The sequence below is a fragment of the Coffea arabica genome, chromosome 9e, assembly GCF_036785885.1.
Source record: "Coffea arabica cultivar ET-39 chromosome 9e, Coffea Arabica ET-39 HiFi, whole genome shotgun sequence".
NCBI lineage: Eukaryota > Viridiplantae > Streptophyta > Magnoliopsida > Gentianales > Rubiaceae > Coffea > Coffea arabica.
The window spans coordinates 30812442-30947535 of record NC_092327.1 but is presented as its reverse complement, the minus strand read 5'-3'; the positions used below and the strand labels follow the sequence as shown (position 1 = coordinate 30947535).

Below are 135094 nucleotides of genomic sequence, written 5' to 3'. Positions count from 1 at the left end.
TCAACTCCAAGCGGTCCGGTCCTACTAGAGATCATTTCCCACCTACGCATAGCAAAAGTACTTAATTCTAAATCTAAAGGCACTCAATCGTGCTAATTTATCATAATAAGGAACCCAAACACTAGTCTTAAATAATAATCTATATCAAGGACCTCAAACATTACACCAAGTTATGACTAAATTACTAAAATGGATCCGATCTCAGTTCACTTACGAATCCAGGGCCAGGGCCGGACCTTGGAGCAGAACAAGTTTCTAGTTACGTGGCCAACTTCCATTTTCACCTCAAATTATCTCCAAGCTTTGCATAGTAATCAAAATCCCACAATTTCAAATTTCACAACCATATTATAACATAAATAGGCTTGGAAATACAGCATCATACTTAAATCGTACAATAATGTCTATTAGAATAAATCATTTTCTTAAACAACCAAATACCTCAAATTTCACTTCCAATATTTTATAATATAATTAAACTTAAAAAAACAAGATATTAGGCAAGAAATCATAAATTTTCTACAAAAATAATTATCTACCAAGAATATTCAAACCCATATTCATTCTCCTCTAAATGTAACTAAACATTGATCAGTCGCCTTGTAAACATTAAAGCCTCAAGTTTTCTATTAGCTTTGGTTCTTTGATTTGTTTGGATATCGCCTTGAAGGGAAAATGAATGACTGAGGTTTAGAGAGATGAAAAGTTTTCATTAACTATATATATCTAAATTTTCTTATTTTGCTCACACAATCTCTAATTCTTAACTTTCACAACTTGAACCCCCAAAGTTTATATATTCTCCTCTAAAACCCCAAATGAAGGAAATCGATGTCACGGGGAACAAAAAAAGAAATTGTTGAAATCCCTAAATCCCATACCGTTTTGTTAAATCACCACTTCCCTGCTTCCTTGTCTTGATTTTCTTTTTTCATTTTTTCAATTATTATGTAATACATCTAAATGGATGATGAGTAATAGATATACATACAAACATATATACATATATACACACATATATGTATATATGTGTGTGCCTAAATGTGCAAGGGATAAGGTGACTAATTCCATAGCTTAGATTGTGTATCATCACATAATTGAATCGAAAATGAAATTACAAAGACTCTGCTTGGATGGATGCTTTTTTTTTTTGGCTATTGTTAGAGAAGCTTTACTATAGCACCTATTTTGATGAATTTACCTATGAAATAAAAAGATAGTCAAAAAATGTATTATAAAATTTTCAAAAACATCTATACGAAAAATATATTCATTCATACAAAACCTGGCTCTTTCAAATAGATTTTCTTAAAAAAAGTTTCATTGTAATAACTTTATTCGTACATTTATTTATGGAAAAAATCATGCCCAAAAACATGTTTAAAACCATATTTGAAAATTTCAAAAACATGCCCAAACAAGTGGAGCCTAAGTTTTCCACTTCATTTGCTTGTAAGATGTAGATTTACTAGTGCGAACGAATTGCATAGTAAAGGTACACCAAGTGGGCACATCCACATAATGCTACAATACCAATTACTTCCGATCAAGTTAGGAAATCCTTCACGTCTAGCACCTAGCATACAAGAAGGACTCGCCTTATCTTTTTGGAACGTGAATGATGCCGGTGCCCTATGAGGCACATCTTGACCATCTAATATTTTTCTACTTTATAGCAAACAAAAATTCTGTTTTCATGAAGAAAATAGTTTGTGATACTGGCAAAAGTAGGGGTTGAAATTCGGAGGTGGCAAAACTAGTTGAAATTCTTATACTTTTGTAAAAAAAAACTTTAGGGGTAAAGTCTAATATTACAAAAATATAAGTAACACTTTTAACATTCAAGAGGATGTAGAATGATTTCAAAAATCTTTGGGGGCAAAATTTAATTTGTGCAAGGATATAAGCAAAACCTTTTAATTTTGAAAGCGGATATAAAAGAATTTCTCAAATCTTGGGGAGGCAACAGCTGCTCCTTGCCCTCCATTACTTCCGCCAGTGGTTTGCAATATAGCACCATATTCTGCACATAATTAAGAACAATTTTCAAACAACAAGTGGTAAATTTTATACGAAAGAAGGTACTTGTTTTGAAATGAAATATTTTAACCAAGACTGGATTCACTGATGTCCATTTGGCGAAGAAAATCCTTGAGAATGAACTTAAGTACACTTTTAGGTCCAGTTATATGTATGATGAGAACTTAAAGGTAACTAGTTATGGTGACTAAGATTGGTACAAGGTGATGGTGTGTAGTTTTGTGTTTAGGATAAAGTCTAAGGTAAGGTGAGAAGGAAGGTTCAGGTGAAGGATAGGGTGGGATGAGCTATGGTCTTGCAGGATTTGTGATAAGTGGCCAATATGCACTACATTTAGTGGCTATTGTTTAGGATTTTTAAGTTTTTTTTTTTTGGCTTGAAATCAAGAAGGGAATTGCTTGTAGTGATTAAAAGTTGATGCGTAAATATTGTTGATTAAAGTCAATTATTTTTTACTTGTTTAATATGATTATTCTACCTATATAGTAAAAGCGCGAATGGCTTTGTTGGAGGTTGTGGTTGTTGTGCTGACGCGGCAGTATTTTACTGGCTGAAATTTGGTCGTCATTCACGTGCACCTCGCGTGGTTTCGCCGGGAGGAGGAGTGGGAATTCTTGCTGTTGTCTGAGAAGAAGCAAGTTCGGACCTTCGGTTTTTAAGAAGAAGCTGTTTCTCTGTAGCCTGAGTACCATTTGTCTTCTGGTCAACAGCTTGCTAGCTGAGTGAGCTTATGTATGACGTTGGTGATGGTTTGATTGATGACAAGTGTTGGGTGCTGGGCTCAATGTGTGGTGTGAATTGACGATATTGCCCTTCTTTTCAAATCAGATTATCCGTTGTATCTTGCTGTGGTTCTTCTTTGTCTTTGCGATTTGGTGAGAAGAGTTTCAGCTCTGCTCTAGTTTTACAGAAAAGAGAGAAAAGATTTGAACAAATAGCGGTTATCAAATTAAGCAAAAAAAAAAAATCCAGAAAATTGTTGAAGATGCAGGGCAAGGTAATCGGCCCAACAACCTCATGGGCTAGGACCGGTTAATGGACTGATCACATCCGATTGAAGCGCTGGGGTCGGCTATCGCCTTCGCCCTGACAAAATGTTGGCCAAAATTGTTGCGAAACAGGGCAGAAAAATCAGCCATGTGACCTTAGCAACACGAGCCGGCTCCAGGGCTGATTATCTAGCCGCATTTCTGAGCAAGTTGCACTGGGTTTCTTGTCAGATACTCCTCCTATGTGTTTCAAGTATTGACGAGACATTGTGGTTGCTAGAAGGAGAGTACAAGTATCAACAAGAAACAACTTTTGTCATTTTAAATCTTCTTCATCCCATTGGAGCCAGATTGTTATTTTTGAAGCCAATTTTTATCAAATGTGCACACTAGAAATAAAACACAAGAAAAAGGGCTCAAAGACTTATCTATAAAATAGAAACTTGTGTCTTCTCATTAAGGAGCTTTTGAGAAGTGAAAGAACTTCATCATTAAAAATGTAACATTCATATTTTCTTAGTTTTAGAATAGAGTACGATAGTTTAGGTAATTGTATATCATCCTCTCTTGTGTATAGGTAGGCAAAGATGAAGAAGGAGATGACCTCATGTGACTGGGGTTTTATTTCTTTTGCAAACTCTTTATCTTTTATATTGGATTATACTGTTTACTTAATACACAAGTTTGGATTTTATGTTCATTATGTGTTTCTAAAGTTTATATCTAAAATTATGGATGAATTTGTTGCATCTTGTTTGTAATGTTTACTTGGTTATTTCATACTATTATTTTGAACAAATTATTTAGCACTTTAACTTCTATAATCATGATTAACTAGCCATTAATTGTTTGGTAATCTCAAGGCGTTAAATTAATAATAAAAATTGAAATTTAATACTAGTTCAAGAAAGTACTAAATTTAGAGAGTTTACTCATGAAAGTAGAAGTACACCTTTGTGACCTTGATGATTTGTTCCATGTAATTTCACAGAAGTGAATGAACTTATAACTAGTTTCATAACTATGAAAGTAGGTATGAAATAGTTATAAGTATAGTTGATTTACAGAAGAAATGGGTTTCACATGCTTTAAGAAATTATGCTATAACTAACCAATATAATAACATTCAATTAACCAATAATTTCACTTGCAATAGTAGTTAGAATTCCACAACCCTAGAAACTTTTATCATTGTTTTTGTTTAATTTTATTTCATGCTCTTGGTGCAATTTTAATTGCTTCATTTATGGTAGTGTAAATAATAAAGAAATTTGAAAAACCATCGGTAGTTATATCATTCTTCTTTGTGGGATCGATGCGTAATATCCCTTATATTCAGTAAAATAATTTGTATACTTGCAGAAAATGAGTTATTTAAGATTTTAAAATTTGGTGTAAAGGAAAAAATCTAGTCAATTTGGTAGGAGGGTAAGGGTGCATGGCTAGGGTTGGTGGTCATCATAGGAAAGTAGGATACGACATTGATGTGATAGTTAGTTGGGGAAGGGGATAAACAATAATATACAAAAAATTATTTATTTATTTTCTATCTTATCTGTTTTTTGAACAATTTATAACAATAATTCTAGTGTTTAGCCTTATTTTTATCAATTTTCTTTACACATACATAGATTTGTAATAAATGTTCTTTTTTTCTTTGTATTGATTGAGATTTTACAAATGAAAATAGAAAACAACAAAAATTTAATGTTTTAAAATAAGAAATTCAAGCATAATAGTATTCTAGAAGTTCTTCTAATTATTCAAGTATACTATTTATCGAATTTGTGCTTTGTAAAAAAATTTAAAATGCAAATAATTCACAATATTAACCCTACTTGTTATGGAGCAATAGACCAATGTACTTGAATTAATTATCCATGAAAATCGTTGTTGACATTGATATACAAAATTACAATCTTTTCTATACAATTCTAAATAATACATGATATAGTAACATGTCATTCATATCCAATGAGTGGTAAGAAATCAAAACTTTATTAATTATGCCATACATATATACTTGGTAACATATACTGGTACGCAATAGCGGAAATAGAATGCAAAGTATTAAAGACATTCAAATAATATTAATTTCAAATAGAAAATGGTTGAAAAAAAGGCATTTAAAATTTAAAAATCTTATTAGGTATTTTGTGTACTCATTTCTCTAATTCCATTCTACCTATTTACTTTCAAAATGTCTCCAATTGGTCTCCTTCGCTCTTTTATATAGTCTCCTATATACTTTCATTTTTCTCTTGCTTTAGTGAAAATTTTCTAGTCTTAATATGCTACTTTTACTTTTTGTCTTGACAAATCTCTTTCCTTAATATGCTACTTTTAACTTTATTTTTTCTAGACTTGACTACTAGTCGGAGGGTTAGCAATGCTGCACTTGAGTAGAATATTTTATCACTATGGATAGTGTCGATAATAGTGGATCTCTCCGTTAGTTTTTTATCAACTTTGGGCATTATGATACAAACTTTGACAATTTTTCTTTTTCCTTTGGATTGACAATGTACTATTCATACTATTATTTGAGTGTTAATTGAAGAATTGCAAGGTTTTGTTACATATTCTTCTTGTGTTCGAACCCTAATTCTATGTGTTCCATTATTATTGATACATTATAGACAAACTATGAAAAATTTTATGTCGATCCAGAGCAACTATTAGACATACCTAGTAGTTGCTTCTAAACCAATGAAAGAGTTCCAGGTGAATATATAAGAGTCCATTGGAGTTGTTTAGAATAAAATTGCTAGTAGTTGCTTCGAACCAATGAAAGAGTTCCAAGTGAATATATAAGAGTCCACAGGACTTTTTTACAATAAAATTCGGGAAAGAGAACCAAAATATTTCAAAAAGTTAGGCAAGGTATCATGTGTAGACACCAAAATTTTAATTTTTATTTAATTCAATTCTAGCTTTATTTTTTATTATTTATTCTTGTTTTTATTTTAGTTGATTAAGTTTGCAAAATGATAGTTAGTGTTTATTTTTTGCTTATTTTAGTAAATTAGGTTCATCATTTTTCTTTTTAAGACATTTTTTGCATTAAATTTCTGAAAAAAAAAAGAAAATTCTTACAAAAATTTGTTTTAATCTTTTTAAATTCAAGTACTTCAAAATAAAATGAAAATTAGTGATGCATTTAACATTTTTTTTTGGTTACCCTAAACTTGTTTTGAAAAACAAAAAATAACAAAATAAAAAATAGGTGGAGGCCATGCAAACTAGCTAAGTGAGATAGGTTAGGGTTAGACAAGTGTCCTCATTTTTTTTTTACACCACAATACTTGCTAGATTAGGCGCAGAACACTTGTTGATTTGGAAAAATTTGGAGAAAAATCTGGAAATTAGAAGGAGGAAGGGAAGAAGCTACGGGAAAAAAGGGGGAGAAAGAAAGCAAGGAAAAGAAAAAAGAAAGGCGGCGGACGGAGGGAAAAACAAGAAAAAGGGAGGCTACGGGGCTGGGAAGAAAAGAAAGCAAAAAAGAGGAACAGAGCAAGAAAAAGAAGGAAACCGAGAGAGAAAAATTTGGGAAAGAGCTTCAGGGCTAAACAAGAGAGAGCAAGAGAGGTAGGGAGAAACTACAAGAGATAGAGAGAATGAGAGGAAAACTCTAGAAAAACAAGAAACAAGAAACAAGAAAAAAAAAAAAAGAAGCTGCGGAGGAGAAAGAGCTTGGGCAGAAAAAAAAAACTAAGAGAAAAGAGGAACTAGTAGCAAAAGAAAACCATGGAACAGAGGAGAAGACGGAGCTGCCATCGTTCGCCGAAATCACCCACCACCGTTGCCGTCAATCTTCACCGGAAAAACACTGTAAGGCTTTCTAACGAATGTATGGAAATGAGAGTTATTGACCTACTTGCTCCTCTCCTTTTTCTTTTAGTAAAAAATTCTTATCTCTTTCTGATGTTTATGCATTCGTGTGGAGCTGTAATTTCTGTTGTTTGTAAGAGAGTTGGTTGGGTTGCTGTAAATTTTAGGCTTGCTATTTTGCAAATCAATAAAATCGGTTCAATTTTGTTGATGCACCTAACCTGTTTGATAAAAGACCTCTGCATAAACTTAAGCCAAAGAAGTCAATATGGTGATTTTCTGTGTGAGTGTAAGAGGAACTCTGGCCCAAAGCTGGCCAGAGCCTGTGAGTTCGATAGTTGGGGGGGGGGGGGGGGGGGGGGGAGGAAAGGAAGTCAAGAAATTTTGAAGTTGATTTCTTCCGTTTTGGCTGTCTTTTGTATCTTACAATGGTTTAGTGTGTACTTGTGCGTGTGGAGTGAAAAGAGAAAACTCCAGCCAGTCCAATGCCGGCTGAAGCGACGATTTCCAGTTTTTTCGGTGAAGTCTCGGTGAAGTGACGATTTCCAGTCCAACCTTTCTTGTCTTTTAGTTTCTAGAATCTGTTTTCTCTCCGTTATGGTATGATAACCTTTTGGATGGCTTGATACGTTTAATGAAAACCCAAAAATCTGCGAAGAAGATGAAGGCTTCGACTAAGAAGCCTAAACATTTTTTGGAAATTCTGTTTAAACCCTCTAACTTTTACTTACTTCTGATATGGCCCAAAAAATGGAAATATCAGTCAATTCTTGTCCTTTGAAATCTTAATTTTTATTTGGCAAAATGTAATATGATTTTCGGACAGATTATGTGTGAGTTTTATGATGAAATTTAAGGTTTAATAATTTCTATACATTTATAATTTTAATTTGAGTTTTAGTGGAAAATTTAAAGATTTGGGTAATATTATTGTGGATTTAATTTATTTTGTGAATTTTAGCAATTAAGTTTGATAAGCTTTAATTGGAGCTCTTAATTTCATTTTTCTTTAATTTTGACCCTTAAGATTTTGTGATGATAATTTGATCCCCAAAATTTTTTTTTTTCAATTAGGTCCTTGTTTGTTTAAAATTTCTTAAATATGGGTTGTTTACTTTCATTAAATACTTTAATTGATTCAATTTCATATTTATTTCCATATTTTATGATTATTTGTTAATTAAAGTGGTGCCTTAACCATTTTCTTCGTGTTGGAGAGAAGAAATAAGGGCAATTTGACTCCATTTAGTCACCATTTCAAAAGGGAGGTACCCCTATTATTATTATTTCAATGTCAATTACGTGTTCTTATGTGCTTCTACGTGTTCCTATGTGTTTATATATATTTATATGCTTCATTTATTTGATTTAAATGTTCATTCAAACTTTTTTATATTTATTTAGTTAATTTTTATAATTATTTGAGAGGCATTTAAATACCTCAAAAATGTAATAGATAGGATAATTAGATTTGTTTTATTATATTTTCTCATTTTAAATTGTAATAGGTAGGGTGGATAGGATTTTTTCATCTCCCCATTTTAGATTGTAGTTAGATTCTCCGTTGTAATAGGTAGGTTTTGTCTGTTTATGTGGCTTATGTGTTATATATTTTACTCGCTTTCCTTAGGACTTTTGCATCTAGATATTATGTCTATGGGTTACGTGCTACGTGCTCTTATGTGTTTATTTGTTTTAATTTATACCTTATTTGTCTTACTATGTTTTAATAATGCATAACATTACCACACTAGTCCAATGCTAGTTGTGGCTTCTCCCTCCATTTACTTGCTAGTCCAACGCTAGTAAGAATTTCTAAAAATGGGTTAGTTCAACGCTAGACCTTTAGATCGTTCGTGCGTTAGATTCATTTTTGAGTGATATTCATTACATTTTCATGCATATTTTTATTTTTAGGATCTTTTCTCATTTGTGTGATATTGCCTATTATATTATCCTCTATCTTCTATGTGTTAATCATATCATTTAGAATTGCATCTCATTTAAGAAATTGTAAAATAAGTTAGTTCATTTGCTTGTCTAGATTAGGAGAATTATTCTTCGAACATGGGAAATGGGCGATTATAACTTTTTAATTTAAATACCCATTAATCCCTGCATAAGAAAATTATGTCACGAGTTTTTGCCTCCCATATCCATTATGTTGCATTCCCCATTCTTTGGCCACTTATACCTATATATATATAATTTAACTTTCTTTTCTTTTAATTTCATCATTCGCATACTCGTGACCCCTTCAAGGAATTATTTTGGCTTTCGCAATTAATGCGATTGGTATCAATTAAACCCTTGAATGGACATTTTTGTCCTTTTCGATATTTTATAAATTTAGATTTGCATCCATATAGAAAACATCCAAACGTGATAAATTTAAGAGTTAGATTAAGAAAATTTTTTGATTAAATCTCGCAACTAACTTAGACTAGGTTGAAAGGGTGCCTTAGATTTGAGTTAATCAAACTTTTGCCTTCGTTTTCTTCAACCGTGACTCCCGAACTCATTTTCTCTTGTTTTTCAAAGATCTAGAGTTGTCGAAAAGGGTTTTATTTTATTTTATTTTTGTCAAAAAATACTTTTAGGTGACTTGGTACACAAAAACTCAATACCAAGTGGCGACTCCTATTTTTCTTAAAAACTCTTTTAAACTAAATTTGGATCCAAACTGTCGCATTTTTTAAAGTCTCATTCTAGGTTATTGTCACTTATTTTTAAATAAAAATCACATCTTTTATAAATATTTATTTTCATCGCCAAAAATGGGGCGCGACAATTTGGCGACTCCACTGGGGACTTTAGAAAGTTCGACCATTTGATTTAGTCAATCATTTTCTTTTTCTAACCTTTTTATATATCACATTTGGAGGTTTTAGATTGCATTTTTTTCTTTTAGGGTTTCTTGCATTTAACACGCTCGATCATCTCGATATCCGTGTCTATGATGAATAAATGTGTTTATTTTCTTTCATTCACTTATGTTTATATATCGCGCTTGCATCTTGGGGGAAGAGGAATAGCCACCCTAGAACTTTCACCTGCATTTAGTGGTATTTAATTCCTCCCCTCAAAAGGAAGTACCTCATACGTGTATGCATTACTTTTACTCTATTTTTTTTCTTTCTCATGGGCGCCATCTCACATCTCCTTATAGGATTAGTATCGATTTTCTTAAGTAGGTGGATGGTGTGCTCTGCACCCATAACGATGCCTAAGGGATCACTCAAGCCACCGACCGAAGGCCTTGAGATTGATGACCCTTCGCCTTTTGGTCTGAAGGTTTGGGAACCTGAAACCTTATCGAGTTTAGATGCATTAGTAAGCCAAATCTCATGCATCCATATTAAAAAATCCTAAGATAGAGTCAACATTATCTAACTAGGAACAGTAGACACGAGGGGAGGGATTCCACCCTTCTTTCTTTACTTTCCATTTTTGTATCATGTTTTTGCTCCAACTTGTTATGTGTTATTTGTTATTCTAACCTCTCTTTGTTTTCTCTTCTTATGCATTCACCAACTTTAGATAATAAGAGTCCTGGCATAGTATTTAGATAGCTTATTGCACGTTTAAATTATAAGTTATTGCATTTTATTACACACCATTCTAGGCTTACCCCAACATTTAAATGGGGCACTTTTAGGTCATACTTCAATCGTTGCATTATATATTTAATACGCTTTAATAAATTGTCGTCATGCATTAACCATAGAGGGAATGCCGCATAGAGAATCCCACGTTAGAAATAAACTAGCTTGTGTCTCGGATACATAATTCAATGAGACTTACACGTTTATATTTTCTTTTACTATTCTGAGGGATAAAAATCCCGAAGGTACTAAAAGTGAATTTCTACTCAGATGGCTCCTTGCAGAGTATTGAATCAGATACCTCGAGAACTAATTGATTAAAAGAATAATATGTCGCATGAGGTTAAAAGATTATTCAAATATGTGGGGCATTTGCCAAGTCTCTTGAACGTGACGCCCATTGTCGCGATTATCCAAACTCTACTTGAATATTGGGATTCGGAAGATTCGATTTTTCGATTTAACGAATGTGAGTTGACGCTGACTTTAGAAGAAATAGAAGAACTTTTGCAAGTACCAAGGAAAGGTCATCCCATGGTATATCTAACTAGTGGAACAAGGGAACAGTTTTGTAGGTTTTTGGGATTGAAGCAAAATAGTATGGATCAACATCCCGATGCAAAATCGTGCCGGTTAGAGTTCCTGTACAAGCAATTTGGGGAAAGAGAATCATATGACCAATGCCACGACGACTTCTTCATTAGCAGAGAACAATGGAAGGAGAAGCGAGTGCAAGCCTTTGGACTAACTCTGATAAATCTGTTATTGTTCCAGCAAAAATATGGAAAAGTCACGTTCTCAACTATTAATATGATTCAGAGTCTGTTTCTAGGAATCAATGGAAAGACCCCTACCTTGGTACTTGTTATCATTGCCGATATCTTCACAGCTGTTACTGAGTGTCAAAAGAAAAGAGGGTTCTTCTATGCATCAAATGTGGTAATTCAAATGTGGGCGATGGAGCACCTATCAAAGAGAACGCTCAATCCCTTAAGATCGTGTCTTCCAACAGAGAATTGGATCGAATCACACCGAGAAAGAGTCAAAAGATACTACTGAATGGCATCTCCGAGCCAGTTTATTCAAGAGTTCGATAATTTGACTCCGGATAACATACAATGGGTTCTTGATTGGACAAAAGTTAGGGATCCACCTTTCACGACTACACAACATAGTTTTATCCCTCTAGCAGGCACCAATGGGTTGGTCGCGTATGTTCCGCAACGAGTCATGAGGCAGTTTGGATATTCACAAAAAGTTTCGATAATACAAGAAATTGAAAAAATCAGACTCAACACAGTTGCCGAGTGCCGAAGCATGGTACTGGAAGTTTGGGGAAATTTTCATAACCAAGACAACCTATACCTAGATCAAGTGAATAAATTAGAACCTAAGGTCATATCGGGATATTGTGAATGGATCAAACTGATAATAAAACAAGGAAGAGAAAGGTCGCCATCTGTCTCCACCAGTCCTGAAGAGCAAATAGAGAAACTAAAGAAGGAATTGGAGGATCACTAATTGCAGATTATAGTGGCCGACCATGCCTTGGAAGATGCCCGATCGCAATCAAAGAGAGAGACAAGGAAAACTGAAAAGTTGGAGAAAGCATTGGATGCATTTGACAAAATTCAAGAAGAAATTCGGAAGTTTAGCATAGGGAGTTATAGGGAATCTCAACATACTTGATTAGCAAGGCATGAGAATTTTGTAAAAATGGTCAGTTGAACCATCAATGAGATTGTAAAGAATGATTAAACTTATCAGTATTCACTGAGGATTTCTATTTTTGATTTCTACATTTACTTACAGGTTTGAAATTGGGATTTTATCCTGAAGATATTGCATCATGTTAGGTCAACTCTTGACGTAAAAAAGGCTCCCCCATAGGACAAGTATCCGAATTATTTAAATATCTACTAACTCATGTCTTTTTTCCTTTTTCCTTCTTTTTGAAAAATTACAGCAATTTGATACAAAATCCATTCCTGAGCCGATTTCTTTCCTCTACTATCAGGTAATTGCAAACATAGTTACACGAAAAAACCCCAAATCATCCGATCACGTAGCCGAACTTTGAGAAATAGTGTAAGTATTAGTACACATCCTGAATCATCTTATAGGACTACAACAACGCCACCAACCAACCTTGCAAATCTAGGAGTTCAACTGAGCGAAGTGTTAAACAAATTTAATGAGTTAAGCATGGAGATGACCGCACAACGGCGCGTGATTGGTCAATTGGTAACTGGTAGCGGTAGCGGTGTTCAACATGAGCCCTTACCTGCTAGTCAACCTGAACCTCAACCATTGTCCTTACCTTATATTCAAACCTCTTTTGCTTCACATGTCATAAATCCACCTGAGGAAGCTTTCACCTATCCCACTCATGGCCTACCACATACCTATGCACTCAACATCCAAATCAATCCTTCTCACTCTCAAATTCCTCTAAATTATCCACCTGTTAGTCTGAACATGCCACTTGAACCTCAAGAACCATATTATTATTCCACTGCAGAACTATTCACGCTAAACACCGCTGTCCAAGAAAAGGTTGAAGTAGGAGAATCCTCAGCGCCAATTGACAAGAATTTATTAAAGAGGTTGGATCGGTTTGATGAATTCATGAGGAAGAGTCAAGGCCTGAGCAACAAGGAGATATAGACCATAATGAATTGTGCATGTTTCCTGATATGCAACTGCCTGTGGGTTTTAAAACACCTAAATTTAGCAAGTATGATGGAACAGGAAACCCCAAGATGCATCTCCGAATGTTTGCCAACAAATTAGGAAAGACAATAGATGACGAGAATTTGCCAGTTCGATTGTTTCTCGAAAGTTTAGAAGGCGATGCACTGGATTGGTATTCCAATTTGAAACCTGATGAGATGAAGACATGGATGGATTTCTCAACGGCGTTTGTAAGACAATACGAGTATAATTGCGAGTTTGCTCCGACGAGAACCACACTTGAGGGGACTAAAAGGAAACCATCTGAGAATCACAAGACTTATGCAAAGCGATGGAGGAAATTGGCTGCCAAGGTGGAATCTCCTATGACTAAAGAGGAAATTGGCTGCCAAGGTGGAATCTCCTATGACTAAAGAAGAAATTGTTCGAACATTTATCAAAACTCATGACCCGCTCTATTTTGAGAAAATTTTTCGCATGACTGGATGTTCATTTGCAGAAATTGTTAACAAATTGAAGGAGTATGATGAGTTTATAAGAGCGAAAAAGATTGTTAATGTGTCAACTCTGAAGTCGCAATTAGAAGGGTTGCAAAATCAAGGCAGCAGTAGCAAGAAATCTCAATTCAAGAAGAGAGAGGAGGAAGCTTCATTTGTTTGGAACCAAGGCCCTTCTTTCCGATTTAGATACCAACAATACCCCACTTATCCATCCCGTTACCCATACCAACCACGCTCTCGACCTGTTTATCATACCACCATCAACCATCCTCGATCCCGACCAAATTACTCAAACACACCCGCAACACCATTTCACATTTCTCCACATAACTTTCAAACTAGATCTCGCCCTCCTTATAATCCAAGACCTACTCCGCCAACTAACCAAAATTACAACTACCAACAAACCAATGACACCTAAAATCTAACCCCATACAGAACTTTCACCAATCTAGGTCGGCCCGTTGATCAGTTATATGAACAACTCAAAATCGCAGGAAAAATTGGTGCGATACCTCCTAAAACCTACCCTAGGGGCATTTCTGCTGGTTATGACCCTCAAACAATTTGTGCATATCATTCTGGAGCTCCTGGATATTCTATCGCCAATTGTTGGGCGTTTAAGTATAAAATTCAGGATATGATTGAGGCCGAAAACATAGTTTTGAGAAGGAGAGATGAACAAGGACTAAGTGTTAGCAAGAATCCTCTTCCCACGCACAAGGATACTGTTCGAGCTATTACCATAGACGAGGAAACCGAGGAACCTACTCAATACATTATGGATGAATCTGAGACAATGGGGGTCATTGGAGAACCATTCATACTGGAAGAAGAAACTTACGAAGTCAAGAAAAATGCTGATCCTTTTCTCTTGGATGTGATACCTTTCGAATGTGAGCCATCAGAGCTTCTGATACTTAAATTGCCTGAACAAGCGTCTGTTCTTAATCTACAAGAAATCCCATGAAATTATAGTGAGCCTATTTTATTGATTGGAGGAGAAGGAGTGCCAAAAAAGGAGGTGGTCGCTGTCACTGGATCTGGAAGAATCATAAATGAACCTGCAGTTAACGAGCCATCAAAAGCAAAGGAAAATGCCGTGCCAACAAGACCAGCTGTGACTAAAGACGAAACATTCAATTTTCTCAGGATGTTGAAGAAAAGCGAGTATAAAGTGATCGAGCAATTGGATAAAATGTCCGCTCAAATTTCTATGTTGAATCTGCTCTTAATCCCGGAACCTCATAGAGAAGCTTTACTCAAGGTATTAATTGAGACTCAAGTGCCTAAGAATATTCCGATTGACAAATTCACCCATGTAGTCGAGTATGTTTTGGTTTCAAATTAGATTTCTTTTTCTGATGAAGATTTAACTTCTGAGAAGATTGGACATAACAAGACATTGTATATCTTAGTCCGTTGTAATGGGAAGTTGTTACCGAGAGTTTTGATAGACAATGGATCCGCTTTGAATATTTGTCTATGGAATACTTTGGTTAAATTGGGGTTTTAAGAGGCTAAATTTCGGTCGTCTGCCACCGTGGTGAGAGGATTTGATGGCGTAAAAGAGAATCAATGGGAGAAGTGGATTTAATGCTAGAAATCGAACCTGCCCAATTCCAAATCATGTGCCAAGTTATGGATTTCTCAAATGTTTATAATATTCTACTTGGACGACCTTGATTTCACGCTTCGGGCGCTATACCATCTTCGCTCCAACAAATGTTGAGATTTGTGGTGAATGGCCAGTTGATCACGGTATTTGCAGAGGATGATTGTACTATGATTGTTAATTCTGGGCCAAATGAGGAAGATGTTAGAAAATCTCTGGTTTCTCCTCACCATGTGGCTGACATCGTTTCAGTAGGCTGGGTATCTAAGGACAAAGCGGTGTTGGAAATAAATTTACCAGAAACCAGCATTATGATGGTTAAAGAGATCATTCGGGGAGGATACGAGATAGGCAATGGTCTCTGGCGTAACTTGTAGGGAGTTCTAGAACCCATAGAGGTTCAAGGAAAGAAGAATACCTTTGAACTAGGGTTTCAACCTATTGCCAAGGATAAGAAAGAAATGCTGGATCGCAAGAAAGCGGAAAAGAGAGGAAATCAAATTATCAGGAGTATCACACCATTGTACTGCATTTTTCCTTATCCATCAGAAGTGATTAAATCTGAAGTGGACCATGTGACAGCCCCACCTCCCCCTAAGGCGAACCAGAGGGTTCGACGGGCCGCCTGCCCAGCTCTCGCCGGGACTCAGTCGTTCACTACCATCCTCAAATGAATTACAAGAATAAACCTCAAATATTACAATATAAATCTCCAATATAACATCAAATTCTCCAATAATTACATGTCATAAGCGAAGCGGAAACAATTTCCAACTATACATAAAATGATTCCAAATCCAAACTGTACAAGATATAGGCCATCCAGACATGTGAATAAATACTACAAGTCCTTCCTTCGCCTTGAGCCCTGTGGAGGGGAATAAAATAGTTTTGGGGTGAGTTAGAAGCTCAGCGAGTAACCAGTAAAATCAGAAATCAAATATATTTCACAATGTTGCATTTCGATCATTTCGATGATGTCATGATTCAGAGATCAAATGTACATTTATTGCTCTCGTGAGCTAGTGAAATCATTGCACTTGAACACCCAACACTCAAATAAATCATTTAACATTAACATTGAGAGGGAGCCCCTTTTTGAGCTCCAGATAAACATAAACATGAACCATAAACAAGGTGGAGACGTTGGTGTCCAGCACAAGACTTTCCCAAAACTCATTGAAGCCAAATCATGTCATGAATCCACATGCAAGCACGCATGATATGCAATCGAATAAATAATGCAAGAAACATTTCACAAGTATTTTGGAAATAGTTTAGGGTCACTCACCTCCACGGCTCAGAAATCATCCAGCATATAACATTGCCTTGCTCAAATCCAAGTCTTAGATCACAAACTCAATGCAAACAAATCCCTTCAAAGTTCGGACAGCACTTCCCCTGAATTTGCTAACTTTTCCAGCCGTCATGGCTTCATTATTTCCTCATTCCAACCCAAAGGTACACACACAACAACAAGTTCATCCAATAGCCATTCAGCAAGCTCCAAGTAGTACTAGTACAAGTCAAGCAAGGGAAAAGTCCGGAAATGAAAGTTAAGCTCAAAACCAGAAAAACAGCTTTTGACGTCATTTTGCGGTAATGATACCAAAGGCGCTACGATTGTCGGATGAAGGTGAAAGATACACCGTTTCGAAGCTAAGAGACAGGGCTACAATATTACAAAAGGTCACTCAACCCAGTTTCGAGTGTAACCAGGTAAAAAATGCAAGATACTACACCAGAATCACAGAACGCATTCTAGCGGAAACATCATAAATCAGGTTATCCAAGTCCAAATCCAAAAATTCCAAAACCAGCTGAAAGCTAAGAAACAGGGCTAAATTTCATCAGAAGGCCTCAACAACCAATTCCAGCCAAAACAACCAATTACAGGCGCAATTCTTATATTCGGGTAAAACCAGAATAGCAATAGTAATTTCGACTTTTCTCATTCTACACTACTCCGATTGAACTGAAATTTTTTAGGTACCTCTAAAATGTCATTCACTACAACTTTCATGTTTTAAGCCAAGGCCAATTCGGCCTCTAACTAGGAGCTAAAAATTCGGGCAGAATGTTCCTTCACAAAACCTAATTTTCTGAAATTTCTTCCAAAACAGAAATTGATTGCAATTGTCCACTTTTTCCACCTTCTAGAATCATTATATACCATTTCCAATCATCATAGATAGCCATACAACCATGCTTATATTAAAACAGAAAAATCCCCAAAATAATAAAACTTCATCACTTCAACCACAAATCAAGAAATAATCCATAATATTGCATCTCATACCACCACTAATCATGATTTAAGCATCAATTAAGGGAAGGAGAGGGGTCCTTCACAACTCACCTTAGCAATACAAGAACTAGAGCAACTAGTCACCTTAGCTTTCCAAACAACTTCACAACCAAGCTCAACTCCACCAAACTAAGAGGTTTTATGGAGTAAATTCAAGTTTAATCGGTTGGAATTGAAGATTGAGTGAGATGAGAAGCTAGAAAGTTGAGAGATTTTTCTTCTTTTCCTTTGAGAGAGAGCCGGCCATGAAGCATAGAAATAGGATGATTTTTGGGTCAAAATTGAGTATTAGTAAAGGTAAGAAATAATGGTCAAAGTCCAAGATTAAATCACAAGGTGACACTTGTCACCTTTTTGGTTTAAAACTTATCTTTTTGTCTCTCCAATACAAATATCTTAACACCTTGTAAAATAATATCACTTAATACAAAATTCTAACAAGTTGTCAAAAATATAATGCATTTACCGCACTAGCGGGTCCCACGTCCAAAATACGCTCGTAATTTCTCAAAAACTAACCGATACTAGAAAAATCATTTTAAAACTATCTTTGCTCATAAACTTTATTTGGGGAATTTTTCTAATAAAGAAAATGTAGAAAAGGCGGGCGATTAAATAAAATAAACCCTAGAAAATTAAAAAAATTTCGGGTTCTCACACTCATACTTTTCGGGGCGTCACAGACCCGATCGATAAGGTGGCTATTAGTTTGTCTGAGTTATTCGTGGGGGTTACTTATGATGGTGAGCCATCAGAGAATCCAGAATTTTCAGAAGTCTCCAGGGAAGCAATGAAGAATTTGACTAGTGATTTCCTTCCCTCCCAAAGGGAATTTCGGTAAATCTAGGGAATTACCTTTGGTTGAGAATTATGAAAGAAATCATTCACATCGCCCATCTTTTGCATTTCAGTCTTGTAAATAGTTTTGAAACAAATGTCTTTTCAATACAAGTCTTATGTTAAATAGCATACCTTTTATTAAGTAGCATATTATGACGTTTTGTCCTTTATTTGAAATTCACTGAAATGCACAGTGTTTATTTTTCAAATTGTTTTACTTACTTATTGTTGTATCTATCTCATTCTTTTTTCAGATGGCTAAAAATAAAATTCATTGACCCTTTGGATATCACTATTCCGAATTTTGATGATTGCAATCTTGATATCTTTCACGAATTCGAAATTTTGGAATCAAAAATTCAAGACGAGAGTGATAACGAGGAAGAATCTGAGTTTTCGTTAAAGAATTTTGAACAATATGAAGAGAAATTCAAACCGAACTTAGAAAAAATAGAAATCATTAATATTGGCACTGAAACCGATGTCAAGGAGATAAAAATTAGCATTCATTTGAATAAGAAGTAGAGAAAAGAGATGATTGAATTCTTGACCATGTTTCAAGATGTGTTTGCTTGGTCTTATGATGACATGATGGGTATTTCAAGAGATATAGCGGTGCACAAATTGCCAACAGACCCAAAATTTTCACCATGAAGTAGAAGTCTCGTAAATTCAAACCGGACATAAGTCTTAAAATCAAGAAGCAAATCGAGAAGCAACTCACTGCAAGAATCATCATGGTGTCTCACTACCATATTTGGCTTTCAAATCCAGTCCCCATCCCGAAGAAAAGTGAAGAGGTAAGGGTATGTGTTGACTATCGAGATTTGAACAGGGCTAGTCCAAAAGATGATTTTTCCTTGCCAAACATATATATCCTTTTGGACAACACCGCTAGGCATGAGATTGAATCCTTTGGTGATTGTTTCGCCGGATATCATCAAATTCTAATGGCAGAAGAGGACAGAGAGAAAACTGCTTTTATCACTCCATGGGGAACGTTTTGCTATCGAGTAATGCCATTCGAATTGAAAAATGTTGGAGCTACTTATCAAAGGACCATGACCACCTTGTTCCACGATATGATTTATAAGGAGATGAAAGTTTATGTGGATGGTATCATAATCAAATCCAAGAAAGCGGAGGATCATTTGGTTGACTTGAAAAAGTTATTTGAAAGGTTGAGAAGATATAATTTGAAATTAAATCCCGCGAAGTGCACTTTCAGAGCTCCTACCGGCAAATTATTGGGGTTCATTGTCAGTAAAAAGGGCATAGAGATAGGTCCGATAAAGATTAAAGCCATTCGTGAAATGCCAGTGCCAAAAACACAAAAAGATATGCAGAGTTTCTTAGGAAAGATTAATTTCATCGGTCTATTCATTGCTCAATTGACTTTTACATGTGAGTCTTTGTTTAAATTGTTGAAGAAAAATGTGTCATTGTATTGGAGTGAAGAATGCCAACAGGCTTTTGATAAGATCAAGGATTACTTGTTGCATCCCCCCCCCGATTTTAGTGCCATCCAAACCAGGTCGACCTTTGATTATGTACCTGTCTATGCTCGACGAGACTGTGGGATATGTCTTGGGGCAGCATGATGATTCTGGAAAAAGAGAGCAAGTCATTTATTATCTTAGCAAAAAATTCACACCTTACAAGGCAAAATACACATTTCTTGAAAGGAGTTGCAGTGCATTGGTCTGGACAACTCAGAAATTGAGGCATTACTTGCTTAGTCACACCACCTACCTTATCTCTCGTTCAGATCCTTTGAAGTACTTATTGGAGAAACTAATGCCGACCGGACGCATGACTCAATGGCAAATGATCTTTTCTGAATTCAATATCATTTTCATCATGCAAAAGGCAATCAAGGGTCAGGCTATAGCAGATCACTTGGCTGAAAATCTAAGGGAAGATGATTATCAACCGCTTCACACTTATTTTCCTGATGAGAAGATCTTGTTTATTGGTATAGCAGAGGATATGAATGAGCGATACTCTGAGTGGAGACTGTTCTTTGATGGTGTTTCAAATTCTTTCGGAGCTGGTATCGGAGCTATTATAGTATCACCTGAAGGAAAGCGTTATCCCGATTCCGTTAAACTACGATTTTTATGCACTAACAATATGGCTGAATATGAGATTTGTATTTTTGGACTCAAAATGGCGTTGGAGATAGAGATTAAGGATTTAATAGTGTTCAGTGATTTCGATTTACTCATGCATCAAACGCTCAAAGAATGGATCACTCGAGATTCAAAAATCTTGTCATATCATTGTAATTTACTAGATTTAGCAAAAAAATTCAGGAGTTTGGAGTTCAGACATATTCCACGTGCCAGAAATGTTTTTGCTGATGCTTTGGCTACTTTATCTTCAATGATTCAACATCCAGATGAATTGGTGATTGAGCCTATCCAGATTCAATTGCAAGAAAAGCCTACACATTGTTTGGTTATGAAAAAATCTTCTGATGGCCGTCCCTGGTACAGCAATATTAAGGAATTTCTCAAAACAGGGTCCTATCCTCCAGGTGCTGATGCAACTGCTAAAAATTTCTTGTGCAGATTATCATCCAAGTTTTTCTTGAATGGAGATGTGGTCTACAAAAGGACGTCAGACTTGGGCCTTCTAAGATGCGTCGATGAAGAAGAAGCAGATTATTTGATGAAAGAAGTGCACAGTGGTGTATGTGAATCACATATGAACGGGCATTTATTAGCAAAGAAGATCATGGAATATGATATTTTTAACTTACTATGGAGCATGATTGTATAGATTTTGTCAGAAAATGCATTAAATGTCAATTGCATGGGGATGTTATGCGCACTTCCCCCACAGAATTACACAGTATGACTGCTCCCTAATCATGTTTAATGTGGGGTATGGATATAATTGGAACCATTGACCCTCCTGCTTAAAACGGGCATCGATTTATTTTGGTGGCAATTGAATATTTTACTAAATGGGTTGAAACTGAGTCTTGCAAGCATGTGACTAAGAATGTGGTGACCGATTTTCTAAGGAAACACATCATTTGTCGTTTTGGTATGCCAGAGACATTAATCACTGACAATGCTAAGAATTTCAACAATGACATGGTAGATAGATTGTGCGAGCAGTTCAAAATCAATTATCAAAATTCTACTATTTATAGATCACAGATGAATGGAACTATGAAGGCCGCAAATAAGAACTCGAAGAAGATAATCCGTAAAATGATCGAAAGACATCGGGATTGGCACAAGAAGCTCCCCTATATATTAATGGCATATAGAACTGCTATTCAGACTTCTATTAGGGCAATGCCTTACAACCTCATGTATGGAATAGAAGCAGATTTGCCGGCTGAGGTCGAAATTTCCTCATTGCGCATATTAATGGAGGCCAAACTAAATGAAGCAAATTGGATTAAATAACGTCATGAGCAATTGTCTTTAATTGATGAGAAAAGGTTAAAAGTCATTTGTCATGGTCAGTGCTATCAAAAGAGAATGGCCCGTACTTACAACAAGAAGGTCAAAGTGTGACTATTCGAAAAAGGAGATAAAGTGTTGAAACGGATTTTGTCAGTACAAGAGGAGGCCAAAGGCAAGTTTGCACCAAATTGGTAGGGCTTTTTTATTCGTCAATATGGTATTGTCTGGTGGAGCACTTGTTCTCGCAGAAATGAATGGACAAGTTTTCCCTCAACCGATCAATTCGGATATGTGTAAAAAATTCTTTATCTGATAAACGGAAGTTTTCTTTTAGAGTTAATGGGAAGAATGGAATAAAAGTCAGGTTTTCTTCCTTTCCAATTAAATATTCTATGCCTAGTTATCCCTTTTGAACTTTCATAATAAATTATTTCGTTTGACAACTCCTGAGAATCGCAAACCCCACACTGGGGCAAGTTTGAGTTAAAAAAGAAAAGAGAAATCTCAAGAGGTGAAAAATGATAGACAAGAAAAAAAATGAAAAGAAATTAAAGAAAAGAATCTCAATTAAAAATAAATTTGGGCAATTTTAGTTTAATCCTAAATCGGGTTAATATGAAGATGCAACCTCAAGTGATTTAAACATTTATAAAATTTGCCTTCAAGTCTTAACCATTTGTTAGCACCTTACCTGATCACATTACGAAAAATCGAAAGTCCTGACTTCCATTCTTTGTATCACCTCTTTAAAGAAATTTTCTAATCAAATGACAAATGATGTCAATGCACCTTCACCAATTTTACAAAGGAATGATTGTTGCACTGATGCCGTCATTTCTTAAAACACATTTCTGAGTTGATAAGAGCTATCGGCAGGATTTGTTTATCAGGTGAAAATCCAAAAGCGCACCTTTAAAAAAAGAAAAAAAGAAAAAAAAGAAGGAAACAGAAAAGAAGAAAGAAAAAGGAAAAATGAATAAAAGAAGATAAAAAGGGTGGGGGTAACTTTAGTGAAAACTCGAAAGGGCGCTAAGGGTTTTATGTTGAAAAGTGAGCTTGGATTGGAATGGCTGAAGACTCAACTCATTTGAGTTTCTCTTCACGGTTGTAGTTTTGTTGCCGACATTAAACTCCGGATGAACGATATCCAAAGGGTCAAATGTAACATTTTGTTCGAAATCCAAGTGTTTTGGTTCATCAAACATAAATTTTGGAGTGTACAGGTTTATTTCGCTAAAGTTAATTTTCTTTCAATAAAGGTAAATGGCTATGGCTGTTTTTCATGTTACTAGAATTTCTATAATTTTTGTGTACATAAAATATTTTTTCATATGTTTCATGGTCTCATTTATCTCTTTGAATTTATCAAACGACAAACCCTATGATTTATTGAAATTGTTTGGATACTAAATGTCATATTTCATCAGCATTGAAAGTTATGAAAATTTGATGTTGTTCGCAGAGCAAAGTTGAGTTTTCGCTACATCGGGGAAGAATGTTCAAATACTCATGTTTACACATTTCTTGAAAGCGAATTTCATCAGATGGTGGTAGCATTATTTATCATATGATTATTTCTTTTGCATGTCCAAATGTCCAATAACATCACACTAGGGCAAATTCTCTAAAAAAATAGTTAACTTTCTCCATCAGAATCTTCGAAATTTTACAGAAAAGCCTTCTGCAAAAATCTTTCCAATTTTCATGGCAGTTATGGCAGGCTCAGGTTTTATCCTACTGACCAATTTTACGGCAGGCTTGAATTTTATCCCACTGACTGATGTTACGGCAGACTCGAATTTTATCCCACTGACCAATTTCACGGTAGGCTCGGATTTTATCCTACTGACCGATATTACGGCAGGTTCGGGTCTTTATCCCATTAACCAATGTTATAGCAGGTTCGAATTTTATCCCACTGACCTTTATATATTTATTTCAGTTCACGGCAGAATAACTACAGGTAAGTATTTGGTGTCTACATTTTTGTCTCAAGTTTCTTCGAAATTCAGATAAAGAGGGGTAAGCTGTAGACACCAAAATTTCAATTTTTATGTAATTCAATTTTAGCTTTATTTTTTATTATTTATTCTTTTTATTTTATTTTATTTTAGTTGATTAAGTTTGCAAAATGATAGTTAGTGTTTATTTTTTGCTTATTTTAGTAAATTAGATTCATCATTTTTCTTTTTAAGACATTTTTTGTATTAAATTTCTGAAAAAAAAAAAGAAAATTCTTACAAAAATTTGTTTTAATCTTTTTAAATTCAGGTACTTCAAAATAAAATGAAAATTAGTGATGCATTTAACATTTTTTTTGTTACCCTAAACTTTTTTTGAAAAATAAAAAATAACAAAATAAAAAATAGGTGGAGACCATACAAACTAGCTAAGTGGGATAGGTAAGGGTTAGACAAGTGTTCTTATTTTTTGTTGATACCACAACACTTGCTAGATTAGATAGCAGGACACTTGTTGATTTGGAAAAATTTGGAGAAAAATCTGAAAATTAGGAGGAAAGGAAGAAGCTACGGGAAAAAAGAGGGAGAAAGGAAGCAAGGAAAAGAAAAAAGAAAGGCGGCAGACGGAGGGAAAAACAAGAAAAAAGGGAGGCTACGGGGCTGGGAAGAAAAGAAAGCAAAAAAGAAGAACAGAGTAAGAAAAAGAGGGAAACCGAGAGAGAAAAATTTGGGAGAGAGCTTTGGGGCTAAACAAGAGAGAGCAAGAGAGGTAGGGAGAAACTACAAGAGATAGAGAGAACGAGAGGAAAACTCTAGAGAAACAAGAAACAAGAAACAAGAAAAAAAAAAAAAAGAAGCTGCGGAGAAGAAAGAGTTTGGGCAGAAAAAAAAAACTAAGAGAAAAGAGGAACCAGTAGCAAAAGAAAACCAAGGAACAAAGGAGAAGACGGAGCTGCCGTCGCTCGCCGAAATCATCCACCACCGTTGTCGTCAATCTTCACCGGAAAAACACTAATTTTTGCTAACGAATGTATGGAAATGAGAGTTATTGACCTGCTTGCTTCTCTCCTTTTTCTTTTAGTAAAAATTTCTTATCTCTTTCTGATGTTTATGCATTCGTGTGGAGTTGTAATTTCTGTTGTTTGTAAGAGAGTTGGTTAGGTTGCTGTAAATTTTAGGCTTGCTATTTTGCAAATCAATAAAATCGATTCAATTTTGTTGATGCACCTAACCTGTTTGATCAATGGCCTCTGCGTAAACTTAAGCCAAAGAAGTCAATGTGGTGATTTTCTGTGTGAGTGTAAGAGGAACTCTGGCCAGTCCAAAGCTGGCCAGAGCCTGTGAGTTCGATAGTTGGGGGGGGGGAAATGAAGTCAAGAAATTTTGGAGTTGATTTCTTCCGTTTTTGTTGTCTTTTGTATCTTACAATGGTTTAGTGTGTACTTGTGCGTGTGGAGTGAAAAGAGAAAACTCCAGCCAGTCCAATGCCGGCTGAAGCGACGATTTCCAGTTTTTTCGGTGAAGTCTCGGTGAAGTGACGATTTCCAGTCCAACCTTTCTTGTCTTTTAGTTTCTAGAATCTGTTTTCTCTCCGTTATGGTATGATAACCTTTTTGGATGGCTTGATATGTTTAATGAAAACCCAGAAACCCGCGAAGAAGATGAAGGCTTCGACTAAGATGCCTGAACATTTTTTGAAACTTCTGGTTAAACCCTCCGACTTTTACTTAATTCTGATATGGCCCAAAAATTGGAAAAATCAGTCAATTCTTGTCCTTTGAAGTCTTAATTTTTATTTGGCATATTATAATATGATTTTTTGGATAGATTGCATGTGAGTTTTATGATGAAATTTAAGGTTTAATAATTTCTATATATTTATAATTTTAATTTGAGTTTTAGCGAAAAATTTAAAGATTTGGGTAATATTTTTGTGGATTTAATTTATTTTGTAAATTTTAGCAATTAAGTTTGATAAGCTTTATTTGGGGCTCTTAATTTCATTTTCCTTTAATTTTGACCCTTAAGATTTTATGATGATAATTTGACCCCCAAAACTTTTTTTTCAATTAGGTCCTTGTTTGTTTAAAATTTTCTGAATATAGGTTGTTTACTTTCATTAAATACTTTAATTGATTCAATTTCATGTTTATTTTCATATTTTATGATTATTTGTTACTTAAAGTGGTGCCTTAACCATTTTCTTCGTGTTGGAGGGTAGAAATAAGGGCAATTTGACTTCATTTAATCATCACTTCAAAAGGGAGGTACCCCTATTATTATTATTTCAATGTTAATTACGTGTTTAACACATATTTTTATATGTTTCATTTATTTGATTTAAATGTTCATTCAAATTTTCTTATATTTGTTTAGTTAATTTTTATAATTATTTAAGAGGCATTTAAATACCTCAAAAAATGTAATAGATAGGATAATTAGATTTGTTTTATTACATTTTTCCATTTTAGATTGTAATTAGATCCCCTATTGTAATAGGTAGGGTAGATAGGATTTTTTCATCTCCCCATTTTAGATTGTAGTTAGATTTCCCGTTGTAGTAGGTAAGTTTTGTGTGTTTATGTGGCTTATGTGTTATATGTTTTACCCGCTTTCCTAAGCATTTTTGCATCTAGATATTATGCCTATGTGTTACATGCTCTTATGTGTTTATTTGTTTTAATTTATACCTTATTTGTCTTACTATGTATTAAGAATGCATGACGTTACCACACTAGTCCAACGCTAGTTGTGGCTTCTCCCTCCGTTTACTTGCTAGTCCAACGCTAGTAAGAATTTCTAGAAATGGGTTAGTCCAACGCTAGACCCTTAGATCATTCGTGTGTTAGATTCATTTTTGTGTGATATTCATTATATTTTCATGCATATTTTTATTTTTAGGATCTTTTCTCATTTGTATGATATTGCCTATTATATTATCCCCTGTCCTCTATGTGTTAATCATATCATTTAGAATTGCATCTTATTTAAGAAATTGTAAAATAAATTAGTTCATTTGCTTGTCTAGATTAGGAGAATTATTCTTCAAACATGAGAAATGGATGATTATAACTTTTTAGTTTAAATACTCATTAATCCCTGCATAAGAAAATTATGTCACAAGTTTTTGCCTCCCATACCCATTATGTTGCATTCCTCATTTTTTGGCCACTTATACCTATATATATATATATATATATATATATATATATATATATATATATATATATATATATATAATTTAACTTTCTTTTCTTTTAATTTCATCATTCGCATACTCGTGACCCCTTCAAGGAATTATTTTGGCTTTCGCAATTAATGCGATTGGTATCAATTAAACCCTTGAATGGATATTTTTGTCCCTTTCAATGTTTTATAAATTTAGATTTGCATCCATATAGGAAACATCCAAACGTGATAAATTTAAGGGTTAGATTAAGAAAATTTTTTTATTAAACCTCGCAACTAGCTTATATTAAGTTGAAAGCGTGCCTTAGATTTGAGTTAATCAAACCTTTGCCTTCGCTTTCTTCAACCGTGACTCCCGAACTCATTTTCTCTTGTTTTTCAAAGACCTGGAGTTGTCGAAAAGGGTTTTATTTTATTTTATTTTTGTTAAAAAACACTTTTGGGTGATTTGGTATACCAAAACTCAATACCAAGTGGCGACTCCTATTTTTCTTAAAAACCCTTTTAGACTAAATTTTGGATCTAAACTGTCGCATTTTTTAAAGTCCCATTCTAGGTTCTTTTCACTTATTTTTAAATAAAAATCACATCTTTTATAAATATTTATTTTCATCACGAATAATGGGGCGCAACATCCTGTATTGCTGAATAGAACACCCACGCATAGATTAAGCATACAGGCATTCAACCCATTTTCATTGGAGAACATGCAATTTATTTATATCCATTAGTTTGTAAAAGGATTTAATGTAGATTTTGATGGGATCAAATGGCTATTCATGTACCTTTATCTTTGGAAGCCCAAGCGGAGGCTTGTTTACTTATGTCCCCGTTTACTTATGTTTTCTCATATGAATCTTTTGTCTCTGCTTGTATCCTATTTCAGTATATCTCTATCTATTGAGAATCCCATTTCAGTATGTCTCCATCTATTGGGATCCAATTTCAATACCAACACAAGATATGCTTATGGGGCTCTATGTATTAATGAGCGAGTATCGTCGAGCTATTTGTGTTAATAGAATTTTTTTTTAATAATTCCTGCATGCAATTGGAGCTTTTCATCAGAAACAAATCAATCTAGATAATCTTTTGTGGTTCCAGTGGCAACTAGACCAACACGTTATTGCTTCAAGAGAAATTCCCATTGAAATTCACTATGGATTATGAATTTTTATGGATTTATTATGAGATTTATGGACACTTATCTAATAGTAAAAAGTTTAAAAAAAGAAAAAGAAATTCTCTTTCTATATATTCAAACACTGTTGGTCATATTTATCTTTATCCAAAAATTGAAAAACCATACAAGGGTGTTTTTCATGCCTGTTTAATTCTACAATACCGGTGGGAATTCAAGTCTCTCCAGTTCAGCTAAGATTATAGTTCCGGAATTTCTACGTGAATCAAGATCAAGAAAAAAGGAAAATTTTCAATGATTGATCATAACCCACTATCGGTTCCTACTCGACAGAATATGGAGGTATTTATGGCTGAACGGTCCAATAAATCGATACACGAAACTGCCATGAAATGACTTGTTAGTCGATTAATAGATCACTTTGGAATGGCATATGCATCACACATCCTAGATCAAGTAAAATCTCTAGGTTTAAAACAAGTTATCACTACATCTATTTTATTAGAAATTGATGATCTTTTAACAATACCCTCAAAGGAATGGCTAGTTCAAGATGCTAAACAACAACGCTTGATTTTAGAAAAACACCACAATTGTGAGAATATACGCGCAGTAGAAAAATTATTCCAATCCATTGAAATCTATTGAAATATGATATGCTACAAGTGAATATTTGCGACAGGTCGTCATTTAACCTTTTTTTTTCACAAAAACTATTAGACGTATCTAATAGTTGCTCCTGAACTAACGAACCAATAAAAGAGTTCCACGTGAACATGTAAGAGTTCCATTTGATTTAATTTAAGACCCCACTTAACATGTGAATTACCAAGTGATGCCTTTATATATGCACGTACGTGCACCTTTTCTATTAGTCTTGGATCAAGTACTCGTGGACGTTTGCTATTAGTCCTTATTTGGCATGACCAGTAATTGTTTTGGACTGATATTAAACTTCTCATAGAACTGTTGTCTTGTAATATGTCCGTCAAGGCAAGAAGCAGATAAGCCAATAATTGTGTTTCACAACAAGAAGACATTTCTTGGCTTGAATCGTAACTGAGAAACAAAGGGGACACAGGGAAACATATTCTTGCAAATTTGGTGTTGCAAAATTGTGACATGGTGAGTTAATAAGGTAGGGAATTATGTGGTAGTTAATAGAATTCTGTTGCACACTGTTGATACATAGATAACTACCAAACACTCATAGTTATTTTCTAATCCATAAAATAACTCATGAACACAAAACACCCTCCTAATCATTGTAAAAATTTATTACAGTGGTCAAAAGTACAGTCAAATGCTCAACTGGTTTCTCGATCTTCAATAATTTCTCATGGAAAAAAAATATTTCTTAAGAATTGTTTTCATGTAGAAACATTCCACGATGTAAAGAACAACAAACATGTCAAAATTGCTAGTGGGAAAAGTGCAAAATCAATATTTAATTTATAATTATAGTCACTGTTTCCATGGATTACACAAAATTCTATTGAGGTTTGTTCTAGTTATCTATATTGGTTTTGTTTAAAGATTCATTAACTAAAAGAATCATTGTCAGAAGTGAGTCGCCTTATTATCATAAACATTAAGATTTGGTTGCCAAAGGACCTTCCGTTTTCCTCCTTGTTCATCAATCGAAAGTCAAAGACTAACTGGCACTATGGGATAACTTTCCAATAACCCACCAAATAGGAATTCTCAAAAACTTTAACCTACATTTGATTAGAATATCCTTTACAACTTGAACTGGAATTCCCAACAACTTTAACCTACATTTGATTAGAATATCCACTACAACAATTAGCCTGCATTTGGAATTCTCAAAAACTTTAACGTACATTTGATTAGAATATCTGCTGCAACATTTAGCTATGTGTGCTTGATTGCATGGTATCCGAGCCCCTTAAATGGTTGAAAACTGCATTCACCAAACAATAGTAGAGGAATGGTGAAGCAACCTCCTACTGCATACTCGAGGAATGGTGAAGTGACTTTCCACCACGTTTTTCACATCTATATTGTCGATACGGATCAAAAGATCGTGAACGTTAAAATTACGATTGAATTACATGTGCTTCCTCCTCCCCTTCTTGTTAGATAGTCTTTGAGTTTTTAGTCCTAGAGTATTGAAATGTAAGATGAATCACATGTACTTTTTTATGAATTCTCTCTTGGAATAGTGTGTGAATTGAAATGAAAATAAAGCTTGTTAAAATTCAAAATGTTGGACAAAAGGAAAATGCTTAATGTAACCTCTTGATGATCATTACAATGAGGAAACTTTTTTGGCACTTTTTGTCCGTTGAAGGAGACTAATGCAACCTCTTGATGACCATTGTAGTAAGGAAACGGTTTTGCCATTTTTGTTCATTAAAGGAGACTAATGAAGGCTCTTCATGCTTATTAAAGTAAAGAAATTGCCATTCTTTAGTTATGGTGTATTTTGAGTTGTCTTTTCCCCTATAAATGACAAGTTTCAAACAAACTAACTAACTTAACCATGTTGATCCTTTCTTTGTAAAACGTCTTTTGATTTTGCTGTTAAACATTCTTCATTCTTGTTGTATCTTAGAGGTATATTGCCTTAATTTAGAACCAAATTACTAAGTGTAAGTGGGGGCAATAAACACCTTAAAGATAATGGTTGTACACGCCTCAAAAATCATCGACAAGTTCCCTATCCTTTGTGAAATTTGTTTGTAAAGTTTCTGCATTCTTCAATTGTCTCGTACCATTTTTCCTAACATTCTGATAGAAGCTTTTAGTCAAGGGATTGTGTAAAGAGGAAGACTGTTACAAGATGGTTATATGTTTCGAAATTGTAAGCAATAGGTTCTGAAATGTTAAGATTTTTACAAAATATAATTTTTAAAATTAATCTCTAGTTAAACAACATATAGATAAATTATGAAAAGTTTATCATATATGTATTTTGTTGTTCTATATATTCCAATAATAAAAGACTTTCTAGAGTGAAAATGTTTGTAGTATGAAAGTTTCATGAAATTTGTAATATAGATTATTTAAAATGGCAATGAAGCATCGGTTGCTTTTATTGGATGCGAAAATCTCATCTCAAACCACCACAAAAATATAGTCTTTGTAACCCCATAAGCCCTTTGATTCAAATGGGTGTATATGGATGCAGTTTCTAGTAAAATATCATAATTTCATTAAAATCTGCAATAATGGTAGAAATTACATCATCAAACATACACAAATATCAAAAACAAATCTGAAGAAAGGATACTATAGATTTGAAGAATAATAAAAATTATATTATAAAACTCCAAATTTAAAAAATGAGATAAAATAATTGTAATCCATGGACATCTATGCTGGTTTTCAATCGCTAGATTTACTAATTAACTGTTTCAAGTTCACATATTATGGTGAGACCTGTCGAATAAGTCCAAGAAATTACGGATCTGATAATCAAAATTTAAAAAAACTCAGATCTAATAAAAGAAATATAAAAAATCATCAAAACTCTCACTAGAAATCTTTAAGAGAGAATAAAACTCTCACTAAAAAAAGAGAAGAAAACTCTCACTAGACAATCTTAAGGAGAGAAGAAACTCTTTAGAAAATCTTAAGAGAGATTTTATTCACACAAATCAAAAGAAACTATAGAGAACGCTCCTCTCATGGAGAAAGATAGAGAGTTTTTCTAGAAAAAAGGAGTTTTTAGAATGGAATTGTTTTGTTACAGTCGTACATGGATGCAGTTGTCAAGTTGAACTTTAAACAGTTATTTATTCATTTTTAGCATATTTGAAGTTTCAAATAGCACATGTATGTCATCTATTGACCTCATATAAGTCTTTACTATTTAGTAATCCTTAAATCAGATCTAACAGGACACACTTGTGTTTTACTGACAATTAATACCCTTAAGTTGTTGGGTGAATTCTTATTTTATGATGGAAAAAAAAAAGAATTCTACAACGAGGGCGATTATTGGAGTTGTTTCTACAGATGAGGGTCTTCGCATTCTGGGAATGCGAGCTCACTGAGCTCGCATTTCATGAATGCGAGCTCCAATGTGAGCTCGCATTCCACGAATGCGAGCTGTGTTTGGAAAAAAAAAAAGGCTTGAGACTTGGGGCTACTGACTATCTTGTGAAGCCATTACACACAAAGGAGCTCTCAGAATTGTGGATGCATATGAAGAACAGGTGCATTATTTGTGTTATATGTTATCATACTTAATTGGTATAGAAGCGTTCTTTTCAAGAATATAAGTTTGAAATCTTTCTTTTTTTTTTGGGTTTTATTTCTTCTTTGCAAGAATCAAGATCCTAAAGGTGTCTAAAATATGCTGCAATATTTGCACTCTGACAGGAGGAGTGAAGTTCTACAGGGATGCTGTTCAAAGATTAAGCAGATCAACATATAATCACAGGATGAAAAACATGCCGAAGTTACTTTTTCACAGCTCTATTACTTGTGAAATAATCGTCATCTTAATTATTGCAACAAATATAAAGATCTATCCACAATAACTTTAACTTATGTAGTAATGATTGTATTGATTACTTCAGCCTCCAAAATACAAAAACTTTCACTGCCATGCGGACTTTGATGTTTTAGTTCTGGTGATGTTTTGGCCTTAGGTTGAATACAACAATCATTTAGGAGTCTCGAGTCAATTTGTAATATAAAGCATTCTGTAAGCAACTTCTGGGCTCAGAAGAGCTCGCATTCCAGAAATGCGAGCTCTGCTGAGCTCGCATTCGTAAAATGCGAAGACCCTCCGACGGCTTCTCTCGCCAAAATCACCCCTTTTGTAGAATTTTTTTAAAATTCATCACAAAGTTAGAAATTTCTCTTAAGTTGTTTTACTTACAATGAATACCCTAAAGTTCTTTACAGTAATTCTGAATTAGAAACAAACTTTTAGTAGCGTTGGCACAAAAAGACACATGTACAGCATAAACAATTTTAACACATATAAAAATATGTGGGAAGAGAAGTATAATAAATGCACCAACAAATACTTAATAATTTTATTAACTCAAAATTCAACAACAACAATATCAAGTCGTAACTTTTTACTTATGCCAGCTCACAAATCTCAACTTAAAATCTTTCACTCAATCTCACTCTTCAAAATTTAATTCAACTCTTCAAGAATTAACACAGCACTACTATGAGTATATATAGAGATTCGAGACCAATCAGGCCTAAGAACCTAAATCAACTAGTATTTGGACTAGTATTTTTAAGTTTTAACCGACAAAGGAAACTAACTTAGATCCATCCATCTAAATCTGAGAAAAGAAAAGTCCCATGAGGCTCCCTCTGTGGATTCTCTCTTGTGCTTGCAAGTTTAGTCTCTCTTAGGATTTTTTTATGCTCCCCCCTGAAACTCTAGTGAAAGCTTCCATTTATGTAGTTTTCTTCCTCTCATCCGCTGCACAAATTCTGCTCACATCCACTTACCTTTTAACTTTATTCTACTATGCTTTTGTCCCAGATCCCTTCCCGCATTCCATTACTTCGCTCGGTTTTCAGAATTTCCTCTCTTATTCTCCTACTTATCTTCTCTTTTTGCAGTGCAGGCTCGAAGTTTAGTTTCGCTCTCTATCCTCTCTTTGGCTCTTTGCGTTTCGCACCAGTTTTAGATCTCTCAGATGGCTGAGGAATTGGAGAAACTCTGTGCCAACCTATCTGTCCGTGACAATGAGTCACTTCGTATTGTGGTCCCACTTTTACCTACTCCAGCAACGCAACATAAGGGCTCTCTCTGTTTACTTAGTAAAATCATCTCCTTGAAACCTGTCAACATGGAAGCGTTGGTAGCCACGTTAAAAGGAGTGTGGAACCCTCCACACGGCTTGTCACATACTGTAGTGGGAGACAATATTGTCCTCTTCCGTTTTTTCCATCCGGCAGACAAAGCTCGTGTGTTGCTAGGCTCTCCATGTGTTACGCACACAAATATTGACCATGGGTATTTTGGGCAATTTTAGTAACTTTGTTATCTTCTTCTGCGTTTGTTTTTCTGTTTAGATGGTATGTAACCAATTAACAAAAATAGTAAGGTCACGCATGGAAAGATTACGTGTTGATCACATGCATGGTACCAGAAATAGCAAGGAATGGCAAATGAAGTTAGTTATAACTAACTTCACTTGCACTGCCTCTCTACTAGTATAAAGGATCAGTAGTGCCAAGGGAATATCATCGAACAGCTTTGTAACAAATTCTTTTTCCCAAATCTCTTGTCTAAACTTTGATCATCAATAATATCTACTTCCTCATCACCAAGAGGTGTTCTCCATTTTTTTCATCTCTTCTGGTAGGGAGTTTTTGGTCCCTTTCTGTCTTTTGTATCACCATGGTCGTTTGATCATAAACTTCTAGTCCTCTCTGAGTACAAAGGCAATGTCCCTCCGGGTAAAATCCCTTTCTCCCACTGCCCTTTTTGGGTCGGAGTCCACAATATTCCATTGGATATAATGTCTATTGACACAACAAAGATAATTGGGAGCCACTTGGGTTGTTTTTTGGAAGTTGAATCTGATACTGATGGTATGATGTGGGGTAAGTATATGCGAATTTGGGTGTCCCTTGATATTGGCCAGCCACTAAAGCGAAAGTTGACGATCACGCATGATGAAGTCGATATCAAGTTATTTCTTCAATATCAAAGATTACCCAACATCTGTTTTTTTTGTGGCCGTTTTGGCCATAATGAACGTGAATGTGAAGATTGTTTAACTTGTCCAAAGACAATAAAAAATGATCTCCTCTTCAAAGCATGGATGAAGCTCAACAATGGTTTACTTTCCGCAACCCGTCTGAAGATGGTGGACAAGTTGTTTGCAAATGAAGCTGACCACAGGGGACCGCAAAACTAGCAGACATTTTCTCCTGGACCTTTGGCCTCAAAATTTGTAGAATCCAATCCCGGAACCAGCAAGGCAACTTTGGGATTGCCTACTATTGAGCCTACCAATTAGGATGCCTTAATGTTGATTGCGAAGATCCTCAATTTCCTCATCTCCAGGCTGATAACGCTCGCCCAGATCATGTCATGTCCAATCAAGCATGCAACGTTTTTTCATCTCAAAAGGGAGACAGCGGGCAAGGGACAATTTTCACTACGGACTCGACTGCTAATCTTACTACGGACTCGACTGATGATCCGTTATCGAACCTGCCAGAGGATAATGCTAGCTACATGGACCAGTTGAATGCCCACTCTCAAGACCAACTAAATAACCAATTCCTGGTCCAAGTCCCTTTGCGAATTGAAAGCCCAAAACATGGAACATGGAAAAGAAAACAATCCTTTGCCCCACGATCCTCTTCCACTAGCTCTAAACCCACAAAGGCCACCAATAAAAGAAAGCCAGCAACTTCACTTGAGCAAACCTTGGAGTTCAAGAAGCGCAGGCTGGTTGATGAAGCTTACTCGACCCAAGACACGCATGCGCCAACTGCACCTAACCTTGGTTTCAAACAAATGGTCCTTGACACTACTAATGAAACGGCGGAGATTGGTTCCTTTAACCAGTCCCGCCGATCGACATGAATCTCATCAGCTAGAACTGCCGAGGGCTTGGGAACCCTCGGACAGTTCGTGAGGTCTGTGACTTAACCAGAAAAAAATATCCCAAAATATTCTTCCTATGTGAAACTATGTGTTCTAGCAGATTAGTAGATCGATTAAAAGCTAAGATTAACTTTTTTTGGATTTTCTGTTAATTCATGTGGCAATTCAGGAGGAGGGGTTGGCCCTTCTTTGGTCCAAATACCTTGATGTCTCCATTTTCAGCTTTTCTGACCGTCATATTGATGCGGTAGTTAAGATTGACCCAGGATCGCAGCCGTGGAGGGTTACACGTTTCTATGGTGAGCCCCGAGCATCCCTTCGATGAGAAGCATAGTCCACCTTCAATACTTTAAAGAATCGATCACACCTTCCTTGGCTGTGTTTTGGTGATTTCAACAATGTTCTGTGTCATGATGAATTTCAAGGACGAAATGTCAGGCCACAATGGCAAGTGGATTCTTTCCATGAAGCACTCACCCACTGCGACCTTACTGATCTTGGCTTTGAGGGGTACAAATTCACCTGGTTCCGTAACGTAGTTTATCCCAACACGAGTCGAGCCCGTTTGGATAGAACTTGTGCAAACCATGCGTGGAATTCTCAGTTCCCGTGGTCCTCTATGCATCATCTTTTCACCTATGCCTCGAATCATCGCCCCATTCTGATCTCTATTAAAGATAGATTCAGTAATCAGCCCATGCAATGGAAAAAATGCCTTTTTCGCTTTGAAGCTATGTGGCTAAAATCAGAGAAGTGTGCCCATATTATCCAAAATGAGTGGTCCTCTGGGGCTGATCTTAGCCAAAAACTATCAGACTATAGACTCGGGATGTTGTCATGGAGCAAATCTGCCTTTGGGGAATTTGAAGAGGGAGATGGAGCTCCTGAAGTCGAAAATTGACATACTCCAAAAAGGCACTATCACCGAACCTTCCAAGTTAGAAGTAGGTAGGCTTATGTGTTCTCTTGAGGAACTTCTGGATAAAGAAAATTTAATGTGGAAGCAACGTGGTAAACAACACTGGTACAAGGTTGGAGATAGGAACACCTCCTTCTTTCATGCCCATGCATCGAAAAGACGTGAAACTAGAGAAATTTCCAATTTTGTGATGAATTTTAAAAAAATTCTACAAAAGGGGTGATTTTGGTGGGATATTCCGTAGGGGGTCTTCGCATTCCATGAATGCGAGCTCAGCTCTATTGAGCTCGCATTCCCTCTACTTATTGAGCACAGCTCTAATTTAGCTCGCATGAGCACAGCTCTAATTTAGCTCGCATTCCGCGAATGCGAGCTTAAGTATAATTTAAATTTTTTTGCTTTTTTTTTGGGAGCTAGAGAATTTTTTCCAGAAAATAGTAAGAGCTAAATGCGAGCTCCTAAATGTTTTTTTTAAAAATTCTTCAAATAGCTCGCATTTGATAAATTTGACCTCCAAAAATGGTATTTAATTTTTTTGTTAGATTTCGCATTTATAAGTATGACTTTCAGAAAATTAAATTCAAACTTGCTAGAAAAAAAAAATTTAAATGAAATTTACGAGCTCCCAAAAAAATGTAAAATTAACTGTAAATGTTGTTTGTTTTGTAGAATTTGCCTTTACTAAAATGCTATCGGTAGTAAAATCTTATTTTAAAAGCTCTACTAAAATCTTATATTTCGGAGAAATGTTATTTAAAAATCTGTAATTAGCAGAGGAATAAATTTTTTTTATTTTAAAACTTGCACGTGCCTAAAGTCATCAAATATGTGCTCTAAAAAAAATCATATTTCTTTTATATTAAAAAAAATTGGTAATTGTACGGTTATTATAATACATTTAAATGGTGGAAAAAGTACACATGCATAGTTCTTTCTATCTATTTCATATATCAATGTAAAAATAGAATGAAATTGTTAACATGTAAGGTGTTGACTATATTTTATGAAAAAAATACTAACTTTTTTTCCTTTTTTATGAAATAAATTTTTTTTATCAAATTCTAATTTTCCTTTGTTATTAATGAATCGTATTTATTTGTTGACACCGATGAATATTAGTTATAAGAATGTAATAGTTAATAGTCATTAATATCTGTTACAATTTCAACTGTAATTTTAGAAATTTCATAACGCAATGTTATTTTAAAAAATTATATAAGTTATTTTTATGAAGTGCATGTTATTTGTTTGGTAGTTGAAAAGGAAAAGAAAAAGAAATTTCACGGAAAGCTCATTGCAGTGACCTCGCATTTCCGGAATGCGAACACCCCATTTGTAGAAAAACCTGCAAAAACCGCCCCAGTTGTAGAATGACTTTTTTTTTTCATCATAAACTAAGAATTCACCCCGTGAAACTAATACCATCAAAGGCATAAAACATCCTGACGGGCACTGGTGTGATAAGCCGCAGGATATTAAGACCATTATCATTGATCATTTTGGCAAATTTTCTCGAGTTCAAATCAGTCTGAGGGGGATTTACAATGGGTGCTAGAGCGCATCAGAGCCAAGGTCACTTCAGAGATGAATTCTAGACTTCTGGAGCCCTTCACAGCGAAAGAGGTAACAATAGCTCTCTCTCAGATGCATCCATATAAATCTCCAAGTCCAGACGGTTTTAGTCCAATCATTTTCAAAAATACTGGAATATTATTGGCCAAGATATCACCTCTTTTGTCCTCTCTTTCTTGAATAATGGTGTCTTCAATGATAAAATTAAATTTACTCATCTTGTTCTTATTCCTAAATGCAAAAGTCCTGACCAAATATCTCAATTTAGACCCATCTCTCTTTGTAATGTTGTTTATAAACTAGCTTTGAAGGTTCTTGCCAACAGACTTAGACGCCTTTTGCTTGAAATCATCTCAGACTCCCAGTCTGTTTTCATACCTGGCAGGCTAATTACTGATAATTTTTTGGTTTCATATGAACTACACAACTTTATAAAGGCTAAGACTTGGGGTAATAATGGTCTGATGTCAGTCAAACTAGACATGAGTAAAGCCTTGACAGGGTAGAGTGGAACTTTCTTTTAAGAGTCATGAACACCCTTGGTTTTGACCCTCGTTTACCTCTCTAATCCATAAACGTATCTCCTCTGTCTCCTTTTCCTTTATACTCAATGGTGTCCAAGTAGGCTTAATCACCCCTCAAAGAGGACTTAGACCAGGTGACCCCTTGTTGCCTTATCTATTTCTTATCTGCGGGGAGGCTTTTTCTTGTCTATTGCAGGAGTCTGCTCACTGTACAAAATTGCGTGGCATTGCAGTAAGCCAGAGCGCTCCGCCAATTTCGCACCTCCTGTTTGCTGATGACATGCTTGTCTCTGGAAAAGCCACCTTGGAAGAAGCATAGAACTTTCAGCGAGTGATCGAGATTTATGAGCGCGCTTCTGGTTAGTGTGTCAATCTCAAGAAATCTGCAATAGTGTTCAGCTCGAATACCTCTCAAGAGACTCAAGCAGCTATCTCCCGACCATTGAACATGTCGACAGTTGATTTTCATGACAAATATCTTGGTCTCCCGACAGTAGTTGGCAAATCGAAATCTCAGATTTTTGCTTCTATCACGGACCGGGTCTGAAGCCGCTTGCAGGGTCGGAAAGAGAAACTACTCAGTCACGCGGGTAAGGAAGTCCTTCTCAAAGTAGTTGTCCAAGCAATCCCCACTTACACTATGTCCTGCTTCCTTTTGCCTGACAATGTGCTCCAGAGATGTCACTCAAAGAATAGGAAAATTCATTGGTTAAGTTGGGACAAACTTTGCATCTCGAAGGAAAAAGGAGGTTTGGGGTTCAGAAACCTGAATGCATTCAATTACGCTATGCTAGCGAAACAAGCTTGGAGGGTTCTAACCAATCCAACTTCACTTCTGCACTGGACCCCAAAAGCTAAGTACTTTCGTGATTCAAACTTTCTCCATGCAAAGTTAGGGTGTCATCCATTTTATACTTGGCGAGGGATTTTAGAGAGTAGGAAAGTACTAAACCTTGGCTGCAGATTGAGAGTAGGGAATGGTGAAAATATTCGTATATGGCATGACAAATGGCTCCCGAGGCCACATTCTTTCCGTATATGTTCCCCTCCTCGAAGGCTTAGTGAAGATGCTTACGTTTCCCAGCTAATCGATCATGTGAATCACTGTTGGAATTATGATTTAATTGACTCCATTTTTGGGGTAAGGAAGCACTGCTGATCAAAAGCTTACCTATTGCCCGGTTTAGAGGCGTAGACAGGTGGGTTTGGCATCACACCAAAAATGGCGAATTCATAGTTAGGAGTGCTTACCACACAATAATGGAATCAGACTTGCTAAAGCTGAATACTCGGGTCCAAGCTAGCTCCAGTTCTGGAAAGGACACAGTTTGGAAAAAAATTTGGTCTCTTGACATACCCAATAAAACAAAGCATCTACTGTGGAGAATTTGTCACGACTCCTTGCCAACTTCTGACAACCTCCTGAAGAGAGGAGCTCCAGTGGACTTCACTTATCATGTCTGTAAGGAAAGTCAAGGAAATCTAGACCATCTCCTCTTCAGCTGTCCATCTTTGATCCAGATTTGGGCTTTCAGCTTCCTTGAGCAGAAGCTTTACTCTTGTCGACAGCCCAGCATCAATCTATAGGTCAAGGAGATTCTCAGTATTCTCCAAAAACAAGATTGTGAGCTATTCGGGATGCTTTGCTATGGAATTTGAACAATAGAAATGAAGTGCTATTCAATGGCCTGATGCGAGATCTTTTATCTATCGTACATTGTGCTCATCACCACCTCATCGCGTTCCAAGAAGCTAACTCTCATAACCCGCCTACTCCACCTCAACGACAGACTTCCTTTTGGACCATGCCTCCATTTCCACTACAAAATTAACTTCGATGCATCTGTATCTACCATAAGCCATGTAATTGGAATTGGAGTGGTCATTCATAGTTATGATAGAAGCTTCATCGCTGGTTTGTCAAAGAAAATAAAAGGCCCAACCGAAACTGAACTCGCAGAGGCGCTGGCAGCAAGAGAGGCAGTTTTGCTTGCTATGGTCTTGATGATTCCGAGCTTCATTCTGGAGGGTGACTCGTCCTCAATTATTAAACAATTACGCAGTTCTGAAGATATACCCTCTGATTTGGGATTAGTAATCAAGGATGTTCGTCGTCTAGCTCTATTAGATCAAAATATTTTAAATATAGACTGGGATCCCTAGAGAGGCAAACAAAGTCGCGCATGTTTCAGCACATTTTGCAAAGACATCCGACTCAGTTGAATCTCTATGGTACTCTCCTCCGAACTTCGTAAAGCAACTGGTGCTGGACGAATTCCAGCAAGCTCATCAATAAAATTTCCGCCTTTCTTTTTTTTTTTTTTACTAACTTGGACTTGGATATTTCTAACTTCCATGGTGGAAATATTGATCACATTGACTAATAATACGAAATGGAACTGGACTAGACTTTAACTTAAGGAAACTAAATTTAGCAAGACTAGACACACAAAAAAAAAAAAAAACTAAAATAATTAGGCAACTAAATATTAAGATAGTTTGATTTAATTTTCTTCCTCAATTAGCGTGCACATTAGAGTCTCGAGTAAATGATAAAGAACTGGATAAAAGTTAATTGGATGTGCTCAATAGATTTACATTTTGGATTCGTGGATTAAACTTAAGGGATCTAAAACATAATTCATAAGTTAATTTATGTGATTTGTAATTGAATTTATGAAGCCATTTATGGTTTTCCTATTTAATGGATTTCATAAAATTGATTCCGTGGTTAACTGGACTTCTTTTTCTTTTCTGGTGAAAAAAATATATTTTTTCCAACAATTTGTTTTGCTAAATGAGTTTGTAAATTAAATGAACTTCTTTGATTAGCTTAAAATTGATGATAGCTAACCCAGTTTTTTGTGCAAAGAAAGACTTTTTTTTTTTAACACTATTATTCACTAAAATGAGTTAAATTCTTTTGGGAAAACACCATGAAAAAGTTAAACTAGACAACTAAAGAAAATGAATAACTTTTCGTGATATATATTATAAAAAAAATGAATAGCACTCCCCCTTTTGTTAACCACACTCCACCACCCATTTTTTTTTTCTCGCCAAGAGACTGTTATGTCTGTGCCTAACTTAAATTCTTGTGCATGACTATCCCAAAATAAAAGAATCAATTTATGCATGGACTTACCAAAACCAAACATCCTCTGTTTCTCTTGTCTGTTTAGCAATGTAACTAAAAATTCTGTCTCTCTTCATGTGCAGCAATGTCGACAAAAATTTACAAAGCTACAGGATGCCAAAAACCAATTTTCAGCAACATCGATAACGTCCAACACTTAAATTTAGTGCCCAGCTTAAATAGTATTAAAAACTCAATACAACGTCTGGTCTGATAAAGGGTACGCATCAAATACTATCGAGAACAGCTTATCAAGCCACCACAATGAAAATGAAACTCTATTGTATGCTTCTATCAAAAGAAAACAAATTCTCGTACAGGGGGAGGGAAGCCTGAATGGTAGAGGAGGAGAGAGTACTGTAAATGAGAAGTCTCAGATTCGAGACATTTTGCTTACACTTTAAAAAAAAAATTTCTCGTATCAAGACAATGCACTAGTAACCTTATATATGCTCATGAAGCACCTGCAAAATTAAAGCTTGAAATAAGAATTTGATTTGAGAAATGAAAAGAAGTAATATGGACTTATAAGTTATAATGAAGAAGCAAAAGCTATAATTTTTTTACATTTTAGACATGTACGACAATTATGTCTAACTTTTTTACATGTACTACACTTGTGACCATTTTCGACGAACTCAAAAATTGATGGATCTCGAAGCGTGGGCTTGTATCCTTTTCTCTTTTTGCATTTGAGGGCCTTTGTCTATTTGAATAAGTCGTAGATTCACAAATTATTGGAAGAGAATGAATAAGTTGGCATACTTGCCTTTGTGTATCTTGTTCATGTTATCACTTTGATCTTCTAAGCCTCCACATGCAAGTAAACAATCTCATGTCATCTCCATTGTTGGGGTTCCTTCAAGAAGATAAGAGGTTAAGGTTAGGGAACAATGATCGGGAAAACAAAACGAGAAGATGAAAAAATTGATAGCTTACAATGACTATCACAAATTTACCCAACAAACGAAAAAAGAAAAGAAAAGAAACTATCACAAATAAATACATCGCCAGGAGAAATTCCACCATTGGGCGCTCCATAGATTTCTTGGTATATTGAAGTTGGAATACACCAGAAAGCTTTGACATTTTCATGCCTTTGTATGTTTGGAAGTGCTTCTACTGAAACTAGCCATTTAATCTTGCTAAATATTGACAAGTTTCGAGAAAATTTAATAAGCGAGTGCCAATTAGCTTGGCAACCGTATTGTAGTCCTGTACTAATCTTAGGAGTTATGTTGCAGAGATTAGGTAATTAGAAAGCTTCTCCTTTGACAAAGGCAATCATTATAAACTGAAACTTTAGTTTGCCTCCTAATGTGGATGTGAGAAATAAAATCTATCTTCCATCTCCCTTCTCCACAACTTATCCTCCGCCTTTTAACCTTTTCATGATCTCTAGCTAGGTGACAGGAGAAGAAAAAATGTAGATCTTTGAAGAACTTAAAATAAAAATTAAATATGAAAACAATTTGAAACTACGAAGTGTGTGCACTTTTGGTAGGCTGTGAGGAATTCAAATATTGATTAAAAAAATTAAAAATTCTACATGGACTTAATCAGATCACAAACCTTGCTTAATTCATCAATATCTTCAACTTGAGAGCTGTCTTCCAGAGTTGATTTGGAAAGCCCTAAGTTCTATTTTGAGATTTGCTTAATTCATCGTTATATTCAACTGGAGAGTTGCCTCCAGATTTATTTTGGAAAGGTCTGAGTTCTATTTTGAAGATAGGAAGCTGAAAAGAAACAAGGGATGCGAGTCTTTGAAGTTTGGCTTTGGTAAGGTCAGTCATAAATTTCTTCTTTTGTTTTGATACAGTCAGGTATGACAAAGAAAGTTCGGCCTGGACATAATAGAAAAAATAGGTAGCAAGAGTGTGATTACTTTTATTTTTACCTGCAGCAAGTATCAGACTGACTGAATCAAAGGAGTGCCCTCATCTTTGAATTTTTTTCAAAGCAAGTGAGGTTTGAATCCCCGATCTACGCCCAAAAAAGGGTCCATTTTTGGTAGCCACTGAACTAAAGCTCAATGGTTAGGAAGAGTGTGATTACAATAAATGAAGAGCGCTAATATTATTTCTCATCATTATAACTATATGTTATAGTTGAAAGTAAATATAACAAATTACTAGGATTTGCATGAAAGATTATACGATGTCTTTTTTATTGATCACACATATATACGATTTTTAAGTCACCGCTTTGAGCCAAGACATGTAAAAGACACTTTGCATGAAGTACTGTTTCAAACCAGCCATGAGAACTAACTAATTAGAAGTTGTAAAGAAATCTCATAACTTTCCTCGTGATTGAAAGTCCCATGTTTTTCATTTTCTAAAGTCCCAAAATATTTGTTACGTATACAAAGTTAAACAACTTTTGAAATTTTTTTTCCATTATTAGTCCTTGTCCAATTATTTTTTAGATGACACATGCAATTCTGATTAGGATAAATTACATATAACCCCCCGGTGGTTTCATCTATTATCACTTAATCGTCCTAATGTTTCAAATTAAAATATCCACTTTACCTGTCTATAGTTTTATGTAAAGTGAAAACTTACAGAAAATAGCCCATATAATGTTGTTAATTGAAATACCAATAGTATCCTTATTTAAAGGCTAAATCAATTGACAATTTAATTTTCTTGTATAAAAGTATAGGGAGATTACGTGAATAAATGCAAAAATTACAGAGAGATAAAGTGAATATTTATACATATCATAAGTGAATTACATGGAGATTAAGATTTTATCACACGTGCTTTTAGAGTGCGTTGTTTATTCCATTTATTTTTATTTTACATAAAATCATAGGAGAGTTATGTGGCTATTTTGAAACTTTAGGAGGTCATCTAACATTATGTAAAATTACATGAGGATTATAAGTGAGTTACCCTTCCAATTAACACTCTGGGGGCAAAATTAAAAGCAATTGAGTAAGATCATGATCAAATTAATACTAGATTTTAGAAAAATGAGAGTCAAACTAGGAAGGAGAGTAAAAGAATAAAGTACCCGAGAATACTGTGTCAAAGAAATAAATATATGAAAATGATTTGAAAATAGAATCAATAAAGGATTACTATAACCTATTTAATCAAAAGAAAACCTCTTCTATTCTTCGTATAAAAAAATGTAAATATATATATATATATATATATATATATATATATATATCTCTGCTAATTCTTTAAATGAAAAAAATTTCTCAAGTCCCCAAGTTTCTTTCATTACAAAGTGCCTTTTACAACTTAAATGTGCAAAATGATTTACCTGAAAGTATCATTTCAAACACTTGAGGCTTGATCAACAATGGAGGAAAGGAATGGAACTTGATACATGTATAGATTTAGACTGACTTGAGAATGAAAAATCTCTCAACTATGTCTCTTTCTGGAGTTCCTCCAATACTTGAATATACAAGGGTGTGTTTTGGTTTTCAATCCAAGGGAGATTCTAAAATTACCAGGGAAAGGAAAATGAAGGGTTTGAGAGGAAAATAGAAATCTCATGGTCACATTTCTAACATCCTTGTTAGCTGAGCTGATAGGAAATATTTGTTAAATTGTAATCCATTTCTATATTGCTCCCACTATTTCTAGTTCCTTGTAATATTATCAAAAAAATTATTTTAGTCAATAAGAATTGCATAATTTTTCATTTCAATTTTGACCAATTGACTAAAAATACTTCTTCAAAGTATTCATTATCTACAAAACCTACTGAAAGATTTTAGTACAAACACATCTTGGAGAGTTCATGAAATGGAGGTTTCAAGTGGTGCTTCCATACCCCTATAGTCGCTCGAATTCTCTCAAATAAGAGAAGCATGTATCTCTCACAAACACAACAAAGTTAAAGAGGGGGGAAACATTAAAGAGGGGGAAAAAACAGGTTATAACAATAATAGTGGCTCAAACATGCAAATAACAGGCTTAAAATCTCCAGAAGAGGTAAAAATTATCAAAAGTTAATACTAGAGGACGTATACTGACCATATTGACAATCGTCACAGCAATTCAAGAACATAGCAAGGCTGCAAGTTCAGCTAGTTAATAGAGCGACTAAAAGGACCTTGTACATACTTTGAAGGGTTAAGATCTAGGTTTTGCTTTGAAAAACAGCTTTAAAAAACAAAAGAAGAGCTCCACCAACAAAAGAATGCTTATATTTAAAGAGATTCATAGTGCAGAAGAAAGCTGTACTATATGTGAAAACTCATTCAAGCACGATTGCAAGTAAACTACACTAGCTGCTCATACAGGAAAGGAGATGTAAACAAGTGTTGCCACACTTAAGATGTCCTTGATCATGTTTAATCATGGCCATACACTGCAGGTAAGTATTAGATTGAGTTTGTGAAAAATACTGGGATCTGAATCTGGATAAAAGATGTTGTAGGATATGAAATTTTCTTTCAGATAACGAAACTATAGCTCATCGTTTCCAGGGTAATAGTGGCGGAAGACGCATGAGAAGTCCTTCATTCCATGCCCATCATTGCAAAGCTGAGTGAATCTGGGGAGGAAAAAATGTCATGTTAGTACCGTCATTGAAATTCAAACTTCCATTCCAGAAGCAGGATCTTAACATGTCATCCTAAGTAAAAGATTCCCCAGAATTTTTTTCCTCTTTGAAGCAATAAGAAACAAAAGGAAATAATGTTCTAAAAGCGGCTTCAGTAAGTATCAATCAGCATGGACTCTGAGAGAGTTTTACAGTTGGCACAATCTTGATATCATTGAAACGATCCACCAAACTATTGTGTGCATGATGAGAGGCCCCATAACAATTTCCAGCAGCATTTCGTATTTTAGCACGTAGAGAAGCAAAATGGATGCATGTACACATATTAGATATCTGTTCACAGCCTAAGCTTATTGAATTAGCGTCACTTTTTGACATTTGGATTGCAATTCATAAGAGCTGAGTGAAGAGGCCATTATCGACAGTCACATAACCTTTCATCCACCACTTTCTTAACACAGTAAAAAAGTGATGCTAGAGCCAGATTTGGTCTACAGCTAAGACTAGGGCATTGTTTACAAGTTCTAACACCATGATATACCCTGTCAAATAGTTGGAATTTGTTTGGTTGATACACAATGGCCTGGGCGACATACTATCATTACCATTGTTTTTATTGAAGTCAATGCAGTTAGCATCAGTGGGCTGTGGCACATTAAACAAATTGGCACATCTGTTAATGTTCTGACCAGAAAAATCAAATGATCAGCAACTTCAGCAAATGCAAGTTGCTTTTCTCCTTACCCCTATTGTTCTAATCAATTACATAGGCTCTAAATGTTTTACTAAAGCAGTATTATAGAAACCAGATTGCTCATCTCAATAGCTATACCATCCGAACAAAGGTATGTTATGGTCCCTAGTTTTTTAGTATCTATTGACAATTTGACATATTATCCATCTAAAATTGAGTTATGGTTAAGGAACTTACTGTCTCAACTTAAATCAAATGATTATAAGAGGTAATTGAACTAAGAATTCCATAGCATTGTTATGATAAGGGAATGCTCACATCTTTTCTGCTTGAGATGTCAGTGGAAATTCCAAACCTACTTCTTTGGCTGATTCTGCAGCAAGATTTAGATCTTTAGCCTGAAATTAAAAAAAAAAAAAATTAAGTAAATTTTAATCGGGAAAGAAGATATTAGCAAAGATTGTTACAAAAGCAAATTTTTTATGCACAAGTAATGCACATGGAGACAAACAACAATTTAAGCATGCAATTTTGGAAACCCCAAGAGACGGAAGAAGATAGTGTCCAGGACCTTGGTGTGAATTGGCTCTTCCCTAGTTACAGTTTCCTTTAACTGACAAGCAATTCTACATTTACCATCTATCTTGTTTATTCCAAACAAATCAAGGGGCAAGATACAATGTGAGTGTTAGTGGAAGAAGGGCTATCTCTCCTGAACAGGACAAGGAATGATTTCTTTGTACTAAACAAATTTCATAGGGTTGGAGATAAAAGAGGAGACAAATACTACAGGCTCCCCAAAAATTCGGACATAGCAAATGAAAGAAAGAACAGAAAAGTGGATTAGCTTTCTTGTCAAACTCAAACCCATTTATGCTAGCTCACACTCTCCCAGTTTTACCTGGTTTTGTATTGGTTACAAACTTAATATATTACATGAATATGCATACCTCAGTTCTTCAATGCATCACTGATGGCCATAGCCTGCACCGCCAACCACCAACCCACCCCCCCACCAAACACACACAAAAATAATAATAATAATAAGACATTGTTCAGTATGCTCAGGATTCAGTCTTTTACAAGATAAGTTTTTCTTAGCAGGCCCTAGATTAACTTGTAAGGTTGTAAAATCAACTTCTACAATGTATTACTAAAGTTATCAAATTGAGCTTCAATTAAGACTTGTTGGAAATATGGCAACACAACTGTTTAGTGCTGCCCCTTTCCTTCATTCCACATGCACATACAATAAGCACAATCTTTGCGTCTCCACCTGTAAACGCTCACAAACAAATGAACAAAAAACACAGAGATCTTCATGTTCATTCTTTCTAAACATCCATATTCAGCATTTCCTGCTGTCGTAAGAGCAAAAGAATTGACCAGTTTAGAGAACCATACCAGCAGCCCTAGTTAACCTTCATGCATAATACAGTCTCTGCATTTTGTGTTTACCATGGGGCTATACCGTCTTAAGCAAAAGATTGTATGTTTACATCTAATGTATTCCCAGAAAGTATAAAGTCTGCCTCTTTATCAACTCCTCTAATTTCTCTAGCACTATGCTTAATTGAAAGAGAATGATACTGCTATATGTCAGTTAATGAAAGATTGAACTCCAGACTAAACCATGATTTGGCCTCAAGTGCAACTCTATTTCAAAACTAAAAAATAATAATAATAATTTTATACCTTAGACAAGACAGAAAAAAATTTCATTGAATTGACAAAGAATATAGAATTGAATTATCACACTATCAGGGGAGAAATCTGCATACCATCAACTTTGATGCAAACCCACCATCATAGTTCCTTGAAGCAGGCACCCCATCCATCACTCCAGGCACTGGATTGTAAGTATCACTGTAATATTTATATAGATGTGTAATTAGAAAACAGTATGATTTTGGTGAAAACTATCATGGACTACAGAATCAACTTCATATGCCTAGCGTGAAGTTAATGTCTTTTTTATTTTCATGCCATCACAAAGCAGTTAGCTTTAGGAATTAGGGATCCTTTTCCTGTATAGCCATCTGAGAGCAACATAATACCACAACAAATTCTGCCTGAACCCCGGTTGGTTATAGACCATCTTTGAAGAAGGAAGCACAAAACGAAGCACTTTTCATCATATCAATTAACTTATCATGATCATGCCAGTTTAGCATGTTTTGTCAGAAAAGCCAGCCGTAGCTCAAACTGAAAGCAAGTGCTATAAGTTTGAAGTATGTCTTAGAAGGAATCCAAATGTAAATGCAATACCTACTCCAACAGCGAGCACTTGAAGAATTGAATATCTTGGTCAGAGTACTGGCAGCAATACCCAATTTCTGACCTAAAGCAAGGGCCTCTGATACACCAAGCATACTGACAGCCATTGCCAAATTGTTACAGATCTTTGCTGCCTTAATAGAAAGGGAAAGTAAATGGAATTTTAATTGACAATACCTAATTGCAAAAGAGATATTAGTTTTCAACAAGGACAACCACCAAAAACTTTTAAGACATGCATGAATCATGGTTGCCAAGGAAACTAGATTACACAAACTTAACAAAAATGAAGGTAAAGGATTTCGTGGCTTTTTTATATATCTGTAGATTTTGTCCTGTATATTCATTGACAATATATCTGACTTGAAATGTAAAACTGAGATCAGTAACAGATATCTTTTCCTGCACTCTTATGGTATCTTTTCCTGCACTCTTATGGACTATTAGCGTGTTAAAACAATTTAATAGAGAGCTTGTTATTACATTGCACTCGCTGTCCATCTCTGTGTTAATCTGCAAAACCCGTAATTGTTGACTTCTTGTTGCTTCCAAGCTAGGTTTATAAAATGCATGAAACTAATAGCAACTATATCACAGAACCTAGACATCCACTCATGTGATTTAGAGCCTATAAAATCTAGGAAATGCAACAGCAGGAGCAGCTTAGAAATTTCATGTTTATATGCTCACAATTTTTCTTAATTTACAGCAAAAAATGACATTATCTAAAGATTCTCAATCATCTTTTCTTGTCCTGTTTGAATATATGATGATTTCCATAAACAAATTGACATTCAGTTCCTTTGGTAGTCCTCTGCTGGAAGAACAGAAGACCTGGAACATATTTAGTTGAATTAGCAGTCTTCTCCCGTAAATGCCACTCAATTTCCATTTTCAGATTGTCCGGACAAATGTTTTGTCCATGTTGGTGATGATCTTATCATCTTAGAACAGCATTATGTGTAGTGAGCAAGCCTTTCTCAGATGATTTTGGTCCACTACTCAAGAAACTTTCCGTAGTCTTTATGCATGTTCACATGCAACGGGCAGTAACCTCACTTGAATAGAATGGAATTGAGTCAGAATGAACCAAGTCCACAAATGATGTGGACTTACACATTTTGACACTAATATACTTCAACCTTTAAAGACTAAATGAACCAAGTCCACAAATGATGTGGACTTTCACATTTTGACACTAATATACTTCAACCTTTAAAGACTCAATTAGTCTTCTTTCTCCAAAAACAGACATATCTGCTCATTTATGAATTGAACCAGCGGGTGCCACAAATCATCCTCTTAGGCAAAAATCCTAATATGTTCCATAGAACTATGATTCAAAACCACCTACAGATAACCTGGCCAGGGGATCCATGGGGATGAGATGTTAGTATGGCCTTATGAAATGAACATACAAAGCTGAAGACCAATCAAAAGCAATTTGCATCAAGTTAATTTTTTTCAGTTTTCCAATGTCATACATCCTCTTCATATTTTTGCATAATAATACTGAACGCAAAGTTATCAGTGCAAGAGGCATCTGGAGCATACAATGGAAGCTTAACAAAGTTAGAATTTAAGCTATCAACACAAAGCTTTTGGATTTGGAGGGTTTGATTGCAGTATCTAAGGAAATGCTAACACGTACTGAACCATTTCCTGCTCCACCACAATAAATTGTGCTTTTCCCCATTGAGAGAAATAAGGGTTTTGCAGCCACATAAGCTTCCTCCAAGCCACCCACCTGAACGACACATCATAAGATGTTGATTAGTACAAGAACTCATATGAGTCAGTCTATTAAGCCACAAAAATTTTGAAAATTAGTCACTCAAGAACAAGAAAAAATTGACACCCATCCATGTAACGAGGAAATATTATTCTGCATACAAATATACAAACTGACAGAACAGAAAAAGAGATTGATAAGCACAACATTCAATGACATCTTCAATTTGAGTCATATGAGTTTAAACTCTCCCTCTGTTCCAAAAGTGAATGTCATATTTTCCTTTCTGGGCTGCTTTCCTTAAATGAAACTTTTGATCCTAAGATAATTCTCTTTCAATACCCTGCACACCAGTAAAAGCAAACCCTTCCACATATTATAACATATCTTCAAAATTAAATAAACTAAAATGTGGTCTCCCCATGTTATTGACTTCCATATTTAAATTATTAGATGTTTCAGTTTCAAAATTAACTCATGTAAAAGTCAGACAATGACATCCAGCTTAAAAGCAAAAAGAATTTCACCAAAAAGCCACCAGAAAGCCATGAGGTTGAACTCCAGAAAATATGAAGTCAAGTTCACACTTCTACACTGCCAATATTGAAATGATTTATCAAACCATAGAGCTGAGTCACCAGGGACTTAACTAAGAGCTGATGTTTTGCACTATTTAGTTTTACATTTACAGAAATCTGGATGGATGAGGATAGGGTCTGAATTGTCAATTCAAGCTATCTAACAGGTATAAGTAGAGACAAGCAAAACAAACGACAGAGACTCAGTTATATAAAAATGGTCCCGGTAAATTTTAACTGATGGGGTAAACATTGAGCATGTTCCCAGGTTGTCAATCCCCAATTCATATTTTCTGTAGGTCAGCAGGTAATGCCAACTCAGCAACACTATCTGTTGTGTCCATGCAGGCACTTATCTTCTCCTTTAAACAATTTGCCCGACTTGATGGCAAGCAAACGGAATAGTTTAATGGACATACTGGTATGTGTCCAAGATAAAAGTAACACGTTGCTGTTTGCTCACAGCCTATGAACATCCCAAACTATAAGCACTTAGACAATCCTGAAACGAATAAGTAAATTGAAAGTGTATCTTAAAAAGAGGTTAATTGCTTTAAGCGTCTGTTTACACCATTGCACCTATAATTAAGGAAAAAATCAAGCATAGTCCCATGTAGAAAAGCTTGTGATTACAGATTTGTTTTTATGGTTCAGAAAGTGCTTTGGAACAAAGATAGCTATTTTTAATTGATAACAAGTTTACTCAGGGCATAACCCCTTCAAAGAAACTAGACTTGCTTCCCCACAAGCGTGTGTACCAGACCATTGCTCTATGAAAGTTTTAAATGCTTATAAGAATACAGAAAACTACCATGAAAGTAAGTGTTCCAGCTTGAGCAGCAAGAACACCTCCAGATACAGGAGCATCCAACATGGCCGGAACCTCAAAACCATCTGTGTAAGATGTAGCAAGTTTAATCAATTACAGAAAATGACAATTATCTTGCGCACCTAGGTGTTGTTTTTATGCAAAAACATGTAAATGCATTTTTATAGGAAGAGAACAGAACACAAGAATGCCTGTAGACAATAAAACCAAATACTGGTGTGTGAAATGTGCATATACACAGCACTAATAAAATTTCTTCGTGGATATTCAAGTGAACAAATGTTATGGTAGATCCATTTATTAGTTGAAAAAACAACAAGTGTTCCCTAAAAGATATTCCCCTGCCCTCCCAAAACTATAAAAAAAAAAAAAAGAATTACATTTCGATTTTTGTTGGCTAATCATCATAAGGATGAAACTGAATAATACTATAGGAAACAATGTTCCAGAACTGATTTCATTTACAGGTCATGCAGGATATCTGCTTTGTTCAAACATGTATGGAACTAAATAAAGACAGCACACAATGAGTTAGCTTGCGAAGATTAAGTGCATGACATCAACTAGAAGAAAGAAGGCAGACTAGTCAGGTGTAAGTTTTCTTTCAAACTGAAATTTTTTAACTTTCCTCTTTCTTTTCTCAAAGGTTGATCATAAGCCTCATGAAGCAGGCATACTTAGGAAACATGTAAAGCTCTTTACTTTGTGAAGCTTTAATGCATTTCCCCAATGATTCATCATCCTCTTAGTTGGATCTCTTCTGTCATTCCCAGGAAAACTTGTTTACATAAATCACTCAGAGCTTGGACAATCACAGATAAAGATTACACCGTGGAGGTAGATAATAATTAAAGGTTAATGCTGTTTAAATATCTGTTGACCCAGGGTTTAGGTAATGGTATGAAAGCATACAGAACTTTGTAAGGTGTACCTCTTTTCCTTTTCAGAGAACAATCAGCTATGGTGGCAGAGAGCTTTCTTGACATTTGAGGGTCAATTGTTGATGAATCTATGAACAACCATGGTCCAAGAGTATTACCATGGCTGAGCAAACCATTTCGTCCAGTGTAAACATCCAATACCTACACAATAAGAACAGTATAATAGAACATAAGATAGTGCAAAGCAAAAAAACCTTTCAGGAGTAGAAATTTAATGTTGAGATTACAGAGCCTGGCAAACATGAGGCACATTGTGTGGAATCAGTCTGGTAGAATTATTGAATTATTAGAAAATATAAAATGTTACCCAAAACACATGCTGAAACTGCCCTGAAACAGTTCAACTAATGGGAAGAAATAAGTGGCAAAACCCAGAACCAATAGCTGGTCACACCAACACAGTAAACAACCAGTTAAATACTTCTAAGAAGGACAATTACATACCTCATACAGTCTTGCTGACTGAAAAGGGTTTCCTTGGCACACAAGAGGTATTTTACACTCTTGTTGACAGTCATAGCAGGACTGCCAGGGGGTCTTGCACCAAGGTTTTCATTCGTCTGATAACTAATGGGAAGGTGGGGAGTATCAGACATAAGTAAATGACAGCAGCACAAACCAGGCATCACAACCAGCTTATGCCAAGATCTTAAACAATTGAAAGAGCTTATGGTGCATCTGTCTTCGTTAGTTTACTTGAAGAATTGGTTAGCATTTATGATACATGCATACTAGATCTTAAAGAAACTAGTAGCTTTAGCTCTTATTGCCACATAACACCTTACAAACGCCATAAAGAATTGAAGTGATAAAAATATGAGAAACCACCTGTCAACATTGTTTCCATAGGCTACCAAATATAATGTTTTTCTGTTACAATTGCAGCATACAGACATCCAAATCCTACTTTTAACAATTTGAAATCCTGAAATGCCTGTCATCATAATTAATGGAATCCACTTCTTCAGAGCAGAGGTTTTTTTTGGTCACCTTTATGCTTTAGCTTTCGCTTCTTTGAAATTCACTGGTATACGTTTTTGTCTTCTTCTGCAAGTCAACATGATCCTCAGTACTTATCCTATGTTGGCACTTCTAGTGAGGACAACAATTTTTGGAAGCCTACAATTTGAAGCTGATTTTGAGATTCATTTTGAAGTGTCCATGCTTTCATTGCTTTAAGCTGTAAGTCTGCTTCTTCATCAGGAAACATCTTATCAAATTTTTCAAGAGATTTTTCCAATTAGTTTTACGTCCATTCATTTTGGAGGGGTTTCCATATCCGAGTTTTTGACGAGATAGAGTTCAAAGAGTCTTTTGCTTTCTGGGCTTTACTTGATTAATTGTTGGTTTGTGCCAGAATGAAGTCATTTGAATGGCATGTATCAGTTATGTGATACAAAATACTCTCCTTAGTTGAGATAGAAATTGATTTTAGTGCTTCTAGTTTGAGTCTTTGGGTTTGAATAATTTGTTCCTAATATTCCCTACATCCCTAATGCCTAGAAAATTCTGAGAATAAAGCAAATTATAGCTTCATACTCACATGGTTTGAAGAAGGCAACATTGTGATCAAGACGTCACTACTATCCGCAACTTCAAAAGGTGACTCTTTTGTAAGAATCCCCCTCTCTGAGAAAATCTTCATGGCATTGTGGTCTCTGGAGAAAAATTTTGGAAAAGAAAAAAAATTGAAAAATAAAGGATGAACACATGCTTAACAAAAATGTGGTCTTGTTATTCAAAATAAAGGAGTACACTCAACACGTAAAAGCACGATTATATATGCACTAAATCTCCATTGCTTTTGGAAAATAAATTAAATCATAAGCATCTTTTGATTAGAACAACAACAGCTGGATGCAGCAGAACAGGCAATTGCAATAAGGAACAAGAAGTTGAACTCTCACTACAAACTGAAAACAAGTCAAGATGCAGATAAACAGTCAAATGAACAGAGCAAAGTACGTTACACATCATGAACGGTGAGATTGTATCCATCCTCAATCAAATTATTAGCCATTCGGGATCCCATATTTCCTAAACCAATAAATCCAATTCTCTGCAACAACAAAATAAAAGATCAACAAAGACAAATCAAAAAAATTTAGCACATAATGCCCTTAAAAAGATACTTATCGAATCAGTATCATGTTTGTCAAATTTAATTGCATTTCAACCACTCAAGAAATGGTAAACAAAAATGAAAACAGAAATAAGACATAAGGTTACTGAGGAAGATACTAGAAAAAGAGAACAATTTACTCTACAGCTCTATCTAAAGATTGATGATTCCGGAGTTGTAAATGTATGCCAAAAAAATTTACACCAGATTAAGGAACCAAACTACACTCTTTCTTCAACAAAATTTGATCCAAGCAAAAATTACTGAATCTCTTGCAAGCTCAATTTTCAAAGATGTTAGCAAATCAAACATGAATTTTTAATCCCATGAGTCCAAGAACTTGAAGCATTCTGAATAAAAGAATCCACAATAATTCTTACATGCTTAATTAATTTCCATTGATTAAAAAAAAAATCCATCCCATTAAACTTCCGGCAGAAACCCACTAGAGCATAGCCATCAAAGAATAAAACATGAGTTTAATTGCCCTCTGATTTTTAAACGAAGCAAGAAAACTTGTGATTCAACCTTTTCTGCAGTTTTAGCAACAGTTGAAACATAGCATTACTGATCATATACAAATTTTTTTTCAGGAATTCAGGAGCAGAGCTTACTTGAAAGTAAGAGCGAAGATTGGATGCTGAACAAAATGAACGGTTGGAATAAGACAAGTGACGAAGAGAAGAAGTATATTTTTGGAGCTGCTGATGAAGTAAAAACCTTAATCTGGAAATCGCCATTGCTGAGCTAAGAGTTACTTTACGGTCTTGTTTGTTTTGACCCAAAAAAATAAACAAAGGTCAATTTCATATTTATAGTTAAGATTTAAAATTTCGATATTGTTGAATTGGTCCTTGGACTCATAATAGAATCTCAATTTGCAGGTCTGATTCTTAAAAATATTATCAATTAGTCCTACATTTAATAAGATGTATCCAATAGGATACTCTCTTTTTTTCGGAACGTTAGAGTACTTTCATTGATCTTTAAAGAGAGCTTTACAATCCGGGCAAAGGCTTGATAATCTCTACATATCGTGTTCAATGACACGGAGGAATGATGCCTACCTCATCCAACAAAATGCCTAGAGCATATGTGTGATGACCCCACTTCCCCCTAAGGCGAACCAGAGGGTTGGCGGGCCGTCTGCCTAACTCTCGCCAGGACTCAAGCAAGCAATCTAACCTAAAACCTTTCCAAAAATAACCTAAACTATTACAATAACGAATCTCCCAAAATAAACCAATTGCTAACACAACATTAATTTCAGAGATAACAGCATCATCTGAAGATAGCCAAATATCAGAATTAGGGTTTACACTTTTCCAGCTTCAAATGGCAACCCCAAAACAAAACTATATCGTTTAATTCAAATACATTACAAACCGCAAAACGAAATAATAAAGTTCAAATACATTCATAAGAAAATATAAGTAGCTCAGAATTCTCAAACTTCAAGACCTGTCAAAGAAAACAAATAAACGTAGGGTGAGCTAAAGCTCAGTGGTGCCCCAAAACATGCAATTAAATAAAACAACTAACACGTATTGATTTCAACTGAAGTAAACAACTAGGAAAGCGCATAACAGTACAAAGTAGGATACGGGGGCTCTCAGGAACCATTTTCCGCGCTTGATCAAAATTTACCGTAGTTGACCCTCCGTCAACTCTCACTACTTACGGTCCATGTAGAACTCCTTATTTTACTTAACTCCGGCCACCGATCATACCCCAACTCCGGGCCCGCACGACAAGATAGATGAGAGCGGTAGTACTCGAGTATACCCCCTGGATAAACTAGTCGAGGGATTCACCCAACGACTTTACGTCCAACACTTGATTCTTATAGACTGGTCGAGGGGTTCACCCAACGACCCAACGACTTTACGTCCAACACTTGATTTTTATAGACTGGTCGAGGGGTTCACCCAACGACTTTACGTCCAACACTTGATTACCAGGTCAGGATAAGAGGCCCTCCCACCCTTAAGGTGTGGTACATTCCCCTGCCTAGTAATTTAGCACTTAGCAAGCGCAAGCAAGATATTCAGGAAAAACACTTCAAGCAAGTCACCACTCGAACGGCTAGTGTGATAAAGTACACACTGCTCACTTCGATGGATCAGCAATCATTTTTGGCAATTATCACATAACGAGTCGATAAAGCACTTTAACCAAATAGTCATAAAACAGGCAGGGACACTCACCAAGAGTGAAGTTACAGGTCAAGGTGGGAGTCAAAATCCGCTTCCTCGCTAAACCCTAGAAAATTCAAGTTTTAAAATTATAAGTTTTCTATTCAAGTTCTGGGTTTGTGAGTGTAAAAGATTACCTAATATATGACTAGTGTATTTTTTTCTCGAGATAAGTCGACCATCCACTTAATATTAAAACTGGTAAAGGTAGTAAAATATTTTTCTTTCTCAACATGCAACTAAAACTACTTTACTTGAATAAGTTTCTTACCGAACAAGTTTTTCCCCAAACACTAGGTGGAAACAAATTTTTCAGAAAAGAAAAGGGAATAAAGTAAGACTTAGGGTTTTAAAAACTAGTGAAATTATTTTCTAAAAACATTAGGGCTAGTTTAAACTAAAGGAAGAAAATATCGAGTCGGCAAAGTTTTAGAAAATCCCTACACAAAATTTTCTAGCGATATCGTACAATACTAAGTGTTATCGCTCCATACTAGCGCGAAGATATATTTAAATAACTTGTTTGAAACTTGCTCCAATTCAGGGACCAAAACGGATTTCTTATTCCGATACTCAAGCACATTAAATCTTAATTGGCCATCATAGCAAAAATAACATTTCAAACAGAAATCTCACTAGGGCTTCGTCAATCATTAGCCCTAGGATTCCACAAATTCATTTCAGATCACATTTAAACAAAATAAATGCAAGGCCTCCAAGCAGTTCCATCAACTAAACCACAAGGGTTTTAAAAGTACCGACACTCGAATTTTAGCATTATCGTATTAAGCTCAATCTCTATAGCTTAGTATTATGACAAAATTATTAAAATCAAGTTTGACCTTTTGAATATAAATATAACACTTTCAGTTTCTATTCAACATTTTACTTTTGGAGCTTGTTAAATTTATTGTTATCATTATTATTGTTATTCTCAAACCTACCTATCTTCACGTTTATAGCTTGTGCAACATTCCAGTTAATATACTTGCTTAGTCGATTATTTAGTATAACTTATGAATACCCCATTATCCTTTGTAACTTACTAGACTTTAGTTTTGCTTATTATTTTTATTTATTCTACTTCTCTAGCGTTTCACGTTTTGAGTTCTTTAAAGTATCCCAAATAAAAGCGAGAGACTATAACTGTGGTGTATATATATGTGTAACTTCAACCATTAATCCTAGAATCTCGAAACGTCGTAGAGACTCTAATTTCTCCCTTGATTCAATAGTCAAGAAAAATTCCAGCAATATAACGGTTTAACTTATAGTGCTTTGTCCGTAATTTTCTTCAGTTTTTATTTCGACTTGACAAGCAAAAAGGTGACTAGCAAGCTACAAGATAATCTTGATCATCTCGTATGAAAGTTTCAGCTATAACTCGAAGGAAAACTGATCGGATGCTCAACCAAATACACATTTTTTCCTCAAGTAATCTCTTCAATTTATGTTCCACTTTTTCACGCAAGTTCAGACCAAGCCGATATAGAAAATCACAATTCAAACAATCAATTCCACCAGGGCTTCATCAATCATTAGCCCTTAGCATCCAACAATTATTTCTTACAGCAATATAGTCCAAAATTTCAAACATTCAAAATCTCTAACATGTACCCGTATTCAAAGACAAGATTTGTAACACGATCTTTGTCCAGGATTTTAACCAAACTTTCATGGTTAATAAACAAGTGCAGTTTAAGAACTACATTTCCAATTCAAGTTTTCGGAAATTTTCATTTCACCAAAACAGATTTTCTCAGCTCCTTAATTCATCATCCGACTGCACAAAATTAACATGCAAGGCCCTAATCAGCTTAATCATCCAAGTTTTAATTAGCTAAACACGATTTCATGCTCAGATTGTCGAAATTAAGCAGATTACAACTGCATTTTTCATCTCAAGCTCACGGCAGAAATCATTTTCACTGAATCAGATTTTTCTCAAGCTCCTAATTCCTCATCCGAACACACAATCCAGCATGCATACTTTAATCATTGTGTTATCAACTTAGCTAATCACAACCGTATGCTCAGATGATCACAAATAATCGAATTTGAAACTGCATTGCCTAATTAACCTCTCGGCAAAGCCGATTCTATCGCACATCAGATTTTCCTTCCTCAATTCATCATCCGAAGGCATAGAATTAACATGCATGTCCCTAAATAACTTAGTCAGCCCCTAAACAACTCATTCTAGTTCGAAGATTACCTCCGATAAGCGCTCAGCTCACGCACGAAGATGCTATTAGATTTCCTCCTCTCTCGCTCTCGGCTTGCGCATGCGACAGTTGGTTCTGGTTGTGGTTGGTTGAAGCTGTGGTGTTGTTGCTGGAAACAGGTGCAACTGGTTGTGGTGAAGAAAAGGTGAGGAAGTGGAAGTAATGCTAGAAGGGATTAAGGAATACGAATACTAGATAAAAATGAAATTGCAGTATGCATTGGTATTTATCTGCAAAATTCAAGGTTCTCACAATATGAACTAACATTTGTACTAATATCATTATCATCATTACTAACAAAGCAAAAGGAGCACATTCGAAACAATGATTTTAGACTTAAAATATCCTCAAGAAGTGTTGTCAATCTGCAATCAGCAGTCCTTCCATTTTTAAGCTGCCTCAAGAGTTCCTTATTTTGGATTTAGAGTTTGATTTTGCTCCACTGTCTTTCCAACGCTTTGCATAGGACCAGTTTGATTGCTAAGACATCATCAATGTTCTTGTTCCCAGAGCTTCTTTCTTTTATTGCCCAAAAAACTATGACTCCATTTGGCAACCTTCTGACTGTAACTCTAACTCCAAGCAGTGCTGACCTCTGTTGACTTGTAGTTGACACTCTCAAGTTTATTAGATCCTGGTCCTTATGTTCTTGACACTCCTCATCCTATTCTGGCATTGTTTCTGCTATGCTCAATTTGGTTTTGTTTGATCCTAACTCCTCCTGCTTCAACCATTCTTTGTGTGCTTTTGAATAACTCTGCATGGTTGATAGCTGGACTGGCTTTCAAATTACTTCTTGTTTCTTTCCTTCCATATCTGCCACAGAACATTGGCAGTGAGGCCAATATGGCTTTTACCATCAAGTCTTTTCCTAGCCTCTGTGATGCTGCTCCACCATCTTCTGAAATTGCCTAGCTGATCTTTGGCTCCATCCCATGTTATTGGGGCTGCTTTCCAAATCTCTCTTGTTAGGAGGCATTGCAGCAGTGTGTGTTTTACTGTTTCTGGTTCCTCTCCACATCTTTACACACTGGATCCCCAATTGATGCTTTCTTGTAGATTGCTTCTCTGACTGGAAGATCTCCGTTAATACACTTCCATATGAAAACCTTAATTTTGTGTTTGATGTTGAGCTTCCACAGAGTATTCCATATTTGCTTACTTTGTTGACTACCTTCTTCAAAGCTTGTTCCACTAGTCTCCGTCTCTTTGTTCCTTCCTGAGCTCTCTTCAATTATCCACTTGTATCCAGAGCTTACAGTGTACTCTCCTCCTTCACTGTACTTCCAATAGTTGGAGTCTTCTCTACCTGATAGACTAATAGGAATATTAAGAATCCTCTCTGCATCAGTCTTGTTGAAGAGTCTGAAGATAATATTTGTATTCCATCTTCTGCGGTTGATGAGCTGCTGTACTGTTTCAAAATCACAGTTTTGGGGTCTGGGAGTAGTAGGTTTACCAGAAGGTGATTTTGGTATCCACATATGCTCCTAGATATTAGTACTTCTCTCATTACCAATCCTTTTTAGTACTCCTTTTTCAATGAGATCTCTAGCTTCCAGTAGCCCTTTCTAGAACCAAGATGCACCGCTTTGCACTTTACATGTGAAGATTGATTCCTTGAAAAAATACTTGGCTTTCAAAACTTTGCTGACCAAGAGATTTGGTATAATAATTAATCTCCAGATCTATTTTCCTAGCAGAGCTTTATTAAAGGCTTCTAGGTCCTTAAATCCCAATCCACCTTTCTTCCTTCCCTGAGCCATTTTCCTTCAAGAAATCCAGTGCATTTTGTTTTTGCCATTAGTTTCTCTCTACCAATAGTTTGCCATGGCAAAACTGAGGTCCTTGCAGAGTTTCCTAGGCAATTTGAAACATGACATAATGTAGGTTGGCATGGCCATTGTGACTGCTTTAAGCATAACTTCTTTTCCAACAGGATTGAGAAGTTTATTCTTCCAGCTTTCTAGTCTTCTTTTGATGTTGTCTCTAATGAAGCCAAAGATTTGCTCCTTTGTCCTTGACACAACCATGGGAAGACCAAGGTACTTTCCTTGTTTCACTTTTTCCATACCTCCTAGAGCAGTACAAATTTTTTGTTTCTGCCTACATGTCAAGTTCTTACTAAAAAACACAGATGATTTTTCTAAGTTGATCAGCTGTCCAGAAGTCTGTTCATAGACTAAGAATCTACATGAGTTCCTCAGCTTGTTGCAACTCAGCTTTACAAAAAATGAGAGAATCATCAGCAAAAAAAAGATGAGTGATATTGGGGCCCTGTCTACTGATCGTTAGACCTTTTATTCTTCTATTTTCTGCTGCACTTTGGAGTAGATTCGAAAACCCTTCTAAGCAAATCAAGAAAAGATAATGTGAGAGAGGGTCTCCCTGTCTTATTCCTCGTTCTGGCCTCACAAAACCTGTGACTTCTCTATTGCAATTGAAGGAGTATGAGACCGTTTCCATACAACTTGAAATCTATTTGATCCATTTCTCACAGAACCTCATTTTCTGCATCATAGCTTTAAGGAAGTGCCACTCCACTCTATCGTATGCTTTAGCCATGTCTAACTTGATACCCATATACCTTTCTTTCTCTTGCCTTTTGTTTTTCAAAAATTGCAAGCATTCATGAGCAATGATCACATTATCAAGAATTTGCCTATCTGGAATTAAAGCTGATTGGTTTTTACTGATGCACTTACCTAGGACAGACTTCAATCTATTAGCTAGGATTTTAGAGATGGTTTTGTACAGGACACTACAAAGGCTGATAGATCTAAAGTTTTTCAGACATATAGGGTTCAGAATTTTGGGGATGAGAGAAATGACTGTGTGGTTAATAGATTTAAGCATGCAGCCAGATAAGAAGAAAGATTGGATAGCCTTAACCACATCACTCTTAATCACATTCCAGAATCTTTGGAAGAAAAATGTGGTCATTCCATCCACACCTGGGGCTTTGTTTGGATTCATGGAAAAGATAACAGATCGAATTTCCTCCTCATCTACAGCTTTAGTTAGATTAAAGTTCATTTCCTCATTAATAGACTAAGGAATACCCCTTAGGAGCTCGATATATCTCCTCCCACTTCACTAGAGAATAAACTCCTATAGAAATTGGAAATCTCAGAAACTAATTCCTCTTCATTCTTTGTCCATGATCCATCCTCCCTTTGAACGTTAAGGATCCTGTTTCTGGTTCTCCTTTTTCTCACATAGGCATGAAAGAAACTGGTGTTCTTGTCACCTTCTCTTAACCAATTCACTCTAGCTTTCTAACTCTAAAAAGATTCTTCTTCTTTTAGGCCTCTTTCAACTGCTCCTTAAGTTTAGTCATTCTCACTTTTTTGTTCTCAAAGATTGACTTATCGAAGCTCTCTAGCCTATTCTTTATGTCATTGATTCTTGCTTTGGAATTTGCTTGGAAAGTGTTTTTCCACTTCAGGATCTCAATTCTGCAGTTTCTCACTTTCCTGGTAACTCTGAACATTCTTGTCCCTTGTTCCTCCTTGTTCCAAGCTTTCTCAATGACTTGCTGAATCCCCTCCTTTTGTGTCCACCTCTTATCAAAATAAATTCTTTTTTTCTTTTTTCTGGCTCAATATCTAGAATTAACAAACTATGATCAGATGCAAAGGACTCCATGTGCTGGCAGGTTGCTCCTTCAAACTTTTGCACCCAGTCATAGCTACTTAAACACCTGTCTAGTCTTTGTCTCACTTCCCCTTCATTGTCCCAATGATTGCTCCAAGTCCAAGGGTGGCCTTCAAAACCTATGTCAACTAGGCTATTATCAGAGATGAAATCCTTGAAAGCCTTAAAGCTCATTTCCTCTCTCTTAAGTCCCCCCATTTCTCTTCATTCGAAACTATATCATTAAAGTCTCCTGCAATCACAAATTTCTTCCCCCACAACCTTTTCCTTTCACTCAAAACTTTCCATTGTTGCTTTCTGATTTGAGCATCATAGTTTGCATACACTCCTATAAACCACCACTCTTCCAGTGGTTCCCTTCCCTCTATTTTTGCTTCAATAGTGAAAGCTGTTTGAAGTATTGCCAGAACTCTGATCTTGTATTTCTATAATAAGCACATACCACCTGACCTATTCATAGCCTCAGTTACCACACTGTTATCAAATTTTAGCCAGTTTTTTACTCTGTCCATATATCTCTTTTTATTCTTAGTCTCACTAAGGAAGATCAAATCTGGAGAGAGGAGGTTGTTAACCTCCCTCAAATGGGGAATTGTCAAGGGGCTCCCCACACCTTGATAATTCCACACCACAAGTCTCATATTTCCTTGGGGGCCCCATTAGGGAAGGACCCCACCTCCACTTTAAAAGGCTCTATTTCTTTCACCAGCTCTGCTGATTTAGCTTTTTTCCAGTTCTAATCCTCAGCTCCTACTTCCTCCATTTCCTCATCTCGAAAAGTCATTTTCCTCTTTCCCATGCCTGTTTGATTGTTCTCTTGGCCATTCAATTCTCTTAAGGGCCATTTGGCTTTACTGGGAGACTTCAACTTTCTACTCATTCGTTTTTATTGTTTTCTGATTGCCTCCTGTACCCTCTCATTATTCTTGCATGTCTCTTGGGTCATCATCCCAACCTCTTGTTCTTCTCCCAATGTTCCAGACTTATCAATAGTATTTATTCCTAAATTACTATCCTTCTCCATCTCAGCAGCTTCCTCCACCGTTTGGGTCTTTACTACACCTTTGCAGTTTGCTTCTAGTTGCTCAGCCACCAATAGGATACTCCAAACCTTACAAAAAGGAAGGAGGAAGAAAAAATGATGAGGGCTTGAAAGTTAAATTAGAAAGCTCAAGTTTGGTAGACTAATATCCCTGCTAGCTAAACTCGATCTTAGGGACAGATATATAATATTTTGTTCTTATATCCAATATTTAATAGTAATCTTGTTGGGAAATAAATGGTCGAATTATAGGTAGAAAATTTTACCCTTTAAAAAGTCATTTTATACTGTGTAAAAATTTTTTGTCAAAAGAAGAAAAGCAAGAATAAAAAACCTTGGTGCTACAACTAAATATGATACATTGAGTGATTAAAAGTAAGTACTTGCACAATTTTGTAGTTAAAGGTGTTAATTGTGGATGGATAATAATAACTATTTCATCAATAATTCATCTAATGCTACTTTACTAAAAATTTTCGTGAGTTCATTATCATCTGATTCCAACCATAGCTATCAGAGTAAAGATTAAAATGGAACGTTATCATCCTTCTATTGATTTTGTGGTTCAAAATATAATTTAATTTAGTAAGGGTAGATCCAAAACAAATTTCAACTTCAAGAATTCCCTGAATAGTTGTTAGTAATACTATTCATTTCTGACAAATTTGATGCCCAACTTGGTCACAAAGGAGAAACAAATTTCACGTACATAAGTCTTCATTGTTGAATTGTACAAGAATGTTTCAAAATATACGATAATCGAATTCATCACTTGAGAAACAGATGGATTGAATGGTACAGAAAGAAAGAGCATTAGTGAGAGGGCTCTAATTTGAGACCTCCCACTTATACTAAAAAGAAAAAAGAAGGAAAAAAAAAAAACTCATCACTCGTGCAGCTGCATGCCGCATAACTTGATGCACTGGCATTCTTTCGTATGTTGGCTTTTTCTTTAATTTTGCTTATAGTTCAAATCCTACTTCGTTTTTTAGTCACATTTGCCTCTATATATGTCATTATGATTCTTCAAGGTTAGCTATTGAGACATAAAATGTGATAGACAGTTTAAAGTAAAGAAAAATTATAAAGATGTAAAATCTTCATATAGTTAACTACCCTAAATATTTCTGATTTTTTCTTTTCTTTGAGCAGTCATTATATGGGTTAACTACACTTAAATATTAGTGGGGCATATTTTGTGCTATTTCAATAAACTAGTAGCAATGCACGTGCAATGACCATGAAAATTTTGGGCCCAAAACTGTAAAGCAAATTATTCGAATGGCCACTAAACTTTTGGAATCATCGAGTTTGGCCACTGGACTATTTAAAATTTAGATTTCAGGTCATTCCGTCAAATTTAATCATTAATTATGACCTTTTGTTTTGTCTCGTAAATCATGCGAGCACTCAAATCTGTCATGTTTAACGATGAAATCTAACAGAATGGCTTGAAATTTAAATTTTAGATAGTTTAGTGGCCAAAATTAGACTTTTAACAGTTCAATGGCCAAAAGTTTGATGGCCATCCAAATAATTTGCTCAATAATCCCCTAAATTTCTATAATCCTTCTTGAGAATTTGGTTACCAATTCACATATCAATCAACGTTGATTTAAATCTTGGTTCAATTATAAATCATAAGCGCCAACAAATGGAAAACGTGAATAGCGTAAATCAACTTGAAGAATTTTACAAGATTCCATGTCCTACGTTTTTAAGATTTAATACATTGCACTTACAAGATTTCTCCTAACTCACTAACTAAGCTAATATGGTTCAATATATAGTACGTACTAGCCATCTTCTCGCATATTTTTTCTTCAAAAAAAAAAAAAAACTAAATCGCGTTGTATGCCTAGAAACTTTTCTAGTATTAGATACTGGTTCTGATGAAATATTTTTAGAATTAATTACAATTAATTCGCTTAAAGTATACCCCATTTCTCACTTTATCCTCTTAATTTTTAATTTTTGTCACTTAACTCCAAAATTACCCTTACATTTCATTATTGTCCCCCACCTCGTTTCACTTTCAACGGTCTGGCGATGTGGGACTTCATAAAGTGCAAGATAGCCAATTAACTTGGCAATTGACTCTACTTCTTATTCCACAGAGATGTATATATCACATCTGCTCAAACTATACATCATTAATTACTGGACTTTGACTCTTGTGAGCTCACAAAATCATGCTTCTCATTGGGTAGAGGCCATCAAAGGCTTGAAGAGCTCTTTCCTATTTAGAGCTTCCATTGCACATGCCTCAGGATTGTACCATTGCATTTTGCTGGTCTAAATTTTCGTTTAGCATTTACTGAACGCGTCTTTATTTCAAAAGGAAAAGGGGCTGTTTCATTTTTATATTATCAAAGGTTATTGAATTAGACATTGGTTACTTAAATTGACTTGCAAGTTGCAATGCCACAGCAACTAATACTAATCAGTACCATTCATTTAGTATAGTAGCTCTTCATGATTCATTTTTTCTTTTTCTGGTAATTGAAAAGGTTGAGTAGGTTCGATTTCGGTCGCTATCATCAGTTAGAGTATGCATTCTGAATCACAATCGCTAAGAATTCTTACCGATCACCCACCAATATAATTATCATATTTGCAGCGAATTCAAATATACGATATTTGTGAGGAAGTAATTTGTCCTTACCAATCGAACCAACTTTTATTGCCTTCATAATTTATTTTTTCAACAACATATGGACTATGTTCTGGCCCCAGAATCAAATGGTACGTTAATTTGGTACGGTAACGCTGAAAGAAAAGTATGGTGAAGACTTTAGACTTTAGATATAAATGTTATGTTAGAAGTACCATTCTTTGACACATTGAGGCTACCGCTGTCCCTCTGGACTCCTGCAATGCTGCATCCTCTTATTCATACAGAGGAGCAATTTATGGTGATTGCTTTTGTGTGAAATTTATTAGCTAATCAGAAAGTTAGTTGCAGGGCAACTTCTTGCTGGTTCTCAATCAATACCATAACTAAAGCCGAAGAAGTAAAACAACTGCAATAAATCTCCTGAGACAAACATCCGACAAGCCAGCAATTCAAGTCACTAGTTACTGAATGCTCCTTTGCCTAAATTTTTCGCTTAAAAGACGATTTGATGTGTATGAGATAAAAAAATAATTAAAAAATATGTTCATAGACGACATAAAAATTAAAAACGATTTAACGTATATGAGATAAAAAAATAATTGAAAAATGTTTGCGAACAACGTTAAAATTTTTCTTCCAAAAACTACAATCCAAACAAGGAAACCTTTATTGATTAATGCAAGAAATTGGCACACTTGAACAATAGGAATAACAATAATCTATATGGTATCCAGAAATAAAGATTCTGGGAAATAAATCCACACAAATACTAAGCTGAACTTTTTTGTGGATTCTCAACAATAATCTGCCAGGCCCTTTAAGGAGAATTTTAGGACATGTCGTATTTGTCTAGATTTGCAAATTGCAGAGATCAGACAAACTGGGAAGCTCTCTTGAAAATCAAGAAAATAATATATAATCATCCACTCTGATGAAGCTGAGTGCCTTATCATCTATCCAGCCATCCATACTTCTCCATGAAAGGGTTGACTACAGCATTTGGAGGGTACTCGTCAATGCAATCTTTCCAAACATTGCCATCCTTCATATCTTTCATTACCTCCCAGATACAAGTATTACACTTAAATCCAGAACCAAAACTTATCATTATTATCCTGTCACCTTTCTTGAGTCTTTTCTTAGCTTCCATGTAACCTAGAACATACCATAAGCTGCCAGCAGAAGTGTTACCAAAGCGGTGAAGCGTCATCCGGGTCGGTTCAAGATCATACTCAGTTAGCCCCAAACTCTTGCCAACCCCATCTATAACTGCCTTTCCGCCAGGATGTATGCAGAAGTGTTCCGCACCTGTTTTCAAATTCGGAATTGCTGCAGTGAGTTCTTCATCAAGGGATGCCCTCTTGGATTTCCTCCTCTGTGCGAAGGATAATATGATGTACCTTATTATTTCCCATAATGGAAGCATTTTAGGCCCCAGCACTCTCAGATTGATGGTGAAACTCTGAGCTGCAGCATTGACAAGTTTCTTCGTGAGACGGAAACCTCTGTTTCCATGACCATCTTCCATCTGGATGCAGCAATCATAGGCTTCATCATTTGATCCATAATGAGTACGTACCATGCATTTTAACTTCAAGATAGCTCGATGCTTTAAGGCCTTATTATTGGTGAAAAGCATCGAACAACCACCCGAGCGGAATAAGCAATTGGACAATATCATGGATTTTTCATTGCCACAATACCAGTTTGCACTCAAAGATTCCGTACTCACAACAATAGCAAATGCATTGTTATAAGTCTTGAACAGTTGCTGGACTAGATCAATTGCAACAAGGCTGGCACTGCACCCCATGCCAGAGAGATTAAAGGCCTTGACATTGGACTTCATCTTGTAACGGTTTATGACTCGAGCTGTTAGAGATGGCACGCAAGAAAGTAGAGATACGTTCACCACAAGAATGTCAATTTCTTGTGGAGAAATCCTTGTTTTAGCAAAAAGATTGTCAAGTGTTTCAAAGAAAATTTGATCCATCTCGGTTAATGAATCGATTAATTCAGGACGCTCTTCTTTGCCCCGGATGACATTTTCGGGAGCATAAGAGTTTTCACCAATGCCTGCTTTGACAATGGTTCGTAAGAGGAATCTGTATTCTTCCGAGCCAAGATTTTTGTTGCGGAATACGATGGAAGCACATAATTCTGTGTCCAACCTTCTGCCCTCCGTGGCCTTGTAACATTCATAGCCTAGCATGTAACAACAATGGTTTGTCCTCTGCAAGACTAGCTTGTAGAGGTAATATGTAAGGTAAAAGAAACAAAGCAAACATAGCGCAGTTAAGAGCTCCATATTTAGAAAAAGAAAGTGGAGGTTGGGCAATGGAGGCTTTGTGCCGTTATGCTGGAATCCTGCAGTCTATAGATGTAGATTATATAAGACAAATTTTCAACATAATTGCAAACATTAGCACGCAGTAAATGCGTCCAGAATTTGAGTTGTTGCGCATTTCTTTTCAGTACACCACATAAAGTAAATTCAACCACCTTGGCCAACTTGAAGAGTATATTGCATACCACAGGAGATCCTCAATTCCACTTTTCTGGTAGCAATTCAGTGCCACTTTCATATTTATGCCAAGTGTCCTGTTTATTTAATTTGTCATGTGCTGTTTATTTAAATTTCTTCTACCATCACGTAATAAGTGAAATTGACACTGAATTTGGCACCGAGTAGTGGCATAGAGGATCCTAACTGATTGCATACCTTTATCATCTATATTAAGAAAATATCATGTACACCCTTCCATGCGGTTCAAGTATATTGATATTTAGTGTACTTCGTACTATATTTCATAAATCATAAATTCTACTTTATAAAAGAAATTAATCGTAAAAAGCATATGAAACACTTAGAATACATAACTAGTGAGATGAATGAAAAGCAAACAATTTACTCTGGAAGAAGCTATTAATTAAAAGTGGCTCTATGTAACCGCACAAATAACATCAATCATGCAAGACAATTGGAATAGTAAGCATATATAGCCATACGGGGTGATTATGTGGTAAAGACAATTGGGATAGTACGCATATATAGCCATACGGGGTGATTATGTGGTATGATGATACCAATAATCAATTTAACGATGCAATATGTGCCATAATCAATTCTGTTTAAGTTTTATATTTAAAGTTAAAAAAGTCGCTGTTGGCTTGTGAAGTTGAAGCATAAACATTTTAAAAACTTCACCATCATGGCTCCATGTGAAATTTAAGGAACATTTAATGTTGTAAGGTGTGGTGATAAATCGATAACAAATTGTTGTCGGGAGAAAATGATAGAGGTCCTACAAGTCTACAAGATTGGTTAGCATGAATTAAATGTGCAATGAATTAGTATCAACTTTCTTGAATTGACTTGTTGGAGATTTCTAACAAGTGAATGATCTCACTTTCTTGAAGGTATTTGATACCTTGGGATACAACAAAGCCTTAATTAAGCTCTCTCAAAAAGGTATACGATAAGTATTGTCAATTACGTGTTGATTGAAATTTATAGACTCAGACACTAATAAAGAGAAACATTTGTTGATAAAAGAAACTGATATATCTCTTCTGATAAGAGTTACAAATCTAACAATTATAATAGTAAAATCTCTAAATTAGTAAATCAATGACAAACTATTAATAATCCTCCACTAGTTTGTCACTAGTTTGGGATTTCTTTTCACACGACAAGTATTATGTTTAAAGAAGGTGTCTCTCGACTTGAACCATTCCCTAGTGCACGAGACTGTTTATAAAGTTGATAATGTTCAAATATTGAACTATTAACTCTTTGTAAAGTACAAAGCACACATTACACTTATCTTACGTTTCAAGAGGTTTTAACTGCCTTAACACGTTAAATTTTTAGGAAGAGCTTTTGTAAGAGGATCAGCTAAATTATTTCCGAATTTCACATGGACTATGGTGACAACCTCATTTGAACTCAAATCTCTTAGATACTTATGTCTAAGGTCTAGATTTTTCATTGTATATTCTATAAGCATTCAACATAGTCACCTTATAGTCACGATGCAAGGGAATAGATGGCATTGATTGTGACCACAACTCTACATAGGGATGGCAATTGAGGTGGGTGTACTTTGGGGGCTAATGGGATGGGATAGGGCGGGTGCGGGAGAGTATAACCCCGCCCCACCACTCGTTAAAAAAATTATGTATATATATAATATTTAATTTAATTAGTTACAAACTTATAATAATGATATTATTAGTTATAAGTATTATATAATGTATATTAATATATGTAATATGATTGATATTATCAATTATACTAATAATTATATATGTCTATTAATAGAAATTATTAATTAGTTATACTAAATTTACTAATATATTTATATTAAATTTCTAATTACACTTAATACAATAATACTTTTTTCTCAAAAAAAATTAGAATAATGACTTAGTGATTGTATTTGTTTCAAAAGTAAAAACTTGACTACTTTAGTTGTACTTGTTTTAGCATGTTGGATTGTATCCAAATAGTTTTTATTTAATTTTTTTTGGACTTCAATAGTGAAATTACAATGGATAATGACTTAATGATATATTGATATTTTAGTACTTAATTTTGTACTGAAATTTAACTATAATGAAATTATATGACAAATTTTTAATAGCCTCACGTGTGCCCTGCAGAGGGAGCGAGGCGAGGCAAGGGGGGGCGGGGGGCGGGGGTTGGAGCTGGAGGAATTAGTGAGCAGTGGGGTGGGGAGTAGGACCCCTCCCCAGTTGCCATTCCAAACTCTATATCCAACAATATGTTTCTGTGCCATTCACCTTCCTTGCCAGCTGCAACCAAAGTTACAAATTTGGATTCCACAGTTGAATGTGTAATGCAAGTTTGCTTCTTTAAAACCCAACTAATTGCACCAACTCCAAGAGAAGATCCAACCTAATGAAAATTTATTGTCATCTGTACTAGTTATCCAACTTGCATCACTATTGCCCTCAAGTACACATGGATAATAAGAAAAACTAAGCTTAAATTTTTCGTTCATTTAATGTATCCAAGTACTCTGGCAATTGATTTCAGTGATAGCAACTAGCTAGGCTTATTTGTATATCTTGACAATTTGCATATACATATATATATACAATATATATATAACTGTGTGTGTGTATACTTCCTATCTTACATGTATATGTATGTGTGTGTGTACATTATGTATACACACACATATATACATATAATACTTCCTATGCCACTAGCACACTCTAATTGGGCAACAAATTTATCACAATTTTCATTCAACTTCATACCTATGGAGTACTTGCTTCCTTGATACGAAAATCATTATTCTTACTAGGTAATTTGTCTATATAGTGAGATTGATCCAAAGAATATCCTTTTGCATGTCTAGCAAACTTTTATTCCCAATAAAGTATCTACTTCACCAAGGTCTTTCATTTTAAATACAGAAGGTAAATAGTTTTGGTCTCATATATTCCCACCATATTTGTGCTAAATATAAGTATATCATCCACGTAAAGACAAACAATTACTCCATATTCTTTTGTAAATCTTGAATACATACATCTATCAACACCATTATACTTGAATCCATTAGATAAGATTGCACTATTGACTTTTTCACGCCATTTCTTAGGAGCTTGTTTTAGACAATATAATGACTTGGCAAGTTTGCACATTTTATGTTCATTTCCAATAAGTTTAAATCCCTCAAGTTACTTAATATACTTCCTCTTTCAAGTCACCATTTAAAAATGCAGTTTTAACATTTATTTGATGAACATGCACTTTATATATTGAAGCCAGAGCAAATAACACCCTAATAGAAATTATTCTTGCCACATAAGCGTATGTATCAAAAAACAATCAACTCCTTCTTTTTGAATAAATCACTTTACAACTAATTTTTCCTTGAAAGATTGGATAGAACTATTTGTGTTGTACTTCTTTTTAAATATCCACTTGCAATTTATCAAATTTGAGTTAGGTGATAAGTTTACCAAGATCCACGTATTATTTGACATTATGGAATTCATTTCATCATTTATAGCTTCTTTCCAAAAAAGTTACAACTCTAGATGTTATGGCTTCACTAAAATTTTTTTGGTCTTCATCTATATTTAGTACCAAACGTATTCTATCCAACACTTTAGTAGTTCTATCTCCTTCAACAAGGAAGACATTGGATATGGTTGAAACAAAATCAGGACCAAAGGATTTCTCTTTCCTTATTCTTTGACTTCATTTGAGTTATCCACAATTTTTCTTTTTCCATCATTACAAAAAGAAGCCATTGGAGGATATAATTTTGTTGAACTTTTATTTCTTTGATCATCAATGGTAGAATCAGAGATGAATTTATTCTGAAAAAACTCAACATGTATAGATTCCACAATGACATTAGACTCTAGGTCTAACAACCTATATGCTTTTGAATTTTTAGCATGCCAACAAACACACTTTTCGTTCCTCTAGGTCCCAATTTACTTATGTAAGGATCAGGAATTTTACAAAAAGCAATATGCATCCCACACTTTCAAATAATTCAGATTGGATTTTCTGCCATTGTTCCATAATTCATAAGGTGAAACTTTAAATTTTCTTAGTGGAACTATATTTTGAATGTGGTAGGTGGTGTATAAAGCTTCACCTCAAAGATTTAGTGACAATTTAGAATTCAAAAGCACAGATTTCACCAAGTCAATTAAGGTACTATTCTACATTTCAACCAAGCCATTTTGTTGGGGAGAATAAGGAGCAGTCCATTAATGAATTATTCTATTTTCTTCACAATATAAAGCAAAAATCAAGAAAATATTCACCTCCTTTATCACTACGAAGAATCTTAATACTTTATCATTTTTATAAATGATCATTAGCGTTGAAATAAGTGTAATGTGTGCTTTGTACTATACAAAGAGTTGGAGTTCAATCTTCAGACACTATCAACTTTATAGTCTTGTGCACTAGAGAATGGTTCAAGTTGAGAGAAGCCTTCTTCAAGTATAACACTTGTAGTGTGGAAAGAAAATCCAAACTGGTGGCGGATTGTTTGTTGTTTGTCACTGAATTATATATTTAGAGATTTTACTACTATGAATTTTATTTTACTTAACAAAGGCAGTTGTTTAAAATCTATAAATTGCTTCTATCAATGTGTTTCTTCATTAAAAAAAGAAGTTTATCAGATTTGTAATTCTTATCAGAAGAGATATGTTAGTTTCCTTTGTTAACAATGTTTCTCTTCGTTAGTGTTTGAACAGAGTTTATCAAATCTCAGTCACTATGTAATTGACAAATACCTTTCATATACTCCCTTTGTTCCACTTTGATAGTTTTTTTTCATCCGTCCCAAATTTTAGATCACGTTCCAATTGAAGAATATAATTAACTTTGAACATCTTTAAAGTGCCCTTATTTAATATAAGTTATTGGTGAGTATAACCTCGTTTGTTGAAGAAAAATTAGTGAGTATAACCTAACTTATTTAATGTAGATTGTTATTGAATGGTGCAACTTTTCATCAATATTATTGTTGTAATTAATGTAAAGTTAATTAGTCATATTCCATTTAATGTAAGGGTATTGTAGGAAGATAGTTTTGTTGTATCTTCGAGGTATCAAATACTTTTAGGAAAGTGAGATCAAGCTTCAAAACCATTGCTGTACTAACACGAGAACAGAAGGAAGCCAGCAAATATCAACTAATCACACCACATCCCGTGTCTCTGGCAAGTAGGGTACAAGCCCTTTTAGCAGCTGCATTAATTTCTATCTGCTTCGACCTTAGTCTACTACCAAGGCCTGTAAAAGGGGCTTCTATGCTTAAGAGCAAAAAAAAAAAATGATGGTTTACGAATTAATGTAAACTCTCACTTGAGTTGTCTTGGTTTTAAAGTATTCAAGAACCGAATGCCCAGCATGTAAACTCGCGTTGATTTTCCGGAGGATTCTCCTGTGTAGTGCGCTCTAGATGCAGACTCTTCCCTCATTAATAAGATCACCCATTTCTTGTTATAAAAGGAAAAAGTATTCAACAAACATATGTATATCATTCCAAAAAGTTTTATGGATTGGCAGTTGTTGGTGTGACATGTCCTTTTCTTTTCACTTCTCCGGGGTAGAAAAGCCATTAATCGACAACAGTGCAAAGAAAAAAAAATTTATATATAGTCCAAAATACAACATATAAACCACTCGAACTGTTTAACTACTAAAAGAAGTATCTTAGTTGTGCATCATACACACAGCAGAAATTCCAGTGAAACTCACCTAGGGGATGCCTAAGCCTTGGTAAACTCCTAATCAAGAACAATATGAATCAAATTCTTGCTCTGACTTCTGTTTTAGAGATAGACTCTTAACTACTACATAAATCTTTGTATCCAACTTTCCATTGCAAAGCCGTAGCTAAAGCATAGCCTAGAGCAACAAGGCAAATTCTAAATGACTCTCAGGTGCTGGATCCAAAATTTGCACATCTTCCCAATCATGAAGGATTTATATCCAAGTAGTCTAATCGGTTAACAAATTCGACTAATTTTGGGAAGAGAACCATATCTTTGTTGTGTAACATATCTTTCTCGTTGGCATTTCCATGGTGCCTTTTTTTGCATTGAATTCCACACTTCTGTCACCTATCCTTTCTGCCAAGTAGGACTACAAACGAGTCGAATCGAGTTGAGTTTCAACTTAGTTTTAACAAACTTGAGTTCGACAAGTTCTCAATGTAAAACTCGACCTCAAATTTGAATCGAGTTAAGCTTAAGCTCGAGATTAAAAAAATAAAATTAATTATTTTATTTTTGAAAAAATGAATAAAATAGTAGTTTTTCTTAATAAATAATAAAATATTAGGAATATATATGTAATTTCACTATTAAAATAAAAAATAATATATACATATATATATATAATGGAGACGGCTCGCAAACTAACGAGTTGAGTATCTTTGAGTTCAAACTCAACTCGAGTTTGATATTGACCGAACTCGAGTCGAGTTTTGATTCGAACTACTTGCGATCGGTTCGACTCGTACGCAGTCCTATTGCTGACATACTACATATGCAATAAGTTTTGTACAAGCTTAGAAACTCATTGTTGACAACTCATCAATAAATAATAGCTACTGCACAACCACAACGTTGAAAAAAGGAATTCTCAAACTCATTCTGAGTGTGAAAGATCAATATATTAAATTTTCTGTGTTTTAGTTTACTTCTGCAGTTCCTCTCCTACCTATATAAGAGTTTGCCTCAGGCTCATGTCATCTCTGAAGTCTGAATTGATAAAGCCAAGAGTAGCAATCCATACTGCTAACACTCCTCCCAAACACGAATCATGCATGACGAAAACAGATATAGGCAAGCAAGAATGAGGAAAAGCTGCTAGCATCTAAGTTTCTCATGCATAAGCATTACCCGGAATTCTGTGCAGGGATAATACCATACTTAAATTTGTTCCAACTTTCTTCCTCAGAAAATAATGGCTAAGTTTCAATTTATTACATTTATGTTGGGTTGATTATTTATTTACTTAAAGTTAAGGAAATATAGTTCATGAAAGAAAGAACATCGTGATTAGAAAAAACTGAACTTCTAATTAACGAGCAATTAATCCATATAAATGTTACTAATTTGAACTAGAATAGAAAAAACTGAGTAATTAACGAGTAATCAATCCATATAAACGTTACCAATTTGAAATAGAATAAATTCATCCTTTTTTTTCTTTCGTTTCTATTTTCTTCATTCTGAGATAACTAAAATAGTTTTTCGCAAAAGAACAAGTCCTATTTCTTTGTGGATGATCATTGAAATGAACGGCCTAGTATTTTACAAACCTTGAATAATCCTAATTGCTGAAGAGCCAGTCTTCTCTCATTCTAATCTAGATTATTATTATCACTAATTTATTTGCTTGAGAGAAAATGATGACCTTAGAGGCTTAGAGTATAAATTATATTGGCAAGTAGAAACTTAAAAAGGCATTAACAATAGACTTCTCTGTAAAAGATACGAATATGAAGGAGCAAAAACATGTTTAGTACGAAATTTGTTTTGGAATACATTGATTAATCAATGTGGCGTTACCTCGCACTCTAGGTTGCTAGTCCTTAACATCAGCGAAAATGGATTGATTTAAGACTTTGGCAAGTCATTAGTTGTATGATGAGTCTTCATTCAACTAGTAATTGAGTTTGAGTGGGTGACAGAGAGCTAATTGTGCATTTTATTTGTGAATATTTCCTCTCTTTTTTTTTTTTGGTCGAAACGGTAGGATTTTGGCAAAATATGGTTTTAAGTGCTACATTTTTCTTATATTTTGTATTTGGTGCTATTTACAAGACTTTTGAAATTAAAAGGAGTTTAAAAGGAGAATTTTCAGAAAACTACTGAAGTTCTAGCGTAGGTACGCTTGCTTACCCGGAAAATCGATTGTTTGGAAGCCAAGTTTTTTGCCAAGTTTGTCTGCTACAAGTTTTTTAAAAACTTTAGCTACAGTAATCTCAAAAAACTTTTCAAAAATTTTAAACTATACACTTCAAAATATTAAAAAAAACACATTTCAAAAATTTTTTTAAAAACTTCTACAATAAGCTACAGTAAAGTTTTAGACAAACACCCAAAAAACTCACCTTCCAAACGGGGGATACTTTGAAAAACTAGTTTTTGAAAAATTCAGCAATCCAAACAGAGTTCAAGAATTTGCGGGATTTGGCAAAACGACATAGTAGCTGGAAAAAGGAATCTTCGTTGACAGCCTCTTGTTGTAGATAATATGACAAAATTTTATTACATATTTTATAAGGTTATGTAAAAAGTAAAAATGTTTTCATAATATTTTTAAAATGTATAAAACACAGAAGATTTTTTAAATAATATGCACAATCGTGTATTATACAGGTATAGGGATGGCAATGGGGCGGAGGACACCTCCCCCAACCCCCGCCCCGTTGCATTTTAATTCCCCCCGCCCCGCCCCGCCCCGCTTCCCCCGCGGGTGAAGTACTAAAATTAAATTTCATTAAATTTTATTATATAATTTCATTATAATTAAATTTGAGCAAATAATCAAGTACTAAAATATTAACACATCACCAAATTATTATTCATTATAACTTCACTATTGAAACTCATAAAAATAATTAAACAAAGGTTATTTGAATGCAATCTAATATGATAAAACAAATATAACTAAAATAATCAAATTTTCACTTTTGATACAAATACAATCACTAAATTATTATTGTATTTTTTTTTTAGAAAAAAGTGTTATTGTATTAAGTGTAGTTAGGAATTTAACATAAATGTATTAATAAATTTAGTATAAATAATTAATAATTTTTATTAATAGGCATGTATAATTAGTAGTATAATTAAAAATATCATTATATATATATATATATATGTACAATTATGTACATATATATATATATAGTTTTTCAAACGGGTGGCGGAGCGGGGGTTGGGACTTTCTACATTAAAAGAATAGTTGTAATACGGATCCCGGCTTTAAGAAACAGAGAAAGACCACTCAAATCAGTTTTGTGTCTCTTCCCATGAGCTCATACAACATTTGTTTTATTCAAGGGCGTTTGGTAAATGGTTTCATATTGAGAAATGAGAAAATTCTAAGGTCACGATGAATTCTAAAATCATTCTACAAAAAAGTTGCTTGTGATGTACGCTTCGCAAAAGGTCTTCGCATTTGCAAAATGAAGTTTGTCATCTTTTGTATCAAAAATCAGCAACCACAAATGACAAACAATGTCCTTTTTGCTGAAATATAATCAGAACTCAATAAATTCAGCTATACCTTGCATTTGCAAAATGCAAATTTGACGAGTTCGCATTTTACAAATGCCAACATCACTTCACGGAATCCTGTATTCAAAAAGCTTCATTTGTAAAAAACATAAATAAAAAATATTAAATTTCATCATAAAATTAAAAATTTCTCGTGATATATGTCCTACATCACATCACTTGACTGATTACTGGAAAGGCTGTCCTACAACTGTTTTTCTGTGGCAGGAATTTTCATTTGTTGATGAATATTCCGATTAGTATTTGTTGGCACCTTTGTCCTTTTCGCCACATTCAAGTTATTATTGAGGTTATGAACCTGACAATCAGATATGATCATTGCAATGCTTGTATCCTGACATAGTTGATGAAATTTTCATTTGCGTCAATCGATGCTTTCCTACCATACACCTATTCCTATTCCTACTCTAGTATATTCTAAATGAGAGGGTCCAATTGGGCCTACTGAGAAATTGACGAAAACTGAACCACCACTAGCACCAGACGGATGCACTATACCCTCGTATAAATTTAAACCATTTAAAGTGACAAACCACGTATAATGACAAGTGATGAAAGACAACATTTGAATTCTTGACCTTCCATTCCACCTTAGGATTCAACAATTCAAATGACTGTTGGTTATTTAGTATTTGTTTGCACCTTTGTCCTTTTTGTCTCATTCAAGTTATTATTGGGGTTATGAACCTGACAATCAGACATTACCATTGCAATGCTTGTATTCTGAAATAGTTGATGAAATTATTGACATGCTGGGGGAGTGATGCTAATTTTTGTTGTGTTCTTAGAGAGGAGGTACTAGGTAGATTTTTTTTTTTTTTTTTTTTTTGGGGTGCTTGAATGGAACTGTGGCCATATGCCTAAGTTGATACTAAGTAGTTATATCCCACGAATCATAAAATACTTAGTTGTAAATCTTATTTTACTTTCTTTTGAAGTAAGAGGGAAGATGCACATGGATATGCCTGGATTATGACTAAATTGAATAGCCAGGAAATGGTGGATGCCATATCTGCAGTAATAAGTTTCCGAAAGAAGTTCCAACTGCCAACCACAGAAGCAAACCTGTGGCGCTCCAACCAGGATAGGATTTGCTTGTCTCAGTCTATTTTGTTAGAAGTACTCGTTAACATTTTGAGTGATGGCCAAAGCTCGCCAACCGTGGGTGTGCTTCCAGTGTACATTGGAGATATGCACCAATTTACAAAATGGTTAGTAAATTAGCTCAGGACACCAAAAGAATTCCTAGTTGAACTGCTACTCAAAAGGGAGGTCAATGAGCTATTTGATTCCCATTTTCACCATTGTTCACTAAAGAAAATCAACAAGCTATATGGACGAGAGGTCCTCATATATAGTCTTGATACCTGGCCTTTCAGATACAGAGCGTATACAACGTAAAGCTATCCCGAGGACCTCCTTCGTTCCTTTCTCGGCTGCAGGAGTCCCCATCTCAGGCATTAATGCAGCATCAAAACAATCCGATCCATGACCTTCTGCCACCCTCAATCTCACCCAGTCTGTCAGGTCAACTCCTCCATCTTCACCAGAAACAACATCACCAGCACACTTTCCGGTTAGCAGTTCCAGTAATATAACTCCAAAAGCATAAACATCTGATTTAAAGGAAGGCAGAGGCTTCTTAGATGCAGCCAACTCTGGTGCACGATAACCTAACACCCCAGCATCAAGAATCTGTTCAATCGTGCCTGATTGAGTCATGAGTCGGTGAAGGCAGTAATCTGCAACTCTTGCATTAAAATCTGGACCATCTAACAGGATGTTGGTGGCTTTAAGGTTTCCATGGGGAACCGCACGGTCAAAATGAAGATAATTCAGGCCACGTGCAACATCAACTGCTATTTTCAGCCTCTGTGCCCAGGTTAGAGGCGGACCTTTTCTTCCAGGTCGATCTGCAGAAGTTGGGAGTCCATCAGATGCAAAACACAGTTCATATTTCTAATGAGATATAGGAGCAAGGGACTTATACCGCCCTTCTATTTTCCATCTAAAGTCCTTGTTGTATGGATTACTAGTTATTAGAAGAGAGCCTATAGAACAAAGAATGTTAGGGAATTAGAAAAACAAAGAGATAAAACAGTTGTCAGAAGAAGCCTCAAGATTTTCACGGCTAAAAACCCTACCTAAAACAGCTTACACTGCTTGAATTCTATACTCTAATAACCACCGCTTGATTCTTTACTTTACTAAGTAACTAATATTCAAAATAGATAATTATGCACAATAATTACGGAAATATTCAAAGAGTACAAAGAAGTTAAAAGGTTTTGTTAACCACTGGGGTCGGCCCAATGGCCGGGGGAGAGCTCTTTAGAGGTCTCCCTGCTGCCAAGTCCAGGGTTCGAATCTTGAACTTGACAGTTGGGGTGGGAAGGGGTCGGAGGTAAAACAAGAAAAAAAAAAGTTAAAGGTTCGGTTCATGTATGGTCAGTAAATGAAGGAGAATTGTCTAATGAAGGAGAATTGTCTCCTTGAGATCAAGGTTAGTGGTGCATTACAAAGGTTTCAGATAAGCAGCTGATTTTCGAAAAACCAATATACCTGAGAATGGTTTATACTGGCCTAGCTAGGAACAGACACGAGTTAATTCTCTATCACACAAGGCTCCAAGAAAACATCTTTCTCTAGTCTAATGAAGGAGAATTGTCTCCTTGAGATCAAGGTTAGTGGTGCATTACAAAGGTTTCAGATAAGCAGCTGATTTTCGAAAAACCAATATACCTGAGAATGGTTTATGCTGGCCTAGCTAGGAACAGACACGAGTTAATTCTCTATCACACAAGGCTCCAAGAAAACATCTTTCTCTAGTCCAACGATACCTTTAATTCAATGTTACGAAAATTCGATAATTGTCACCCTTTTTCCATCTGTAGAATGTCTTCACAGTCAGATCCCCAAAGACAGCATAATTATGCATCTTCGCTTAAGCATCATACTTTAATTAGCTTTATGAGCACCTAAGACAAACACAGTTTCATAAAACTCCTCTCAGATTAAACATGTTTATAGCTAAAAGCAAACCAGTTCCAAGAAATAAGAGAGACTGTAGAGCACACAGATCGAGCCCATATGCAACGAGGCATATAGCAGTGAATGTGTTTGACACATCAAGAGTAACATGATTTTATTCAGGTAAAAGGAAAAAAAAAGATACTTATTACAAGGCTCAGCCTTTAAAAGTTTATTAAGAAATGGTGGGAAAAAATTCATTTCCGATACTCTATTTAATATTTGCTAAAGAAAATAACAAGAGTAAACTATCAAGCATAGAGTTTACCGTATAAAAAGCTTGCAAGACTTCCAGGAGAAATGTAATCCGAGAGAATTAACTTCTCATGCTGTGTGGGTCCCCAATAGTAGCCTCTCAAAGTTACAACATTTGGATGCCTAATATTTGCAAACTTTTTGGCCTCTTTAGCAAACTCCTTTCTTTGCTTTGCAACTCCTTCCCTTAACCACTTCACTGTCAAGAACAACCCATTTTCCAGTGTTGCCCTGTAAGATGTCCCATGACTGCTCCTGCCCAAGACTTCAGCTGGGGCCTTTGATAGTTCCTCAGGTGTAAATGAGATCGTGTCATCAAGAAAGAACAGCTCACCGGCTAATCTCTCTGGGGATCTGATATCCAGTCGAGTAAGGTTTTCAGCAGTGTAGGAATCCCCAGACTCAGGTGACCAAGAAAAGCCACTGCCCTTTGATGGAGAAAAGCCACTGCCCTTTGATGGAGAAAAGCCAGTTATGGCTGCCATTTTCTCATCAGGACTAATAATCTCTGATGATGAACCTTTGCGTGTGGTCATGATATCCTCAGCTGAAACTACCAAACTACCAGCACTGTCTCTTCCACTGAAGGTAGAAGGATTTTGCGGGGCTTGGTGACGGACATCTTTGCTTGCTATTGGCAGAGGCCTCCTTGACATGCGAATGTAATGAAGGAAAATGGCAAGGAGGATGATGATGACCAAAGCAATCACACAGGCAATTATTATTACCACTTTGACAATAGGTTTAAAATGTCCCTTTCTGTAATTTTCAGCTGGAACCTGGTTTGATCCAGTAGGAGGATTTGGAAATTGTAATTCTGAATTCCCAGGGTAGAAAGAAGACAAAGGAAATTTTCTCAAATTTTCAGGGACAACCCCAGAAAGATCATTGAGAGATGCATTAAAGCTTTGAAGACTGTCAGGCAAATTCTTTGGTAGTGGACCCGTAAAATGATTTTGTGAAATGTCCAGTGAATCTAGGGATTTGATGTCACCAACAGAAGCTGGAAGGGAACCAGAAAGATTATTCCCGGCAACATTGAGACCTTGAAGTCTAGACAGAGATCCAAGTCCATCAGGAAAGTTGCCACTGACTTGATTATGAGAAAGATCAAGAATTCGGAGATTTGATTCATTTGATGAAGGAGGGAAGAAATCTATACTTCCGCTCAGAGTGTTTCTCTGTAGATGAAGTTCTTGAAGAGTAGGAACAGTCAATAGGCTGCTTAGAAGAGGTCCATTCAATAGGTTAAAACTGAGATCAAGGGTGCCAATTTTAGGAAACTGAGTCAAGACTTTTGGGAGGGAGCCATTCAACAAATTATGAGACACGTTAAGGTAATTCAAGCGCAAAAATTGGGCCGTTGCCTCAGGGATAGGTCCAGTCAATCTATTTTGGCTCAGATCTATAATTTCAAGATTACCCCATTTCAGCATTCTAGTCAAATTTCCTTCGAATTGGTTGCTGGATAAATCAATAATCACACAACTTCCTGTCACCAGGGGAAGTTCACCAGAAAGGGCATTGGAGGAGAGGTTAAGTGTTTGCAATGTGGTTGATGTTATCATACTGACTGGACCTGCAAAATAGCATACCTTATGTCAAGCTAGCAAGCAAAACAGAACAAAATTTAGTCCACAAGCTAAATGAATACATGGATGTCAAGTAGTGAAAGGGATTGTACAACTAAGAAAATTTGGAAACACAAAAAGAATAAAGTACAGATTATTTAGTAAGTTGTTTACCTGTCAGGTTGTTGCCACTCAAATCCAACTCAGTTAGAACCAGAGAACCACTTTTCAAAAGGTCATTAGGAATAAAGCCAGAGAATCTGTTGTTACTGAGTTTAAGAACCTCAAGGTCATATACAAAAGTGAAGCCAGGCAAGTCTCCATACAGCTGATTATAGCTCAAATCCAAAACCTTCAAGTTCCCAAATATCTGTGCCTCATCTACAAGTGATCCTGTCAGCTGATTGTGGCTAAGGTTTAAATACTTGACAGTCTCAGAAATGCCTGGTAGGAATTTTTGCTGCTGAGAAGAACTGGCAAGCAAATTCCCACTAAAATCAACGTGAGTTGCAGTAGTGAGCAACAAGAATTCTGAATCTAAATTACCATCGAGCATATTCCCATGCAAGTCAAGCACCTGAAGGTTTGCCATCAGCTCAAACCCTTTCGGTATTTTCTTTATAAACCCATTAAGGGACAAATTGAGAGATACCAAATTCGTCAATTTCATGAAAGACGAGGGCACTTCACCAGAAAAGGAGTTGTCACTTAAGTCCAAAGACTGAATTGACCCAAGTCCTGAAATGGCATCTGGAATTGAGCCAGAAAAGTTGTTCCCGGCTAATGAAAGATTTTTCAATCTCCCTAAATTACCAATACCAGGTGGCAAGGTCGAAAAGAACAGGTTGTCTGATAAATCCAGATACTCAAGGCTTTTGAAATCACCAACATTGTTGGGCAATTTCCCAGAAATAGAATTGTTTGACATTGAAAGTTTCACAAGCATCGTAAGATTAGAAAATACGCTCAAGTCTGCATCGGCCAACAAACCGAGGTTGTCGAGGACAACAGCTGCAACACTACCACCATTACACATTATACCGTTCCAAGAGGAGGGACATCCATTGAAGTCGATCGACTCCTCATTCCACGACTGGAGCACATAACCAGTTGGGTCATGCTTGATTCCCTTCTTGAATTCAAGCAATGTCAGTATGTCCTGGGAAGGAAGTTGCCCCAAGGCACAGAAAAAACAACATGCTAATGCCAAAATACCAATTAGCTTCATATTACCCTCAAACAAAGCTCAGCTCAACTTTCCAATCTAAACTTGTCCAATAAAAGATACCAACCAACTGGTTCATGCAAAAATATTAGCCATAAACTTGCTCAAAGAAACCAAATAGACAGATACCAAAAACACCATGTGCTTCCAAACAATTCAACCCCACAACTTTCACACAAAAATCAGCCTTTACTATCCTCAATAGTAGATAGTCCTTTTATGCGGCAGAAGAATAACCAAAAAAACACAAAATGAAACCAAAACCTCCAGTGCTCTGTACTGAATCTACAACAGAAGATGAAAAACAGAGCACCAAATAGACGATATCTAAATTACTACACTTTACAGCGAGAGTAACCAATGCAGACTAACAACTGACCGTAAAAGAAAACTCACAAAAGCTAAGCAACTTACACAGATCTAACAATACAAAAGGCAGCATCCTCTGAGCATGCATTACCATTTCAGCTGACAACGTAGCTCAAGAGAAGACCAGTTACTCTTTCAAGCTTCAGTCTTTACAGCAAAAAACTGAGCTTTACCCATTTCAAGAACTGCAGATTTGGTCAATAACTAAACTCATTGCCTCAGACCCATTAAAAATGAAGCAAAAGGGTCTCCAAATCTGCATTCAGACTGCATTAAATCCAACAAAAATATATTGGACCCAAAAGAGCTTTGGCCTTCAAGAACCCTAATACCAACACGAATTAGCTTCCAAAAGACCAAAAGCTTCTAACAATCACAATCCAAAACCTTACCGTTTCAGTCTAAATACATACATAAAAGTCCAAAAAGGCAATGCCTCTTTCCCTTCCAAACATTCAATTTATCTCTCTCTAAAAACCATCACTTTCTTGGGTATTTTCTCTCTCTAAAATGACATGTGGGGGAACCCAATACAAAAGTAACAAAACCCATAACTCTGTCTTTGTTTTTTGCTTTGGAATTTTACCTTAGATGGGCTTTATCAAGAAAAGTGCCTTTAATTGCTGCTCATTCTCATTCTTTTAAGGGTCAATTAATTTAATTAATCAATCTTTGCAAACTTTTTTACAATAACTTTTTGTTAAAAAAAAAAAAAAGGTAAAAAGGCTGCAATAAAAAGACAAAGGAAAGGAAATAGCGGGAAATGGGATTTTGTTTTGTTTAATCAAAAAATTTGTCAGCAAATTAAGAGCTTTTCCCCGCCAAGAAAAGGCAGAGAATCTTTCCTTACATAGTGGACGTCAAACGGATTTATTAAATCTTGTTTTTAAGATCGTTTGGTGTCCTTTTATGGGAAGTGATGTTAATACTTAATACTTAATAGTGTGCACTATTCTGCTGAGCTGAAGCAGCATGGGGAGGAGTGTAGTCAGTGAACTATAAGAATGGGTCCCACCGGTGCCCTTTGACTACGGTTTAGTATGTTTGCGTGACTTTTTGTGGACTTTTGTGTGGATGTTTAATGTCAATTTCCTAGGATCATTGCTTTAAAAAAAAAATTTGTTATAATAATTGAGTAGTAGTTTTTTTTTTTTGAATAATTTCATATACCTCCCCTAGATTTCTGATAATTATAGTCACCTCTCTTGAGATTTTAAAAATTACACTTACCTATCTTCATATTATGAAAAGACTGTAATAAACTTGACAACTCTACAAATCTTAAATGAAATGTGAGTGTAAAGGAAAAAGAAATCCACATTTTGAAAATATTTCTTTATCGAATAGCTTTGATCTCATTTCACCTAATACATTATATTCAATTCCTAAGTCATTTAAATGGATTTCTTGTTAAGTTTTATAAATACTCTACTAGTAGGGATGCATTTGTTAAAAACAGTTTCTTCACAACTTACTTAGCAAAGCGAAAAAATGATGCCTTAAAATATATTCTAAATTTGGCTGCAAAGAACTACCTTAAAATTTTTTACTTTGCAAGTGATCCTGATATTTGATTTCTTTTGTCATTTAACTTGTTTTACCAATCAAATAGTGACAATATAGAATATTCATTAGACTTTTTGTACTTACATCATCATTTGTCATCAAAACATATTTTTTAGGGAAGATTTCTGTCATTTTATAAACCTTAAGGGAGATGGGTGTAATAATTACAAATCTCAGGGGAGGTTTCTAAAATTATCCCTTTTTTGTGGTAAGAAATAATCAAATAGTAGTTTACTTCACTATTATGGAATTTATTGAAAAATCATTTATAAGAAGTTCTTTAATATATTTTGTAGTACGTCTTTAGATAGAGTTTTATTTGAAATATTGATGTTTGGATAGAGGCCCCAAGAATTAGAAATTTTGATTTCTAATTCTCTACTCTTTTCCCGCTTCTTAAATCCCATCCTACTCCTGCTACTAGGAAAAAAATTTTAAAATCATTTGGAATTATTAGTGTAATACTTTCTGTTTGTATGTACCGATGCATATGAAATTTTTTTTTAAAAAAAGATAGTCAAAAAGATAAAAAAAATATGTTTGTGATGCGAGCATAAATATATTTTTCATATAATCACATGTCCAAACATAATTATGTCATAACTTGTGCTTATTCGTAACTGTTAGTATTGTAAATGAATGTTTGAACGTTTGATAAAGCATTTTTGTCCTCTTTTTTATAATTTATTTTTCTGTTTATAATTCTCTGAGTCCAACACTATATTACAAACATAGTAGCTACTTATACTATGATCGGAAAGATGTCATTACACTTAAAAGAACCAATTATAATTGCCAAAAAGTTCAAATAATATTTGAAAATGTCTTCACAATTATGATTTCTATATAACCAACAAAAAAAAGAGACTTATTTTTTATAACAATTGTCGGCAAAATTCATAAGATCGGTGAAAACTAATTGACCTGAAACAAAATCTGTCACTCATTCCTTTCCCTCTTCTTGGGGAAGGATTTATACGCTGGGATCAGAAACAAGAGAAGAGTTTGCAATATTAAATATTCAAATTCAGTTGAGTTAGAATAGTGCATTGATGTATTTCTGATGAATATATATATATATATACATATATACATACAATATACTGCAAATGAGAAGGTATTCCTATACTCATAAAGATTTATTAAAAAAAATTTCTAACAAGGAAGGGATGAAATTTAAGAAATTTCTCCTACAGAAATAGTTGTCAGTTAGACTGCGTTGCCTCCATCTTCTCCTCCTTGAGATCATCCCTTTTTTCTTGCAAAACTAGGAGTTTAATTTTTTTTAAAAAAAAACCCAAAATCTATCCAGAAATTACAAAAGATCTATGAAAAAAAAAGTACAGAATTTAATAGAAAACGAAAATACAGCAAGCGTCCTTTTTCATTTGTGCTCGGTCACCACCAGTTCCATGACCAGCAGTTAACCAGACCTAAAGTTAATAGTACTGAAATAAGACTGGAACAGGTGGTGAGGTAGGTGAAGGTGTAATTGATGGATTTGGAAATGTGGGACATAAATAATGGATACTGTCACGGGTTTTCTAAGGATCAAGGGAATTTATAAATAAAGTATACTGTAGATACTGTGAGAATAAATATATATATATATATTGAAATAATATATTCAGACAATAATATAACACGTAAAAATATAATAAATTTTCTCACTCATTAAGGTTTGCGTCCTAAATGTTATTGTGTTCATAGTCCATTTGTAATTTCATAAATAAAAAAAATAGATTAACAAGCACAATAATACAATACATGGAATTGTTTCTGTTCAAGGCCAACTCGTTCAAACTTTTTATGTTTATCATTCCATTACAAATGTCTTCATTGATGGAATTAGAAAACAAACTGTTTTCTTTCATTTTTTTAAATAAAAAAAAGAACAAAATGAAATCTTTTTTGATATACAAATCTTGATTATTATTGAAGGATAGTGATTCATGTACAGATAAGCATAGTGCATATAAAAGGTTGTGTAACATGCATCCCTCAAGGAAAAATAGTTTATGTACATTGGAAAATTGACGTGACTTGAGTCATTCAACTCTTATTTAACATCATTATTTAAAGTTCAATAACCACAAAAAAAAAATTCATCATCTTGGTAAATGGCTTCTTAATGTCATAGTAAATGACTAAATGCTCATGGGTTGAGGTTCGGTAATTTCGGTTTTTGAATATTGAAAATCGTATTCTAACCTATTTTTTCAAATAGGTTCGGCTAATCCAATCGTTTTCAATGCTCTAGATTGATTATCCTATTCTTCGATTGGAACTATCTTCTTCTTTTTTCTTTTCAATCGTCACTTTATCTATAGTATCCTACATTATCTTAATTTAAGGGGAAGACCCAACTGGGTCTAGAGGGCCGGTGGAGATTGAATCACCACCGGACCAGACGGATGCATAGTGCACCCATCTGGATCTTTTAAGAAGCCACTTAATGGACAATTGATGGGAGGCAAGGTTTGAACCCTTGCTTCCACCCCATCAAACCTTAAATAGTTTAGTGGTGATCACCAGTCCAAAGGCTGGTGGTTTTCGATTGGAAATATCTAGGTTATCCACTTTTTCGGCTTGTTTTGAACACCCTAGCTATTGGCAATAGTAGAGATCGGTTTTCTTAGCCTTCAACAAACAAATGAATGGTCCCTAGCTGTTGTTTGGACCCATGTACAGCTTTGAGTATGGCCTTCATTATTTCAAGACCTCCAATCATGTTATGGATGGACACTCAACGGACATGCAAACACAAGGGTCCTTTTACCTATTGTACTCAAAACAGAGAATTTCTTGATCTAGACAGCGATTAGCCAATGAGGAGTAATGGTTATTAGAGCTTTGGCATCTAGTTCTTGTTTTCTTTAAAATTTTTATTTAGAAGGGGAGGCAGGAGAGGACATGAGATGATAAAGCCCGTGACAAATCTAATTGCAAATATAAGATCCACTGACATGGACTTTTTTGGACTATATTCAGATCATAAGTTAAATAGTTCAAGCGGCATTGATTGAAGTGCAGAGATAAGTGATCAGTAAGATATCATTTTTAGTAGCATTTTTTTTTCAATTTGGAAATGATTTTCATGAGCATTATTTGCTTTGTATACAAGTTGCTAAGATTATTTGTGCTTAAAGTACAAAATTCCAATTATCATCAAAATTAAACATAATTATACAATATCTCTGGTGTTTTATTCTAGATTAATGCTTGGATTTATCGTTAAGTGAATTCCTGTGAACATTGTTGCAGAGGTAATGATGAACTTATAAAACTTCTGTTAGATTTTTCACTGAAGTCAATTTGTGGTCCTCATTGCGAATCTGGCAAGTCATTCCCGAGATTATGTTAATAATTGGTCCATGGAGTGGCAACAACCTTAATAGTGGAAAGGTAACCATCAATATCCTAGCTTTGCAATTCTCTTTCTTTGTTAATTTTGTGCTATTGAACATAGTGAGTTGTTGACAGAAACCATTATCTAATCTTTATTTTTGGTGGACTTGTACGGTATCATTTTTCTTAATATCCGTTTTTTTTAATAGATACTCGATGAGCACATGTTAAAATATCTAAATCACATCTAACCTATTATTAAATGTACGGGCAAGTTATCCGGATGGTACTAAACATTTTTAATAGGCAAGATTTGACCACTCAATTATTAATAGTATATTTTTACCCATTAAATTATTAAAAGTGTTGGGTCATTCTGTCTGATTCCATCGTTAACTTTGTTAGATCTAATGGCCTGCACCAATTATGAGGCATACTATTCAGAGTTAACGACAAAATCTGACGAAATGATCCAAAATTTACACTTTTAATAATTTAGTGGATAAAAACATACTATTAATAGTTGAATGCCAAAACTCGACTTTTCGAAAAGTTTAATGGCTATCGAGATAATTTGCTCTTAAATGCACACACTACCTGTTATTACTCTATTTTGCATCTATAAATTTTTCCTATTTAACTTTGCATTTCCAAAATATTAATACATGAATTGCATTCTTAACGAATGCCTAGTGAATACATGCATTAGCTTCATTTCTGCATCGCAATCCAATTTCTATTAGTGAATCCAGTCCAAATTTCTACCATTATTTATCTATTTATTTTTGACAGGATTATGAATATCACACGACATTTCTAACTGATTGCAACTTTTGGTCAGATTCACGGGGAACATATTTCAGCAATAATGATTCGTGTGATTAAGACAGGAATTATGATTTAATTTTAAAAACGTATGATCATAAAAACATGGTTAGTATTAAATCAAAATGCTTGCAACTTGATTACTTTTTTCAACAAGAGAGAGTTTATAAGCATTCTAGGTTTCATATCTCTCAACAGCAGTAACTATTTTGGTGTTCTATTATTATTTGGTAGCAATAGAGTCAACTTTTCCTGCAGTGTCTGTATCCCTTATACGTACTATTAGGTTAGGGATAATTTCAGAAATCTCCCCTGCGATTTTCGACAATTTCACTTGGTGCCCTTGAGGTTTACATAATTACAGAGACCTCCCTTGATGTGAAAAAAAGACAACAATGCCCTTCATTAATTTTCAACTCATTTAAAAACTCTATCAAATATTAAACCTCTCTCATCTATTATCAACCAATAATTCAAACTACGGTCATTCTCATTTAACCATCTATCCTCTTCCCTTTACATTTATTTTCCTTTCAAACTCATTTATTTATTATTATCAACCGAATGTGTACTGTCGCCAGTAATAAAATTACCATGCACACCAAACCATCAATACTTACATATTTTGGTATCTATTCCCAATTCTCAATTTTCCATTATTATTAAATAGTTTACTTGCGCCCATTTTTGTTTCCAATTTTTGATAGGCATTAACAAATAGAAATTGTCAAATCGCAAATTGAGTGCTAATTTCATTATCAGACTAGATGGAGATGAAGATAGTGACAGTGATAAAAAATAAAAATTAAGGATAGGAAGTGGAATAGGAACTAAATATAGGTTATATTGTTATGGTTGTCGTGAAAAAAAGTGTTTTTGATATATATTTATAAATGCATCACGTTTCTATTTTTTATTTACAATTATTGATGTTATTCCTATAGAGAGAATTTGATTGATTTTGAATTCTGTGCCAATTGAGTGTGTTAGATATTGATATTAGTAGTGATGGTTTAAATTATTTTGTATTAAAAAGGTGGTAGCCATAGAATTGAAATTTAGGGATATTGATGAATATTGCTATGCATTAAGTAAAATCTGATATTAATATGAGATTGTAGGTAAGCTTTTAGGCATCTGATGTAGTTTTATAATTGATACAATGGTCCTCATAAAAAATTTGTAGGTAAAAGAGGAACTTTATAGCAGAGATAAGTATTTATTAAATAGTCGTGATTTGGATGTTGATGGGTCGGTAATAGTAATAGCAGGTAAAGATAAATGAAATAGAAACTATACACCATTTTTTTCCTTTACATTTTTGTTGTGAATTATAACTCAAGGGTATTATAGAAAATTTGAGAAAAAATATAGCCTTTGGGGCCTAGAATGTTACTTAAATAGTGAAAATAGGGGAGGTGGCTGTAATTTTTATAACTTGAGGGGAGCTTTCTGCAATTGTCAAAAATCTCAGGGGAGGTATGTGAAATTAACCCATTAGATTATGTGTTCATATATATTTTTGCACGAAAATTTCTGTGTCTTGGCAAAAGATCTGCAAAATTATGCTGACATTTAGGCCTGTTCATTGCAACATCATCTCATAAAAGAATCTAAACATCAAAACAGCTATAGTTTCTATCCGCAAAAGCATGCCTAACAAAACACAATCATTGGCTAGATGAATTACAGATGCATTCTTTTTCTAGTTCCACAACTTTTCGTCCAATTTCAAGTTTAATTTAAGTGCTTCCTCATTGGCATGACCCTCCATGATCATGATTCATACCTTCTTTATCACTCTTGCCTTTTTTTTTCCCTCTCATTCCGCATTTGACAAGCCTTTGCACTAGTAGGTTCGTGGAATTAGTAATAATGTTTTCCTTGCTATTGCTGGTCCTTTTCATGAATAATGGTTCTCATTGTTGTGATTGTTGTAAGGCGTTGACATGCCTTAAACCTTCTCGGTGACTTTAGGGCATCTCAAAAACTATATCTCAAAGACCTCTTTTGTTGATCACAACTGTTTTTGGTGCGTTTGCTTTGATGTGCCACTAAAGCTATAAACGAATCAAATCCAACTTTTAATCTATTAGGGTCAATTAAAAATTTTGAACTCAAATTCGAACTATAATGCTACACGATCTTAAAATTTGAGCTCGAGTTTAATTTGATATAACATTCAATAGAGTCAAGCTCCATACAAAAGCTTGAAATTTTTTATTTTTTATTAATTTATTAATAATACATATATATTCCTTATATAACAAAATAATACATATACATACATACATATATATATATATTAAAAATGTAAAAAATTATTCAAGCCTAAATGAGTAGAATATTCATAAATTCAAATTCAATTCAAAACTTCAGTCAAATCTTAATTCTTGCAAAAAATAAAAGTCGAATCAAACCTTTAACCAATGAAACCCGAACTATTTGTTAAAAATTCAACTCGTTTATAGCCCTGTGTACCATCCCCGTATTATACCATATGAGACAGAGAAAATTGAAGGTATAAAATCAACCCCAACCCTGGCAAAGATCGACACAATTTCGAGGAAGCATCTTAGCATAGAAGGTGAACGCTCTTGGCTAGCGTTAAGGAACTGCAATTTGGAGCTCTCCAGATATGGCATCGCTCGTGGTTCCAAAGCTATTGACGGTGCTGATTCTTTCTTGGCAATGCTGCTTCAGAACCGTGACGTGATTTATTTCTTATCTAATTTTCTCTCTCTCTATAATCCAAATTGGTTACTCTAGCATGCACTTAATGCTGAATTCAGCACAACTCAATACAGAATCTTTTGCTGAAGTTTCAAACACAATAATGATAGTCGCATTTCCTGGGGAAAAGAACTACCTACGCCTTAGTCCTTAAAGCCCTCAGTAGATTTACTTAAGCAGTTGATTATTAACCGTAAATAAAATTTACTTTACCTTAAAAACACCCCAAGCAAAATTTAGATTAATCATGTCAAAATAGGAGTGCACCTATTCTCATAACATGCTCTATTTGGCTTTGAAATTGGATAATATGCAAGGAATTTCATCTTCAAATCCAGCCCATTTGCCTTCTAGTTTTAATCTGCATGTTACTTCTTCCCACCACCAGAAACATTGAACTTGAAGAAAATTACATCTCCATCTTGAACCACATATGTTTTTCCCTCCTGCCGATATTTCCCAGCAGCCTACACAGAGAATGATAATGTTACATAAAATTCCAAGCCACCAATACCATAAGTGCTAAAGACTCACTACTCACTAGGCAAAGTAGACTTAGCAAAACACAAAATTACTTAACGAGGTGAAGGGATCACTCGTTTAAAGGAGGAAGAAAGCATCCCCATACGTGATATTTAATACACACACACACACACACACACATATATATATATATATTTAAGATGGTAGAAGGATGACAAGAAAAGGGAGTATTTTGAGGATATAATAGTATTACCTTCACGGCAGGCTCACTTCCAAGTTCCTTGAGATCTTCAAATTTCATGACCTAAAAAGCATCACAAAATAGAAGTCAGTCTTCTAAGCACTTCAAACTATTGTTTTGGAAAATGACTGGAATGTGACAAACAATAAGCTAGTGTGAGTCTAAATGATGAATTAAGACTTGTCAAACAACCAGAAATAAAGGAGTAATATTAAATTTAATATGCTCTAGGGAAAGAAAAGCAATATGTGAGACAGTGAATGCTAATGGCATTCACTAAATTACAATCAAGTTAAAAAATACCAGTATAGATACATAGAGAACGCAAAATCAAGTGATGATCAAATATACTATCAAGAAACTCATTGATGTGATGGAAGCGCAAAACTATAAAACAAATGCGAAGAGATGAATTAGATCCACAAGAAATCAAATTTGTGGAAAAATGCGTTTGAAAGAACCTCAGCACAGATGAATCCCCTTTCAAAATCAGTATGAATTGTCCCAGCTGCTTGAGGAGCCTTTGTTTGGCGCCGAATTTGCCAGCACTTTACCTACAAAAACCGGTAATTACATATGCATGCAACATGAACCAAAAGAGTTATTAATAATGCTTCCATCAACATACTGGACACACATAGTACCTCATCTGGTCCAGCTGTGAAGAAGTATATGAGATTAATTGCTGAAAATCCAGTCTTTATGATTTTTGGAAGTGCACTGTCAAGAACATATTTAGGTCAGACCACCAGCTTAAATTGTTGCCAGCGATTGCATGGGAAACACACATAAGCTACTTATTGTATTTTTTAGCATAATAAACTCTGAACCCAAGACTAATTTATATGGATAATTGCTACAAACAAAAGAAGCAGCTCACAATTTCAAACTCTTAATAAAATTATAGAGAATGCATAGTTTTAAGATTTGATATCGAACTAACCTTTGTACCTTATTCTCCTCACAATATTTTGCAGCCTCCTCAGGTGGCAAATCAGTAAGATCCCTCTCTAAAGCACCACTGAAAGGAATAATTGTCTCCCCACCATGTTCTTGCACCCTGTTAAAAGAGCATTGAGATTTCAGTGTCGAAAACTCTATATATGAAAAGCACAAAAACTTGCAGTTTGACTTGCCACACGTGGGGAAGTAGACACTGGCCAGAAAAGGTATCACAGGTTTATATGCATCAGCCAATAAGCATTGGTTTATATGCATCAGCCAATAAACATTTTCTAGCACATGCAAAGGACAACTACTGCTAGAATAAATTGGAGGCCGAAATCGTGACTGAAAAAGATACTTCTTCATTAGAACTAAGGCATGGAATAGTCTTACAATGGCATCTTGTTTCATATGCTATTCCCTTGAAAAGTTGAAAATAAACTGACTGTACTCTCTTTCAGCTCCAAGAGAAGGTAAACAAGAAATTTGCATGCTCAATTTAGTATCTTCCAAAAATTATGAACATTGTGAGACACACAGTGTGATTTATTGACACTTCACTACTCAAAATACACGAGTTCGGGCATGCATAGCGTAAAGTTTTTCTTTCTTGTTTCTTCCAAACAGGCCTCAGGAGGGGCATATACCAGTGGGCGTAGGGAGGTTGAGGAATATATAATACATTTATTCACAAGAAAACAAAAATACTTATGTACCACGCATGAATCTTTGGAAGAAACTTGTTCTTTTTCCTTTGATAGTCTTTCTCAGTCATGTTAACCTGCACATGGCATGCATACCTTATTATTGACATATCTCTCAGTCATAAAGCATGTAATTTAGGTAATGGAAGTTCAATTTGAAAGCGAGAAACCAACATTGATATATGAAAGAAACAGGGGAAAATACTTGGCACAATCAATTTTCACATGATAAGCTAAACTCAAAAGGAAAGTTCATTAATTAAATTCTGAGTTACCTTATTGTCTCATAAAGAACAAAAGGGACCAAAAGACAAAATTGGAAATGGAGGACTACATAAAGACACAAGTGCAAAAAAGAAGAAATTAATGAAACACAATTACGCCTACACCAAAAAAACTGAAACATCTGCTCTAGGCCCTCCAAATAGGGTCAAAAGACAGATCTTCACACCGTGGCTACTATAAATAGGGCAAAAGGAACGGACGCAAAGGGCAAAGGTGCATGTGATAGTTTATACAGACATACATGTCAGTAAGTGGTTAAATGTGCACAAATAAGATCGTAGGAATTAGTTTTTTTTAAAGAGGAACCCCCCTCCCCCACCCCAAAAAACAAAAAACAACAAAAAAAGAAAAGAAAAGAATGGCAACAAGTGGATCCTCCATATGAACATCGTCTAAATAAAAGTAAGCTGTAATATAACTTGACTCCAAAAGGAACTCTTGCAACAGGACACTTCTCTTTCTACTTGTGTGGGGGCTTTTGAGATTTGTACTTTTGGTGAAGAAGCTTAGTACAAAGTGATTTCAACAAAGCGAAATTGTATCATGAGGACAAGAAGCTGGATTCTTATATTTCATGCCTCTTTACATCTCACCATGTCCCACGCCAAAAAAAAAAAATCTGTGAGAGCAGAGTGTGGCTTTGACCATATTGGTAAGTGCTGAACTTGTTTCCTTTTAATCAGTCAAATTTCCTTCCATTTTTATGCACAATCATAAGAACTTCTAAATCTCGGTCCTTGACCATATGCAGTTATTTTATATTCAAAGTAGAGGTGAAGAAAAGGACAACCTCATAATGATTAGGATTTAGAGGTTATCATGCAAGGAACATGGAAACAATGAGAATAGAAGAAATCAAGAGAATACTTTGTGAAATGAGACAGCAGATAACTAATCAATGAAAATCCAAAAGATGACAACTCATAAGTAAAATACATAGATATACAGCATAAAAGAATCAGTTAAAATACTTCCAATCAACAACGAGTTGATCACTCACCAAGTATACAACAGGTTTGGCTGTCAGCAGTTGAAAAGTATTTAATATTTCAATATCCGCAGCTTTCCAGTCCCCAAGGCGGGCATCTTTTCCATCCGTGAGCCATGCTTTAACCTTTCAAAGCAAGAACAATCAGCATTTGATATGTACAAATCACCTAGAGACATAATTAAATCACATATTCAATAATCGTAAACTGGAATAGATTTTGCGCTCTGGTAGTATCAGGATTTAAAGCATGAAAGTCTCCCTATCTACCCCAAGCACAGTGAGGAATAAAAACCTAATGCTCTCAGTTCTTGTACTCGTCATTTGTAATTGTGTGATCTAATTCAGTTCATATTTCATCATTTATATAATTTTCTTTAAAAGAAAAAAGATAAAAGAAAAAAGAAATCATTCCATGGTTTCATACCAACAAAAATTATTTGGCTGATGTCCTTGCATCCATCATCATTCATCACAAAGCAAAAGTATGAATAAGGAATAAAAGCAAAGCAAAAGTATGAATAAGGAATAAAAGCAAGGTTAAACACATTCTGTTTATTACATACATGTAATAATTCTATAATTTTAAATTACATATGTTATTCTAATAGTATAACCCTTCACTGTGAAATTTTCGAAAAATAACTGACAGTGAATACCTTTTTATCTGCTAGTGAACTGTTTCATCATAAAGATTGACAAAACTCAGCATGCATACCCGCTAGCAGAAAACCATACAAGGTTATGTACAAAGTAATGTTAGAAATGGAAACGTCAAAGTAGTGATAACTCTCAAAAGAGTGGGCTACTAGAAATTCTCAAGCTCACTTAGCAGAGTGCAAATGCACCAAAATAGGAGAATCAAGCTCAAAAAACATTTGTCTTGAACTTTTTTGTATATTGGGGTGAAAAATTTAAAGAAATTGAAGTCATTTCACGGTCCAAAGAGAATCCTGTGTTGCTTATAGGGTACTGGATTCTGTTTCATAATATTTTATTGGAGTGGGCAAATGATTCCCACATGCCTAGGTTCATGGATGAAATTGTTGTCTGAAACATAATTGCATAACTCTTGTACATGTGGAATACCTATTCACTCAGAATACAACTTGATACGTACACACACAAACATGTATACACGTACGTGTGTGTTTGTCGAGTAAATGCTGCCTCCATTTCATTCGAAAACATAAGAGGGCCTAGTAATATCATTTCACTGGATCTCATCATTCTTCCCATATGAAAAGCATATATCAGCTCCAAAAATGCAAAGTGATACACAATAATCATTGTTAGCATGTTCTAGATCAAATTATAAGCAACAGAATCATCCTCCTGTACTACAAATATCTGATAGAAACATTGCCAGCAACAGATCGTACTCACAGAGTCAGAATACAATAAGTGCAGAAATGATGACTACATTATTCATTAGTTTACTAGCCCAATTATTTTCATTGCCCAAAGGAAAAAGCACTGAGCGTACAAATTTTTTCTCACTGGTAATAGAACAAAAAAGCCATAGCAGGCGTGTATATATGCCATATGCCAATTAACCTGAAATAGCTTGAATAGACAATTTCAAGAAACTACACTAAAGTTAACAGAAAAGCAACTGAGAAATACGATAACATGATATCACCTGTGAGCATGATAACATGAAAAGATTTGCATAGATGAATTTAACATGGAAAATGATGATTGAATCCCAAGCGGAAGATGTTTAAAATAACTAACATGAACCTACCCTCTCACATAATTCGTGTTCTATCTTTAACTGCTTGTCATTGCTCCTCTTCATGCTCTTCTCAATATCTTCTATCCTCTTCTCCATGAATTCAATATCCTTGCACCAAAATAAACAGCGAGACTAATTAAAAAGTATCTCATACATATGTCAAATGGATTCAATCATTACATGCATGTCAACATGAAGGCCATAGGTGTCTTTTCTTCCTTTTCTTGGTTCATTCTATCCCCAAAGGGACAAAAGGCGGAGAGAATGACACAGAGAGAGACAGAAAGTAAACTTGAGTTTCTAAATATCCAAGAGCAAGACAATTTCATACAAAGATTTTAGGTGGAAAGTGACTGAGTTATTGAGCACAATGACATCTAAAACCTGAAGCAAAACCAGATAAAATAGAGTCCCAAGGGCTTCAGCCCAATCTGACATAGAGCCTTGAAATTTGATGAATTAGCAGAAGCAAAAGCATGGACAACTATAAGGGTTGTGAAAATGACTAGCATGCATTAAGCTAAGGATGAGCAAATCAAGAACATATGAAATGTCAGACATAATACAACTTTACAACAAAAACTGAAAAAATATTGATGCATGATGCAATGTCTTAATCACTACGTTCCCATACTGATCAACCTATTTTCGATCATTAAACTGTCAGTAGAACACAGGAAGGTGTTGACTATTAAGACATCATGTGTTCTCCTAATGAGAATTTTGGAACTATAATTGAAGTGTTTTTGAGGTAAAGAAAACAACAAATTAAAAACACACAAGTTTTAGTAATTACTCAAAAACATTTCTGCAGCATACCCTTTTTCCAAGTCTCACTCTTTCCCATTTTCATTATTACATCTGTAATTCATTTTATACAGGCAGCATGACCAAATTACTTGTCATCCTTCATAGCTTCAATAATAGTTTTAAAATTTCTTGTCCTCAAGTCTTTCCATTCCAAAGTCCACAGAGACCTCAATTTCCAATTTGAGAACATTGTGCATGACATTTGATAATTTTCCTTCTTTCTATTTGTCTAAAACTGGAAGAAGAACTAATTCTTATTAAGGAAAATTTACCCTATCAAAAATATAACAAAAGGGGCACAGAAAATTCTAAGTATACAAAGTTTTTGTCTTATATCACAAACAGAACGGAAGATACATTATGACTCCGGTAGCCTTACAAGATTTGCAGCTTCACCGCTGGTCAAGTGAAACAAGAGACATCTGCTGCTTCATTCAGCAGACACCCACTCCCACAGAAGAGAGTCTATCTCCAAGAGATTGGTATCAAATTTATTTTTACAATTATGAATCATCAATGACATATAGTGCGTAAGCTGACTTTACTTAAAATTAGAATCACAGTAATCGCATTCTTCCTATCCAAACCAAAATTAGGAGAAGATATTTCCAATATCTTTTTAGGCTTCCAGTCTTCAATTCTACTTGAGGTACTCCTCAAACCTAATAATAACTTCAATATCACATAAGAGTAAATTTTTCATTCCAACGTCCAACACTACTAGCATAAAAGCATCAGATGAGATCAGCGGGCCACAATCTTAAGACGATTATGCTTTCTTCTACAACCCGCATGCTGGAGCTTTTTATTCGGCATAGAAAAGCACAGTGACTCATCTATGTAAACATGGCTCAGCTAAAAGATGGAATTATTCATATACACAAAATTGTAAGTAAAAACCAACATGCCTATTGTAATAGAAAAATAGCATCACTGCGTATCATACACTCCATTCACTTTCCACCCAAAAAAAAAAAAAGGTTTTGACTTTCTTTAGTAACTAGTCTTCATTGAACATACCTTGAGCCTCAATTCTTCACTTATAACCTCCAAATCCCTCACAGGATCCACAGAGTCATCAACATGAATGATATCTGGATCTTCAAATGCACCTGCAATGCATAATTATGTTTCAGAACAATGGATACCATAACAGGTCTGGTCTAATGAATCAACAAGAGAACAAAAACATAAAAATAACAATAACGGAAGAAACAATGCATGAGCAATATGTGGAAGCACGACCTTGGAACAGAATAGACTCAATTCAACGCCAAAGTGTCAACAAATCTATCCCAAGAATCAGTTAAATAATCAATAACTGTTACAGCTATGAACATCATTTAGTTGTTGGAAAGTTTTAACTATCAACCTCACATGGTTTATAGACTCAATTCACTGCCAAAGTGTCAACAAATCTATCCTAGGAATCAGTTAAATAATCAATAGCTGTTATAGCTATGAACATCATTTAGTTGTTGGAAAGTTTTAACTACCAACCTCACATGGTTTACCTAAGTATACGGGAGTTGCAAAGCAAGAGGAGTCTTTTTGACAATAAGCATCATGAAAATGAAAGGTTTAAAAGAACACAACCTTTTCCAAACAGTGCTGAAAGGAGTATTAATTCTTTCATCAAAAGAAACTCATCATTGAAGAATCTAAATTCAAGCCAAGCTTAATAATACCATTTTTTGTCCCTTTAGTTTCAATTTTTTTTCCACATCATGATCATAAGATTGCAGTTCTAACAACAGAAATAACAAATCCAAAGAATGAATCCAAACTAGAGGGTAGTTTCATGCATTGGTCCTCCGATTACATATCAAACAACTACCAATGAACACACAATAACCAGCAAAGAAAATCAAACATCCACATAACATTGTGTGAGACAAATAATTGTATATGTTAATTGTACTTCTTCTTGTTCTGGTGATCCTTGAAACACATACATCCAAAGGTGACAAACTAGTCAGATTTTGACAATAAATGAAGAAATATCTAAATTCACTGAGTCTCAAGGTTCATACTGGAAAAGCTGCATCAGACAAAGAGAAAATCCAGAATGACAAGAATAATAGCGAACCAAACAGTGGTTGGGCAACAGAAGGCAATAGTATTATAATCAAACTAAACTAAGCGTAAATCACAGTAAAGACCCTCGCAATTTGGTCCAAGTTTCAACTTTGCCTCTAAAATCTTTTCATCGGCACTCTGCCCACTTTGATTAACTCCATAATACTTTTTAACATCTGAACTAAGTTCAGAATCTTGTAGATGAATTTGCCACCATTAATGTGCCTCTTCCCTTTTGTTTTTCGCTCCTTTTCTTCTTCATTTCTCATCCTTTATTTTCTGTGCAACAAATTTGCTCCCATCAAACATAGCACCAGCTGGGCAATAACTAACTACTTGTGTCAATTACCTTCAACCACTACCAATTAGCAGCTCCTCCAAGTGACAATATATTTCTTTTACTTCCTTTTTTTTAAATGAAATTCAAAATATAGCCTCAAAATCAACAAAAACAAACCAAAATGGTGCAGCATCAATCATCACTGGCAATGTGCCCAAGAACAAAAAACAAATTTTCTGGAAATCAACAATCTCCTCCCTCATTCCCTAGCTCACTCTATCTTCCCTATCTCTATCCATCACCAGTTAATTCTCCCCCCCCCCCTTCTCTCTATGTATGCGTGCGTTTGTGTCAGTTTCATTGACTTTGAGGAATGTAATTGAATGATGTGTTTCCATTTGGAAAAGCTCCAAGTAGATTGTACCGACTATGATTTACAGAGCAATACTGGGTCATTGGCAGCAAGCAGAGCTAACTAAGCTAAGTTTGCTAGGAGCAAGTTTGTTGGCAAGAAGACTAGGAACGAAACGAAAATGACAAACATGCATTAAAGGGAAAAGAGAAGGGCAAATTTGTCCACAAAGTATTGGAGTTAGGATTGAACATCAAAAAGAACTACCAAAGTTTGTTAAAGGGATAAAAATACTTGAAGGGGCAAACTGAATAATGGAGATAAAGAAGGCTGGGTTCACTATATTTTACCTTAAACTAAGAAGGGAATTCCTCCCCCCCCCCCCCTTCTTTTTCTGGGAATATTTAGGAAAATAAGCATGAGCATCAAGAAGTGTATCTGATCAAGGATGATTAAGGTTTGGACCTGATCTTTTGTTCAGTAAGGAACCATCATTCCTCTTTCTCCCCCAATCTGTTCTCTTTTTCAAATTTTTGACCCCCAATAAATCCTGGCCAACTAATACATCAAATTAGGTTTCCTGGCCTGGGAAATGAGAATAGCTATGGTGTCATAGTCCCTCAATCTGGCTAAAGGAATCTTCTCTGCTCAAGAGACAACAATCAATGTATTGAGGGAAAATATGGTACAATCAAATCTCAGCTTAAACTGTTAGAAATTTTAGGAAAGAATACACCATGTTAAGGCCAAGTGGGAGGACCCGTTCTTTGAGTTGGGCAAGAACATCTGAATCCAATAGCAATACCTTATTCTGAAATCATGCAGAGAGATAACAGGACACAGGAAGGGGTAAAAAAAGAACTAAGGTAGACAACTTACGTAGAACGTGAAATATGCCATCAACTGCACGGATGTGGGATAGGAAACTGTTGCCTAACCCTTGTCCTTGGTGAGCACCTCGAACCAAGCCAGCAATATCATGAATTTCTAAGAAAGCGGATACCTGGCAACAGCAAATAAGGGCAACCAGCATTAAGATGTTTCTTCACTTAATTAGTTTACATTATGAGCCCACAAAATATAAATTAATTCAGTTATAACTCAGTTAAGTAGAAATGGACATAGATTCAAGCCATAACTTGTCTAAGAATAATAAATAAAAATCAACAGCGGAGCCTTGTGTGGATCCTAGATGAGAAATAAAGGTATTAATGGTGACCACGTACCTCACTTTTTGGCTTGTATAATTGGCAAAGCCATTCAAATCGCTCATCAGGAACATGCACCCGAGCCTCATTGGGCTCAATGGTACAAAAAGGGAAGTTTTCAGCAGGTATCGACAATTTTGTAAGTGTGTTAAAAAGAGTGGATTTGCCTACATTTGGCAATCCAACCTGTTATTTACAAGAAAAACAAAGACAAAACACTCAGATTAAACTTATAAAGGGAATCCAAATGAGTTCAAAATACTGGAAATCCAAGTGAAAAGATCATACACCAAAAATTCTATCATTAACTAGCAATAGAAAGACATAATATCTTTAATTTGTGCGATAATTGAAGGCCAGACCTTCACACTGATCAGGCTGGAATACAGATACTATACTTTTTTACCGAGTAAAAGGTGGACTACCACATGCTACAGTATTCTTCAAAATGAAACCTAAATTGCATTGGAGTTCCACAAATTCATATAACACACAGATTTTGCTCTCAAAGGATAAAACTCTGATTGGTAGTCTGCTAGAACTCCCACAATCAAATCTAAAATGGTTGTGTAAAATAATTCTTTTTTTTATTAAACCTCCATCCAAAAATGAACTGAGTGTATAAACAAAACTACAATACAGAAAGATCTTTGTTTCCGTTGAAGTTAAAGACTTTTAACAAACTCAAGTTAGAGCTCAGTAGTCACAGGAACACAAAGAGCAATGAATCATGGAAAAAGTCCGTATGCTTCAAATCTTACTCTCCCCAATTCCTTAAATGAGCAATCCAGAGAAACCCTCATATTTTTAGTAAAGCAACTGATAAGGTTAATGGCCCATTTAGATCTCAGAAAAACCAAGAAACCAAGCTGGGAAAAAGAGGAATATCTCTTCTTGGTTGGCTGACAACAACAGAAGAAGTATGAAACTACAAGGAATTACCTTCCTTCAAATCCTACTTTCCTCACAACAGCAAGGAAACTATCCCAAAAAAAAAAAGATCATAAAATCAATTTCCCCAGCCTTCCCAATGGCCCCAAAAAACACCGACCAAAACAAAAGTTACCTAACAAATTATTCAAAGAAAAAACATCCAGCTTTTCATTAACCGTAAGAATCTCTCAGGTGTTCCCATGCCTTAAGCTGGTCCATCAATTATTTGCACAAAGCTTTCTTAAACTTTTGCTCACCTTTTACTGTTCTTTTGCATCAATAGCATCATGTGTATATATTATCTAAATTAATCTAATGCCTTAACATCCTCCACCCATTTATTCTTCTTCTAAAATAACACATTGCCTAATCACCGTCACGGAAAAAACAGCACCAGCTGAACTTGGCTGAAATTATCCTTCACCCTAAAGTCACTTTAATGTCGGACTACTCAAGACGTCAACTCCAGTAAATGTTAATTCGAATCACACAATAAAACCCATAAACTCAAATTCTTAAGGGTAGGCCACAGCATTCAGCGGAAAAACAAAAAAGACGGAAAATGAAAGAAGAGAACAGCTAAGATTGAATCGACCCAAATTACAGAATTTTACAGTTATTCCCTCACTGATTAAGGAAGCTCACTAATGTTAATTCAGTACCTAATTAAGGAAGCTCAAAACCCATATCACAAATTCTTCAGGAAAAAAATCAAGCAGTTACACAAATAACCTAATTCAAGTCTTACAGCTCCGGAAACTAAAAATATCCCAACATATCCAACTAAAACAGTTCAAAACAAAAGAGAAATAGAGAAGAGAAAACAAAACCTACAATTCCGATTTTGAGATGAGAAGAAAAACGGCCTAGAATCGGCCTTTCAGCTGGGGCTTCTTTAGATTTCGCAGCTTTCGGAGGCATGTTTTCCTTATACCGCCAAAAAAAATTAAAAATAAATCAAAATTGCGAAATGAATGAGAGAAAGAGGAGTTCGGTCTAGGGTTTTGTTGGAGCTGTTGCACAGCCAATTCGTGCAACAATTTGGGTGGCCTTTTAACGGGTACATGGCCAAAAAAGGTCACTTGCTATTGAGCAGGCACGTATCAGGTCGTCAAACTTTTTTGGTGAATACAAAGGTTACTAAACTGTAAAAAACGGGCCACCGACAATATTTTGTCAAAATCCACCGGTAAAATGACCGATTGCCAAAGATTATTTTACCAAAAATGTGGTTAGATTCCAATGATTTTATCCATTATTTTATTGATAGAATTTGATAAAACGATCTAGATGGTCCGTTTTTACCAATTTAGTAGCCTTTGTGATCACAAAAAATATTTAATGATTGACTCGTGCCATACTTAATAATTTAATAACTTTTTGACCATTCAATCACCTTTTAATTTGTGCAACAATTTGGATCGTCACATCCTTTTATATAAAAAATTTTAAAAAAATAATGCTAGACTATGGTGCCGGAGCCTATTAATGGATAGGATTAATTACATTTATACCTCCCTTAACATTTGACCATATTAGCAAACAAATCCTATGGTTTGACCAAATAACCAATAACCGCCTTGCTAACTTCTGTTAATTTAGTATTACAGAACAAGTGAAAAGTCGAAATTGGCCACGAAGTAGTTTTTTTTTTTTTTTTTGGTAGAAAGAAAAACACATTAATTTCTAGGGAAAAAAATACATAAGACACGTTCAATTCATGAAAAGATGAAAGATTTTCTTGAAGTGAAGCTGTGTGTTATATTCAAAGTTGAACTTCAATAATCAAATCATAAAGAAAGCTTGCGCCCATATGGAACCAAACAGAAGTAAATGCGACACGCTAATGATGTGCAACCTTTGGAAATTGGAACCAAAAAGAATTAGGATTAACTCCACTTTGCACGCCTAAACTTATATTATTATTTCACTTCATATCTTAAATTTTAATTTTAGATATTTTTTGCACCTTAAACTCTTAATTTTGGACACTTTGTACGATAAACTCTCAACTTTATCCTAAATAAGTCTAATCAATGATTGAGTTTGTAAAATTAATGAAATAAAGGTGGTGAAAATTAATGATAATATACCATTTTATTCCAACTACGATCCTTTAGCGCTTTTTTTTTTTTTTTTACCATTTTAGCGCATTATCATTTATTTATATGATCTCAATGACTAATATTGTTATCAAAATTAATGAAATAAAAGATCATACAAATTAATGATAATATATTATTTTATTTTTGCTATAATACCTTAGAACCTTTTTTTGGCCAAAAAACCCCAAACTCGGGGAGGGACGGCATTCCTTTATTTATTCCATGAAATAAAAATTACAAGGAATTTAAGATAGACCTACCAATACCGAATCCAAAATGGCTACCTGGAAACATGTCTAACGGATGGAAACTGCCTAAGATCTAGAGCTAAACATGTTCGAACCTTCCTAGGCAATTGCTAATAAGATCCAAAAATCATACTACTATCTTGTCCACGCAAAGATGCCAGCCTATCTGCAACCATATTTGCTGCTCGAAATGCGTGGTCAAAGGAAATTGATAATGTCACTAAAAGCCTTCTAATCCTTCGCAACATATTACGGTACCTCCAACCCAAAATTCCTCCCGATTTCACCAGCGAAACCAACACTGCAGAATCAACCTCCACCTGGATCCCTTGTATCCATCTTGTTGCACACATTTGGAGCCCTTCCAATAATGCTAACCCCTCTGCCTTTAAAACATCAATCTCTCCAAACTCGTTATAGAATGCAAACACAAGCCTACCATCGCAACCACGCAGCACCCCACCGCTATCTGTCCCACCATTTGTTACACTAGCATCTGTGTTTAACTTGTATCGTAGTCTAGAAGGTTATTTCCAAGCAACAGAAATCCCGCACCTTATGAGGCACAACTGATATAAAATCGCGCTCATTAACAATCTAAATCACCCAAGAATTGCGTCTGAGTAAACTTCCTGACGCTTCCTAACTCATTATCATTATCATTATCCCCAAATACCTTAGACCTTTTGATTACTTTCAACATATTATCATTAATTTGTTGGGTCCTTAATGTCATTAATTTTGCAAAAATTGTCATTGACTGGACTTAAATATGACAAAGTTGAGAGTTTAGGGTGTAAACTATTCAAAATTGAAGTTTGCGGTATAAAGTAGAATAGTGTTACAAGTTTGGAGGTGCAAAGTAGAATTTGTCCAAAGAATTAAAATAAGATATACAAATTCTTTCACAAAAAAATATATCAATAATTCACTTGAAAACAATCATATGGACGCTAGCGCATCAGACACAAAGCTACAAAGTGTAAAAGAGGTAGGAAAAAATAGCGGAATAATGGGAGAAAGAATGGGTAACTAGAAGGTGGTACTAATGTTTTGACAAAAAAAAAATGAAAAAGAATTGGGCAATAGTATACTAGTATTGATGAGATCAAAAAGTAAAGTTGTAGTAACACAACGTGATTATTGGAAGGAAGAGTACATTGTTATGGCTCAAGAAAAATATAGCAGGTAAAGGTAAAAATGAGTTAGTAAATTGGTTAGTCGACTAAATGAAATCAGTCAATCAATTTTTATTCAATAAAATTTTCAATCAAAATTGAAATTGAATTTTTTACCCATATTAAAATCAAAAAGTCAATTTGGATAATCGATTAATCATTTTCATTCATTTTCATATGTAATATAAAAACAAAATTTGGTTTTATATCAATTGCTGAGAAAAAGCCATTAATAGACAATAAAAGCATAACTTTTCCTTTAATCTTTATGTAAATCCAATTGACAGTGTTCACATATTACTATTTGTTTAATTATATAAACTTACATTCTTGGATTGCTGCGTTATATCAATATTAGAGATATGCACTTATGCTAATTTGAACTTGTATAAGGTTAAAAAACTCGTATAATTTTCTATTGTTGATATATGGCAAAATTGGCCTACATCATGTTTCTTTTGGACTGTGTGGTAGTGCCTCCAATCCCTTTTATTAGCTACTCTTGAAAGGAATCTTTAAATTAAATCTTTGAAAACAATTTAGAGTCTAAATTAGATAAAGGGTTAATTACAGTTTGCTCCCTTGAACTTGACCCTTTGTAACACTTTGCCTCCTTAAACATTAAATATATACACTTTGCCCTTTCATTGACTAGTCAAACATTAATGATGATGAATTTCCGTCCAAAATTTTAACAAAATAACATTAATGCCCTTACATAATAGTTCTAGAATTATGCTATACTTTTAATCAAAATATGAAACATCTCATTAAAAAAAAAGTCACATCTGCACAAGTTTTCCAAAGAATTAAAAAATTTTATTATTGAGAAAAAAATTTAAAAATTCCTAAAACATTTGCACAAATTTTCCATCGCTTATCTTTCTTCCTTTAAATTGTAAATGAATTAGTTTTGATAATTTTCATTTACCTTGCAGTTTGCACAAAAATTTTCACAAGTCAATAAGATGCTGTTTGATAATTTTATACCACATTTATATCTTACTTTGTATTTTCTTTGAATTCTACTTTTTATAAAAAACTAAAAATTCTCTAAATACTTTTTTCAATACATTTTTATTTGTATCATGTTTTCATCTCATATAAAACACATTAAAAAGTGCTACAATAAAAAATATAAGTAAATAATTTTCATTCCAAATGCACTAATTAATTTTATTTTATTTAAAATAAGTATTATTATTGGCATTGAGATAATTACATTGAGTTGCTTAAACTTCTTTTTTGTGAATTATCTAATTCATTTTAGTGCTAAAAGATCGAAATACATAGTGCAATTGTGTTTAGATGCATTTAGCAACTACTAAAGAAATAGATATTTATTATGTTACAATTATTATGTGTGTTTAAGAATTAGTTAGGGATATTTTGGTCATGAAAAACATAACTTTATTTTAACCCAGTCAAAAAGTTGACAATAAGGGGTAAAATATATATATTTGGAGTTTAGGAGGGCAAAGTGTTACAAGGGTTCAAGTTCAGGGGGCAAAGTGTAATTAACCCTTAGATAAATTAAAACTTTAAAAAACTAGGTGTATTCTACAGGACTAGCATAAAAAGTTAAAGTATTAAATAAGCAATTTTTACTTTCATAATACTATGGGTTAATAATACTTTGCCATCTGGACTATGGGTTTAGTCACACTTTACTTCCCTCAACCTTAAATATATACATTTCACCCTCATGAAAACTAGTCAACGTTAGAAATAAAAAAATAAGTGAGTGTAATGACATTATTACCCTTTTATTCATGAACTTATCTATAACTTAGTATCATTTCTATTTATTGCTAAAAGATTTATATTTTTCAATTGTATCAACTATACAAAAATATCAAATTTAAAAAATTAAAAATGGTTAATATTTAGTTTATATCCTTGAAACTTTTTCCATTGGATTAATGTTCACTTTTATATATATCTTATTCAATTCGTTAGACATTAAGTTAAACAAAATGGATAAATAACACAATAATAAAAATAAATACAATTGCCAAATTTTCAAAACAAGGGTAATGCTAAACTTATTTCTCTAAAGTAGTTTTTTTATTATTTTAATTTATTCAAACTTTTAAACTAATATTATTGTCAATTTTTATTTATCAAATTAGTCCAATATTCAATTCATAATCAAATTTGCAAAAAATGCCTGATATGCCTTACTTTTAAACTTAGAGAAGGAAAATGGAGATGAAATCAAATTTTATTTTTTAAAAAAGAAAAGGCAATAATAGTAAACTGTAAATATAACAAAAAAAATGAAAATAATAGTACCCTAAAAGTACACGTAAACTAAAATAATGAAAAACTATTTTTTTAAACAAAAATTAAGTTTAGAATTACCTATTTTTCAAAAAGAAATTTGATAATTATGTTCATTTTAGTATTATGTTATTTATTCCTTTTGTTTGACTTAAAGTATAATAAATTGAACAAAACATATAAAAGCAAGTATTAAACTAACACGAAAAATTTTCAGGATATAAATTAAATATAAACATTTTTAGCTTTTATTAGAGATTGTTGTATAATTGCTATGATAGAGAAAATTTATATTTTTAACAATAAAAGAAAATATTATTAACTTATAGATAATTTCATGAATAAAAAGGCAATAATGTCATTGCACTCACTTTTTTTTATTTCTAACTTTGATTACTTTCAAACTCGAATTATGAGAATTTATGAGTTAATGATCTACCTAGGTTTCTCAAGGTGGATAAAAAAAAAAAAAAAGAAACATGTCCATGTGAGATTACCAAAGAATCAACCTAACACAACTAAATATGATGGACAAGAAATAGCATAACAAATACTGATAACTTTTTATATGCAGAATGTGGACAACTGAAGACAAGTTGGCTAAAGTTGTAGGCCACAACCTGTGGATTTGGATTGTGAAGTATATGTGGATCCTGGACAACTGAAGATGGGTTGGCAAAAGTTGCTATTATTTATTAAGTCATTAACTAGATATTATAGTTTGTATAGTTCTAATGCACTAGATATGCAAATTATATTTTGCTTGTATTGTTCCAATTTTATTTAATGGTTCAATTAATTACCAACAAATGAAGGGTTTATCCATTATGAGAACTATTTTTGTCCTATATTTTAGAGCTAATTAGCTCTTGACCTCAACCAATAAACAACACATTTCAATTTCATTTTTCTTTCGTATTTTGCATATAAATCTATGGTAACATAGGTACCCTTTAAAGTTGAATCGTTCATCCTAGATCTTTATGTCAATTTGTATTTCTTCTATTTGTTTCTCTAGTTTTCTTTCTTTTGTTTCTTATCAACTTCTTGCATCTTTTTTCATGTACAATTTTAAAATAATATTCAAGTTATCACTCCGTATGCAATGACATTGTCTTTTGCATTTGATTTGCGATAAAGTAGAAAAAGACCATCTTGTAGATCTGTGGTTGTGTACCTCAAGCGGTTCGCCAATGATTTTGAAACTTTAAAGATTTTCAATTTGTTCTTTTTCTTACCATTTTGTGCTCAAAATCAATGTTCCCATTTTATATAGCATTTTTTGATAAAATAAAAGGAAAAAGAAATCAAATTTTAGGATTAAATTTTCTTACAATTTCAACACAATTTGTTTTTCAGGTTAGTACTTACAAGAAACTTAATTACATTGGAAAAAAGGATTGCCGTTTGCATGCATATGTTTTATGATTGTTTGAGAATGCCTTAATATCAATGGCACATTGATTCTTGGCTTTATGTATTGTGATATCTTGATTACTTGTAAGCAGAATTTTGCAAAAAAAATGACTTGATTTAAATTTTAGAATGAGTCACAAGAAATAGTTCAATGTTCTTATTTTAATTTCTTGAGCCATTATATTCATGAATCAGGAGCCCAGTGCTTTGGCAAAATGTTACTAACTTTGGATGAATTATTCTCTTTCTTTTAATGTTCATATGCAATAATATATTATACTTTCGATCGTTGAAGTGATTATTTTCATGTACACTATAATCATATTATACAACTCAAATTCCATATTTTGTTGCACACATATATGATGTCATTCATTTGAATATTGTAATTTATACCATATGATTCAATAAATTATCTTCACTCCTTTTTTCTTTCTTTATGTGCATACAGTATGCAAGCTAGAAAAAATCTGTACATTATTTCAATATATCCTTTACTCTTTTTTTAGAACTTCATACACTTCACAGCTTGAAATTTTTTTTTTAATAAAATTAAGGGCCTATTCTTTGTAAACTTTGCAAAAGTATATTATGGAATGTGATCATTAAAAAAAAACAAGAATTAGCTAAAGCTACTCATAGGTAGACTCTAGCTTTTAGCTATTTTGACTATTAAAAAATATAAAATCTAGATGCAAAAGCAAGCTTGAACATCAACAAACCAATTTTTTTCAAAAATAAAGTCTAAAATCAAGTGAAAAATTTAAAAATATTCCTATAACTAAATTTGCTTATTGGTGCTGATATATGATGTCAATTTGTAAAAAAAAATAAATAAAAGCAAGACATGACTTCAAATTAGCCCCTCATCAATAAAATCTTTTGAAAGCTCCAAGAAAAGTTTTAGAGAATCCAACATGTAGATGAATTTATTTTAACCATCTGTATTTTAGAATTCATAATTTACTGACATACAAATACCACATGATCTAAAGAATCTCATTAGCGACAATGTTTTCAAGGTTAATTTTTTGCAACAAGTAAAAAATTTACATAACAAAAATTAATTAAATATTTTTTTATGTTCACAATTCAAGATACTTTCAATTTTGTTTTAGATTAGTTTTAAAAAATGACCTGGTATAAAACTTCTTGGTTAATTGGGTTTTCTTGTATTAAAGCATCTATATTAGTATAAGGTAATATATGACCTAGACATTACAAATTAAAAATAACCTTTTGAAAGCATACACTTTAGAATATAGTAAATAGTTAAAACTGTTTTTCTTCTTATAATCTAGAGAAAAATAATTATACAAGTGGTCATTCTAAAATGCAACACATCATACATGGTTTCCCAAAGTAGTATAATATATAAAATTACAGTATGTGAAGATATGAATATAAAAGATTTATACGAAAACTTTGATAAAAGAATTACAATAAACTATGGGACATTTTTTGTTTTGGGGATAAATAACCAAACGAAATATACTGCATTTGACACTTATATAAGTTGGTCGATAAAAGTTTGAATTAATTTCTTTGCTGAGCAATACAAAGAAAAAGGAAAAATACTTGATTTTTTTTATACTTTGATATCATAAATCTCATGCACAACACAAGCTTTATTCCGATATTGATCATAATACCTTATTCTTCTTGAGTTTTTTTAGAATACAATAAAATTCTATAAATTTACATAAAATTTGTGAAAAAATAACAAAAAATTTAAAAATTATTTAGAGTCTTCCTATGAACCAAAAGGAAACAAAATTCTTCATTTGGTCAAAGGTTATTAGCTTACATTATTCTACATTTTTTAGGATTTTCAAAATTTTTGTGATTTTAATATAAATTTTCTATTGTTGTTACAAAATTAATGTATTTTTACATCATATTAATATCTCTTTTTAAAATTTATAAACCATTGGGGCCAATTTGGTTAATTAATATAGTTTAGTATACTTTAAGAGCAGCATTTGTTTAGATTAAAACATTAACAACCAATTTGGTGGAAGTTGAACACTTTGAAGACTATATTAATTTTGTCTAAAGCATTAAGGACCAATTTAGTCAACTTTAAAAAAACAAAAATCAATTTAGTCCAACCTCAAAACTTTGATGACTAAAAGTACATTTTAACCTTAAATATTATTTTTTATGCCAAAATCGCCTATTGCATTGCATGAATTAAATTCTACTTATAAAAAATGAAAATAAAAATTTAAATGACCAAACAATTTGTTGACAACAATACTCATAATTACCTTTGGGAAACAATAATCTTACACATAATCCTTGTGAACTAAAATATATATAACATTCTTCTTTGAACAAAATGAAAAATGGCCATGCAGTAATATATTATTAGGATCTACAGCTAAAAAAATGCATATAAAAGGTTTTGGTGTTCCAAATTGGCTGTGCAACCATGCCAACAAAACCCTACACCCTGCATATTATAAAGACACTAAAAAGTCACATCAAATGCAGCAAAAGGGCATAGAAGCATACACAAAAATGCAATAATGAAGCCATGCAAAAGGGACAGAAAAAGGCATGGAAAAATAGGCCACAAGTAACAACAAAACAAACAATGCAAATTTATAAATTTGAGGTCAACAATTTTGAAAAGTCGAAATAACCAAACGAAGACAAGAGCATTATTCAGAAAGGCCACTATCTCTTTTAAATAGCATTGGTATTTGATGGTTGCTCATGTGAAGGAAAAGGAAGTCTACATAGTTGATGCTTGCGTCCATGAGAAATCATTCTATTAGGGTGTAATGCAATCGCTGGTACGTACAAGAGATATTGCAGGTTATCTTAATATGAAAGAATGTAGGATGACCATGGCAGTGCCTTTCTTTGACAGAGTCTATCAACAAAGGTATTGGTGTTACAATTGTTTGCAGGCATGGGACCATTTAATGCCTCAAAAACTGAAAAAAAAAATGCTTGAAAAATTGAACTTCATTTTTTCGAGTGAAGAAATTTTATTCAACATGAATCTGGCTGTGGATTTTTCTATATTTGGTCTGATTTTTTGACCAGATTCTTGGCGAAGGCTAACTGTTTTGAAACAAATTTTTTGACAAAATCCAGCCTCGAGATCCGGTCAGGGCCATGTGAATCCACCCCTGTGACTTATTAATCTCAAGTTTTCTATCATAAGACATTGTGTTATATGCAATGCTCACGTGTGCTGAATTAATTGTGTTATTAATCTCCAAATTATTTTCAAAAAAAGTAAAAAATTGTGTCTAATGAGACTTGCGGTAGGAGAATGTACGTTATTTATTCTTGAATACGTTGAGGGAGGGCTCCGTACTTTTTGAAAATTTGCAAACTTGTAATTTATTTTGCTTTATGTTTGTGAAGCTTATCTTAATATGATCACTACAATGTCTTTCCTTTTTTTTTTTTTCCTTTTTTTTGGGCGTAGGTATGGATTTTGAGTAGGTTGTTAAATAAGGATCCTAGGTGGACATTTTTTCTTGTCAATCACAATTCAAAACAGCGAGATGGATCAAGTTGTGGAATTCTGACAATGAAATATATGCAATATTGGGCAATGGGATGTCGGCCCAACATTACTGGACCAGTAAGTGCACTAATCCATGCTGTCCTTCTAGCAGGCTTAGTTTATTGCATCCAACTCCTAATATTTGTATCTACAGCTTCAAGCTAGCATTGCTAGGAAGCTTGTTGCCTGGAAGATTGCATTGGATAAATTGGCAGACCCCTTCAATTATGCTGTTTTCCTAAAAAAAAAATAAATAGAAAAAGGAGACCGATGCCAAAAGAGATTTGCAGGATGAGGGGTCGAAAAAGAAACTTCTCATTCTGGATCTGAATGGAGTGCTTTTGGCCAGTTTACCTCACAGTAGATCCAAACAACATAGCTTTACCTTTAGACCACATTGCATGGAGTTTTTGAAATTTTGCTTGTCAAATTTTGTAGTGGCAATCTGGTCATCAAAAAAAAGTCATGCTTCAACCTTTATTTTAGTTAATTGATTCATACATTATGTCTTCTCTTTTTTTCTACTTTTAAGAATTTCATTTTTTTACCAGGCATAATATTCAACCTATACTTCAAAGTATATAATAACATACCAGTAAAGGTTTTGAAGAACAACTATTTGCTCTATTTGGATTGGTCATTTTTTTAAAAACAAGTTTTTCAACTACAATGTTACAGTAATAGACAAACAAAAATAACATCAAAAACACCAAAAACAACTTCAAAAATACCAAAAACACAAAAAAAGCAACCTCAAAAATATAAAAAAACAACTTCAAAAACATTAAAAACATAAAAAAATAACCTTAAAAAACTCCAAAAATACAAAAAATAACCTAAAAAATAACCTCATCTACAGTAAGTTTTTCAACTACATTGCTATAGTAAAAAATTTCTAAAACACCTAATCCAAACGGAGCCATTGTTTGTTTGGATGAGACTTCATTCGTAATTATCAAAATTTGTAGAATTGGTCTCTTAGCAGAATTTTTGGGTAATATTCTGTTTGACACTGTTGTATTTTGCAAGATCAGGATTCTTGCACTGTGACAAAAGCCAAACTGAAAGAAAATACGGAGAAAAACGTGATGTTTAAGGACTTGAAAAAACTTTAGCGAGATTTCAATTTATATAATGGCTCTAACACAGTGTTAGTTGATGATTCTCCATACAAATCATTCCTTAATTCTGTAAGTGTACTGGCTCAAAGTTCTTTATGTGGTATATTCCTTCATTCTAGTCTGGATGATGTTCTAATTATTGTCCTTTGTTGAATTGTTTAGAGATACAATGCCATCTTCCCTGCATCATATAATTCTTTGAGTGCAGATGTCGTGCCCCATTTTTTATAAGAAAAATAAATGGTTAAAAAGTGAATTTTTTATTTGAAAAAAATGAATTTTTGATTTACAAAGAAAATGAAGAAAAATATGGGTCTAAATGGGACTCGAAAATGCGACGATTTGACCCAAAATATAGTTTAAAAAGGGTTTTTGAAATAAAAATCGGAGTCGCCACTTGGTATAGAGTTAAGGTGTACCAAGTCACCTAAAATGAATTTTTAAAAGGAAAAGGTAAAAAGAAACCCCTTTTAAACGACTCCTAGTCTACGTAAACCAATGAAAAAGGTTCGGGAGTCACATTTGACGAAGGGGAAGACAAGGATAAAAATCCAAGGCACCCCTTCGACCTAGCCAAGGCTAGTTGCGTGATTTAGTCAAAGATTTTCTTATTTTAACCAAAGAATTATCACATTTGGACGTATTATATGAATGCAAACCCTAAACCTAGGGGGGCATCGGGGGGCAAAATTTCTCTTCAAAGCTTGAGTGGTGCCAATCACATTAATTGTGATGCCTAATAATGACTCTTTGGAGAGGTCACGAATAATGCAAAAATATGAGACTCCAAAATATGAAAAGGGATAAAATAATTATAGAAATATACATGTTTTAAAGGAGTGCATTATGTCGGGTGCGGGGGACTAATGTTCGTGACTCAATTTTCTCTTTAATAGAGGGAATACGAGCGTGCTAAGGCTAGCAAAGCCAAACTCGTCCATATCCCATATCCAAGGGGCTATTTCCTAATCTAATCAAGCAAATGTACTATCCTAGTTCTAATACCTAAATGGGAATGCAAGTCTAATGTCATGTTTTCATACAAAGGGGTATATATAGGGAAATTAGGGATAAGGGCTATACGTATAAGGGAAATATCATACAAAATGATAAAAGACCCTAGAAAGTGAAAAATATGCATGAGATGAAATGATTTTATCATACAATCATGATCTAACGCGCGAAGGGCTCCTAAGGGTCTAGCGTTGGACTAGCCCATGTTTCTACTTTCTCATTAGCGTTGGACTAGTGAGAAATCGAACAAAGAAACCACGACTAGCGTTGGACTAGTGTGGTATCGAGAAATGGATCACAACTAGCGTTGGACTAGTGTGATAACGTCACACATTAATTATGATCTCATAAAAACATAATAAAGCGAGTAAACACATAATATTACATAAACACATAACACATAATCATGATATCTAAATGCAAAACCCTAAGAAAGCGGTAACACATAGCACATAGACATGCAAAACACACATAAGGCAAATAAAGCAAATAAAGCCCTAACTATTACATTCGGGGGGAAGCCTACTACAATCTAAGAGGGGGAAATGAAAATAAATAAATAAAATAAAATAAACCTAACTATTACAACTTGGCATTTAAATGCCTTTTGAATAACCAAAATGAAGCTAAAATAAATAAACGAAATTAAGACGACTAAAACGAATAAATAAATAGAATGAAAACATTCGAAAGGCATGCAATCAAGCACATGAATCACATAGACACATAGGATCAAATAACGTAAAAAAATAAGGGATAGAGTGTACCTCCCTTGCAATGGTGATCAAATGAAGGAAAAATAGTTTCAAAACAATAAAAGGGTCAATGCACCAATTAAAAAGTAAAGTATAAACAAAATCACCAAATCCTTCCCCATTTAAATGTAATAAAATAAGGCATAATTTCAAAGAAAAGTAAATTATCAATCAATTTTTCCTAAAAAAAGAAGTGATTAAGGACCCAATAGCAACATTAACCAAACATTCAAGTCCAATTAAAATGTTTTGGGAACTTCAAAGGTCCCTAAGCGGTGAAAAGGTCAAGTGATGGTTCAAATTGCAATTACTTTAGGACCTAATTGCAAGAAATTGGAGCATGATTGGGCTTTTGTAGTATTGCTAGAAATTAAGGGGAGCAAAGTGCAGTTTTTAGAAAACTATTTCATGCATGCAACGAGGACTTGAAGCCTTCATTACATTCTGCAATTTTCATGTGAAGCTTTCTGCAACTACTTCATAAAATCGAAAGAAAAATCTGCTGCACATTCCCTCAAACCCAGATTTCTTTGATTAGATATTTCCAGACCAACACCACAAATTCAAACTAAACAACCAACTTCATAGTCACCACCATTCAAACAAGCAAGAAACTTAGCAAGATCTGGTACAAGAAAACTGAAAAAAACATGCAAAAGTGGTTCGACAACTTGCTATTCAATCGTCTGCAATTTTTGCAAAGCTTGCGACATAACCTCATGACATCTGATGTAGGAGTAAGTAAATCAACTATGGTTCGAACATCAAACACCTCCAGCAACATGCGAATCAAACCCTTCACACAATTCACAACACTCAACAAGCAAAACAAAAAGAAGTTTGCTGCAATTTTCTACTGCAATTTCGCATGCTCCAATTCAAGCCATTGAAATGCCAAAATCACACATCTTCAACCATCAAACTTAGTATTGATCCAACATGGTTGCCTACCCCCTAACCATTCCTAACCGAGAACAACAAAATGCAGCAAGAAAAAAAATCAACCACGACATATGTTCATGCCACTTTTACTCGGCCGAAACGTATTCCCACGAAGCAATTGAAACCTTGACCCATTAACTGATTCAGTAACTGACCCAAAAATAGAGAAAAGACAGCAATTGATCATCTGGACATGAACATAGACTCAGCCGAGACTTCATTTAAGGCAACTGAAGTTTTTCCCTTTTAATGCAAACAATCTACTTCTACAATGGATTCACCATATTACAGCCATTCATCCTTTTTAATTTTATACATGAAAACAACAGCTTTGATAGCAAACATGTTCATGAAATCACATTCGAACAATAAGCAACAGCAAGAACGTCAAAACACTTCAACTTCAGCAACCCAAAAGAAATTCCACACTGCTGCTACAACCCCCTCAATACAGCTCTACGGATCTTAAACATGCTCAAGTCATGCAAATAAAGACCCAAGATATAGCCTTTCGTTCACCAAATTGGAGAAAACTATAACCTTTCAATCAAATATCAAACAAAATATTATACAAACTGTTATCTCAGCAAACGAAGGGAAAGAAACTACAAAAGATTGCAACGGGCCGAAAGGTTCAGTCTGATTGCGGCCAAATTTTTAGTCCAAAGATCTTAGCATACGACACAAAACCACACTCATAAGAGAATCATCAATACCAGCCGTCAAAACCCCAAACAAAATCCATGATTTGGAAGCTATCTATAAGAAAAAGGTAAAAGGTAAAAAGAGAAGCTTACAGTGCTATTTCTGGTGAAAATTCGACAGCAACAACGGTGGTTGAATCCGGTAAGCGACAACGGTCCCAAATGACACCAGATTCCTCTCTCGTTTCCTTCACCTGAAGCTCTTCCTCTCCTCTGGTTTGTTCAGCCGTCACCCTCTCTTCCTCACTCTATCTCCGTCATCCCTTTTTCCCTCTAGCTTTTTCTTTTCCCTCCAGATTTTCAGTCGTCACAAGCTCCCTCCCTTTTCTTTTTTCAAAACCCAGCTCTCTAGTTCCTTTTCTTTTCACCCTCAGCCGTCATACACTCACTTCCTCTTTCACCAGATTTTTCCGCCGCCCCTCTCTCTGGTCTCTTTCTTCCTAGCCGTCCAAACTCTTTCTCAGATCGTTCTAGCCGTTCACAACTCCCCCCAGATCCTCTCTTCTCTCGGTTTCTTCCTGGTTTTTTTTCAATTTTCTCTCAACCCAGCCGTCATAAAACCTCCCCCTGTTTCTTGCCGTCTCTCTTTTGCTTTTATATGGGAACCAAAAACTGAACCCTATCAACGATGGTTTGGATGAAGCCAGATGGTTTGTACTATGACCATCGAACGGAGCCAACCCCAGGCAAAAATAGCCGAGAAATGCAGCTGCAAATCCTTTCTGCTGCAGCCGAAACCAAAACGTGGACTTTTCCCTTTTTTTTTAATCACTTAATTAAACAACAATAATACAAAAATAACAATTTAAACAAACTTAAATAAAATGTACAAAATTAGTAACAAAAGATAAACAAAAAGCTAAGATTTTTCCTGTGTTGGATTAATGATTTTTCCTTTTTTTTTCTTTCTTTTTTTTCCAATTAATAAACAATAAAAAGAAATAAAACATATTTTTTATGAATAATTTTCTCTTCTTGGCAAATTTTATGCTAAAAAGTCTTACAATAAAAAATAAATAGCTAAAAAGGGTGAAAACAAATACAAAATAAAAGTAACAGATAATAATAATCTAAAAATACTAAAAGTCTAAAACTAAAATCATGAAATTAACAAAAATAAAAAAAATAGATAAGAATTATTACTAAAACAAAAATAAAATTAGGATAAAAAATTATTTAAAAATTTGGTGTCTACAGTTTGCCTCTCTTTGTCTGAGTTTTGGAAAAACTTGAGACAAAGAAAAAGACACCAAATACTTACCTGCAAACTAGTCGAACGACTGCCGTTTTTGAAATGAGGACTGACCCCTTTTGATGAGACTGACTCGAACGAGAAATAAAAAACGGACCGACCCAAACTGAAAATTTAAACGGGACTAACCCGAACAGGAAATTTAAACGGGATTGACCCGAACAGAAATTTAAAACGGGACTGACCCGAGATAGAAATTTAAAATCGGGACTGACCCGAGACAGAAATTTAAAATCGGGACTGACGCGAAATAAGAAATTTAAAATCGGGTCAGTCCCGATTTTAAATTCCTGACTCGAAATAGGAAATTTAAAATCTGGACTGACCCGAGACAGAAATTTAAAATCAGGACTGACCCGAAACAGGAAATTTAAATCGGGACTGACCCGAGACAGAAATTTAAAATCGGGACTGACCCGAAACAGGAAATTTAAAATCGGGACTGACCCGAAACAAGAATTTAAAATCGGGACTGACCCGAAACAGGAAATTTAAACGGAAAAAATCCAGTATGCTTACCGTTTTGTTGTGTCTTTGCTCAAACCTGCTTGCAGCTTTTCTGATCTACCTTTGTTCAGTGGAAATCTTTCCGATACCGACTTCAGTATGAGGTGTGATCGTTTTCCTCCATGCATGAAATTTTCTGCAAAGAGAAAGGATAAGGAAATTGCCACCATCATTTGACCCGGTTCCCTTTGAGAATCGTGTAAACATGAGTCTTTTGATGCCTTTGTCAACTTCGGCTGTGGTATCTGATTTAGTTGGATTTATTACTTCAAAGACTTTCTGATTCTTCTCAGACTGACCAAGAATGCCTTTAGCCATATTATGAGATCTGTGTACCGGGCCCCGTTGAATCATGACCATTTCCAAAAGATGACTGAATCCGACGTATACTTTTGCACAAACCATGGGGATTGTCATTTATTAAAACTTGATGATTAGAAAAATTGATGTATGTAAAATAAATTCACATATCAGGCAGGGATGAATATGCAAAAGGATGCAAACACGATCAATCATGCTTAAACCCATGAAAATGTCATGAATACTAATAATTGAGGAGAAATGAACTTCATGAGAATGTATTTGCAAAAGAATATCTATTCAAAGTGAGACACAGCTTTTGGCCAACAGATGTCACATTCGAATCTCTGGATATCTTTGTCCCGGAGTGCAATATTGACAGAAGTATTACAAAACGAAGAGAAATTCGAATGAACCAAGTCACCAGCTGCTCCTCCTCGTGCTCGCTCATTGCAGAACCCTACCTTGGCGCCCTTTCGGGTTTTCACCAAGGTTGCCCCCACCCTTTTTGCTTTTTGTTTGTTTTTTTTTTTCTCTTTTTTTTCTCTTTTTTTTTTTGAGGTGCCCTTTCGGGTTTTCACCTAAGGAACAATGAAAAATCTCGACCATGATCGACTCAGGAGTGTGAGTTGAAGATCGCTGACATCAGTAAAATGCGTTTCCCTTATAAGTTTTGGCAAAGGCATTGTGGACATCACTTGCCAGTTAATTAGCGAACTTCCTAATAGAAATACAGCAAGTGATGAAAGCCAGAACTTTGGGCTTTTGTAATGAGGTCAGGTGGGGTGTTTTTTCAAGAAAGTTGAGGCTTGAAAGCAAAGATTTTTTTTTTTGATGAAAAGTGTGAAATAACCTGAGATTGCATCATTTTGAAATCATCTCCAATTTTGAACGAAAACTGAGGAAAATTTTGCCCCAGTTTGATTGGATTTTCTCTCTTTGCATTTTCATTGCATTTTCCTTACTTTAGCATTTTTCTTTAGAAACTAAATTTGCCCCAATGTGAGGTTTGCAATCCTCAGGGGTTGCCAAACGAAAGTTATTAGTCTGATAGCTCAAAAGGGACGACTAGGGATTGAATGTTTTAAGTGGGAAAGAAGATGGCCTGACTTGCATTTCATCATTTGCACGGATTTCTAAAAGAAGTTTTGCATAATCAAATGAAGAATTTCTTGCACATGTCCGAGTTGATAGGTTGAGGAAATGTTTGTCCATCTATTTCTGCCAAAATGAGTGCTCCGCCAGGTAATACCTTTTGAACAATGAATGGCCCTTGCCAATTCGGAGCAAATTTGCCTTTGGTCTCGTCTTGCACTGGCAAAATCCGCTTCAGCACTTTGTCACCTGCCTTAAACGTACGCAAATGGACCTTCTTGTTATAGGCCCGGGCCATGCGTTTTTGGTAACATTGACCGTGACAAATAGCATTAAGCTGTTTTTCATCAATCAAAGATAGTTGTTCATGACGCTGCTTTATCCAATTAGCTTCTTCCAACTTAGTCTCCATTAGGATACGCAATGAAGGGATTTCGACCTCGGCAGGTAGCACAGCTTCCATTCCATACATGAGCGAGTAGGGTGTTGCCCCAGTTGATGTTCGGATAGAAGTCCGATACGCCATTAGTGCATAAGGGAGGTTTTCATGCCAGTCACGATGCTTTTCAGTCATTTTGCGAATGATCTTTTTCAAATTCTTGTTTGCGGCTTCCACGGCTCCGTTCATCTGCGATCTATAGATGGCAGAGTTGCGATGTCTGATTTTGAACTGTTCGCATAGCCCGTCCACCATGTCATTGTTGAGATTCTTGGCATTGTCTGTAATTAATGTTTCTGGCACCCCAAATCGGCATATGATGTGATCCCTTAAGAAATTCGCCACCACCTTCTTTGTCACGTGCTTGAATGATTCCGCTTCGACCCATTTGGTGAAGTACTCAATTGCCACCAATATAAATCGATACCCATTTGAAGCAGGAGGGTCAATTGTGCCAATCACATCCATACCTCACATTAAGCAGGGCCATGGAGCAATCATGCTATGTAACTCGGTAGGAGGAGCGCGTATGACGTCGCCATGCAGTTGACATTTAATACATCTCTGGACAAAATCTATGCAATCGCGTTCCATTGTAAGCCAGAAATACCCGGTTCTCATGATTTTCTTTGCCAACAAATGTCCATTCATGTGAGATCCGCAGACGCCGCTATGCACCTCCTTCATCATGTATTGAGCTTCATCTTCATCGATGCACCTTAAGAGGTTCAAATCTGAGGTCCTTTTGTATAATACCTCTCCATTTAAGAAAAACTTCGAGGCCATTCTGCGCAGGAAACCCTTGTCATTTGTACTAGCGTCCGGAGGGTAAGATCCGGTTTTGATGAATTCCTTAATATCATTGTACCAAGGGCTTTTGCCAAAAGAATTGTCTACGGCCCAACAATGAGCAGGCTTGTCTTGGAGTTGAATCCGGATAGGCTCGATTCCCAATTCGTCCGGATATTGTATCATGGAAGATAAAGTGGCCAAGGCATCTGCAAATGCATTTCAGGCACGCGGGAGATGTCCGAATTCCAAGCTTTGAAATTGTTTAGCCAAATTGAGCAAATTACAGTGGTATGGCAGGATTTTTGAATCTTTGGTTACCCATTGCTTCAACATTTGGTGCACAAGTAAATCTGAATCACTGAAAGCTATTAACTCCTTAACCTCCATTTCCAAAGCCATTTTAAAACCAAAAATACATGTTTCATATTCGGCCATGTTGTTTGTGCAAGCAAATTGCAACTTAGCGGCTCCAGGGTAATGCCTCTCCTTCGGAGATACAAGGACTGCTCCTATTCCGACTCCATAAGAATTAGCTGCACAATCGAAAAACAATATCCACTCAGGGCACTGCTCGCTCATATCTTCTACGGCACCGACAAATAAAACTTTTTCATCAGGGAAATAGGTATGGAGCGGTTGATAATCATCGTCCTTTGGATTTTCTGCCAAATGATCGGCTATAGCTTGTCCCTTGATGGCCTTTTGCGAAGTGAAACAAATATCAAATTCTGAAAGAATCATCTGCCATTTGGCCAGACGTCCAGTTGGCATCGGCCTCTCCAAGAGGTATTTCAGAGGATCGGAACCAGAGATGAGATAGGTAGTATGACTTAGCAGGTAGTGCCTTAATTTTTGAGCTGCCCAGGCCAAAGCACAGCAGTTTTTCTCAATAAATGAATAATTAGCCTCATACTGCGTGAATTTCTTGCTAAGATAATAGATGGCTTGCTTTTTCCTTCTTGAGTCATCGTGCTGCCCCAGAACACACCCTACTGCTCCGTCGAGCACAGATAAGTACATGATCAAAGGCCGGCCCAGTTTGGGTGGCACTAGGACCGGAGGCTGCAGCAAATAATTTTTAATCTTGTCAAAGGCTTGTTGCACTCCTCATTCCAATGCAACGACACATTCTTTTTTAATAACTTGAATAGTGGCTCGCACGTCGCGGTTAATTGAGCAATGAATCTTCCAATGAAATTAATCTTCCCTAAAAAACTTTTCACATCTTTCTGCGTTTTCGGCACTGGCATGTCTCGAATTGCCTTGATTTTTACCGGGTCTATCTCTATGCCCTTCTTGCTGACAATGAAACCTAACAATTTACCAGCTGGTGCTCCAAAGGCGCACTTTGCAGGATTTAACTTCAAATTGTACTTTCGCAACCTTTCAAACAATTTCCTTAAATCCATCAAATGGTCCTCGGCTTTCTTGGATTTGATTATAATGTCATCCACGTAGACCTCCATCTCCTTGTGGATCATATCATGAAACAAAGTAGTCATAGTCCTTTGATAAGTAGCCCCGACATTCTTTAAACCAAACGGCATTACTCGATAACAAAAGGTGCCCCAAGGGGTAATAAAAGCAGTCTTTTCTCTATCCTCCTCAGCCATTAAGATCTGATGGTATCCAGCAAAACAATCACAGAAAGATTCAATTTCGTGTCCGGCAGTGTTGTCTAGAATGATATGGATATTGGGCAAAGGAAAATCATCTTTAGGGCTGGCCTTATTAAGGTCCCTATAATCAACACAGACTCGCACTTCTCCATTTTTCTTTGGAACAGGGACTGGATTCGATAGCCAAACAGGGTAATGGGATACAATGATAATATTGGTCTTAAGCTGCTTTTCAATTTGCTCTTTTATTTTGAGGCTCATATCGGGTTTGAATTTACGGGGTTTTTGCTTCACTGGTGAAAAAGCTGGGTTTGTGGGTAATTTGTGCACCACTACATCAGTCGAAATTCCAGTCATATCGTCATAAGACCATGCAAACACATCTTGAAACATAGACAAAAATTCGATCATCTCCTCTTTCTACTTTTTATTCAAATAAATGTTGATTTGTATCTCCTTAACCTCAGTCTCGGTACCAATGTTAACGACTTCTGTTTCTTCCAGGTTCGGTTTAGATTTCTCCTCATATTGTTCGAGATCTTTTGAAAAAGAATCAAATACTTCCTCACTATCACTCTCGCTTTGAAATTCGGATTCCGTAACTTTCAAGTCGTGAGTGATATAGAGATTGTCATCATCAGATTCCAAAACAATGATATCCAAAGGGTCAAATAATTTTATATTTGGTCATCTGAAAGAATTAAGAAATTCGAGACAATAAGCAAATGAACACATGAATGAACGGCATGACAAAACAAACTATGCACTTTCATAAAACTTCAAATCAAAGCGGAAACAAGCTAAGAATATAAGTGCAAAAAATGCTTTCATTGAACTATTTACATATGCAGGAAAAAGTTTTCATGAACTTTAGTAAACGACAACCCCCTGTAGATTTACCGAAACTCCTTTCGCACGGGAAAGTACTCGGCGGTCCAATTGTGTATAGCTCCTTGGGGAATGTCTGGGAATTTGGCATCATCTGACGGGCCATTTTCGGATATTGCTCCCACAAACAAATGAGTCAGGCTTGTCTCCACTTCGTTAATTGGACTAAACTCAGACGCAATGACTTCAGCCGGCCTTGGGAAGGTATAGCGTAGTGGCGGAATGTCTAAAACTCCTTGCTTGCCCTCTTTTCCTGCCCTTTTGCGTGCTTTCATCTCTTGTATATCTCTTGCAGTCGGACGGAATCCCAAACCAAATAGGTCCTTTTTTTCGATGAGTTCCACGGGCTTCAAAATGCCTTGTAGATTGCGTCCCAATCCCTTATCAAATTCATATCCTCCGCGAATCATCTCCTTGGCCATCATAACACTGGCCGCTGGCAAAACCCTTTCGTCTTTTGAATCCCCACTTGTTATCCAACTCACAGAGACAATATCAGTCGTATGGTAGGAAGACACAGAAGCATTTCGATTACCACCCTCCTCAAGCTCGAAATCGGCAATTACAATGCAATCTTCTTCAGCAAAAATGGTTATCAGCTGGTCGTTCACCACAAATTTCAATACTTGATGTAAGGAAGACGGCACAACGCCTGAGTTATGAATCCACGGTCGCCCGAGTAAAACATTATAGACACTAGGAAAGTGCATGACTTGGCAGACTATCTGAAATTGAGCGGGCCCCATTTCGACCACCAAATTTACTTCTCCTATGGACTCCCTTTGGGCTCCATCGAATCCTCGTACTATGGTCTCTGAGGGTTTTAATTTAACATCTTGCAACCCCAACTTCATCAACGTGCTCCAAGGACAAATGTTGAGGGCAGACCCATTGTCGATCAGTACTTTAGACAACATTTTTCCATTGCACCTCACAGCTACATATAAGGTTTTGTTATGACCAGTTCCTTCCGCAGGCAGCTCTTCATCAGAAAAAGTGATTTGTTTAGCAGTCAATACATTTCCGACTATGTGCAAGAAATTGTCAACCGAAATATCCTTGTGAATCCGAGCCTTAGTCAAAACTTCAAGTAACGCATCCCTGTGCAAGTCGGAGGAGAAAAGCAAGTCTAAGATGGAAATTTGGGCAGGCATTTTGTTCAGCTGTTCAACCACATTGTATTCGCTTCTCTTAAGCCTCTTGAGAAAATCCCATGCTTCTCTTTCGGTCACTGCGGGTTTCGGAGTCGGCTCATGGTTGCTTAGTTTGATTTGGGCATTGGCGGTGGATGAACTTGCAATCTTTCCTGACCTCGTAACAGCAGACACTTATTCCTTCAAAATTTGTTTACCCACGAATTGCAAAATGGGCTCACTATAATTCCACGGCGCTTGTCGTAAGGTTAAAACTGGCACTTATTCTGGGAATTCAATTATCACAGGTTCTAAGGCCGCACTTTCGGATAGAGTTAGGTCTAAAATGAAGGGCCTTTTGTCTTCCTCATACGATGCCTCCTCTATCACAAAAGGTTGGTCCATTATCCCAAATACTTCTGTCTCATTTGACACGCTTCGGACAAGCTCTTTGAATTCCTCATCATCCATAATAACTCCAATAGTACCAGCATGTTCCGGCAAGGGGTTCTTGTTCACATTCGGTCCTTGCTCTTCTCTTTTCCTAATTACGATCTCCCCCGCTTCTACCATGTCTTGAACCTTATGTTTAAGGAGTCGACAATTGACCGTGGAGTGACCAGGTGCTCCTGAATGATAAGTACAAGTAGCCTGTGAATTATACCCAGCTGGCACGCCATACGGGTAAGTTGGAGGGGGAATCACACATATTTTACCGACAGCCTTTAATTGCTCATACAACTGATCCAAAGGCCTGCCAAGGTTGGTGAATGTTCGAGCACGATTTTGATTGTAGGTTTCAGTAGGTTGGGGGTAGTTGTAGGTGGGTCTGTTTGGTGGGGAAAATCTTTGGTGGTAAGGAGGTCGAGAACGAGTTTGTTGAAAGTTAGGTTGAGATACTTGAAAAGGAACCGTAGGCGGGTTGGCGTAGTTTGGGCGAGATCGGGGGTGCGAGATATTGGTATTGTAGACAGGGTAAGGACTTGGATAGTAGGGATAAGGTGAATATGTTGGTTTATGTTGAAATCTGGGTCTTGGTGTAGGGTTTTGATCCCATATAAAAATAGCTTCCCCCTCTTTCTTTTTAAATTATGACTTTTTCCCACTACTCCCTTGTCCTTGTAAAGCATCCAACTGGGATTTGAGGGCAGAGACATTTACGATCTTCCCAACTCTCACAAAGTCATCGTACTCCTCAAGGTTATTGACAATGGCGGCGAACGAGCATCCAATCAGGCGGAAAATTTCTTCAAAGTACGGCGGATCATGTGATTTAATGAAAGTGCGTATGATTTCGTCCTAAATCATTGGTGGCTCGAATTTTGCAGCAATTTTCCTCCACCTCTTGGCATAAGTCTTGTGATCCTCGGAGGGTTTTCTTTTTGTTCTTTCCAGCGTGGTTCGCGTCGGAGCCAGCTCGCAGTTATACTCGTACTGCCTTACAAAAGCATTGGACAAGTCGAGCCAAGTCTTGACTTCTTCGGGCTTCAGATTGGAGTACCAGTCGAGCGCATCCCCCTCCAGACTTTTCGGGAACAACCTTAGAGGCAGATTCTCATCGTCTACGGGCTTTCCCAACTTGTTGGCAAACAGTCAGAGGTGTGTTTTGGGATTTTCCGTTCCATCATACTTGTTAAATTTAGGGGTTTTGAACCCCTCAGGCAACCGCACATTTGGAAAAAGGCAAAACTCATCGTAATCCAGGACTCCTTACTTGTTCAACCCCTGACTTTTCCTCATTAACTCATCGAAACGATCTAGACGCTTGAGCAGCTTCATATCAACGGGAGCAGAAGATTCGCCCATCTCTGGCTTGGTTTGAACAGTATGGTCTGGCAGGAATGGCTCAGCAGTAGTGTGATAAAAGGTATGTGGCTCGAGTGGTATATTTGAAGTGACGTGGGGTTGTGGACCTCGCATTTGAGTAGGCAAAAATGAAGGATTGGGAGGGTAAGTGTATGGCAAATTTGTGGTGGGATAGGTAAAAGTTTCTTCGGGTGGAATAGGGAAGGATGGAGTAACGGTGGCTTGAGTCGAAGGTATGACAAATGGCTCTTGCTCAGGCTGCCTGACGGGTACGGGTTCAGGTTGAACTCCGCTGCTAATTAGCTCGTCAATCAATTTCCTTTGGGCCGCCATCTCGGTAGCCATCTCACCAAACTTAGTAAGCATTTCGGTTAGCTGAACACCTAAACTCGCGGTCTCGGGTTGAGCGGTAGTAACAGACCTATCCGATTGTTCCGGTTGTGAACTCATATTTACACGACTCCTCTGAGCTCGACTACGGGATCGCGTTATGATGGGGTTTCGACGAGAAACTATGTTTAAATATTACCTGAAAATACGAAATGGCTTGCTTTTAGATTTTACCCCTGGCTTAGCTTTTCCTGCAAAACAAAATAAAATAAAGAAAAAGAAAAAGACAAGAGTTAGTAAATATCCGGAAAAAATTCGGATGCATGTCCTATTGGGGACCCCTTTTTGCGCCAAGGGTAGGCCTAGTGTGATGCAACACCTTCAAAATGGGACCCGTGACACAAACCTGTTTTGACAACAATCCTATATGAGTGCAAAAGAAAAATCGCTTTTATTGATAAACTTGCCAATAATTACATCATGTCACGAAGACGATTCCGTACAAGATTGCCAAAACTTCTGAGCCTATCTAATACAGAGTCCCTGGTTTCTCTAGCATATGGAATTCTAACATGTTCAGCTTGGTCATACAATTCTCCGCATTTCCTTTTCAGCTCTTGACGCTTTTCTCGTTCATTTTCATACAATTGCTTATTTTGCTCCGCTATCCCTTTGTACGTTTCGACAGACTTACTTAACTGCAGAATTTCCTTATCCTTTGCTTCTATAATGGCTTTCAACTTTTTCACCTCCTCGGCTGGTTTATCTTGTTTTTCTTGTGCAGCGGATCTTCTTACCCAGTTTTCGTACTGTGGAGTTGTCAAACCCTTTTGCTTGAGTTTCGGGACGTATTTGAAATACTCGTCATCAGATAGCGTCACCCATGCCTCAATAATCTGGTCTTTCATAGGGAGCTCGCTTGGGCACATTCCTCTATTGAAAATGATGGTAAGTTTACCCACATCAACCATAGGCGGCACTCCTTGGGTACATCCTAACTGTCTGAGGAACCTCTTCGAGGTGTATGCGGTAATTCCTTGGGTACCCAGTAGGAGAACAGAATCTGACAGTTTAGTGCGAAGTATTGGCCTAAAGCAAATCGTCCAATCTAACACCCACCTAATGTCTTGATCCGGCAGCATCTCCAAGTATTCGATACATTCAACCGCATCGTTCGGCAGACCCTCTCCGTTGACTCGCTTATGATGCGTGATTACCCAGTTGTACCCAACTACTGGCAAACTTTTCGAAACGGATGCTCGTCTCTTAAAATATTCTAGGGCCTAGATATGCAAAACTATATTAGCCCCATAAAAGAACTTTTCCCCTTTCTGCCAGTTGGTACAAGCTAGAAAAATGTCCGCAAGGATAGTCGGGATTATGGTGCATTGTTTACTTCGGATTCCTGAAAAGAGGTCTTGTATAACCTTTGCTACCTTGAAAGCTATTTTCTGATCTCTTCTTGGGAAGAAAGAAACTCCAACCATAACTATTCCATACACCACTGGCCTTTTGCGTTCCCAAACATCCTTGGATGTGAATGAAAAATCCTCCCTATATCTCTCGAACCCGTTTCGTAGTGCAAAATGTTCAAACAAAATGTTCACGGCGACGCCCTGATCTGACCCTCGCAATACCGACTCTTTCAATCCTATGATCTTGCAAAATTCTATCTTGTCTGAAGTGAACGGGAAAATCAAGGCGGTTCCATGCAAAGGTAAATTGAAGAGGCCAGCTATTTCCTCAAGTGTCACTGTCATATGCTTATTGCCTACCCTAAAGGCCGAACATTCTGGATCCCACAGATGTACTAATGCCTCTACTAGATAGCCATTGGGTTTCATCTCCTTAAGGTCTCCAATCGGTCCTAAATGTTGAGCTACTTGATGTAATTCACTGGGTAGCATAAGGGCAAGCCATCTTCGAATCTCGGCCGACGGTATCAACAACTGATAGATTCGACGGGGGCAATCCATCTAAAAATGGAAGAGACGGGTTGTCAATTACCTTACCTACGAGTCCCATTCTCCGGTTGACAAGAATTTAAACGTGCAATCCCTTGAAGGGTTATGTACCCACGGAAAAAATCATGGTGAGTTTAATCCTAACAGCGGGATTCCCTAAATGGCATTCCCTTTATGGCTCATGCATGATGCTAATTTATCAAAGCGAATAAATATGCAGTACACAAAATATGACCTAAAGGGACCCCTTTTGTACGCCGGGGTGAGCCTAGAATGAAATGTATTTATGGTACCAATGTGAAGTATTTAATTTAAACGTGTCACATCATATAGGGTAGGCTCCTAGGGAGTATCATGCCAGGACTCCTATTTCCTATGGCTTATGAGTGCAATGAAGACAAAATCAATAAAAGTTAGTTCAATCAGGTAAATACACATAACACATTGTAGCAAATCAATACAAAGAGATAAAGCAATAAAAGGAACGGAGGGGTTGGACCCCTCCCCTCGTGAATAGTGTTCCTAATGGGGTAAGGCAGACTCTATCCTAGGTAAAACTATCATGGATGCATGAGGCTGGGGCTCACTAATGCATCTAGACTCAATAGGTTTTAGGTCCCCGAGCCTTTAGACTTGAAAACCAAGGGTCATCAATTCCAAGGTTCTTTGTCGGTGGCTCGAGCTATTCCCCAGACATTGTTACGCACACATCGTGTCACGGCTACATGTCATGAGTGAATCTATTGAAAATCCTCAACTTTCAACTAAAAGCTAAAGGCTATGAACCCAAAGCTTAAAATGGAAGATTGAGTGATCCCTCGGATCATGCTACGCACACATCGTGTCGCGATCACAAGTCCAAGTGAGTCGCCTAAAATTCTAATAGGGTGGAGTGGCGTGACAAACCACTAAAAGAAAAATAAATGAGGGGTAAAAATTAAAGCGTATGCACGTATACTAGTGCTCGTTTGGAGGGGAGGGATCGAGAACCAACGTGAGGCTCTAGGGTAAAAAACCCCCCACCCAAATGCAATGCAAATCGCGAAATCACATAAATAAACCATCCATCCATCAAAACAATCGTACGCCAAATGGGTGAGTGAGATAGTTGATACGCGTGAAATGCAAAATCCTAAAAAAGAAAAATACAACCCTAAACATCCAAATGTAATATATAAGAAGGTTAAAAGAAGAAAAGAATCGACTAAATCAAATGCTCGGACTCTCTAAGTCCCCAGTGGAGTCGCCAGCTGTCGCGCCCCATTTTTTATAAGAAAAACAAATGGTTAAAAAGTGAATTTTTTATTTGAAAAAAATGAATTTTTGATTTATAAAGAAAATGAAGAAAAATATGGGTCTAAATGGGACTCGAAAATGCAACGATTTGACCCAAACTATAGTTTAAAAAGGATTTTTGAAATAAAAATCGGAGTCGCCACTTGGTATAGAGTTAAGGTGTACCAAGTCACCTAAAATGAATTTTTAAAAGGAAAAGGTAGAAAGAAACCCCTTTTAAACGACTCGTAATCTACGTAAACCAATGAAAAAGGCTCGGGAGTCACATTTGACGAAGGGGAAGGCAAGGATAAAAATCCAAGGCACCCCTTCGACCTAGCCAAGGCTAGTTGCGTGATTTAGTCAAAGATTTTCTTGTTTTAACCAAAAAATTATCACATTTGGACGTACAACATGAATGCAAACCCTATACCTAGGGGGCATCGGGGGGCAAAATTTCTCTTCAAAGCTTGAGTGGTGTCAATCACATTAATTGTGATGCCCAATAATGACTCTTTGGAGAGGTCACGAATAATGCAAAAATATGAGACTCCAAAATATGAAAAAGGATAAAATAATTATAAAAATATACATGTCTTAAAGGAGTGCATTATGTCGGGTGCGGGGGACTAATGTTCGTGACTCAATTTTCCCTTTAATAGAGGGAATACGAGCGTGCTAAGGCTAGCAAAGCCAAACTCATCCATATCCCATATTCAAGGGGCTATTCCCTAATCTAATCAAGCAAATGTACTAGCCTAATTCTAATACCTAAATGGGAATGCAAGTCTAATGTCATGTTTTCATACAAAGGGGTATATATAGGGAAATTAGGGATAAGGGCTACACGTATAAGGGAAATATCATACAAAATGATAAAAGACCCTAGAAAGTAAAAAATATGCATGAGATGAAATGATTTTATCATACAATCATGATCTAACGCGCGAAGGGCTCCTAAGGGTCTAGCGTTGGACTAGCCCATGTTTCTACTTTCTCATTAGCGTTGGACTAGTGAGAAATCGAACAAAGAAACCACGACTAGCGTTGGACTAGTGTGGTATCGAGAAATGGATCACAACTAGCGTTGGACTAGTGTGATAACGTCACACATTAATTATGATCTCATAAAAACATAATAAAGCGAGTAAACACATAATATTACATAAACACATAACACATAATCATGATATTTTGATGCAAAACCCTAAGAAAGCGGTAACACATAGCACATAAACATGCAAAACACACATAAGGCAAATAAAGCAAATAAAGCCCTAACTATTACATTCGGGGGG

General features: G+C 35.2%; 6 protein-coding genes and 1 long non-coding RNA gene across 12 annotated transcripts; 2 read left to right on the top strand and 5 right to left on the bottom strand.

Moving 5' to 3' along the window:
- Positions 1-20234: 20234 nt before the first annotated feature.
- LOC140014668 (uncharacterized) lies at positions 20235-21847 on the top strand. The gene is made up of 3 exons (XM_072065752.1): positions 20235-21116; positions 21207-21278; positions 21419-21847. The coding sequence occupies exons 1-3, from the start codon at positions 20235-20237 to the stop codon at positions 21845-21847; spliced, it is 1383 nt and encodes a 460-aa protein (XP_071921853.1).
- A 16044-nt stretch (positions 21848-37891) lies between these two features.
- On the top strand, positions 37892-41043 carry LOC140014853 (uncharacterized). Its single transcript, XR_011821566.1, has 2 exons — positions 37892-38250; positions 38920-41043. It is a non-coding gene; the product is annotated as an uncharacterized lncRNA (long non-coding RNA).
- Positions 41044-46014: 4971 nt separating this feature from the next.
- Positions 46015-56351, bottom strand: LOC113710450 (probable 3-hydroxyisobutyrate dehydrogenase, mitochondrial). 5 transcript variants are annotated; one of them, XM_027233465.2, is made up of 10 exons: positions 56183-56351; positions 55412-55505; positions 54990-55104; positions 53437-53587; positions 52488-52570; positions 51018-51113; positions 49358-49500; positions 48871-48955; positions 47408-47487; positions 46015-46386 (listed from the first exon to the last, which is right to left on the bottom strand). In XM_027233465.2, the coding sequence occupies exons 3-10, from the start codon at positions 55089-55091 to the stop codon at positions 46299-46301; spliced, it is 828 nt and encodes a 275-aa protein (XP_027089266.1). In that variant the 5' UTR covers positions 55092-55104; positions 55412-55505; positions 56183-56351; the 3' UTR covers positions 46015-46298. The 5 variants fall into 5 exon arrangements, with proteins under 5 accessions (XP_027089266.1, XP_027089265.1, XP_071922084.1 ...); XM_027233464.2 differs by having other exon boundaries at positions 55417-55505; positions 56183-56345; XM_072065983.1 differs by having other exon boundaries at positions 56097-56188.
- Positions 56352-67948: 11597 nt separating this feature from the next.
- On the bottom strand, positions 67949-69648 carry LOC113709590 (3-ketoacyl-CoA synthase 19-like). The gene has a single exon (XM_027232390.2). It carries the CDS (start codon positions 69610-69612, stop codon positions 68254-68256), a length of 1359 nt encoding a protein of 452 aa, XP_027088191.1. The 5' UTR covers positions 69613-69648; the 3' UTR covers positions 67949-68253.
- A 10753-nt stretch (positions 69649-80401) lies between these two features.
- On the bottom strand, positions 80402-86229 carry LOC113710411 (LRR receptor-like serine/threonine-protein kinase GHR1). Of its 2 annotated transcripts, none has more exons than XM_027233405.2 (3): positions 84164-86216; positions 82432-83997; positions 80402-81046 (listed from the first exon to the last, which is right to left on the bottom strand). In XM_027233405.2, the coding sequence occupies exons 1-3, from the start codon at positions 85215-85217 to the stop codon at positions 80463-80465; spliced, it is 3204 nt and encodes a 1067-aa protein (XP_027089206.1). In that variant the 5' UTR covers positions 85218-86216; the 3' UTR covers positions 80402-80462. The 2 variants fall into 2 exon arrangements, with proteins under 2 accessions (XP_027089206.1, XP_027089208.1); XM_027233407.2 differs by having other exon boundaries at positions 81030-82111; positions 84164-86229.
- Positions 86230-94269: 8040 nt separating this feature from the next.
- On the bottom strand, positions 94270-106158 carry LOC113710292 (obg-like ATPase 1). Its single transcript, XM_027233211.2, has 12 exons — positions 105936-106158; positions 104187-104354; positions 103840-103963; positions 101270-101361; positions 99449-99547; positions 97714-97827; positions 96441-96505; positions 95723-95839; positions 95424-95499; positions 95241-95333; positions 94792-94842; positions 94270-94522 (listed from the first exon to the last, which is right to left on the bottom strand). Exons 1-12 carry the CDS (start codon positions 106020-106022, stop codon positions 94424-94426), a joined length of 1185 nt encoding a protein of 394 aa, XP_027089012.2. The 5' UTR covers positions 106023-106158; the 3' UTR covers positions 94270-94423.
- Positions 106159-127296: 21138 nt separating this feature from the next.
- On the bottom strand, positions 127297-130227 carry LOC140014667 (uncharacterized). Its single transcript, XM_072065751.1, has 3 exons — positions 130136-130227; positions 128745-129175; positions 127297-128594 (listed from the first exon to the last, which is right to left on the bottom strand). Exons 1-3 carry the CDS (start codon positions 130225-130227, stop codon positions 127297-127299), a joined length of 1821 nt encoding a protein of 606 aa, XP_071921852.1.
- Between the last annotated feature and the right edge of the window lie 4867 nt (positions 130228-135094).

Coding starts and splice junctions, on each gene's coding strand:
- LOC113710292 (XM_027233211.2), bottom strand. CDS start 106,022: ATGCCTCCGAAAGCTGCGAAATCTAAAGAAGCCCCAGCTGAAAGGCCG. Junction 103,964..104,186: donor TATACAAGCCAAAAAGTGAG/GTACGTGGTCAC, acceptor TGCTGTTGCCAG/GTATCCGCTTTCTTAGAAAT. Junction 95,840..96,440: donor CTTCCAAAGATTCATGCGTG/GTACATAAGTAT, acceptor CTCTTTTAACAG/GGTGCAAGAACATGGTGGGG.
- LOC113710411 (XM_027233405.2), bottom strand. CDS start 85,217: ATGAAGCTAATTGGTATTTTGGCATTAGCATGTTGTTTTTTCTGTGCC. Junction 83,998..84,163: donor GAGTGGCAACAACCTGACAG/GTAAACAACTTA, acceptor GCTATTTTGCAG/GTCCAGTCAGTATGATAACA. Junction 81,047..82,431: donor TCTTGCAAGCTTTTTATACG/GTAAACTCTATG, acceptor CAACTTCTGCAG/ATCGACCTGGAAGAAAAGGT.
- LOC140014667 (XM_072065751.1), bottom strand. CDS start 130,227: ATGGGCGAATCTTCTGCTCCCGTTGATATGAAGCTGCTCAAGCGTCTA. Junction 129,176..130,135: donor AAAAGTCAGGGGTTGAACAA/GTAAGGAGTCCT, acceptor CAACCTTGGCAG/GCCTTTGGATCAGTTGTATG. Junction 128,595..128,744: donor AGACCTAACTCTATCCGAAA/GTGCGGCCTTAG, acceptor TTACGAGGTCAG/GAAAGATTGCAAGTTCATCC.
- LOC140014668 (XM_072065752.1), top strand. CDS start 20,235: ATGACTCAATGGCAAATGATCTTTTCTGAATTCAATATCATTTTCATC. Junction 21,117..21,206: donor TGAAAGAAGTGCACAGTGGT/GTATGTGAATCA, acceptor ATGATTGTATAG/ATTTTGTCAGAAAATGCATT. Junction 21,279..21,418: donor TTCCCCCACAGAATTACACA/GTATGACTGCTC, acceptor GAGTCTTGCAAG/CATGTGACTAAGAATGTGGT.
- LOC113709590 (XM_027232390.2), bottom strand. CDS start 69,612: ATGGAGCTCTTAACTGCGCTATGTTTGCTTTGTTTCTTTTACCTTACA.
- LOC113710450 (XM_027233464.2), bottom strand. CDS start 56,308: ATGGCGATTTCCAGATTAAGGTTTTTACTTCATCAGCAGCTCCAAAAA. Junction 55,506..56,182: donor ATCTTCGCTCTTACTTTCAA/GTAAGCTCTGCT, acceptor TTGTTGTTGCAG/AGAATTGGATTTATTGGTTT. Junction 55,105..55,416: donor AATCTCACCGTTCATGATGT/GTAACGTACTTT, acceptor ATTTTTCTCCAG/AGACCACAATGCCATGAAGA.